Here is a 143,557-nt window from a genome sequence, read left to right on the forward strand (position 1 = left end):
TTGTAATTTTTTTGTTTGTTCATTCTAATTCCTCCAGTTTGTGGGCCGAATCTGGTTTAAGTCCATTTAAAAAGATGAATTCAATGATTTGATATATTATTTTCATGGTCAGGCTGGTGCATTTTAGCGAAATCTGCAAGTAATTTCTTTGATTCTGTTATTTGATTGATGATTGGAGGAGTTTCGCTTGGATTCCATTGACGATCTCTACATCTGGCATTCGATCTTTACCGCTGATTTGGTAAGATTTTGCCATACTTTTTTTAATTTTAAGTTGGTGTTTCGCATCATTTATTTATTTATTTATTTTTTTGTTCACTCTAATTCCTCCAGTTTGTGGGCTGAATCTGGTTTAAGGCCATCTAAAACGATGAATTCAATGATCTGATATATTATTTTCATGGTCAGACTGGTGCACTTTAGCGAAATCTGCAAGTAATTTCTCGGAATCTGTTATTCGATTGATGATTGGAGGTGTTTCACTTGAATTCCATTGACGATCTCTACATCTGGCATTTGATCTTCACCGCTTATTTGGTAAGATTTTGCCGTACTTTTTAAGTTTAAACTAGCGTTGCTCATCGTAATTTTTTTGTTCATTCTAATTCCTCCAGTTTGTGGGCCGAATCTGGTTTAAGGCAATCTAAAACGATGAATTCAATGATCTGATATGTTATTTTCACCCAGAAATTTAAATTTCAAATTTCGAGCTTTTCCCTTGTTACTGGATTTCAGTGTTCTATTGGTTTCTCACTTTATTCTTCTGTTGCATTTGTTAAGCTAATTAGGAGATTTTTTTGTTATCAATTTTGTTTATTGAGAAGCTCTTGAATGGAGTCTGAATGGGTTTCATGGGTTCTCATAATTTTACTTTACCTTCGTTCCTCAGAATTTTTTTCTAGATCATATGTATCTACCAGTTGAAAAGATTTAAAAGGAAAGTTATTATTGATGTCCTTCTTTGAAGGTATTGACAGTTCTGAGAATTCATCCATAGTAGATGTCAATAATTTCTTGAAATCTTTATTTTGTCATTCTATTTCCTTTTTATTACAGATGGGTTTGATACATTTTCCTCGAATAAATGATTAAATTAATTATGTTATTGAGTTACTTGATGCCCCTATAGGCTACCATCTTAGCAGCTCTTTGGAGTTGGATACCAGAAAAAATGGAAAATAATAGGATACTTTAGCTACACTTAAAATCAATGCGGCCATGCTTCTGGCTGATTAGTAGGTTGTGTGGGCATAAGTTAGGTGAGAGAGAGATGCATACCCATAGTGATTTTTACACCACCCCCCCCCCCCAAAAAAAAAAAATGTAAACAGGGGCATACAGAATTGAAATGATAGAAAGGAACGCTCCCTCTTTGTTTAAACTTTGCATTCGTACTACAATAGATATTGTTAGGTATTTTGGGGAGACAGACGTACACCTATATATTGAAGGAAATTTTGCCGCACTGTATGGTTGATCAATTTATGGAAATTGAGAAGTCTACAGTTGTAAGTATGGAGTTCTTTGTAATAATGGATGTTTTTAATCATTTTCCACCTCTTTTCAGGCATAGGCTGATGGTTAATGGTTTCACTATGTCTGTGGCATCTGAGCCTGGGTAAGCAATGTTTCTCTTCGCTCTTAGTCTGATTGTCTTCTCTTAATTGTAAATCTATTAATTAATGAGGTGTGCGAAATTATTTTTCTGATATTTAGCTACCTCAAGATTGGTCATGTCTATCACCCGACTCTTCTAGGTTCCTAAATGTCGGGCTCTTACCTATCAACTTATCTTCTTGACAGAATTGAAATGATGGAAGGGAAGGCTCCCTCTTTGGTTGAACTCTGAATTTGGACTATTATAGATAATGTTAGGTATATTGGGGATTTTGGGGAGACAGGCATACACCTATTGAAGGAAATTTTGACACATTGTACGGTTGATCAATTTATGGAAATTGAGAAGTCTACAGTTGTAAGTACGGAGTTCTTTGTAATAATGGATATTTTTAATCATTTTTTTTTTTTAATTTTCCTCTTTTCAGGCAAAGGCTGATGCTTCCACTATGTCCACAACATCTGAGCACTGAGCTTGAGTAAGCAAAGGTTCTCTTTGTTCTCAGTCTGATTGTCTTCTCTTAATTGGAAATCTATTTATTGATGAGGTGGTGCAAAATTGTTATTGGGGCTACTGTCGGCAAATTATGGTATTGAACCTACTTCATGGCGTTCTACTAATTTCTGACTTGGTTGAGAAACTTATGATTAAGAAGTCATCGAACGAACTCCAAACCAGAGTGGTTAAGTTAGGGAAGAACCTTGGAGGATTTATAATGATGGATATTTTTAATCAATTTTCCCCCTCTTTTCAGGCAAAGGCTGATGCTTTTGTTATGTCCACAACATATGAGCTCGGGTAAGCTAAGGTTCTCTTCATTCTGAGTCTGATTGTCTTCTCTTAATTGGAAATCTAATTATTGATTAGCTCATGCAAAATTGTTATTAGGGCTGTTGTCCAGAAGTTATGGGGTTGGACCTGCTTCATGGCGTTCTACTAATTTCTGATTTGGCTGAGAAACTCATGATTAAGTCATCGAACGAACTCCAAACCAGAATGGCCAGGTTAGCAAAGAATCTTTGAGGATTTATAACCATATTTATCCATAATGCCAATATAAGGTCATCCTTATATAATCTTAAAAGTAGAATAATACCTTGTCATAACTCTTATGTTCGAGACTTCTGCCTACTAATGGTTGGTATTGGAATACTGTGATTGTGGAGATCCCATGGCCTTATTATGAAGGTACATATGGTGTCAATTTTATTTGTTGATATTTTGTTGTATTCATTCGGTTGCTTGTGTATTCATTCGTTAATTACTATCCTCATTGTTATTTGTGTGCTTTCTAAAATTCGATTTAACTTGACGTTGGGAGGGATTATCATTTCCTTTTAGTTCTGTATACATGCTATTCATACTGGGAATTATATCACAGCAAGAAGCCTTCTAAATAGACTTGGGGGATACCCTATTTTTGATCCTCTTTTGTTAGAAATGAGATTCCTTACAGCTATTAGATTCCTCCCATCTTTTGGGTTATTCAAGGACTCCATAAAATAGACATTCTGCTAGGGTTTGGAGTGATGCAAAGCTTATTTTCAATAAAATAAGCCCATTATGTGACTTATCTGCATCAATGACATGTATGAAATGAAATGTATTATTGCACAACTCAACTCAACTCAACTAAGCGTTTTTGGAAAATGAAATGGATTAGTATGTAGAAGTTATTTTATGGGAACAAGGGATTCCTGTGGGTGTAAGTTTCTAGCATATATAATTTAAATTGCTTTCTGTAGAAATTTAAGGAATCTTGTAATATTATGGGGACAAATGTACTGAACTGTATGAAAAAAGGTGGATAGTTTACATGGATATGAATGATGCATTGGTAACTAGGTCTCATATTTAACACTTGGGATAGCTGACTTTTTTTTCTCATTCTTTTTTTTTTTTTAAATTATTGGTTTAGGGAGAAAAAGGGATTTGATACATATAAAAAATAGATGAAACCATTTTAGATAAGTGTATTTACACCCATTGTTCCCTCGTTTATAATACATTTCACTAGGAATCCCTTAGGAAGCAATGTATTGAAGAACACACTCTTTGCCTAGATTCTGAAGTGAGTTCTCTACACTCTTACTAGATTCAGAGTTTGCTCCATATTTAACCCTCTCAGAGAGAGATGCAGATGTGTCTTGGATTAAGTGTTTATAGAGAAACAAAAAAACTCTTTTTTCTCTTCAATTCGGTGTTCATGGTGCCTGAAGGAAGTTATTATGGTTGTGAGAAGACAATTGATATCTATAAAGGTGTTTGTTGCCAGGTATTTTGTTCTCCTTATTTTTCTAGTAGAAGATAATTGTGTTTAGGAATTAGGATGCTTCTCTTTTTTCCCTCTCCTCTTCATCCCAATTTCCTTGATTTTTTTATGTTTTTTTGTATTTCTTTGAACATTTTTTTTTAATATTTCCATTACCAAGTGCACATAATAAGGGTTTTGAGAAGACAAATGATATCTGTAAAGGTGTTATGGAATTGACGAATAACCGTCATCGTTAGTTATATTTATTAGTGTCGAATAGAAATTGAAATTGGGCGTGGCCAAGCGGTAAGACATCGGGTTTTGTTCCCTGTACTGGGAGATTCGAATCCTTCTGTCCCATGGCAGACCAATTCAATCAGAATAAGGATTGTTTTCTTAAGAGAGTTTCTTTAAGAGAGTGTAATATTAGACACAATGTGATCCGTCTTTCTGATTTCTAATGATCTATTTCTAAATCATTTTTGTTTCTCACGAACTAAATGGAGTTCAAATTAGACACGGATGTGAGTGAATCTAATCTATTTTTTTTTTTTAAATTTCTATTACCAAGTGCACATAATTATGATTTTGAGAAGACAAATGATATCTGTAAAAGTGTTATGGAATTGACGAACAACCGTCATCGATAGTAATATTTATTAGTGTTGAATAGAGATTGAAATGGGGTGTGGCCAAGTGGTAAGGCATCGGGTTTTGCTCCCGCTACTCGGAGGTTCGAATCCTTCTGTCCCATAGCAAACCAATTCAATCAAAATAAGGATTATTTTCTTTAAGAGAGAGTTTAATGTTGGATACAATGTGACCCATATTTCTGATTCCTAATGATTTATTTCTAAACCAAAATTTTTTTTACATACCTAACAGAGTTCAAATAAGACACGGATGTAAGTGAATCTAATCTATTTGCGATCCTGGTAGGATGAGAACATAGATCACAGCAATTTTATCCAAAGAAAAAGAAAACCGGAATTAGGATGCTTCTTTGCCCCCCCTCCTCCTCTTCCCTCTTTTTCCTGATTTTTATGTCATTCTGTACACATTAATTTTTGGCTTTGTCAATGGAAAACTCCAAAATGGGTTCCTTTTGTTAATAATGGAAAATGCATCCTCTAATATTCAAGTCAAGAATAGTGTTATTGAAACGCATATGTTAATTATCCATAATTAACTATATACAGTTGTATTTGTTAAGTTCTACTTTGTAGAAACATTAACACAAGCAATATCTAATATGGGTTAGATATTAAAGCTTCAATGTCCAAGCACAGAATGAAAAACTTGGTATTGATGGACGGTTAATTGAGTTACATGTTAAAGTTTCTCTCTCTCTCTCTCTCTCTCTCTCTCTCTCTCTCTCTTTTTGTCCCACGTAACAAAGGTCCACACGTGCAGTTGCACGTGCTCGTTTACTAGTATTCAAAAGTATGCAAAAAAAAATTGTTTTTATATGAATTTTGGGTTACTATCGGTTTATTATCGGGTTATTTCGTTTTTGATCCAGTTTTTAATCTTGTTTCAGTATCCTATTAGTTTTGGTGCGGTCCGGTTTGGTTTTGATGTCACAAGCCCCAACTCAAAACATGATCCAATAAACCCATATCGATTTTGATTCGATTTCGATCATTCAACTCGACCTCATCAATAGGGGTGCAAGTTTGGTCATCGGCCCGAACCCGCCCTGGCCCTTCCTAAGCTCGAACAGGGCCTGGGCTGAGATATTTAGCCTTGAGGGTGGGTCAAGGCTGGAAATTTTTGGCCCTGAGTCAGGGTCGGGTTGGGTCAGGTCAGGGTTGAGGCCTCAGGCTAAGCTTGGCTCGGCCCGGCCCTGATTTAAGTTATACTATAAAATATATATTGATATAATAAATACATTATAAACTTTAAATGTCACCCACATTTTTTTTAATATAATATATTATATATAAAGATAATAAGTGATAATATTTTTTATTATAGTGTTATTTTATGTAAAATTGATAATGTTCTTCCGGTTCATTCTAGCCCATGCATTTCTTTCTCCTTTCCCATGATCAGGGCCAAACAGGGTCAGCCTGGTCCGGCCCGACCCTGAGGGCGGATCAGGGTTGGATTTTTCTAGCCTTGAGTCAGGGTCTGGTCGGGCATGGGCCCCGCTATAGGGACTTAGGGTTGGGCTAGGGTTCTATAAAGCCCGGCCCAACCCGACCCTGTTGCAGCCCTATTCATCAGTTCTGGCTAGATTTTGACACCCCTACAGCAGATGCTTGTTTGACCCTGGAAAGGTCAAATATATTGATAAACTGGTTTGAAATGTGGACCGTCTGATGAGTTGACTTTGTTTTTGTAATGGTCTGGCATTGGTTTAAAGAACAGGCAAGAGTTGTGATTGGACCGGGTTAAAACAAATTTGTAAACAGGACTTATCTGATTATGGAACATCAAAAAGGCAAAAATATTATTGTGGGCCGTGCAAGAATCAAGATGGTTTGAAAATCGTTTTAGATGGCGTATTAACTTTAGGATAGGCATAAAATTATATCAAATGGTTGTATTCAGGTTCGGTTGAATAATACTAGGATTTTTTACCAATAAAAAAAAAAGAATAATACTAGGATTTGGATCCTCTACTGTTGCTGCCCGTGCAACTGGCATGCAGCCTCACACAGGCAGGGGCGAAATGATCGCCCTACCAACTGCCCAAGCACCCTGCCCGGATGAGGTACATAGGGTCATGCCCTACCTATGTGAGGTTGCACGCCGGCTGGCCAAGCAGGCAGCAGCAGAGGATCCAAATTGATAATACTAATCCTAATAGGCTGGGTTAGGAAGGGCTGGGCCAGCACCATAGATAAGCATTAAGTGGTTATTGAAATCCTTAATGGTTCCATTTGTTGTAAGTGAAATCATTTTTGAAAAGAAAAGTGAAAGTTTGGTTCCATTAGTTGCAAGTGAAATAATTTTTTTAGGACAAAAGGGAAAGTTCACTATCATGATAGTTACTTAAAATTTTATTATATTTGGTAAATATTTTTTTTAGTTTTTTTTTTTGATAAATAGAAAAAGGAAAAAAAACTGCATTCATATATAGAAATTTACAGATGGATTCTGAATACAAAATGAATGTTTTCCAAGGATAGTACATGGAACTATGTGCTGCAAAATTAGAGATATTGGGTCAATCGGAGGATGTAGCATCTTTAACTGAAATAGATTAGGTAAGTGATGGAGAGAGGCGGGCAGTAAATGTGATGGTCAATATTCTTTTTAAGGATTTAGAAGCTTTCGCAGGACGTCCTTGTTCGAGACATAACTCTCAGCAATTGGGAAATGACATTTACTAGCTTCACTGAGTCCTGCAAAAATACTAACTATCTTCGCATCTGTCGTGTTTCTTAAAATATCAAAACCTGCAGCTATTAGCATAACTTTTCCTTGAAACGTGCAAAAAGTCCTGATACATCCAATATTCACCGGGCCAATCAACGATCGCCATGTGTCACAGACGACCCGCTCCATAGCCAAGGGGAATGAACCGGGGTCCCAGCACCCGGGCGCGGTCTCACCTAGGCGCGGCCACACATCAGGGCGCGGCCTCACCCAGGCACGGCCATCACTCGGGCGCGGCCTCACCTAGGCGCGGCCACACATCAGGGCGCGGCCTCACCCAGGCGCGGCCACCCCTCGGGCGCGGCCACACATCCGGGGCGCTGCCTCACCTAGGCGCGGCCACCCCTCGGGCGCGGCCTCACCTAGGCGCGGCCACACATCCAGGCGCGGCCTGCACCCAGGCACAGCATCGTGGGCACGTGAGGAGGTGGCTACCCACCTATGACCCGATCGTATCGCTAAGACTCATGTCACCACCAGGACTCTAGACCGCCGCTTAGAGGTCACGTCATCCAGACGGATTCAAGCACCAAGGACGTTATCACCACACGCGGGTATCTATCCACCAAGGATCTTGATACCACTAGGACACTCCCTCCCGCGGGGACATGATCAATCAGGATAGAGCCCCATTACCCAGGGCCTCTATCTACTCAACGGGACAATCGCCATCAAACTGGGACTCTCCACACCGCCATACACTACTATAAAAGGCAAGGTACACAACCCCATCAGGGACATCTAAACTCATACTGAATAATCACTATTCATCTATTTGCGCCAGGAGATCTAACTTTGGCATCGGAGAACCCTAGGCCGGAACCACACCGGTTCTCTCTGTTGAACCCTTGGTCCACTTGCAAGTGACGGCACTCACAGGACCGCTCGACGATTTCTTGACGCAACAAGTCCAAGCAGAGGATACTAAGGCTTGGTTAGCAACTCCTGTGCAAATTAATATGCAATAGTCATAAGAAGGTAAAATGAGATTAGAAAGGCAGGCATAAAAGATTAGCACAAATTCGGAAAAATTAAGATCCAGAGTATTAGACGAAGGAGGGTAAGACGAGGGAGGGTGAATATTCAAATTACATAACCAAAGAGAAACCTGCTTAGGTACTAGGTGGGGATCAAGATTTACTAATCTACAAGAGACCTTGTTCCGAGTATTCCAAATAAAACAACAATTTAGTACAACCACTGAAACGAACCAAATCATCGTACGTATAGAAAGGGAACCATAAGACATAAAAGAGACACCAACATTGATTAAAGGGAATTGAGAGAAGCTCTCCACTCGCAATCCTAGAGGACCAGCAGCCTAGATACGTTTAGACCATTCACAAGAGAAGAAGATGTGCTAGATCGACTCAGTGTCAGAACCATATAGAAAACAATGTGGTTCAATCGGAATCCACTTTGATAGGATTGCTTGGGATTCTTGCATGTAAGACACGCCAGAAAAACATTTTAAATTTTGGAAGCAATTTCAATATATTTTTTTAGTTGTAAAATCCATTTTAGTTTTCAATTTAAAGAATTTGATTGCAGGATAAAGTGAACGTTAATAAGCAAAATTTGTATTTTGGAGTTAATTACACCATTGTGAAGTAGAGACTAGAGAGTGAGAATCTTTCTTCCTTACATTAACCAAGTTAAAAATGCCACTTTAAACCATTAATATATTCAATGAAATTGGTATAGGAACAAGTCGATCACGATCAATTTACATTAATAATTTGATGTAAGAATAAATGTGTATTTATAAACATTAAATGGATAAGAAGAAAGGTTTCATTAAAAAACAAATAATAGAAAGAATTAATCCGGGTATTTTTAGATAGTCCCCTTAGGTGGACAATAATTCATGTGAGTTACAATACAAACCTAAGGTTAAGGGTGTTAAATGGTCAAGAAGTTGCCCTCCTGGAAGCTCAAGGTCTCATCGAGAAGACATCTTCCCCTTGGGCTTGTGAAGCCTTCTATGTAAACAAGAGAGCTGAACAGAAGCGTGGCAAGCTCAGATTGGTGATCAATTATCAGCCCCTCAATGCATTTTTAGCCGATGATAAGTTTCCTTTACCCACCAGGCCAGCTCTTCTGCTCCAGCTTTCCAAGGCGAAGATTTTCAGCAAGTTTGATTTGAAGGCCGGTTTTTGGCAACTCGGTATTCACCCAGATGATCGGTCCAAAACAGGCTTCTGTATCCCCGGTGGACATTTGCCAGAGGGGATGAGCACACTTAGGAAGAAAGTCTGCGTGATTCTCAGCACTGCAACTAGTGAGCAGTCGTTCCTTGATATCTGCAATTGGAGTGATTAGTAACAAATTTGAAACAGTTGTCCAAGGGAGGAAATGCTTCTTATGACTGAGTCCATGTACGCTCCATCTAAGGTGGGGTAATTGGCAAAGTATGTCAAAGCCAATGAGAGCATCTCGACCAGGGAGAGAGGATCCTAACATTGTATGGCTAAGGGTAAGAGATGGGAATATTTGAAAATGAACAGGATTCTTGGAGATAAGGTTAACAGAAAAGGTTTGGCCATCAGCTGCAGTAAAAAACTGTCTATGGGGTTTCCAGAATTCAGAGGGAAGGACATGGGGGGCTAAGATTGTTGTGGAACAACCAGTATCAAAATATCCTATAACCTTAATAGGACGATCCCATGCTGTAGGAGAGATGGAGAGACAAGCCTGAGGTAATGGGGTTTTGGTGATAGCCAAAGCTGGTGACTTAGGAGGGCTAGGGGAGGATAAAGGAGAGGCCACAGGGTAGATGGGGTCAAATCCATCGGACTCGGATCCGGGTGATGAGGTATCCAAATCTTCATCTTGCTCCTAATTTTCTAGCACAAACAGTAAGTCTGGAGAAAAGTCATCGTCCACAGATTAGAGAGATTCAACATCTGCATCTGGATCATCAGTGATGGAAAAGGGGGCTAGCATATGCATTAATGTGGTCTGCTTGGCCTTGTCTGGGCAATTTTGGGCAAAGTGTCCAATTTTTCCACACGCATAACATTTGGTGGAAGTCTTCTGCCTAAAGTTCTTGCATTTGAAGAACTTGTAAGGCCGATGCTGATGCTTACGTTTGATCCGATGAGATCGATGGGATCCATATTTCTTGGAGTAAACCTTCTCTGGACGAGTACTGATCTTGGAGAAATGGGATTTCTTTTTAGAAGGACAAGAGCAGACTTGGTCTTTGCACTTGATCTTGAGATGAGTTGTGTCACAAGCATCAATGAGCTTATGAGTGGTCTTTTCCCATTGCTTGAAGAATAACTGTTGGTCACATAGCTTCTGCAGGGCACTAAGAATCTCTTGGTAGAGACGACCAATAGGAGCTTGGTTAATCCGGAGGCCAAAATGTTGTAAGGATTTTGCAGCCTCTTTTTCCAAAGGTTCTGGGAAGAAATTGAGAAAGACCTGTTTCATGTTAGGGTCATCTAGTCCTCCAAGGATGTAGAAATGGTCTAACATGCGAGTGTAGTGCTTGGCAAGATCAGTCTTTTGGAACGAACAACACTTCATCTGGAAGTACTCTTCTCGAGCCTTAATACGGTTGTTCTCGATGGATCCAATCATCTCATTGTATAATTGTGCAATGAAGACATCAATAGGAATTTGAGTCCACTGGAGTTGCCGATAAGCACCAAGGGCCATGAACCATTCTCTAAGGGTTCCATGAGTACGGGCCAAGAATTTGGTGAGGACAGTGTTGTCAGTCGCACCAGCAACCAACATTTCTGCAGTAAGCCAGGCATGAAATTCTAAGATGCGCTCAGGCCATTTATGAAATGGAAGACCATCAAAGGTGAATAATTGTTTGGGATCCTGATTAGCAAAAGGACTAGGCGGATCGGCCCGAGGGAGAAAATGAGGTGGTGCTTGGGGCTGCTGCTGCTGTTGCTGTGGTGCAGTATCAACTTCACTGTCACTGCTATGAATGATGGGTTCAGTGGCAGCTTGAGAGGCATTTGGTGCCGGAGGGGGATTGGTCTGGTAGATAGGTAACGGACTCTGGGAACTTTGAGAGTCGGATTCTGAAAAGGAGGTGACGGAAGCAACTTTGGAGAGGGATAAAACAGGAATAGTTTTAGGTGTGGCCAAAGTTAACTGAGGGAGGAAGATGCTGAGGATATTAGGATTCTCAGGTAAGGGGACAACAGTGTAGGCGGAATCAGGAGTGTTTGGTTTTGATCTGGGAGGAACCCAAGGGACAAAACCAGGAGGTCCTGAAGGTTGTACAGGTAAAGATTGAAAAGTAGGCTGGGCCATAGGCTTTGGAAGTGAAATGGGAGAGTGTTGGAAAACAGGCTGTGGAGATACATGATAGGATGTATGAGATCTCTTGGATTTTGAGGATTTGGCTTTGAGAGTAGCCAAATGTCTCTGCTGGTCCTGTAACTCTTTGAACATAGCAGTAGGAAAGCTATGTGGAGCCGAATGATCATGGTAAAAGGGGGTTGTAAAAGACTCAGGGAAAAGAGTGGGACTGGACGGGAATGGTTGGGTCTGAGCCAGTCCGAGCTGTTCTTCCAAAAGCTTCTTCTCCTTTTCATGACCAGAAATCGGGAAAGAGGCATAAGAGGAATCCTTCACCGTCATAGCTATAGTCATGAGCTCTTGGTGGAGGGATTCAATCCGTGTCTTAAGATAACGGATGTCAGCTTCATTTTGCTGAAGAGCAAGGGTATGATGTTCTTGATAAGAAAGTAATTTGTTCAGGTACTGGTTCTGAACTAGGGCATTTTCGGCCTGCCAATTGAGCTATGCTTCGACAGAGGAATTTGAAGCCATCTGACCCATGTTATCGAGAACATTAGGGGGAGCAACCTTCCATTTGTGGCGGCGACGATCAGCATCTTCATAGTCAACAGTAGGGGGAAAGTTCCTGCTGATCCCTTCTGAACCAGAAGCCATGAAGCAGGGAATAGGCTGCTGGACTTGGGTCTGCCACAGCATCAACAGGGGAGCCATTGAAGGAGAAGGTGGAGCCGGTGGTAGATCTGGCTGTCGCTTTTTCTTCTTTATCGGTTGGGGCGGCGTAGGAGCAGGAGGAGCGTCAGAGAGATCATCGACGTCGTCCAACCAGGCTAAGGATGCCGAAGGAACCAGGGTACACATGTCCGCAGGTCTGGGATATGTGACAAGAGTACGACCGTCTTCAAGAGATTTATAGACAGGATTAGTCACTGTCAGAGGCGGAGTGGTTGCTGGGATATCATGCGTAGACTCGTATGCTGTGATCCAAGATTCAGGGATGAGCTTAAGGAGAGTCGCCCGATCAATCTGTCGAGGGACATGGGTGATTGTAGGAATCCGGTCTTCGCCGATCTGGACAAAGAGAGCAACATTGTTACTGGAGAAACCAGTATTAAGGTTCATAGCATGGTTTCGGAGTCTATAGCAGATCTGATAGTGGAGAGTGGCAGCTATCGCTGTCTCTTTCTGCGGCGCATCAGTCAATTGGATCAAGAACTGCCAGGCATCAGGGAGATTCGGATCTTTCAAGCAGATGTTGTAATTAGGGTACACTGTGTAGAAAATGGTGCCATCGTTCAAAGTGGTCTGAACATTCGTGATGGTAGCATGCGGGAAGTTTCTAAACCTGGTGTCTAGAAGGTTTAGGCGCATGGCAACAGGGAGGCCCTTCCGACCATGGAAGGTAGTAGCAATCTTGATGGCCCCGAGATGGAGATATGTGTAACCGAGATGGATCCACTGACGGATTAGCTCAGGGCTGATGTTCACAGGAAAATATTGCTCCTTTCCACTAGCAGTAACTTGATTTTGGGAGAAAGGAGGAGCCTGGACATACTCCTTGAGACCCTGGGTCTTTTTGGGAGAAATAATTGTCCGGATCTTCCTTGTGACAGAGGTAGAAGTCTGTGGGAAGACATCATTAGGGTTTATAATAGGGAAATTAGTAGGGTGAATCTGTTGTTCAGCCGGAGTGTAGCTGAGCTCATACAGATAGTCAATCTTGGATGCATGAGGGGCTGCTTATATAGAACTCCACCAAAGCCAGCCATTCGAGTATGAAGCCTGAACACCTCACCAGTGCACGCCAAGAAGTTGCCCTCCTGGAAGCTCAAGGTCACATCGAGAAGACATCTTCCCCTTGAGCTTGTGAAGCCTTCTATGTAAACAAGAGAGCTGAACAGAAGCGTGGCAAGCTCAGATTGGTGATCAATTATCAGCCCCTCAATGCATTTTTAGCCGATGATAAGTTTCCTTTACCCACCAGGCCAGCTCTTCTGCTCCAGCTTTCCAAGGCAAAGATTTTCAGCAAGTTTGATTTGAAGGCCGATTTTTGGCAACTCGGTATTCACCCAGATGATCGGTCCAAAACAGGTTTCTGTATCCCCGGTGGGCATTTCCAGTGGACAGTTCTCCCCTTTGGTCTCAAAGTGGCTCCTTCCTTATTTCAGCAAGCCATGCTACAGGTCTATGCTACTATACAAGAGCATGCCCTCATCTATATCGATGACACACTCCTCTTTTCTGACACAGAGGAAGATCATGCTCTCCTGCTTTAAAAGTTCTTGGATATCACCCTAGCTCATGGTGTTATGCTCTCCCCCAAAAAGATGGAAGTTGCAGTCGACACAATTGATTTTCTTGGTGTTACCATCTCCAAAGGACAATTCCAACTTCAGCCCCATATTGGTCGTTCCCTGCTCGAATTCTCAGATGGTCCCTTCACTCGACAAGAATTACAGTAATTTCTCAGCATCATTAATTACATGACTGAGTTCTTGCCTCATCAAGTCCGCTTCACAAGTCATCTTCATCGACTCCTCAAGAAAGATGCTCCGCCTTGGTCCTCTGTTCATACCCAGGCAGTCAAGTCTTTGAAGGCTCTAGCTTAGTCACCACCCACTCTGCAAATCCCCTCTACAGGTCTTTGCATCCTACAGTCCGATGCTAGTGATACCCAATGGGGTACGGTTTTACTTGAAGAATTCCCAGACAAGACACGTCGTGTATGTGGATATCATAGTGGAATGTTCAAACCTTCTAAACAGCACTATCACTCTACATTCAAAGAGATTCTTGCAGTTCATCGTGGTATTGAGAAATTCCAATTCTTTCTCATTGGACACACATTCCAGCTGGAAATGGACATGAGAGCTTTCCCGAGGATGTTACAGTTCAAGCAGAAGCAACTCCTTGAATCTCAGTTGCTACGATGGGCTCAGTGGTTCTCTCAATGGTCTTTCAAGGTACGACACATCAAAGGCAAAGATAATATCCTAGCAGATTTTCTCTCCAGGACCAAGAAGAAACTATCATTATCTTCCTCCATCCCTGTTCTTTGCATGTCCCTTACCCCAGGAGCTTCCTCCTCCTCATCACCGCCTGATCCATTACTTGATCTCCTACCTACTCTCCCGGTGTCTATCTTCAGTGACATCTCTCTTCGTACCCTCAGGACCAATAGTATCTCCACCTATCAGTCCGTTCTCATCTCTATGGTTCATCACAATGGCCTCCAGTATGATTGGGTCGTCTATCATCCAGATTTCCCCTTTCTCATTCCGTTCACCATTAATCCTTGGTCGTCTTCTTCTGGCACCTTCTTGCTGTTCATAACGTTGCCCTCACCTTTAATCGTCATACCCTCTATCATTATCTTAGCACAGTCTCCACCATCTTCTCTAATCCTACAGGTACCGCTTATATCCGTCTCCAGCGACCCGAGTATTTAGCCTGTTTTCTCCGCCTCTTCGCTCCCATACCTCAATGGCTCCATTCCCTTTCAGCCCTTGATGACAATCCCTTTGTCACCTATATCTTTCATCGACCTCCTGATTTCATTCATCATCACCTGGTCACTCCTCCCATTTTGGATCATAATCTCATTGCCTATGATCCGATCTTCTTCCTCCATGACACCAGTACTGAAGACCTCTTTGTTCACCGTGATGACTCAGATGCCCATAAAGAACGATGGTATGCCTTCATGACAACTATGTGCTCTCACAACCATGTTAACCCTGCAACTCTGCCGGCTTGCCTTCTTCGTAGCACCAGCACGGCTTGGGAAGTCAATAATGAGGTACAGCACCCGGTTATCCATCGAATCATGAGCGAACACTTGGAGTTCAAAGTGGACCACGCACTGGACATGTTCATCCCCTATTCCAGTGATACCAACCTCGACACTGATTGATGCCCGGTTTTATCGGTTTTATCTTTTGTAATAAAGCAAGTCCTGTGTTTGTCAGCCTGTCGGCTTTTGTCAAAAAGTAACTCTAGTTTGTAAACCTTGGTTAATATGTCGGCAAGGTTAGGTTATTTTTACTCTAGTTAAGTCTCTTTTTGTAAAGTAACCTTGGTTCCAACCTTGGTTTAGGTTGGTTGGTTGTACTCTTCGGAGTTCTATATAAGCAGCCCCTCTGCTCTTGTAACAAATCAGAACTTACGAAAGAAATCTCATTTCTCCAAGATCAGTACTCATCCAGAGAAGGTTTACTCCAAGAAATATGGATCCCATTGATCTCATCGGATCAAATGTAAGCATCAGCATCGGCCTTACAAGTTCTTTAAACGCAATAAATTTAGGCAGAAGACTTCCACTAAATGCTATGCGTGTGGAAAAACTGGACACTTTGCCCGAAATTGCCCAGACAAGGCCAAGCAGGCCACATTGATGCCTATGCTAGCCCCCTTTTCCATCACTGATGATCCAAATGCAGATGTTGAATCTCTCTACTCTGTGGACGATGACTTTTCTCCGGACTTACTGTTTGTGCTAGAAAATTGGGAGCAAGATGAAGATTTGGATACCTCATCACCCGGATCCAAGTCCGATGGATTTGACCCCATCTATCCCGTGGCCTCTCCTTTGTCCTCCCCTAGCCCTCCTAAGTCACCAGCTTTGGCTATCACCAAAACCCCATTACCTCAAGCTTGTCTCTCCATCTCTCCTACAGCATGGGATCGTCCTATTAAGGTTATAGGATATTTTGATACTGATTATTCCACAACAATCCTAGCCCCCCATGTCCTTCCCTCTGAATAATATATTCAGAGTATTCATTTCGTAAGTTCTGATTTTTTACAAGAGCAGAGGGGCTGCTTATATAGAACTCCGAAGAGTACAACCAAACAACCTAAACCAAGGTTGGAACCAAGGTTACTTTACAAAAAGAGACTTAACTAGAGTAAAAATAACCTAACCTTGCCGACATATTAACTAAGGTTTACAAACTAGAGTTACTTTTTGACAAAAGCCGACAGGCTGACAAACACAGGACTTGCTTTATTACAAAAGATAAAACTGATAAAATCGGGCATCAATCAGTGTCGAGGTCGGTATCACTGGAATTGGGGATGAACATGTCCAGTGCGTGGTCCACTTCGAACTCTAAGTGTTCGCTCATGATTCAATGGATAACCGGGTGCTGGAGCTCATTATTGACTTCCCAAACCGTGCCGGTGCTGCGAAGAAGGCAAGCAGGCAGAGTTGCAGGGTTAACATGGTTATAAGAGCACATAGTTGTCATGAAGGCATACCATCGTTCTTTATGGGCATCTGAGTCATCACGGTGAACAAAGAGGTCTTCAGTACTGGTGTCATGGAGGAAGAAGATCGGATCATAGGCAATGAGATTATGATCCAAAATGGGAGGAGTGACCAGGTGATGATGAATGAAATCAGGAGGTCGATGAAAGATATAGGTGACAAAGGGATTGTCATCAAGGGCTGAAAGGGAATGGAGCCATTGAGGTATGGGAGCGAAGAGGCGGAGAAAACAGGCTAAACACTCGGGTCGCTGGAGACAAAAATAAGCGGTACCTGTAGGATTAGAGAAGATGGTGGAGACTGTGCTAAGATAATGATAGAGGGTATGACGATTAAAGGTGAGGGCAACCTTATGAATAGCAAGAAGGTGCCAGAAGAAGACGACACAGTCTTTATCAAAAAGGGCTGGATTAATGGTGAAGGGAATGAGAAAGGGGAAATCTAGATGATAGACAACCCAATCATACTGGAGGCCATTGTGATAAACCATAGAGATGAGAACGGACTGATAGGTGGAGATACTATTGGTCCTGAGGGTACGAAGAGAGATGTCACTGAAGATAGACTCCAGGAGAGTAGGTAGGAGATCAAGTAATGGATCAGGCGGCGAAGGAGCTGATGAGGAGGAGGAAGCTCCTGGGGTAAGGGGCATGCAAAGAACAGGGATGGAGGAAGATAATGGTAATTTCTTCTTGGTCCTGGAGAGAAAATCTGCTAGGATATTATCTTTGCCTTTGATGTGTCGTACCTTGAAAGACCACTGAGAGAATCATTGAGCCCATCGTAGCAACTGAGATTCAGGGAGTTGCTTCTGCTTGAACTGTAACATCCTCGGAAAAGCTGTCATGTCCATTTCAAGTTGGAATGTGTGTCCAATGAGAAAGAATTGGAATTTCTCAATACCACGATGAACTGCAAGAATCTCTTTGAATGTAGAGTGATAGTGCTGTTCAGAAGGCTTGAACATTCCACTACGGTATCCACATACACGACGTGTCTTGTCTGGGAATTCTTCAAGTAAAACCGCACCCCATTGGGTATCACTAGCATCGGACTGTCGGATGCGAAGACTTGTAGAGGGGATTTGCAGAGTGGGTAGTGACTGGGCTAGAGCCTTCAAAGACTTGACTGCCTGGGTATGAACAGAGGACCAAGGCGGAGTATCTTTCTTGAGGAGTCGATGAAGATGACTTGTGAAGCGAACCTGATGAGGCAAGAACTCGGTCATGTAATTAATGATGCCGAGAAATTGCTATAATTCTTGCCGAGTGAAGGGACCTTCTGAGAATTCGAGCAGGGAACGGCCAATATGGGGCTGAAGTTGGAATTGTCCTTTGGAGATGGTAACACCAAGAAAATCAATTGTGTCGACTGCAACTTCCATCTTTGTGGGGGAGAGCATAACACCATGAGCTAGGGTGATATCCAAGAACTTTTGGAGCAGGAGAGCATGATATTCCTCTGTGTCAGAAAAGAGGAGTATGTCATCGATATAGATGAGGGCATGCTCTTGTATAGTAGCATAGACCTGTAGCATGGCTTGCTGAAATAAGGAAGGAGCCACTTTGAGACCAAAGGGGAGAACTGTCCACTGGAAATGTCCACCGGGGATACAGAAACTTGTTTTGGACCGATCATCTGGGTGAATACCGAGTTACCAAAAACCGACCTTCAAATCAAACTTGCTGAAAATCTTTGCCTTAGAAAGCTGGAGCAGAAGAGCTAGCCTGGTGGGTAAAGGAAACTTATCATCGGCTAAAAATGCATTGAGGGGCTGATAATTGATCACCAATCTGAGTTTGCCACGCTTCTGTTCAGCTCTCTTGTTTACATAGAAGGCTTCACAAGCCCAAGGGGAAGATGTCTTCTCGATGAGACCTTGAGCTTCCAGGAGGGCAACTTCTTGGCGTGCATTGGTGAGCTGTTCAGGCTTCATACCCGAATGGCTGGCTTTGGTGGGGTTTGCATCCTCATTCTTCTTGAAAGGAAGGCGGATGAAGAACTTTGGGTTCTACCATAGGGGATGAGCACACTTAGGAAGAAAGTCTGCGTGATTCTCAGCACTACAACTAGTGAGCAGTCGTTCCTTGATATCTGCAATTGGAGTGATTAGTAACAAATTTGAAACAGTTGTCCAAGGGAGGAAATGCTTCTTATGACTGAGTCCATGTACGCTCCATCTAAGGTGGGGTAATTGGCAAAGTATGTCAAAGCCAATGAGAACATCTCGACCAGGGAGAGAGGATCCTAACACTGTATGGCTAAGGGTAAGAGATGGGAATATTTGAAAACGAATAGGATTCTTGGAGATAAGGTTTGGCCATCAGCTGCAGTAAAAAATTGTCTATGGGGTTTCGAAAATTTAAAGGGAAGGACATGGGGGGCTAAGATTATTGTGGAACAACCAGTATCAAAATATCCTATAACCTTAATAGGACGATCCCTTGTTGTAGGAGAGATGGAGAGACAAGCCTGAGGTAATGGGGTTTTGGTGATAGCCAAAGCTGGTGACTTAGGAGGGTTAGGGGAGGACAAAGGAGAGGCCACGGGGTAGATGGGGTCAAATCCATCGGACTCGGATCTGGACGATGAGGTATCCAAATCTTCATCTTGCTCCCAATTTTCTAGCACAAACATTAAGTCTAGAGAAAAGTCATCGTCCACAGAGTAGAGAGATTCAACATCTGCATCTGGATCATCAGTGATGGAAAAGGGGGCTAGCATAGGCATCAATGTGGCCTGCTTGGCCTTGTCTGGGCAATTTTGGGCAAAGTGTCCAGTTTTTCCACACGCATAGCATTTGGTGGAAGTCTTCTGCCTAAATTTCTTGCGTTTGAAGAACTTGTAAGGCCGATGCTGATGCTTACGTTTGATCCGATGAGATCGATGGGATCCATATTTCTTGGAGTAAACCTTCTCTGGACGAGTACTGATCTTGGGGAAATGGGATTTCTTTTTAGAAGGACAAGAGTAGACTTGGTCTTTGCACTTGATCTTGAGATGAGTTGTGTCACAAGCATCAATGAGCTTATGAGTGGTCTTTTTCCTTTGCTTGAAGAATAACTGTTGATCACATAGCTTCTGCAAGGTACTAAGAATCTCTTGGTAGAGACGACCAATAGGAGCTTGGTCAATCCGGAGGCCAAAATGTTGTAAGGATTTTGCAGCCTCTTTTCCCAAAGGTTCTGGGAAGGAATTGAGAAAGACCTGTTTCATGTTAGGGTCATCCAGTCCTCTAAGGATGTAGAAACGGTCTAACATGCGAGTGTAGTGTTTGACAAGATCAGCCTTTTGAAACGAACAACACTTCATCTGGAAGTACTCTTCTCGAGCCTTAATATGGTTGTTCTCGATGGGTCCAATCATCTCATTATATAATTGTGCAATGAAGACATCAATAGGAATTTGAGTCCACTGGAGTTGCCGATAACCACCAAGGGCCATGAACCATTCTCTAAGGGTTCCATGAGTACGGGCCAAGAATTTGGTGAGGACAGTGTTGTCAGTCGCACCAGCAACCAGCATTTCTGCAGTAAGCCAGGCATGAAATTCTGAGATGCGCTCAGGCCATTTATGAAATGGAAGACCATCAAAGGTGAATAATTGTTTGGGATCCTGATTAACAAAAGGACTAGGCGAATCGGCCAGAGGGGGAAAACGAGGTGGTGCTTGGGGCTGCTGTTGCTGTTGCTGTGGTGTAGTATCAACTTCACTGTCATTGCTATGAATGATGGGTTCAATAGTGGCTTGAGAGGCATTTGGTGCCGGAGGGGGATTGGTCTGGTAGATAGGTAACGGACTCTGGGAACTTTGAGAGTCGAATTCTGAAAAGGAGGTGACGAAAGCAACTTTGGAGAGGGATAAAACAGGAATAGTTTTAGGTGTGGCCAAAGTTAACTGAGTGAGGAAGGTGCTGAGGATATTAGGATTCTCAGGTAAGGGGACAACAGTGTAGGCGGAATCAGGAGTGTTTGGTTTTGATCTGGGAGGAACCCAAGGGACAAAACCAGGAGGTCCTGAAGGTTGTTCAGGTAAAGACTAAAAAGTAGGCTGGGCCATGGGCTTTGGAAGTGAAATGGGAGAGGGTTGGAAAATAGGCTGTGGAGATACAGGATAGGATGTATGAGATCTCTTGGATTTTGAGGATCTGGCTTTGAGAGTAGCCAAATGTCTTTGTTGGTCCTGTAACTCTTTGAACATAGCAGTAGGAAAGCTATGTGGAGCCGAATGATCATGGTAAATGGGGGTTGTAAAAGACTCAGGGAAAAGAGTGGGACTGGACGGGAATGGTTGGGTCTGAGCCAGTCTGAGCTGTTCTTCCAGAAGCTTCTTCTCCTTTTCACGACCAGAGATCAGGAAAGAGGCATAAGAGGAATCCTTCACTATCATAGCTATAGTCATGAATATATGAATACTCTGAATATGGTATCATGGCCCTTGGTGGTTATCGGCAACTCCAGTGGACTCAAATTCCTATTGATGTCTTCATTGCACAATTATACAATGAGATGATTGGACCCATCGAGAACAACCGTATTAAGGCTCGAGAAGAGTACTTCCAGATGAAGTGTTGTTCGTTCCAAAAGGCTGATCTTGCCAAGCACTATACTCGCATGTTAGACCGTTTCTACATCCTTGGAGGACTGGATGACCCTAACATGAAACAGGTCTTTCTCAATTCCTTCCCAGAACCTTTGGGAAAAGAGGCTGCAAAATCCTTCCAACATTTTGGCCTCCGGATTGACCAAGCTCCTATTGGTCGTCTCTACCAAGAGATTCTTAGTGCCTTGCAGATGACCAACAGTTATTCTTCAAGCAATGGAAAAAGACCACTCATAAGCTCATTGATGCTTGTGACACAACTCATCTCAAGATCAAGTGCAAAGACCAAGTCTGCTCTTGTCCTTCTGAAAAGAAATCTCATTTCTCCAAGATCAGTACTCGTCCAGAGAAGGTTTACTCCAAGAAATATGGATCCCATCGATCTCATCGGATCAAACATAAGCATCAGCATCGGCCTTACAAGTTCTTCAAACGCAAGAAATTTAGGCAGAAGACTTCCACCAAATGCTATGCGTGTGAAAAAACTGGACACTTTGCCCGAAATTGCCCAGACAAGGCCAAGCAGGCCACATTAATGCATATGCTAGCCCCCTTTTCCATCACTGATGATCTAGATGCAGATGTTGAATCTCTCTACTCTATAGACGATGACTTTTCTCTAGACTTACTGTTTGTGCTAAAAAATTGGGAGCAAGATGAAGATTTGGATACCTCATCACCCAGATCCGAGTCCGATGGATTTAACCCCATCTACCCCATGGCCTCTCCTTTATCCTCCCCTAGCCCTCCTAAGTCACCAGCTTTGGCTATCACCAAAACCCCATTACCTCAGGCTTGTCTCTCCATCTCTCCTACAGCATGGGATCGTCCTATTAAGGTTATAGGATATTTTGATACTGGTTGTTCCACAACAATCTTAGCCCCCCATGTCCTTCCCTTTGAATTCTGGAAACCCCATAGACAGTTTTTTACTGCAGCTGATGGCCAAACCTTTTCTGTTAACCTTATCTCCAAGAATCCTGTTCATTTTCAAATATTCCCATCTCTTACCCTTAGCCATACAGTGTTAGGATCCTCTCTCCCTGGTCGAGATGCTCTCATTGGCTTTGACATACTTTGCCAATTACCCCACCTTAGATGGAGCGTACATGGACTCTGTCATAAGAAGCATTCCTCCCTTGGACAACTGTTTCAAATTTGTTACTAATCACTCCAATTGCAGATATCAAGGAACAACTGGTCACTAGTTGCAGTGCTGAGAATCATGCAGACTTTCTTCCTAAGTGTGCTCATCCCCTCTGGCAGAACCCAAAGTTCTTCATCTGCCTTCCTTTCAAGAAGAATGAGGATGCAAACCCCACCAAAGCCAGCCATTCGGGTATGAAGCCTGAACAGCTCACCAGTGCACGCAAAGAAGTTGCCCTCCTGGAAGCTCAAGGTCTCATCGAGAAGACATCTTCCCCTTGGGCTTGTGAAGCCTTCTATGTAAACAAGAGAGCTGAACAGAAGCGTGGCAAGCTCAGATTGGTGATCAATTATCAGTCCCTCAATGCATTTTTAGCCGATGATAAGTTTCCTTTACCCACCAGGCCAGCTCTTCTGCTCCAGCTTTCCAAGGCGAAGATTTTCAGCAAGTTTGATTTGAAGGTCGATTTTTGGCAACTCGGTATTCACCCAGATGATCGGTCCAAAACAGGTTTCTGTATCCCCGGTGGACATTTCCAGTGGACAGTTCTCCCTTTTGGTCTCAAAGTGGCTCCTTCCTTATTTCAGCAAGCCATGCTACAGGTCTATGCTACTATACAAGAGCATGCCCTCATCTATATCGATGACATACTCCTCTTTTCTGACACAGAGGAATATCATGCTCTCCTGCTCCAAAAGTTCTTGGATATCCTAGCTCATGGTGTTATGCTCTCCCCCACAAAGATGGAAGTTGCAGTCGACACAATTGATTTTCTTGGTGTTACCATCTCCAAAGGACAATTCCAACTTCAGCCCCATATTGGTCGTTCCCTGCTCGAATTCTCAGATGGTCCCTTCACTCGGCAAGAATTACAGCAATTTCTCGGCATCATTAATTACATGATCGAGTTCTTGCCTCATCAGGTCCGCTTCACAAGTCATCTTCATCGAATCCTCAAGAAAGATGCTCCGCCTTGGTCCTCTGTTCATACCCAGGCAGTCAAGTCTTTGAAGGTTCTGGCCAGTCACTACCCACTCTGCAAATCCCCTCTACAAGTCTTCGCATCCTACAGTCCGATGCTAGTGATACCCAATGGGGTGCGGTTTTACTTGAAGAATTCCCAGACAAGACACGTCGTGTATGTGGATACCGTAGTGGAATGTTCAAGCCTTCTGAACAGCACTATCACTCTACATTCAAAGAGATTCTTGCAGTTCGTCGTGGTATTGAGAAATTCCAATTCTTTCTCATTGGACACACATTCCAGATTGAAATGGACATGACAGCTTTCCCGAGGATGTTACAGTTCAAGCAGAAGCAACTCCCTGAATCTCAGTTGCTACGATGGGCTCAGTGGTTCTCTCAGTGGTCTTTCAAGGTACTACACATCAAAGGCAAAGATAATATCCTAGCAGATTTTCTCTCCAGGACCAAGAAGAAATTATCATTATCTTCCTCCATCCCTGTTCTTTGCATGCCCCTTACCCCAGGAGCTTCCTCCTCCTCATCAGCTCCATCACCGCCTGATCCATTACTTGATCTCCTACCTACTCTCCCGGTGTCTATCTTCAGTGACATCTCTCTTCGTACCCTCAGGACCAATAGTATCTCCACCTATCAGTCCGTTCTCATCTCTATGGTTCATCACAATGGCCTCCAGTATGATTGGGTTGTCTGTCATCCAGATTTCCCCTTTCTCATTCCCTTCACCATTAATCCAGCCCTTTTTGATAAAGACTGTGTCGTCTTCTTCTGGCATCTTCTTGTTGTTCATAAGGTTGCCCTCACCTTTAATCGTCATACCCTCTATCATTATCTTAGCACAGTCTCCACCATCTTCTCTAATCCTACAGGTACCGCTTATTTTCGTCTCCAGCGACCCCAGTGTTTAGCCCGTTTTCTCCGCCTCTTCGCTCCCATACCTCAATGGCTCCATTCCCTTTCAGCCCTTGATGACAATCCCTTTGTCACCTATATCTTTCATCGACCTCCTGATTTCATTCATCATCACCTGGTCACTCCTCCCATTTTGGATCATAATCTCATTGCCTATGATCCGATCTTCTTCCTCCATGACACCAGTACTGAAGACCTCTTTGTTCACCGTGATGACTCAGATGCCCATAAAGAACGATGGTATGCCTTCATGACAACTATGTGCTCTCACAACCATGTTAACCCTGCAACTCTGCCCACTTGCCTTCTTCGCAGCACCAACACGGCTTGGGAAGTCAATAATGAGCTACATCACCCCGTTATCCATCGAATCATGAGCGAACACTTGGAGTTCGAAGTGGGCCACGCACTGGACATGTTCATCCCCTATTCCAGTGATACCGACCTCAACACTGATTGATGCCCGATTTTATCGATTTTGTCTTTTGTAATAAAGCAAGTCCTGTGTTTGTCAGCCTATCGGCTTTTGTCAAAATGTTACTCTAGTTTGTAAACCTTGGTTAATATGTCGGCAAGGTTAGGTTATTTTTACTCTAGTTAAGTCTCTTTTTGTAAAGTAACCTTGGTTCCAACCTTGGTTTAGGTTGGTTGGTTGTACTCTTTGGAGTTCTATACAAGCAGCCCCTCTGCTCTTGTAAAAAATCAGAACTTACGAAATGAATACTCTGAATATGGTATCAAAACCTGGACCATTTTTTAAACGGTTTTATACGGTTTCGATTAGATGGTTTCTAGATGGTTTCATAAACCATTTACTAAATCTAATTTACATTGGTTACCTGTTGTATTTTTTAATAGAAAATGGGGGCCTTTGGTAGTGCACATAACCATTAAGGAAGACGCATGTAAAAATTAAGAATGAAATAGGAATAACGGAAGCCATGGTTAGAGCTTCAAAATACAGAGACCCAAAAACACATAACAGTATGAATCAATAGCTTTCCAGAAACTGAGGTTTTTAAATGGTTAGACGGTTTGGTTATAATCGGTTTTAATTGGATTACACGGTTTGAAACTGTTGGATTAATCGATCAAAATCGAATTGAACAGATTAAATAAATGGTGTAATTTCTAAAACCATAACCGGACCATTTAACTAAACGGCCTATCGATTTTGGTTTAAACAATTTGGTTCGATTTCGATAAACAATTTTGGTTTGGTTTTGACACTACCGTTTGATAACCTTACACATGTTTATGTTTCGTATCTCACCAAAAATATTTTTTGGTATTTTTGATTGCAGAAACATATTTCTAGGTTGCAAAATGGTGTTTTATAAACCTGGGTGATCTTTTCCCCGTTATGTTATTCTGCTTCCTCCTTTTCTTTGTTAATTTCTTTTCTCTACAGTTGTGACCGAACAACACCAGCAGCAACCCCTTTCCCTTTCCCTATTATCTATACCTACCATTGTTCTGTCGTAACAACAGTGAAAAAAAAAATTGTTTCTACCCCCTTCCCTCAGCAAACCTCCCTCTCCCATTTCCCATTGAAACTCTACCCCTGTCCCTGTCCTTTGACTCCACTGAAACCCAAAGCCCATCCTTCCGTCAAGTCCAATTACCCATCCCACCCTTGCTATTCCCACCGACAACCCCAATCGAAAACCCAGACCCATCCTTCTGTCGTGTCCAGTGACCCATCCTACCCTTACTATTCCCACCGACAACCCCCATCCCATCTCTTTCGATTTCCTACCAAAACCCTAACCTAAGACCCCTTCTTGGTTCTGCCAGAACCCAGAAAAAAAAGGAAGAGAGAAAGCGAGAACAGAGAAACAGAAGCAGCAAACCAAAAAAAATCAAGTAGAACTAGAAGAAATGCGGAGAATTAAGGAGGAGAAGTTCAGGTTCTGTATCGACCGAGGCGGCACATTTACAAACGTTTATGCAGAAATTCCTGATTGATCGGATTGCCGAATGATGAAGCTCTTATCTGTCGACCCTGCCAACTACAACGATGCTCTGATCGAGGGGATACACAGAATTCTAGAAGAGTCTACGGGGGAGAAGATTCCTAGGTCTTCCAAGATCCCAACTGATAAGATTGATTGGATTTGGATGGTTACCACGCTCACCACCAATGCTCTTTTGGAGAGGAAAGGGGAGAGGATTGCTCTGTGCGTGACTCGCGGTTTCAGGGATCTCCTTCAGATTTGTAACCAAGCTCACCCTCACATCTTTGACCTCACCGTCACCAAGCCTTCCAATCTTTACGAGGAGGTCGTAGAGGTCGATGAAAGAATTGAGCTTGTTCTCGATAACGAAGAGCACGATCCATATTCTTTGATTAAGGGGATTTCGGGCGAGCTAATCCGGGTTGTGTAGCCGCTCAATGAAGAAGCTCTGAGGCCTTCACTGAAGGCTTTGCTGGATAAAGGGATAAGCTGTTTAGCTGTTTAGCTGTCGTGTTGATGTCATCGTCTCTCTGAGCGAGATAGTAAGAGAGAGAGAGAGTTGCAGGCATCGTCCCTCAAACGGTCTCCCTTCTCCTATCTGCCTTTGTTTTTATCGGGCAACACTTTTTCAATTGGTGCAAAAAATGGTAGAAACAAGTAAAACTTGATTCTACAAATCTGTTACACTTCACATAAATGACCATAAATGAAATTTATGGTACCAAAAATACATGAAACAAAACAGGTTTATCAAATGGTTTTTTGAGTGTTTTTGTGTTTTGGGAACACAAATAGTACATAAACATCATAAACGTAAGGTTATCAAACGGTATCTTAGTTTGAACGAGAGAGAGGTTTACTTGGACGGGGGAGGGATAACAGCAGTGAGAGTCGAGCAGATATAACTATTTAGTAATGGGAAGAGAGATGGGTGTTTTATTGGGAATCACTTTTAGCCAATTGATATAAAGAATGGTAGAAACAAGTTTTTACTTGTTTCTACAAAAAATGACCACAAATTTTGATTTATGGTACCAAAAACACATGAAACAAAACAAGTTTATTAAACAGTTTTTTGGGTGTTTTTGTGTGTTAGAAACACAAATAGCAAAGAAACACCAGAAACACAACGTTATCAAACGGTACCTTAGTTTTTATAGGTATTAACCTAAAAAAACCCAAATCGATTCAAATAAGACCGTTGGAGAAGAAGCTTGACAATGCTCCATAACCATCGCCGGCGAAAGCGTAGGTGAAGAAGAAGATTGAAATTTCCGGCAAGGCTCACCACAACAACATAAATAAGCTAAAATTTGTACATCCCTCATGTGTTTGTAACCTAACAAAATACAAATTTAACAGAACTAAACTGGAATTTGTATTCTAACAGAACACAACTTTAATAGCATGAATATACATCCATCCATTCACATTCCCATTTAAAACTAAAATTTGGGAGTAATTGGTACAATGGAGTTCAGTTCAAGCCCAATAGATCCATCCATTCAAAACTAGTTTTATTGTCAGAATGGATCTATTTGCTCCCAATGCCGGATAGGAGTGTGGTTATTACACACTAGTCGCCAGAGATGATAAGGAAGGGTTGCAGGTGTTGTTGCAGGTGATAGCGGGAGGGTTGCAGGTTATGGTTGCAGGTAGTGGTGGGTGACAGTAGTGCTTGCGGTGGAGGGTTGCATGTTAGAGTCGGATAAGAGAGAAGGGTTTCAGCGAGGGTTTGTGGAAGGGTTGGAGTGTTTTTTTTTTTATGGTTGGTTGTAGGATGTTAGATCACACCCTAGGTACTTGCTTCGTTTTTCTCCGGTGTCTGCAAATTGCCACAGCAACAAAGAGAGAGAGAGAGAGAGAGGAGGGTTGTTCAACAATGAAAGAGAAGGCATCTTCCCTTTTTTAGTAAAAGGGTAAAAGGGTCAATTTCTTTTGGGTAAAAATAAGAGGGTCAATTCACTACTTTTAAAGGGTCGTTTGGACATTTAGGAGTTTTCCAATGCATGACATCATCATTCATTGGTGGCTGACTAAAGGATCTAGGCTAGTTGGAAGAAATCTTAAAATGTAGGGGTGGTTCAAGTAATAGTTTCAAACTTTAGGGGTATCAAGCAATCGGGCATTCGGGCCATAGTACAAGGAGTGTCCAAGTAATTTATCCTTTTATACAACTTAGTTTCTAAGGATATGTATGGCAACATTCAAAAAAACTATTTCTGTTGTTTTTGTACTTTTATGGGACAGAAATATGACAAAACCTGTATTTGTTGTTCGATTTTTTTGTGGGATTGAATCGGTAAAAAAATAAGATTTGGCACAGTTTTGAAAAACACCAAAAAGGAATTTCGAAAAAATAGAAACATAAATTGAAAGCAAAAATGTGCACAATATAGACTCGATAATCACAAATCACCACCACCACCGTCACTGCCACCACTTCCACTATCATCATCACCACCACCATTATCGCCACCACCACCTGGACACTCCATCGCTACCTCCATTACCGCCACCACCACCGTCACCACCCCACCACCACATAATAGAAGAAATTCTTCTCTTATTATTATGCAATTTATACATGTTTTTTTTTTCCTTGGTGGTAGGAACAATTTTTTTCCAATTTTACCATATAACATTTATTGGTATAGAATTAATCTAAAACCGTAGAAACACAAGAAACATTTTTGACTCAAAAATAATATTTTGGAATAAAAACGTCGCCATACAAAGCCTTAAGTGAGTCAATTTTATAATTTTTTAAGAAATGATTAAACTTGCCAATTTGTCATGACTCTGGTAAAAATACTAAGTCTTATTTAACTTGGTCAATTTATGACTGAGTCTCATCATTTTTTACTTTGACTTTGTCTATACGACTCTTGACCAGATTTTCCAAAATTTTGACTTAGACTTGGATAATTTGGCCCAGCCAAAACCCGATTTTTTGACTATGTTTAATGGGAAAAGGAATGCTAACCGGTGCTAAGTATGGGCTTGTACCTGTGCCAAGACACAGCCCGATTTTAAAAAGACCGCCACACCCCTGGACCTTTCCACCTTTCCAAGGGGTGTGGTGGTCTTTTTGCTCCGGACTGTGTCTGGGCGCAGGTACACACCCACTGACCCACACACAGCTCCGGCCTCCGGTTTGCGTTCTTTCTCCAATGTATATATGTTTTCAGTTCATAAAGTTAAGCCGTTGTCACCAACGGTCTGTCCCACCAATCAAGCCATCGATAGACTTCGAGACTTTCCTTTCAATTATAACTGAAGACGACACGAACGACAGCAGTCTCCCTTTGTTTCAAATCCTTCAGTTCCAATGGCTTCTACGGTTTCAGATAAGAACAGAAATCTCTAATAAACTACTAGAAATTTCTAACTCTCTCTCTTCCTCTCTGCAATTCTCAATCATGGTGACAATTTTATCCAATCCGACTTCACTTCGTTTATCGTTCCCTTCTGTCTGTTCGATCTCGTCAACATGGAACTCGCACGCAAACTGTTTGATTGGTTCGACTTCTACGAAGAAGCTCTTGTTTCGGTCTCAGAGCAAAGGGAGTAAAGGGTTTCGTGCTGTTTCGGTTCCGAGACATGTAATTAGCTGTGGTCTTACGGAGATTAATGAGACACAATTCTCGGACGTGGTTCTGACCTCTGATGTTCCTGTTCTGGTCGAATTCGTGGCTGATTGGTGTGGACCGTGTCGGTTAATGTCCCCGGCGATTGAGTGGGTTTCACAGGTATGAGCCCTGCCTGGTTTCTTTTGTTATCTCAATCTATAATTGGATCGAATTTTGTGTTTGAAATGCCTATAGAATCAGAAACACAACAGGGAACTGTCTACTAGTTGAAACTTTCAAATGGAAACCATGCATAGTCTTAAGAAGTGATTAGCAGATGCACGCTTAAGTGGGTTAACATGTGAAAGTGAGAGGAAGTTCATTAATTAACTCTATTCTGTGAAATAAGATAAGGTAAAGTTCTAGCTGCATCTGCACTCAAATAAATAGAATTGGAGCTAGTTTACTTATATAAGTAGGTTGAGAGACCAAAGACATGTGGTAGATTTACTATTCAGCTATGTTTGTGTAATTCTGTGTTTAGACAGTGTTGGGCCTGTTGGAATTTACAATAGAAATAGAAATATTGAGAATCTGAACTTCATACGCTTTTTTTTTTTTTTGGCGGGGGGGGGGGGTTGGTTTGAATGAACTCCATATGGTTGAATTCTGGATATGCATTAATTGGGTTTTATAATGACTGCCAAAATTGGCCTAATAGTGAAGAGAAATAGAAGAGGTTTTCAAAGACAGTGACATGATAGTCATAGGACATAGTGTTAAATACAAACCTGGAGGTGGACTGGAAGAGGGTAGGTGATGCAGAATGATCACTAAATAGGGCTTATTTCTTTAGAAATAGGCCTAGGGTTGGGTTATATACATGTTGGGCCTTTGTTCCCAAGGGTTTTTTATGTATTAGGCCACTTTAATGAGCCTAAACTAGGGGCATATAGGTTGCATACGGGATTAGCCCAATACTTAGTTTATTTTCCTATTTTTAGATTGAACCGGTTTAGAATTGGTTGCATCCAATTGGTTCAATTGGTCTAATTTAAGTGAAGTGATCCTATTGGCTAAGAGGTTCTTATATCCTATTGGCTAGTAGGGAATCTTCTTTATTTTAAGTAGTTTAAGTTATTTTTAAGTCATTAGGACTCTATTTTGAGTCTATTTTAGTTTCCTAATCAGTTTAAGTTATCTAATAGGTTAGGGATTGGGTTAGGCCTTTCTTTTTTAGAGTAGAAGTCTATTTTTGAGTCTTTTATATAAGGTTGTAAGGGGGCAAAGCCTGGAGGACGAATTTGATTAATGAAAAAGCTTTTGCTTGTTGGCTGCCATTGTTGCTCTCCAAGAGTGTGTGCATCTTTGTGGGCTTATCAAGGTGGAAGGGTGGGTGGAATCCTGCGACTCCTTACGCCGTGACGGCTGGGAGGATCCCTATTTCGAAGGTGGTTTCATCCTTCAACAATCCAAGCTGCTGCCGGAGGAATCCAGTGTAAGTTTGGGTTTTAATTTTCTGTTTATCCTTTCTTCCCTTCCCCAATCAATTCCTTTTCTCTTCTGTCCTATTTTCATAAACCCTAGAAGACTCTAAACTCTGATTCAGATCTGCTCCTCCATTGGAATCTGATCAGATTTGGACCATAACTTCCCCTCATCACCATCTCCACTCGACCCTAGCTGCTGCCCATTCTGTCCATCCAAACCCTAAGATCCCTCTTCTCCATTGACCCTAAAAACCCTAATTTTCTGCTGGGACACATTCAGCCATCAGAAACCTTCCATATTGCAACCGAATCTTCCCCCTAGCCCCTCTAACAGTCGACCTTAACCCCTGCCCCTAAATCCTACTTTAAACCATAATTTTAGTTGTTTTTCCTCATTACAAAACCCGAAACCCTAACCCTAAATCTGCAGAATTTTGAAACCTAACCAAATCCAGATATTTTTATATCATAATGACCCTCTAAACCTGCAGATTAAAACCCTATAAACCCCATTCCCAAATTCCCATCCTAAACCCTAATTTTGCCCTAAAACAGCCCCTAATCAGCCCTAAACAGCAGGCTTACCCTAAGCTTGGTTCTACTTGGTTCCTAGTGGGATTAATTCCTATTCTAGGACTACATTAGTAGGTCAATCAATCTGATTGGAGCCCTGTTAAGATGATTTGACTCAATAAGATCAGCTGATAATCCACTTCCAAGATTTGTAATGACAGCAGTTATTATCATACCTAAAAAGCTGATAATATTATTTTGTTCCTCTTGCATGTTTGATAGACTTTATTTAGTTCTTTTTAACTAGTCAGTTGGAAAGAACACCCTAAACACAACTTTCTCTCTCTCTCAGAGAAAACTCTCTATCAACTTTTTTTCCGATTTTGCCTTTCCTGTTATTCTTCAAAATTATTAATCAGCTCATGTGAAACCTGAAAATGAGGGCTTTGATGAGTTCATTTTATAGTTGGCCAACAAACCAACTTGGTTTCTGGCAATTTACTCCCTCTCTCTTGACTAGTCTTCAGGCATTCTGTGTGATGGGGAATCTAACCAAGTTGGAAAGGACCTGATTCATGTGTTTGCAGTTTGATCTGCCAGTTTTCTTCCTGTTTGAGTTATTGGCTAAGGGCTATAGATGAACTCTTCTTACCTCCATGAATAATTTAAGAGACTTCCTGGTTTGATGTTTTACTGTGAATCATAGATTAGAGTTCCTCACTCTATTAGGCTTTAATGGCATGAACTATTTTTGTTCTGTATTTCTTCAAGTTGCAAGAGGGTGGACCTTGGTGCAATGGTAAGGTTGCTCCATTGTGACCAACTGGTCACGGGTTTGAGTCTCTGGAAACAGCCTCTCCGTGAAGCGGGGGTAAGGCTGCGTACATTATGACCCTCCTCAGACCCAGCAGTGGCGGGATCCTTGTGCACTGGGTACGCCCTTTTTTATTTCTTCAAGTTGCAGCATTGAACTCTTTTGATAAGTGGTAAATAGTTGAAATTCAGTGGGACTTCTGAATCTCATCAGTGACCTCTTTGTTGTAGAATTTTCTTTTTCTTGATAAATGGTAATGAAGTTTATTAATCAAAAAGTATAATGAGAGGATAAACAGCTCAACGGTATGACAACTGCGAAAGTTTATGAGAAAAAGGGAATATACCACAAGATTCTTGAAGAAGGGTCCTGTTAGTACTAAAATAAAAAAGGAAGGAAAATACTTGTAGAAAGGAAAATTGCTCCATAGTACATAGATCTCCTCTAAATACATCACTTTGCTTTGCGGTTGTTGTAGACCTGTGCTAATTAGCGGGCAGCTTATAGAACTGGATGTTGAGGATGCTAGGTAGCTTGGAATAGATGACCTCCACTAAAGCTCTCTGTGAAGACAATCAAACCACCACAATAACAAATCACCATCTGACACAATCTCTGAATCCCCATAGACGTGGAGAAGAGTGAGCGATAGAGGAGAAGTGGGGAAATTAGAATCATTTGTTACCCTACTCACGAGTCACGACCCATAATTACATAGTTAATTAAAAACCATGGAAAATATATAAATATTCACCGTTGTACTTAATAATAAAGTCTATATAACCAAAACTTCCTATCTAGTTGCTATACCAAATATGTCCCCCCAAGCTAGAGGATAAATAATGGGATCCTGATTCAGTCCTTGCAGCAGAATTAGAATCCCCAATAGACAGGTTTGCAGGGAGGTGAGAACACAACCAGAATTGAAAATTTTTAATGACTCTAAAACAGGGATTTCGAACTAGATCAATTCTTGGTCTGATAAACTTCAAATTTGGGTCAACGGAAGGGACCAACGAGTTCTAGTACTTCAAGAAATCTTAGGGATCTAAGGGTTAGATATAGAGTTATGAATGAAATTCAGCTGCAGCAGTAGAACATAAAATAGAAAAACTGTAGGGTTGGGAGAACTGCAAAACTGAAATCAGTTTAAGCACTGTTTGCCCCTTATGATCATCAACCAAACACCTTCAGGAATCCACCAAAACAACAGTCAACTATCAGCACAACTTAAGAACAAATAGGTGGATAAATTCAGAAAAAAAATTTGCGGAGGAAGGAGTATGAAAGAGATAAGAGAGATATGACCAACGATTTTCACCAAGGCCTAGATTAGCATCTCACCAGCCAAAGCAAGGCATTTCACCAAGCAACCCAGCATCGCACTAGGCTCCACTGCATCTCACATCTATAGGCATAAAACCAGAAATTTTTATTCAACTTTTTTTTTACATTTTCGCAAAATGTTTATAGGCAACCCTTTATAGAGTGGTTGGTAGGGTTCTGGACTCTCATAGGGAATTTCTCTTAGACTCTTTGACCATTTAATGAACTGCACATTTTCAAAGGACTTACACAACCATCAATGAACTGGCTTACATTTGTAAGAACTTACACAACCATCAATGAACTGACTTATTGATTGAAATAATTTCTTCTAGGACTTTAGATAGTATGTAACTAACTAGATAATGCTTCTCGAATTCTGCACACATGTATTAATTTACTTTTGACCCTTCTTTGACTAAGACTTGGACTGGATTAATTAGGACTGGATTTGGGTGAACCAGAAAACACCCATACCTGGTTGGTCTGGCCTGAACCAACTGAACCTGGTTCAATTAAACCATAATAGTTTCATTCAAGGAACTGTATGCTGAGGAGGGTGGGCCTTGGTGCAACGGTAAAGTTTGCTCCATTGTGACGAAGTGGTCATGGGTTCGAGTCTGGAAACAGCCTCTCTGCGAAAGCAGGGGTAAGGCTGCATACATTATGACCCTCCCCAGACCCCGCAGTGGTGGGAGCCTCGTGCATTGGGTATGCCCTAAGGAACTGTATGCTAAGATAGAGGCCTGGTTCCTCCCTTCTTGTGATGGTACTGCTTGGAGTAGAACTTGTCTAGATCATCTCTCCTTGGCTTGAAATTATCTTCATGGATCCATGTGCAATCATGTTGCGGACAACCCTTCCGCTTGATTAGGAAAGAGTGGTAACCGCCTCCTTGTCGTGCCTTAGTAAACTTGTTGTTGACGACTTCTTCAATCTCATCCTTATCCATTGAAGCAAACTGTGGCATCTATAGAGTATGCTCGGTATCACCCTCATCGGAATGATGAGCCACATCCATAGATCAACAACGTTAAGAATATTGCTAATGGACATGTCAAGTAGAAACTCAAGCATGTAGGCATTGAGTCCAATTTTCTTTAGTACCTTGAATGGACCCATCTTCCGAAGGTGCAACGTTGTGTTGATACCGAGTGTAAACCTCTCTGGAGAAATTTGTTCAATCGCCATGTCGACCGGTTGAAACCCAACGAATCAAGGGTGACAATCAGTTGCAGCCTTGTACCAATCATTGCTGATGGTAATGCGTCGGTGTACGTCAGTATGTACTTCAGTGATGTGCCATATAAACCTCTCCGGAGCAATCTGTACTATCACCATGTCGACCAACTGAAATCCAAGGCTTTTTCTTGTTTTCAATCATTTTACAATATGATTTGCCATGGGTTTAATGCCAAAGTCCAAGTCTTACGTAGTGACAATGGCGCTGAATACATTGACGGATCCTTCCTATAGTACCTTGATTCTCATGGCATTATTTCCTAAACTTCTTGTGTTTGGACCCCTGAACAAAATGGCATCCCAAAGCGGAAAAATTGCCACCTTCTCATTGTTACTAGGGCATTGATGTTTACCAATCATGTCCCTAAATTTTATTGTGGAGATGCGGTTCTTACTACTGCCTTTCTTATAAATTGGGTTCCTTCTAGTGTCCTCCACTTCAAAACTCTGGTTAGCCAGCTTTCGGATCCTTTCCTTGTTTCTTACCTTCCCCCCCAAGGTATTTGGTTGTGTTTGTTTTGTGCACAACTCTTCCCCTTCTCGTTCCAAGCTGGATCCTTGGGCAATTCCTTGTATCTTCTTAGTTTACTCCACCTCCCAAAAGGGGTACCGGTGCTATCATCCTCCCACTCAGAAGCTGTTTATTACCATGGATGTCACTTTTCATGAGACTGAACCCTATTATCAGTCACCTCTTCAGGGGGAGCATCAATTGGAGGAAGAGATTCCTTCTACGACACATCTTGTGATTGGTACTATTCGCCTTCAGGGGGGGGGAGAGGCCTATTCCAAGTAGCAAGGAGATCATCACTAACACTCGAAAGAAAGGCATCTTGCCTAGAAGCAGCTTGCTTAGTCTGGCCTTATTTTACCATCTCCATCTACGCCTCCTAAGATAGATCCGCCACAAGATGATAGTCCCCCTCCAGGTAATATTTCCTCTCCTTCTGATGCTGACCTTCCCATTGCTGTTAGGAAAGGTATCATTATGTACTGTTAACAAAACAGAATATGGAGAATGGCTTGAATGATCAATGTGATCACCAAGCATCTTTATTTATAGCTTTAAGAAGTGGGCAGAATTGCAAATTAACCCCTACATAACCGACTCTACTAGTTATAGAGAACAAACACAAAATACCCAAAATACCCTTTCGGGTGTTACATAACTCAACACTCCCCCTCAAGTTGGTGCATGGATATCACACATGCCCAACTTGACCAAACTAGGATGAAACATCTTTCCACTCATTCCTTTAGTGAAGATATCAGCTAGCTGATCACTTGACTTCACAAAAGGTATTCAAATCTATCCACTTTCTAACTTCCCTTTGATGAAGTGTTTGTCAATCTCCACATGCTTGGTACGGTTATACTGCACTGGATTGTGGCTGCTTTGTTGTCACAATACAACACCTTTGGAAGATGAACATAACTAGTAAGATCTTGGAGCAAACTCTGAAGCCACAATAACTCACAGATTCCTTGAGCCATGGCTCGAAACTTTGCTTCAACACTGGACCTTGCCACCACATTTTGTTTTTTACTACGGCATGTAACAAGATTTCCCCCAACAAACGTGCAATAACCTGAAGTAGATTTCCTATCGGGATTGCTACCCCAATCAGCATCTGTGTAGGCCTTAATACGAAGATGATCATGCTGAGACAAGAGAATCCCTTTTTTTTGGGGCTGACTTCAAGTAATGGAGAATACGAAGAACAGCAGCCATATGAACTAACTGACCAAACTTACTGCAAATGCAATGTCTGGTCTAGTGTGGGAGAGATAAATCAATTTTCCCACCAATCGTTGATAACACCCCTGATCAACAAGATCACCATCTTTCTCTTTCAGACGAGTATTAGCTTCCAGAGGAGTATCACAAGGATGACACCCTAACAATCCAATCTTTGAGAGTAAGTCCAGAACATACTTCCTTTGAGAGAGAAAAATGCCTTTGAAAGAATGAGAAACTTCAATCCCAAGGAAATACCTTAGCTGTCCTAGATCTTTTATTTCAAATTCTCATCCCAAGAAAAGCTTTCGATGAGAAACCTCATCAACATCATTACCAGTCACAACTATGTCATCGACATAGACTATAAGAAGAGTGATCTTTTCTCCACGACGCTTGATGAACAATGTGTGATCAACATTACTTTGTTTGTACCCTACAAAGATCATGGCTTTATGGAATCTACAAAACCAAGCCCTAGGGGACTGCTTCAGCCCATATAATGCCCGCTTCTGTTTGCAAACCTTCCCATGAGTCTTGTTAGAAGAAAAACCTGGAGGAATCTCCATATAAACTTTCTCTTCTAGCTCTCCATGAAGGAAGGCATTTTTTACATCCAATTGTTGCAAATCCCAGCCCAGATTGACAACTGTTGGGAAATTGGAGCATTTTGGAGTTGTGTTGTCATTGTTGGCAACGTTTCTAGACATTTTGATGATGCGGCAGTGGTTTTTGGTGAGTTGGAAGAGTTGAAATGGTCAAACAGGCTTCTACACAGTGTCAAGGGCAATTTGGTCATTTGGCAGGGTTATAGTGGCATCCAAGCATGGAGGATGTATATTGGCAGTATTTTGGGTCCCTAAAAAGTGTTTGGAAAAGGCTCGAAGCAGCAGGCGAAGGTTTCGTACATCAAAAGCTGCGATTTCATAGGATCACGCAGTGGGGTCCACTTTGAAGCTATTTTTGGAAGCCTTAATGGCTGAACTGGGCGAAGAAGTCTTCACAAGAATTTCAGTTCGTCGAGTCTTGGTTCCAACGCAATTTGTTTCACTTATTTTCGATGTCAAACGAAGAAGTTATGGAGTTTTTCGTGTCGTTGCGCGAAAACGGAACGAATCTGGAGAAGGACGCTTTCTCCATACTTAGCCAAATTTTTTGGCTTAAATTTAACGACCATTCTGTAGATAGTCGTTGCCCTTTGATTTGATAAAGTTTCAGAATCTGCACGAGGGTTTTGTTTTTTTGGTAAACTAATCTCCACGAGCGTTGGATCAACATCCAGTGCAAGATTCCTCTTGGATGTCGCGGATTGTTGCAAGATTCTTTTTAAAAAAGAAGGAAGAGAGAAATGAAATAAGGGATTTGATAGTGGAGTGTGACATCAGCATGACGTCACCTCCTATTTCTAACAAAGATGGCATTGTGAATTTCTCTGACATGTGTCCTCGTTACACATGGTTTTGTCATGAAAAATCTAGTTATTTACGATTCTGCCACTGGTTACCAGTTTTGGAGCATCCAACTTTGGAAGGCATATCTTGGCCTTCCGAAGTCCAAATGGGACGAAATTTTTTCTTTAAATTGGGTAATTTTTCGAGAGGAAGCTATTGGAAGGAGTTGCAGCATCGTTTGAGCACAGAAAGTCGACGATATCACTGTTTTATGCTCGATGACTCCATATTGAAGATGGTTTGAGCAATGGAGCATACACATACACGATTTCTATACGTCAGAGGCTTCATGATTGTTGGATTACTCTACAGGAGGTAATCCTCGATTGTAAATCCCTATTGTGAGTTTCTAGGTTGCATGTTTAGTTGAAAAAAAACCTAGTTTGATTGTAAGCCAATATTGGCCATTGTATTGGGGGATTTGGTTATGTTATTTGCAATTAATTATTGTAATTCTGTCAAGTGGGGGCTTGTATAGAGATTGGGGTAGTTGCCCTTGTTTGTGTGGTTGCACAAACTGAAGCAGGGATTGGGAGTTCCTGGGTGGTTGTAGCCGTCAAAATTTGAGTAGTGTATTGAAGGAATACGAAACCCTATACGGGTATTCCTCCGTGGACGTAGGGACTTTGGCCGAACCACGTATATTTGGTGTTCTGTCTCGCACTTATTTTCAACATATATTTGAAGTGTGTGTTGTGTAGAGTGGAGGGACACTGTCTAGTAGACCCAGCCACGTTGTGGTGTGTGGTGGACGTGTCTGTGTGTGATTGGTAATTACGGGACTGCCCTGGCCAATCTTGAATTGTAATTGAGAAAACATCACCAATGCGGTATCTGTTAGAGATTGGAAGAAAGTTTTTGGTGACCCTGATTCACCCCCCTCTCAGTATCAACCTGAGTTTATCAATTGGCATTAGAGCTAGGTTACCTTAGAGAGGAAATTTAACAGTTTCGGGTTCGATCTTTAGCTTGGTTGACAATGGCATCCAGTGAAGGAAGAAGCATGCATGGGAAAATTTCAATTTTTGATGGGTCAAATTACAATTTTTGGAAGATCAGAATGGAGGCTTACCTAAAGTCTCTGGGTTATAGAGTCTGGCTCGCAGTAAAGAATGGATACAATTCCCCCATTATAGACATTACAGAGGTAGCAGAGATGAAGAAGTGTGAAGACGATGCTAAGGCAGTAAATGCACTTTTAGGCTCTCTTGTGAGCAACGAGTTTGCTAGAGTGTTCGGTTGCACAACATCAAAGGAGATTTGGGACAAACTTAGAAGTGTCCATGAGGGAGATGAAAAAATTAGAGAGGCCAAGCTGCAACATCACAGGAGCTTATTTGAAAGTTTGAAGATGTCTGAGGGAGAGTCGGTAGAGCAGTTCATGAGCAGGGTTAATGAAATTATAAACTCCATCAGAGGATTAGGAGAAGAGATCAAGGATGCAGTTGTGGTTAAGAAGATTTTGAGATCTGTACCTGAATTTTAGAACCCCAAGGTATCCGCCATAGAAGAGTCAAAGAACTTAAACACCTTGAGTCCAGATGAATTGCATGGGATTTTAACTGCTTATGAGATGAGAATGGTCAAACCCAAGTCTACTGAGAAGGAAGTTGCCTTTAAAGCCATGAAGAAACTAAAAATCAAGGAAGATAGTGAAGATGAGGATTCTAATGATGAGTTAATAGCTTACTTGGCTAGAAAACTCAAAAGAGGTGGAGGCAAATACAAGGGAAAACTTCCCTTGAAGTGTTTTGACTATGGTGGAATTGGGCACTTTGCCTCATAAGTGTCCCAAGAAAGGCAAGGGTATAGACTCTGATGATGAAGATACAGACTAAGTTTAAGAAAGGGAAAAAGAAGTTCATCCCTAGAAAAGGGAATTTCAAGAAGAAAAGTCTCATCTCAAAGAAGTGCAAGTCTTCTTCAGACGGGTCTTCAGAAGATGATGATGATGAATCAGATGATGAGTCATTTGAGACTCTATTTATGACACTTGAAGCCAAGGTGCAACACAAGACTACTAAAGAGTCTGAAGAAGAGGAAGAACAGGAAGTTGAGTATGACCTGCAAGCAGAGTTGTATTCTACTTTAACTAATCTCAAGGGTGCCAAAAAGAAGATAAAAACCCTACAGAGTCAGCTTGTAGAGAAGGAGGAGCAGGTCAATCAATTAAACATTACTGTTGAAGAGATGACCAAGATCACTGATGAGCTAAGTATTAGTCTATCATCCAAAGTAGAGGAATGCACTGTCCTTGAAGAGAAGTTGAAGGTATTGAAGATTGAATTGGAAGAGATACAGAAGATGAATTTACAAGAAGAAATTACATCATCTCCTCTAGTTAACATTTTGAAATCCAAGGGTAAGGAAGTTGTGTCTCAACCAACTGGAGTGGACATTTCATCATCTATCAAGTCAAATGAAAATGTATTAGATGAGATCCTTAGCCTTCAAAGACCTTTACATTTGAAGACTGGCTTAGGATATGTGAAAGAAGGATCTTCTGGAGCAGTGAAGACCAAAGGCACAGGAACTGCAGGAAACCCGGTGAGATTTATTAAGGAGAAACAGAGGGGCTCACAGGTTAAAAAGGTTGCTAAGAAGACAGTTGACGAAGATGGGTTTACTTTAGTCAATTATCAGAAGGCAAGAGGTTCTTGCCAACGATATAGCTTCAGAGGGTACTGCTATGGGTGCAATAGCTATGGGCACAGAGTAACAGATTGTAAAAGACAATCCAAGCCTACAGAGTTCACAAGTTGGAACAGGTTTGCTCCCTTGGTAGAATAGAGGTTGGAGTGTTACAGATGTCACAAGATGGGACACATTGCCAGAAACTGCATGACTATACTTTCATCCCAGAGGCAGCCAAGAAGAAAACATAATGATAATTATCCACCCAAGCAAGGTCAGAAACAAAAGGCAAGAGAACCTATTACCGTAGCAGACAAGGCTTTATGGGTTGAGAAGAGACAGAAAGGGACTTGTGAATCATCGATTGTTCAGACAGCTTTCAAAGTACATAGTAGATCATCACCGTGGATTCTTGATAGTGGTTGCTCCACTCACATGACAGGAGACAAGGGAAGGTTTCTGAGTCTGGATTCAGTTGAGGGTGGTTTTGTCAGGTTTGAGTCTGGATTCAGTTGAGGGTGGTTCTGTCAGGTTTGGAAACAATGATGGGGCAAAGATAGAAGGTAGAGGCACAGTGAAGCTAGACACGGGAATTGTCAAGACAAACAATGTCCTATATGTTAGCGGTCTGAAGCACAACTTGCTCAGTGTGAGCCAGATTTGTGACAGTGGAAATGAAGTCTTGTTCATCAAGGAGGGTTGTGTGATCAAGAAGATAAAAAATGGAAAGACTGTGGCATGAGGAACAAGAACTACGGGCAATCTATATACCCTTTCAGAAGCACATGAAGATAGATGCATGTTGGGACGTGAAGATGAAAACTTGTTATGGCACAGGAGATTGGGACACATCAGCTTCAAGAATTTAGCCAAGTTGAGTAAGAAAAAGGTAGTCAGAGATCTACCCAAAATCAAGTCTCCAACAAACCATGTTTGTGCACCATGTCAGAAAGGAAAGCAGACTAGGGCCACATACAAGTCAAAGGAGCATCATACAAGTAAGCCTTTGGACTTGATCCATACGGATCTATGTGGATCCATGAGAACTGAAGCAATTGGAGGTGAAAGGTACTTCATTCTATTCATTGATGAATGTACAAGGATGAGTTGTGTTATGTTAAAACAGAGGCCTTAGAGTGTTTCAAGATTTTCAAGAATAGAGTGGAAAATGAAACAAGAAGTGCCTCAGATCTGACCAAGGCAGGGAGTTTACTCGGAATTTATTTTCCAATTTCTGTCATGAACATGGGATCAGGATTCAGCATTCTACAGCTCGTACCCCTCAACAAAATGGGGTAGTGGAAAGGAAGAACAGGACCGTTCAGGAAATGGCAAGGGCAATGTTGACTGAAAACAATTTTGCTAGGAGATTTTGGAAAGAAGCAGTTTTTTCTGCAGTACACAGCCAGAATAGGTGCCTGCTTAGACCAAATGAATCCAAGACGCCATACGAGCTATTGTATGGAAGGAGAGCCACAGTGAAATACCTTAGGGTATTTGGGTCTAGATGCTTCATCAAGAGAAAGGAAGATACTCTTGGAAAGTTCGACGATAGAGCGGACGAAGGAATTTTCTTGGGGTATTCTTAAAAAGCAAGGCCTACAGATGCTTCAATAAAAGATTGGGGAAGGTTGTAGAGAGTTCAGATGTAAGAGTTTATGAACAATTTTCCCACTCTAAACCAGTAGAGCTAGAAGAGCAAGCTTTTGAAGAGTTTGATGATGATACAGTTGTGGATGATGAAGTTGTGGAAGTTCAGAAGAATGATGATGATGCAGGTACACATATTCTTGACACTGAAACAGTGACAGAGAGAGATGGCAAACCTAAGGATACCGTAATACAAAAGAACCATGCTCCCCAACCAATCATTGGTGACCCAAGTGCTGGAATTCAAACAAGGAAAATAAAGAAGCCCAAGCAAATGTTTTCTTTGTTGTCACAAGTTGAGCCCAAGACAGTTGATGAGGCAAGTAGAGATGAGAATTGGGTCAAGGCAATTAATGAAGAACTGGACCAAATAGACAAGAACAGTACATGGGAGCTAGTCCCCAGACCGGCAGATAAGAACATCATCGGTACTAAGTGGGTCTTCAGAAACAAGTTGAATGAAGATGGCCAGGTGGTTAGAAACAAAGCCAGACTTGTGTGCAAGGGTTACGCTCAGGTAGAGGGGATAGACTTTGATGAGACATTTGCACCGGTAGCAAGATTGCAATCCATACGGATGTTCTTGGCGTTGGCAGTGTACAAGAGGTTCAAGGTTTATCAGATGGACGTAAAGTCAGCGTTCTTAAATGGCAATCTTGAAGAAGAGGTGTACATTGAGCAACCAGATGGCTTTCAGATTGGTGAGGATCCAAATATGGTTTGTAGATTGAAAAAGGCTCTCTATGGCTTGAAACAAGCTCCAAGAGCCTGGTACTCCAGACTTGACACCTACTTACATCAGTTGGGGCTGAGCAAAGGCATGGTTGATAGTAACCTATATGTTATGACAGAGTATAGTTGTCAACTGGTGGTAGTGGTTTATGTCGATGACATAATTTTTGGTAGACATGGTGATGAGGTATGTAAGCAATTTGCAGAGAGGATGAAGACCGAATTTGAGATGTCCATGTTAGGAGAGTTGTCCTACTTTTTGGGTTTGCAGGTGAACCAGAAGAAAAATGGCATTTTCATTTCACAGGTGAAATATGTAAAGGAGATGTTGAAAAACTTCAACATGGAAGACAGTAAACCGGTGGGTACCCCAATGGTTGTAGGATGCAAGCTGAGTTCGACAGATGAATCACCTTTGGTGGATCAGACTTTATACAGGTCAATGATAGGCAATCTACTGTATTTGACGGCATCGAGACCAGATATCTTGCAATCGGTTTGTTTAGTGGCCAGGTTTGAGGCAAATCCTAAGGAGACACACTTGTTGGCACTGAAACGAATTTTTAGGTACTTGAAAGGTACAATGGATTATTAATTATGGTGCCCAAGGACAGACCAGTTCACACTTACTGCGTTTTCAGATGCAGATTTGGCTGGCAGTATTGATGACAAAAAAAGCACTAGTGGCGGTGCTTTCTATTTGGGGAAAAGCTTGGTGGCATGGCATAGTAAGAAACAAGAATCTGTTTCATTGTCGACAGCAGAGGCCGAATATATAGCAGCAGCAGCCAGTTGCACTCAGGTTATATGGATGAAGAGGCAAATAGCTGATTTTGGCATTGAAAGTGATAAACCATTTGCTATTATGTGCGACAACATGAGCGCCATCAACATTTCAAAGAATCCTGTGTAACATTCCAGTACCAAACACATTGACATCAGGTATCATTTTTTGAAGGAGAAGGTCAGCACTAATGAGGTGAGACTTGAGTTTGTTCCTACTGAGGATCAGGTAGCCGACATATTCACCAAACCGCTCCCTAAGGAGACATTTGACGGGTTGCGAGAAAAACTTGGAATTTGCACTCCACAGGCACAGTAAGTGGGTACAGGTGCAGGGGGAGTGTGTGTATGGGCATAGGGGGAGATGCCATGCAGGAGGAGTCGCCCTTGTATTTGTTGTCAAAGGGGGCGAAGAATAAGAATCCATGTGTACAACTCTACAACTCAGAGTATGTCAGTGCCTTGCTATTTGGTGTTATATGGATGTGGGTTGCCAACAATTCCAAAGGGGGAGATTCTTGGGCAATTGGAGCATTTTGGAGTTGTGTTGTCATTGTTGGCAACGTTTCTAGACATTTTGATGATGCGGCAGTGGTTTTTGGTGAGTTGGAAGAGTTGAAATGGTCAAACAGGCTTCTACACAGTGTCAAGGGCAATTTGGTCATTTGGCAGGGTTATAATGGCATCCAAGCATGGAGGATGTATATTGGCAGTATTTTGGGTCCCTAAAAAGTGTTTGGAAAAGGCTCGAAGCAGCAGGCGAAGGTTTCGTACATCAAAAGCTGCGATTTCATAGGATCGCGCAGTGGGGTCCACTTTGAAGCTATTTTTGGAAGCCTTAATGGCAGAACGGGGCGAAGAAGTCTTTACAAGAATTTCAGTTCGTCGAGTCTTGGTTCCAACGCAATTTGTTTCACTTATTTTCGATGTCAGACGAAGAAGTTATGGAGTTTTTCGTGTCGTTGCGCGAAAACGGAGCGAATCTGGAGAAGGACGCTTTCTCCATACTTAGCCAAATATTTTGGCTTAAATTTAACGACCATTCTGTAGACAGTCGTTTCCCTTTAATTTGATAAAGTTCTAGAACCTCCATGAGCGTCGGATCAACATCTAGTGCAAGATTCCTCTTGGATGTCGCGGATTGATGCAAGATTCTTTTTAAAATAGAAGGAAGAGAGAAAGGAAATAAGGGATTTGGTAGTAGAGTGTGACATCAGCATGACGTCACCTCCTATTTCTAACGAAGATGGCATTGTGAATTTCTCTGACATGTGTCCTCGTTACACATGGTTTTGTCACGAAGAATCTAGTTATTTACGATTCTACCACTGGTTACCAGTTTTGGAGCATCCAACTTTGGAAGGCCATATCTTGGCCATCTGAAGTCCAAATGGGACGAAATTTTTTTCTGAAGTTGGGTAATTTTTCGAGAGGAAGCCATTAGAAGGAGTTGCAACATCGTTTGAGCACAGAAAGTCGACGATATCACTGTTTTATGCTCGATGACTCCGTATTGAAGATGGTTTGAGCAGTGGAGCGTACACAGACACGATTTCTATGCTTCAGAGGCTTCATGATTGTTGGATTACTCTACAAGAGGCAATCCTCGATTGTAAATCCCCATTGTGAGTTTCTAGGTTGCATGTTTAGTTGAAAAAAAACCTAGTTTGATTGTAAGCCAATATTGGCCATTGTGTTGGGGGATTTGGTTATGTTATTTGCAATTAATTATTGTAACTCTGTCAAGTGGGGGCTTGTACAGAGATTGGGGTAGTTGCCCTCGTTTGTGTGGTTGCACAAACTGAAGCAGGGATTGGGAGTTCCTGGGTGGTTGTAGTCATCAAAATTTTAGTGTATTGAGGGAATACGAAACCCTATATGGGTATTCCTTCATGGACGTAGGCACTCTGGCCGAACCACGTATATTTGGTGTTCTGTTTCGCACTTATTTTCAACATATATTTGAAGTGTGTGTTGTGCAGAGTGGAGGGACACTGTCTAGTAGACCCAGCCACGTTGTGGTGTGTGGTGGACATGTCTGTGTGTGATTGGTAATTACGGGACTGCTCAGCCAATCTTAAATTGTAATTGAGAAAACATCACCAGTGCGGTATCTATTAGAGATTGGAAAAAAGTTTTTGGTGACCCTGATTTACCCCCCCTCTCAGTTTCAACCTGAGTTTATCAACAACATATGATAATAGACCCCGAACAGTATTCAACTTTGCAACTGGGGCAAAAGTTTCCTGGTAGTCAATCCCATAGGTTTGAGTAAACCCCTTAGCCACAAGTCTGGCCTTGTATCTCTCGACTGACCCATCCACCTTCTGCTTGAACAAATACCTATTTACAGCCTACTGGTTTCTTACCTGGTGGAAGAAACCACTAGCTTCCACGTCTCACATTTTTCGATAAGGCTTTCATCTCTTCCATCATGGCTGCTTTCCACTTTGGATCTGCAATTGCCTCCTGCCACTTATGTGGAATAGAAATAAAGGAAAGACAAGATACAAATGTACGATAGGAAGAAGACAAAGAATCATACGAAGTAACGTTGGAGATGGGATGTTGGGTACAAGACTTAATGCCTTTACGAACAACAATAGGTAATTCAAGAGAAGGATCCTTACCAGATGGTGGAGCAGGCTCTGGATCAAGTTCTGACGATTGGAGAAAAGGTACAGTAGTGGTGGTAGTCTTAACTTACTCCTTATGCTTCTGGGTATAAACTTTATCAACAGGTATCTGACTTACAGGTCTACGATCCCCCTGAACAGGAACCAAACTAGATGTTGGAGTGGGGGCTGGAGGAGATGGCTCCCCTTGAATAGGAACCGGTAGTATAGCAGGCACATCTTCAAACACTGGATCATGCTCCCCTTGAAGAAGTGGTTGAGAATAATAAGCCAGGGATTCATGAAAGACAATGTCCATAGTAACCAGAGTGCGTCTAGTAGGAGGATGATAGCACTTGTATCCTTTTTGGGTAGCGGAATAACCTAAAAAAATACATCTAATGTTACGAGGGTCAAACTTGCCATGAGGATGATGGTTGCGAGCATAACAAACACAACCAAATATTTTGGGTGGCACCATAAAGGAAGAAGGACCTTGGAGGGTGTCAATAGGAGAACGACCATCAAGAACACGGGTAGGCATGTGGTTTATGAGGTAGGCAGCGATAAGGACAGCATCACTCCAGTACTGAGAAGGCACCTGGCGGGGAAACATAATAGCCCGAGCAACCTCCAAAAGATGTTGATTCTTTCATTCAGCCACGCCATTCTGGGCAGGACCGTAGGAGTGTCAACACAACTGGTTTGATGAAGAATCCCATTTTCAGCCAAATATGCTTGGAGCTGACCCTCCATGTACTCTCTACCATTGTCACTGTGCAGGTTTTTAAGGGTAGCATTGAATTGGGTTTGAACCATACGATGAAAGAGTCGAAAACAGTGAAAAACCTCACTCTTGTGTTGCATCATGTACACTCAAGTAGTACGAGTATAACAGTCTATAAAAGAGACAAACCTTTTATGACTAGAAATAGAAGCATGACGGGCAGGGCCCCACACATCAGTATGAACTAAAGCAAAAGGGGAAACACTTCTTTTATTTAAAAGAGAATAACTGGAATGACTCTGTTTGGCCAAAACACAGGCCTCACATAAAAACTCTCTCTCAATCTTGAGCTTTCTTCAAACCCTTAAATATGTTCTTGATGCACTGCACTAAATCTTCATTTGAATGCTTGAAACAACAATGGAGCATAGAAGATTTTGGGATTCTTGGGTTACACATCAATGGAGCTTCCTCTCCTCATAAATCACTCCTCTCAAGGTCAAAGATATCTCCCATCCTCTTTCTCTTGAAGCCCTCCCTTATATGATCCCCAATCAAAAGAGCCACGCAGAGCCTAAAAAACATGTTTCTAGGCGGAGCCGGTCGACCTCCATGAGCAGCCGGTTGACCGCTTGAAGTTAGCTCTCGGCCAAAATGGATCTGGTTCCAATAGGCCAGCCGGTTACATGATCCGGCAGCCCGACCTCTGGTCACTAAAATGGCCATGTCTCTCTAATATTAGCTCCAATTGACCTGATTCTTTTCCCACATGAAAGCTAACTTAATGGGATACAACTTTTATGTGTTTAGCAACAACCCAGAACCATTGCACGGGTCCCAAAACGGAGCTTGAATCTGATGCATGTGCAGAAACTGCTTCCTGAAACACACTTGTCATGCCTGAAGAACAAGTTATAACTTCCCACTCCCTTATCAGATTGATCTAATTCAAATTTTCTTGGAAAGCTAACTCAGAGATCTTTATTTCCCAAGTATATAACAGCTCAAAAAATCATTAAAGTTATTGTATGTGCAGAAAACAGAATCTGGGCAACACAGGCAATGCCCACTGTTTGAGCCCAATCTCCCACACCAAGTATCTGATCACAGTGAATACAAATCCTGTTGATAGTAGACATGAATGTATTCAAGTTCCATGTTGATCACTTTGAGATCCTCTCAATGTATGATGAAGCTTGATCAGATTCTCTGCTGTTCATTGTCCAAACATACAACTGTGCACTGCCTATGGATGTCAAGCTTAACCATTCAAGCACATCTCTTTTCAGCCCATCTACAACTGATCTACTCTATCAGTAATTTTAGTCCATTCTCTTTCAGTTCACATGCCACATCATCAATATGCCTATCAGCCTCTCCGCTCATCTGGATCACACACATTGCAATACTATGAACGACACATTCTCACAGCTCCTCCTGCTCAGCTGACTCAGTGTGTTGATAATAATGGCAATAACACCTGCTGATGTGCCCAAAAATATACTCCTTTGGAATTGTTGTCAATACATGATGAGCAATTTATCAATTGCGTCAACTCCAATTGCTCATAGCTTTCTCTCCCTTGACAGCAATACCAAAGGCTCAAGTGAACTCCCTCTGAGTTCATATGGGAGCTAGGCTCTGACATCTCAAAAATCCCCCTACAGCATATATCTTCTCATTTCATTCTCTCCCCTTTGGTATATCTCTCCACTGCCCAGGCATCTCTTCTTTTGAGGTATTTCTCCCCCTTTCTGGTATATATGATAACTCATTCTTTCGCATCAGTACCAAATAGCACTTCAAGTGACTCCTCATGAGTCCACTGGGAGCAAAAATATAACAGTGACAACTGCTCCCCCTATCATATACACCTTGGCACACTTCAGTGCTTGAGATATTATCCATACCCAACTTGGGTAATGACTGGATAGTGATGAATATTGCATGCAACTTTGTGCTCTTCTCTCTACACATGCTCTGACTAACTGCCTTAGGCCTCTGCCTGTACTTCTGCTGTGATTACCCTTCAGTTGTCTTCTTGTCCTTTATGACCTCATTCTGCTGCTTCCTCTGCCTCTGTCCCGCCATGCACACTGTAGTCTACTCCATTGCCCTGCCAATTAATGTACTAGCTTTCCTGAAGTCTGCCTGTACTACCAGTGCATTGACATCTGCTGTTGATCTGTCCTTTTCTTTCCAGACTCTGTTTGCTGCTGTTTTGGTCTTCTGCTTGGGTTGCTTAACTGGTGCTTGCGAATTTTGCTTTACTTTTTCTCTCCTCACACTGTACATTGCAGCCTGAGACTTCTTTTTGGGCTGCTTTTTCTTGGACTGTCCCTCAACTTGCCTTTTAGAACCCTTTCTTGACTGCTTGGTTTTATAAGGCTGACTTCTTTTCTCCTGAGGGTGGCTGGGTAGAAATACTGTTCTACAGTCCCTAGCAATATGCCCAAGTCGTGGCATTTAAAGCATTCAACAGGCTTCATCAGAGGTGAGAAGTAACTTTTTCCCTCAAATGTCTCTTTCTCTGACTAGCCATATGATGCTGCCTTCTACTGCTTCACCCATGCTGCCTATATAGAGTCAGTCTCCTACAGTCTCTGGCAATGTATCCATGTTTGTGATAAACATAGCATTTCATCGGTTGTCCCATTGAGGTGATAAGGGACTTCTCCTTCCATAATCCCTTGTATGCACATTGTACTTGCACTCAAAGCTTCCGTGCATATACCCATTGCACCTGTAGCAATACCCATGGAAAAATGATTGAATTATTAGGTTCTGTCTGTGCCACATGTGTGGTGATCTGTGCCAAGTGGTGGGAACCATCTGCTTAGGTCTCTGGTGGGTGGACTTGCTGAACTTACCATGCTCAACTGGTCTCTGTTTGGCATTGCCTCTGAACTGTACCTGGTGTGCTGGTCTCTGCTCTTTCTATCTTTATAACTCACTGTCATATCTGTCACACTAGGTCTCTCTTCAAGTACATGAAGACTATACAACTCGTGATTTAGTTCAGACAGTTGCAATATCAGGATTGTGATATCATCTTCCAACTGGCAATAGTCCTCTCCCTTCTTGCTGAATTGAGCTTCAAGTTCTTCTACAACATGGAGCTCAGTTCTCTCATCTGTCACGCGTGAGGTGCTAGGCTTTTTCTAACTCTTATCAGCTTTGCTCTCAAGGCTGTAATTTCTTCTTTATGGCTACTGCAACTCTCAACACTTAAAGTGAGTTGTTCTTCAAGATCTTTAATGATTTTCTTGGACTCTTCTACTTACAATCTCAAGCTCGTGCTCTCTTCTTCAGGTTTGCGGCATTTCTCATTCTTTAAAATGAGCTGGGCTTCTAGTGCTTCTACAATTGACTCACTTCTTTCTGCTTCCAAATGGGGACTGTTTGACTCCTCCAACTTTGACAACTGAGATCTCAACACAGTGACTTGTTCTTCAAACTTGCTGAACTTCTCATCTTTTCTGATGACTTGAGCTTCTAATTCTTAAATGCTGAACTTAGATTCTTTTGCTTGTGCTTCCAAACTCAAGATGATCTCATAATGCTTACTGCTGCTTGGATGCACCTGGGGAGATGTGCTTGTCTCAAAAGCCTGAGCAGCTGATTCTTATCTCTTCAACTCTTCTTGTTGAAACCCTGCCACTTTTGCCTTCAATATAACTATCTCCTTTTCAAATTCATCAAAGCCACTGTGCGTAAGAGATTTCTCATCCAGTTGAGCTTCAAAACTATGACTTCTTTCGTAAGATTTTGCACATTTCATCTCTTATGATGAATTGGGCTTTTAGTTCTTCAATGATGACTTGGTACTCATTACAGCTGAGCTTTCAAAGCCGTGTTTTCCCTCTCAAGTCTATAACACTTCGTGATTTTTGAAGTAAGCTGTCTCTCAAGATAGTCTGCAAACTTTTCGCCCTATTCAACTTGCCCTTGAGGTCCAATATAAATTCTTCTCTTCTTGCGCACCTCAGTTCAGCAAGAGCTCCAATTAACTCTTCTTCCAGGTCAATTTCTGCTTCCACATCATCATCAGACTCATTATGAGATCTATCTACCACCTGTTCATCCTCTTTATTAGTGACCATGGCTGATCGATCATTTCTTCCATCTTCAAACCCCCTGGTAGAGCACTCATCTAAGGGCCTGATGCGTGCCTGTGATGTGGGTATCATATATGTTGACTGCCTAATCTTGATGCTTGACTCATTTTCATACAGACTCTGCACTCTGTCCCACATTGCCTTTGTAGTCTTGCATCCGCTAATTTTCATACTCACGCTGTCAACTAATGCACTTAAAATTATCTTCCTGCCTTGGAGTCGAGCTTGAATTTCTTCTTTGAGCCTTTGCAACCATTGGCAACAACCAGCCAAATGTCATGTCCCAAAGCCTTCAAATAAGTCTCCATTCTTATTCTCCAAAACATGATGTTGGACCCATTGATAATAGGAGCATTGCTGCATAGGAATTCTTCAACTGATGCCATCTTCAAACCAACTGGATCACTTTGAACTGTTTAGCTATCTGCAGAGCCTTGTTGGTCCCAAAGCGTCACCGGGAGAGGGGGGGGGGGGGGAGGTTGAATCAATGACTCTCATAAACTTGACCCTACTTGTTCATTCTTCAACTTACTAGTTGGCGTCACAATCACTCAACCACGCAGGTGTACCCACTTACACAAACACACAGACAACTTGCAGCAAACTTTTACGGCTATCATCAGCCATACATCACACAAGTCCCATCCTCCACAAACCATCCTGCAGAAAACAATATAGCAATGCAAATAAAGGCACACATCAGAGGAGACATGATCTTTACGTGGTTTGGCAATGTGCCTACATCACGGAGCAATGCCCTAATAGGGCTCTGTATGTTGCTGAATACTCGATCACTATTCTGATTGCTACAATGACCAAGGAGCCACAACCCCTTTTTACACAGCAACAACTGTGAAGGTGCAACCACACCTGGCTTTAGGCAGCCACAACTATGAAGGAGCTATAACCCCTCTCTGTCCAGCGTCCTACTGGACACCCAGAAAACAAATAGCAAATGGGCTTATATGATTTGCCCCAGTTACAAGCTCAATACATATGCAATTCCCTCCCAATACAATACAAATACTGACTCACAAAATTTCGCAAACACCTAGCCTAGAGTTAGATGCAAAACAAATGGGGATTTGATAAACTGGTTACCTATGCCGTTGGGTAGCCTTCGGAGATGATGTAGATCGGACGTCTCCAACCAATGATGATCTCCTCTTCCTTCCTTATCCTTTCTCTTCCCACAAACCCTAGTTTTGTTCTCTTCTCAAAATTTTCTCTCAAACCCAAACCCTTAATTAAGCTTGTTATTCTTGAAGATTCTTTCCAATGGTGCAAGATCGATGAGCGGCTTAAAGGTAGTCTTCTAGGGTTTCTCTGGGGGGCTCTCTCAATCTTGAGCTTTCTTCAAACCCTTGAATATGTTCTTGAATGCACTTCACCAAATCTTCATTTGAATGCTAGATCAACAATGGAGTATAGAAGATTTTGGGATTCTTGGTTACACAGCAATGGAGCTTCCTCTCAAGCTCAAGGAGATCTCCCATCCTCTTTCTCTTGAAGCCCTAGGTCCCTTATATAACCCCACGAGCATCCGGTTGACTGCTTGAAGTTAGCTCTTGGCCAAAATGGATCTGGTTCTAACCAACCAGCTGATTACATGATCTGGCAACCCAAACTCTGCTCACTAAAATGGCCATCTCTCTCTTTCTCTCTCATATTAGCTCTGATGGACCTAATTCTTTTTCCACATGAAAGCTAACTCAATGGAATACAACTTTTATGTTTTCAGCAACAATCCTGAACCATTGCATGGGTCCCAAAATGGAGCTTAAATCGGATGCATTTACTGAAACTGCTTCCTGAAACACACGTGCCTTGCCTGAAGTACAAGTCATAACGTCCCACTCCGATATCAGATTGATACAACTACAACAACACACTCAGCCTTATCCCAACTTAATGGGGTTGGCTACATGGATCCAAAAAAAAACAAAGTAGGAAAAACTGAGGTCTAAATGAAAAAGGGGAATGAAGAGATGGGGAAAAGAGGGATGGGAAATGAGATGAGAAATGAAAAATGAAAAATGAAAAATGACAAATGCAATATGAAAAAAAAAAAAAGATGAAAGGGAAATGAAAGATGAATGTAAGAGGAAAGAGGCACAGCCCAGCAAGTCATCTAAGTCTCAGCTAAATGGGGTCTGCTACATGGATCCTTGCCCTCCAATAGGCTCTATCCGGGGTCATACATGGTACAAGACCTAGACTATGCATGTCCTTTCTCACAATTTCTTTGATATAAGATTGATCTGATTCAAATTTTATTGGAAAGCTAACTCGGAGATCTTCATTTCCTATGTTTAAGCTCTCCTACGTATTCTAACTAAAGGATAGCTCAAGAAATCAGTGAAGTAACTGTATGTGCAGAAAACAGAATCTGGGCAACAAAGGCAATGCTCACTATTTGAGCCAAATCTCCCACACCAACCGATCAAAGTGAATCAAAATCCTGTTGATAGTTGACAAGAATGTATTCAAGTTCCACCTCTCAGTGTATGATGAAGCTTGATCAGATTCTTTGCTGTTCATTGCCAAACATACAACTGTGCAGTGCCTATGGATGTCAAGCTTAACCATGCAAGCCCATCTAAAACTGATCTACTCTATCAGTCAAATTAGCTCATGTTCTTTCAGCTCACATGCCACATCATCAATATGCTTGTCAGCCTCTCTGCTATAACATTTGCTCGCACACACTGCAGTATCATGAATTGCACATCCTCACAGCTCCTCCTGCTCAGCTGACACAATGTGTTGACAAAAATGACATTTACACCTGCTGGTGCCCCTTACACAACGATATTCTCTTACCTTCTTCTAAGTATGGAGGTAGACTTGCCAACCCCCTTGGATTTCTTACCAAAATATTAGCAATCTTTCCAACCGTACTAAGATCAGATGTATTAAGACAAAATCTCCCCGTCAATGGGAAAGAGATTTCATTGTGATCCATTGGTAAAAAAACTGATTCCAACCTAATCACTAGACTATCACATGTTTTTCTTTTTGGGTCCAAATCTTCTTATTGATCAATACTCCATCTCTTATGTATCTTGTTGGTCAAGCTTTACTCAAAATAAGGTCCTTTGACAGTTGACAAGTGGTCTTGTCATATTTCTTGTCTATATCAATCAACCAAGAATCAGTCTAATACAGATCTGGGAATTGGAATATTTTATTCCCTATGGCCATTTAACAATCTAGTCCACATTGGATCCTATCCGAACTCATTCCATTGACAAATGATACATACCAAATCAGAATCTTTATTTCTTTTGCCGGGGTTTTCTTCAAGATTCCAATCCAAGTCCTTCTATTCAATCCCATCCATCATGATTTTGTCTGTTTGATCAGACACGCATATTATGGTATAAACAACATGATGGCCATTTTGACCATTGATTCAATTATTTTGGAACTATATCTGGTGCATATTCTGAAGTGCTGATATTTCATTGTTAAAAGAAATTAATTGGCAGCCTCTGGGGCTTCTCTTCCTCTATTTTTGTGAATTTTTAGTATATTCTATGGAGTTTGAAAAATAGGTTTGAGAATGGTGCATGCCAGAGAAAACAAGGTCTCCATGTTAGAAGACATTTTGCGAAACTATTGTACTTTGGAAGTGTTTATTATCGATGAATGAGCTGGGATAGGTCAAAACTCACTGTCAAGTTTGCTATACCATAGTATTTGAGTTTTGTGGCACCAGAGGAAAATAAATAAACTGTTGACCAGAACTTTCAAGTCCTGGGGTCTCAGTAGGAAGATCTTATTAGAAATTTATCCTGATATGATCTATTATTAGTGCACCGTTGCAGATGCTTGCAAATCTGTCTTCATTTGTGAAGAACCATGAGGCACGGTGTGGAAAACATTCCTTTCCCATGAGTTGACAGGACTGTTGTAGCATTAAAAGGCTCCTTTCTCTACCTGGTGGATGGCATCTCTTATGGGATGTTAGCATCCTTAGGGCCTTATTTATGCAAGCCTAAATAGCCTGAACAAAAGAGATAAAACTTAATGACAAGGGTATGATGCAATTAAATCATGTCCCAAGTTTGCTTTCCAATTGGTGGGAAAGTTGTCGTCTGACCTTCACTGGAATACTTTTTCTTAGGCTTAGTCTGAAAAAATGGCTGTAGTGGATGAATTATCATAACTGGGATAATGTGATTAATGCAAAATATCTCCATTGCTCAGCAGCTCTAGTCCATTTGCGCCCGTCATTGGTTGACCAGAAGATGTAAAATTATATGGTTTCCAGCCTATGAGGAAATATGGAAAGAACAAGAAATAGCTACTCCTTTGTTTCTGTATTTTCCCAAATGTCTTTTATTTTCTGAAATGGTCTTGTACAATATTCTCAGGAATACAACGACAAATTACGGGTTGTAAAGATCAACCATGATTTGAATCCTCGACTGATTGAAGAGTACAAAGTTTATGGATTGCCGACACTGATTCTATTCAAGAATGGACTGGAAGTCCCGGAGAGCCGGTGGGAAGGTGCAATGACAAAGGTGAAGATAAAAGAGTACATTGATGCTCTTCTGGAGTCAGTATCAGTCACATAGTTATCTCTGCAAGTTAGATCTCCTACCTTAACTAAAGTTCCATAAAGAGATGTGATCCCAAAATTCCATTTGTTTATTGTAAGCTATTGTGACCTATTTGACATGAGCTTTATGTAACAAACTCTTAGCTCTCCTGGAACTGTTATAAAACTTCTTTCAGTCATTCACAGCTGCTGACAAATAACACTACCATAGTAGATACTAGATACAAAGGTGTTGGCACCTAACCATTAGTTGTCCCTCAAAGTTGGAGTTCAATTTTAAGTCAAACAGTAAGGTGGCTCTAACTGGCATATAGGCAGCATTGAATCATGTAGCGCATGAAGATGTTCTCAACCCATCCTGCCAAAAAAATTGGGTTTTCCACCAAATAATTAACAACAGTTTATTTCTAACAGTTGTGGGTTGAGATAAATAGCTGCAATGTAATCCTTTTTTATATTTGGGAAAAAGAACGCTAACCGATCGCATGGTTCTTGTGCCTAGACATAGGGCCACATGAAATTATGAGTCTAGATTACGTCCTTGTACAAGGACGCAAACTAGCATCCTTGTACGTTGATAACTTGCCGACATGTGGCACAGCAATAACCGAACCTTCGTCTCCGTTGTTATAAGGCACCAGTACTCATCACTGAGTTGGAATTGAAGGGATGCAACACAACTGTTTCCACAGTCAAATCCGGTCCAAATCCTTCACCAGTATAGACTGACTTCTTCCTCATCTCATCCAAAATGAATAACACTGTAGGACTAGACATGTTACACTTTCTCTCCACACTACTAACGTCTACTATGGACCCTACCCTGTAGACATGGAATAAAATCACCACCAGGACCCTACCCTGCAGACATGGAATAAAATCACCACCATAAACCCTAATTCATTGTATATCAAAACAAGAGTGACAAGACCAGTGACAGCCAGGTATCGGATTTTGACCAGTCACAATCCATCAACTCTCTCAATTGGATGTTCTCCCTAAGTATTACTCCTATTCACATCATCTTCCATTTGCCGAGTGGCCTGTGTGTAATCAATCTTGTCGGTAGACATCAACCATTGGCATATCACAGACGCACAAATCATGAAAGCAACATTAAGTACCTATTATTGATAAAAATGGCATTATAGGTCAGGTTGTACATTTTGGAATAGTGATCCCTATTATTGATCTCAAAATGTAAATTGTTGGAAACTTTTTGTTTTGGTCCTCCTCATTTTCCCCTCTAGCAGCACTTCCACAAATCTCATATGGGGAAAGGTTGAAAGATGAAAACCCATTCAAACGGTATGCCATGCTCCAAAAAAAATTCCCCTCCAAACCCACCCCCCCCCCACACACACACACACACCATAGTGGAACCATTAACAAACCTGATTAAACAACCAAATTATCCAAACACCTAAACTATCAGTAGTTAACATTCAGAAGCCATGACGTTTCAGGAAATGACGGCATGGGTCATCCTGACCTAGTTGCTGACAACCCAAATGGCAATTGGAATGCCAACCCAATGTCCTGTGAAAACACAAGACCCAAACAGTTCAACAGAGTGAAAGATCTCTCTTATTCTATATGAACTGGTAGCCTAAAAGATGGTGACATGGAGAGGAAGAAGAGTAGTAGTAGTAAACCTTACCTGTATTACACAAATCCATCAGTTAAAAAAGTCTATTTCAAGATAACAACCGATCATACTGGGTTTTCATTTTCTACTGTTACAAGCAACCTTTAGTACGATTTTTCACTGCTAAGGTTATATATATATATATATATTTTTTTTGATGAAAGGAAAATAATTAGAATTACTTAAAACAATCCATCATACATAGTTCAACAGAATTAGAAAGTCTTGCCTGCGTAGGTAATCTATGAGCAGGGAGAATTAAACTTATAGGTTGTTTAATAATACTTACATTCCAAAAAGACTTAAAAAGAGATTGGATATCAAAAAGCAGATAAAAGAGATCCCAAGGCCATGGATGCCTTTCCTGATCGGTCAACCAGTTTTTCACCTCCTCCGAATCAGTCCAGATTGTTATGTTCCTACAATCCGTTAGTAGTGTCCTTTCGACACCTTCTTTGATTCCTCTGAGTTCCGTTTCTTGAGTTGTCCCTGCATATTCAGAGTTCATACAAGAAGCAAGGATTTCATTTTTATATTCATCCCAATGTTATTTCCCCAAATTCAAAAATTTTTGCGGTGGAAACTATAATCTTTTTCATAATATTTTCTTCAAAACCTTGATGAATCACTTAAATCTTGGTCATAGCTAGTAAATACATATACAGAAAAAACACCATTTATCTTGAAAAATTAATGATAAAATTAAAATTTTGGTCAAGAAAAATATGTTATTAAAAGAAAGGTATAGATATGGTACTTTTAATACGGATGTTTTATTTACAATTTTGGAGGTAAAAATTTGCAGATGTAATCGACGTACAAGTATTGCATCCATCATTGTAAGAAAAGCAGCCTAAGACAACACAACGAAATAGCAAAACCAAATTATCACATCACAAAAAATATTCTATGCTCATTTTACTGACAGCTTATATTCGCTCTTCAACCTCACAAAATACAGGAGTAACATAATCTGCATCAGTCCTGAAACATATATGAGTCCTACATACAAAGATGCTTAGTCATTGGCAAGTGTCACTGACCATTAAGGAATGGCTGTATTCCATAAAAAAGTTTAGGACTGATTTTACAACAAGACCTGATGATACAAAACCTCAGTTTAACAACAAAACAAGAGTTTAAGTACTCATTATGGTCAATAACACAAAAAAACTGGAGCATAAGTAAAAAAGTTTGTTTTGGCGGGGGGGATCTCCATTAAGTAGAAACAGAGTACCAACCCATTCGAAAATATATTGTAATAGCTCTGGTAAGAGGGACTGAATTTTATACCTAAAAAGAAAGGAAAGCAATTGATAATGTATAGATTCCAGGAATCAAAAGAGTACCAACTTGATAGAATTTTTTCATAACACAATGAATTAAAGAAAAAAAACTATTAGAAAGCATTCCTCTGGTATCTTTAATTCGAACATTTTTGTTAAATGAAATCATGAATAACAACATTCAAGTCTTTTGCAAACACAAGTCAGGTCAGTTTGTTGATTAGAAATATATTTTGAAACCCCAAAAGGCCTACCTAAATATTTTCTGCAATAAGCAATAGCAGAAACAAAGACGTAGCAAGTAAGATAGAGCATGAGAAAAATGAGGGATAGCGAGATAAAGAGACCATGAGGTGGGTAAGTGAACAGTAAGAGATTCTGAGAGAGTCCATCAGAAAAAGTCACTGTAGATTGAGGTGTCTCTGTGTATGTGCATGTGTGTGTGAGTGGGTGGTTGTGTATGTGATACTGTGAGAGAAAAGGAGAGTGTGACTAACCTCACTACAAACAACAACAACAACAACAACAACAACAACAACAACAACAACAACCATAACCTTATCCCACTAAATGGGGTCAGCTAAATGGATCTGAAGCGGCTGTGACAGTAATAGAAAAAAGAGAAGTAAGAGGGAATAGAAAAAAAGTAAAAAGGAGTAAAATGAGGTACAAAATAGAAAATAAAATAACTCAAGGAAAAAGTCTAAGCCGTAGTCAAAGCAGCATCCAAGGAACATCCCCCTATAAGGGGTTGGCTACACGGGTCCTTGTCCGCCAAACAATTCTATTCACAGTCATACTAGGATTGAGCCCTACCACAAGCATATCCTTTCTTACCACTTCACCAATAGTCATTTTAGGTTAGTCACTAGTAGCCAACTAATTGGTGAATGGTATTAGTAAATTTTCATATTTTACTGTAAATGAATAACTCAATCAGGCATTGGATGATTGGAATGACATCTTTTTTAGACCTCTCTGAAAATGTGGCAGAGATAAGCACTGCCATGCTCAGCCTGCAGATATAAGCTGTGAAAGATATAATTACAGTATTCTTGGAAAATTTCGTACAAAGTCGAGATATGTCTCTCCCATAAGGATCGGTTGGGAGCAAGTGATTTTGTGGGCACGTCTCTGGATTCATTCAAGTAAGAGAACAGAGTTCACAATTGGTCCTCTGCCATGAACAAGCACTGGGACTTCTTGTGAATCAGGTTGCATTGGAAAAGGAAGGCAGTCTTTTTGAAGAGATCTTCTTCACATATTCATATTTACACCTTTCAATTTCAGAGTGCACGTACATACCAAATGGTTTAACCAAAGCCAATCTAGACTTCAACCTGTTGAGTGAATCAGATTCTAAGAGTGCTCATTATCTGAGTTAATTTTGACTTTGAATAAGAGATTGATTTCTTCAAAATACACATTAATGTAGTAGTGGTTGTTTGCGTTTTCTGAAGACTAGGTAAGTAGTCATTCTGATAGGGTCATAGGGATGTATGCTAAAATCGGAAAAACCATATCAATAAATGTAAAGGCTTAATTCTGCTTCTGGGTATACCTTATTACATCTATCAAATCTGGAACTTCGAGTTTCTTCTTGGTGATTCCCTTAAGGCTTGGGTACTGCAAAAAATGCACTCTTCAGGGCTCAACTTCTGTTTCCATCAGTTTTTCTGCTTCCTTTGAGGCTGCTGCTGCAGTTTGAAGCTCCTCAAGGTTCTACCTTGTATTTGGTATCAACAGAGTGAAACAAAATCTTGATGAGATTAAATATGGGGTGCTGTTTAAAACTGCCAATTAGAAGAGGACAACGTTTATGCTTAACCATCCATATTAAGGGTTCTGCCATGCTGTGACTGAACCAATGGGTAATTTCCCATTAACTCAATCCAACTGGAACCAGCCATTTTCTTAACATCTCTAGCCTCCATTAGTTCTCTCAATTCCCCTACTCCGTCCCAATCGCTAGTATTGGCAAATATGTTAGATAATAATACGTAAGTTGAAGGGTCTTCTTTATCCAGAGCAAGTGCTTGTGCTGCTGCTCGCTTTCCAGTCTCCATATCCCCATGAACCCGACAAGCACCCAACAGTGTCTGCCACACCAGGACTCCTGCTTGAAAAGGCATGCTTTGAATTAAAGCCTCCGCCTCTTTGATGTGTCCTGCTCGACCAAGGAGATCTACCATACAGGCATAATGATCTTCTCCAGGGGTGATTCCATGTTCATGTGTCATGGAGAGGAAATACTCCCACCCTTCAACAATGAACCTTCCTTGACTACATGCATATAATACACATATGAAAGTAATATAGTTTGGTTCAATATGCTCTACTCTCATTCTATTGAAAACATCTAAAGCTTCCTTGGCATGACCATTTTGTGCAAACCCCATGATCATTGTTGTCCAGGAAACGACTGATCGATCATGCATTAATTGGAACACTACCCATGCACCATCCACGCATCCACATTTTGCATACATATCCAGAAGTGCATTATCGACGCAGATATCAATGTCCTTCCCTAGCTTAATCCTTAAACCATGAGCTTTTTTCCCTTCCTCCAAGGAAGCCAAATTGGCACAAGCATTAAGTGCAGTTGCCAATGTAAATTTGTTTGGTTTAACACCCATCTTCTTCATCTCCTCAATTAGTCTGAGTGCTTCCCTTGGTGCACCACATTGTAAACATCCTGAAGCAATTTGGGTCCATGAGACCACATCTTTCTCAGGCATTTCATCAAATACTTTTGAACCATCAATCAAATTCCGATTTTTCAAGTACATATCAACTAAAGAATTCCCAACACAAATCTCATTTCCATGGCCATACTTAATGAGCTGTGCATGGACTTGCAAACCCATTTTAAGATCAGAGAGAGAAGCCAAACCTGTCAGAACAGTAGCAAACGTGAAGTTATCAGGTCTCACACCGTCGTGATTCATCCTATACCAGAAGCTCGGGATTTCCGAATAGGATAACTGCAAGTACCCGGCGATCATTGCATTCCAAGACACAATGTCTCTTTCTGGGCACTTCTCAAAAAATTCTGCTGCCTCGACCAATTTACCATGCCGAATAAGGGCTGTTAGGAACGAATTTGTCAAGAACACATTCGATTCAAAGCCTAACTGAACAATCTTGGCGTAAATTTGGTAACCTTGACAAGAATTCTCCGATAGGGAACATGCATTGAGTGCACTCACGAGGGTGTACTCATTGGGACGAAACCCAGATCGATACATCCGATGGAATACAGACAAAGCTTCATTGGGACAACCATGTTGGACAAGGCCTGCAATGATAGCCGACCATGAGACAACATTCCTTTCATGCATTTCTTCGAACAATTTGAGGGCCGTTTGCAGGTCCCCGGATTTTGCATACATATTAAGCAGATGGTTGTAAATGAAAAGGGAAGAAAGCAAAGACTCTTTCACAAATTTAGCGTGAATTGCCTTCCCAGTATCTAAGCTAGAGATATCAGAACATCTCTTCAGCCAATTAGAGTATTTCTCTTCTTCCATGACCAGGCTTTCATATGTTTTCGAGGCATAAGCCGTATTAAGAGTTCTTCGAAACGAAACGGAGCAGAGCTCGCGAAGAGTATTTGAACGGAGCATTTGCATGGAGAGTTGTAATGCTCATACTTGGCTTGGCATGACCGTTAAGTCAGTTAGAAACGAAATTGTTGCCGAAGAAATCTTGACCGTCATAACAATCTCTAAAGTCTTGGTAGTAAGCAAATCCATCGAAGAGGATTTGTACCCCTCAATGTATAGGACGGCTGGGGTTGAGAACTTCCCTTCACAATACAGCCTTTTTGATTGAGATTTTTTAATGTTTCCAATAGTATTTGAGCAGACTCTGGATCAGCTCCACATATGTGGGGACCATGGGGATAGATTCGGACCATCCATGAGTGTGGGACCTACTTCTGGTGTGTAAGACCCACACCCCATGGATGGTCCAGATTTCCATACATGTCCTCGTGAGGACCTGATCAAAACTCGTAAAGAGTTCGGATTAAGTCTTCACATGGGAACCATGGGATAGATTCGGACCCCCCTCCATGGGGGTGTGGGATCCACCTTTGATGTGTAAGGCACAAACCTCATGGAGGATCCAAATTTGACCCCACACGTCCTCATGTGGGGATCTGATCGTGACACCTAATCTCACAATTGGCAATCCTGTCTTTTTTTTTTTTTTTAAAGGAAAAAGAACACTACCTGACAGTGTGGCCTCCACACCCAAGTTAGTGAATGGAATATATTGTAGGAGTTGATTTAATTCCTAAGTTAAGGGTGGGGATTCAAACTTTGTCCTCCCTAACCTTTGTTTTTACCAAAATGCAAATCTTGGCTTTAAGCTTGATTGGCCAATTCTTAAAAACCCTCTGTTTCCAAGTGTATTAAACCTATGAACATTCCAACAGAGGCACTCCATGGATTAGTAATGAGGTAAGGAATCTTCTCTAGGGGGAACAAGCCCATGCACATTTAGGCTCTGTTTACTCTTTATTTGTGTCTTTCAGCTGAAACTTCTAAGGTCATCTTCTTCAGTCCATGCATTGGAATGTGAATCCTCAAACTTAGCGTCACAACCCCCTTCGAGATAAATGACTGTTCGAGGGTAAAATCTTGTCATTTCACATGTACACTTGAATTTTGTATCTGCCAATACTAGCTCTTGAAAATGGTATAATTAAAAAAAAAAAAAAAAAAAAAAAAAAAAAAAAAAAAAAAGATAATGGATCACGTGTATCAAAATTTTTTGTTCATTACCAAAGGAAAGAACATACACAAAGTGCAATTGGAAATATGAGTACGAAACTCATCCAAAACTCAAAGAGAGGAAAGAAATACAACATTTGCAGAGTTTAGAAAACAATTCCTTCGCTTCTCTTCTTATGAGTTGCTGCATAGAAGAAGAAAAAGCAGCATTTATGGAAATTCCTCCTCAGATTTCTTGTTCGTGTCTTCCTACTCTATTTATTCAGGCGACAGACTTCCCAGCTGAGAGTTGGATGCCGCCAGCAACAGCATCGTCTGGGATATACTTACCCCAGAACCAGTGTTGCTTCCACACCCGGTTCATCTCTTCGATTGGTACATTCTTCGTCTCAGGCAGAAAGAAGTAGATGAAGATTGTCATCACAATCTCCCATGCGGCAAAGAATAAGAAGAGACCAAACTTCATGTGGCAAAGCAAGTTGAGAAAAATCTGAGCTATAATAAAGGTGAAAAACATGTTAACAGACACATTGATGGCTTGACCTGCTGATCTGATCTCCAGTGGGAAGATCTCACTAGGAACTAGCCATCCCAATGGACCCCAAGACCAAGCAAAGGCCGCCACGTAAACGCAAATCAAGATCAGGACCAGATCAGAATATCCCTTAGACATGGATCCTTCGCCAGTGGTCCCAAACTTCAATCCAATGAGTGTTCCGACAAGAATCTGTTCGCCAGCCACAGAGGACACATCAAGGGTAATCTTATCATTTCACATGGACAATGATAGCTTTTAAAAATGACATAATTATAAGTCATTTTTAACTTATTTTAAAAATCTTTTTTCACTGTTATTAAAATAACTTTTGAGAATAAGACAATGAAAAAAGAAAAAGAAAAAAAAAATTACAGTTAGTTAGACAGTGAATGAATGTATGTATATATACCTGGCAGACGATCATCTGAATGCCACCTTCGAGGAACAAGAACCTCCGGCCATACTTATCGACCGTGAAGATCGAAACGAAGGTTGCAAAAACATTAACAAGGCCAGTAATTACAGCAGACATGAGGGAGGCATTGTCACCAAATCCCAATGTCTTGAAGAGAACTGGTGCGTAGAACATGATGGCATTGATACCTGTTAACTGTTGAAAGAAGGGAATGAGAATGGCCATGACGAGCTGAGGCCTGTACCTTGGCTGGGTTATGTTTCTCCATGGATGTTCAACCATCTTCGATTGCTGGCTTGCATCCATAAGGTCTTGGAATTCCTCATCAACTTCAGAAGTGCCACGGATCTTCTCCAACATTGATTTGGCCTTCTCCATATGGCCTCTTTCCAGTAGAGAGTTGGGGGTGTCAGGCAATAGAACTGAGCCGACTGACATTATCACGGCGGGAACCGCTGCGATAGCCAAAGACCATCTCCAACCATTTTTCTTCATCTGGGCTGTGCCATAGTTAACAAGATTTGCAACCAAAATACCAATTGTAATGGCCAACTGAAAGCCCATGTTGAGCGCCCCTCTCACTTTTGCTGGTGCCATTTCAGATAGATAAACAGGGACAGACTGCAATGCAATATTACAGCTTGATCAGGTACTCAAATCAAATAATAAACCCTACAACACCAAATCAGTTTTAAGATTAAGGTTGTTTTTTGTATGCATTCCAAGAAATCATACCAAACACAACCTTAGCCTTTCACCCATGATCTCAACACCTGGACCCACTATTTATTTTATGTATAATTGTCATTCCATCTTCTTAACATCAACATTTTATCGGTTCTAAGCACCACACCCTTGAAGATCTCAATTTTAAATTGTGGTTAAAGAGAATGAACCATACAACCATACTTTAAAGGTGTTTGGAATTTGAATAATGGACTTTCTAAGATTAAGACTCTGTTTGACATGATTTCTTAGAATGCATTATTGACCTAGAATGTATTCTAAGTATGCATGCCAAACGCAGACTTAGTCTTCCATCCATGAATTTGAAAGAGCCACTATTCATGTGTGTATATTTGTCATCTCATCTTCTCGATCGACCTCAATATTTTGTGGGTTTCAAGCACACCAGCTCTTAAAGATGGACAACTCTAAACTATGTCAAAGAAAATGAAAAATACAACTATACTTTGAATTTTGAAAGAGTTAGAAATCCTACTGTAAAATTTTTGAAATTAAGGCTGTGTTAGGTATGATATCTAGAAATGCATTATCGACTTAGAATACATACCTGATTGGCGAAACCGACACCCACACCAAGTAGTAAGCGACCAATGATAAGCATTAAAACATTAGATGCGATACCATTGATGATTGAGCCAACAAGAAACACAGTCCCTCCTATCAACATTGAGATCTTCCGGCCAAAGATCCTAGTTACTGCCGACGCGAAGAAAGAAGCTACCAGCGCAGCGAGATAGAGGCAAGAGGTGAAGCTGGTCAGTAACTGACTATCGAATTTGCAATACTGGCTTTGTTTAATAGAATCATCATTCATCCTCTTGTACACTGAGGGGAAGAACTTTTTAAGAAATTCATTCATAGAAGTCACTCCCCCTACACAAATAAAAAAAAACCCAATCACAAACACATTTATGTCAATGTTAGTAATTAATACTAATTCTAATTTGCAGTAAGGAATGAATGCAAATTAAACATTTGTTCTTGATTAATTCTATACACACATTACCTGATATCCCGAGATCATATCCGAAAATTAAACCACCGGTGGCAGCCACCACACAGGTGATAAACACAAAGGCTGTCATCCCTCCATTGTAGTTCTTAATCGGCCCAGTTGATACAATAGCTCCTCCTGCCATCTTGCAGCAAATCAGTTATGTCTTTGGCTTCTCAACTTTAATGATCTTTTCGTTTAAGTTTCAGAAGTTTACTCAATTAAGATTGAAGTGTTTGATTCCTGATTTTACACCCTTTTATACAATTTCCTTTTGGGTTTTTTTCTCTTCCCCATTCCCAGTTGCTGTAATAAAGGGGTATGTGTGAACAGTTCTTACTTTCCTTGACCACATCTCATCCGTCTCCTAATGATCGGTGGGTCTTACTGTTTCAAACACCTCCTTTTTTATTTTTTTATTTTTATGGTGTAAAATTATAATTTAAAATTTATGGGAAAATCTTATTGTGATTATTTAAGTATAAAGAAAGTAAATCCTTTACTTTAGGAGATTTTAAAATTAGTATAAAACTTGTAGTTTTGGGTGAGGAAGGGATATTGACACACCAAAAATAGGGCATAACCATACTTTCTTCCAAAATCCACATCTCCTCTAGAGTTTCTTAGAGTATTTTTAAGTGGAAAAACTAATTTTGTCCCTATTTAACTTTTATCCAGACATCTTTTGTAGCTGTCCGTAGTTCACTCTATTGAGATAAACTGAGTTTCTTGTATTAGTTTAATCAGGAGCTACATATATATATATATATATATATATATATATATACATGGACCATAACTGAGCAGAGGAATATACACGTGTACAGTATATGATAGGGACTTGTAACAAAATGAATTCCCTAAGGGTCCTTCTCCTTTACACGCCCCCGCAAGCGCAGCGGATCATAGACAACAAGCTTGTCACGAAGCAAGAGGAAGCGCGTACGTGGTAACCCCTTTGTAAGGGTGTCAGCCACCTGGTCCATGGTAGGAATGTAGCGAACATGAAGATGGCCGGAGGCCACTAACTCCCGAACATAGTGAAAGTCTATCTCCAAGTGCTTGGTGCGTGAGTGAAACAGCGGGTTGGCTGTGAGATAGGTGGCCCCTATGTTGTCATACCATAGAACCGGAGTATGTGCCAAGAAGACACCAAGCTCACCCAAGAGGGAACGAAGCCATACGAGCTCAGTCACGACTGCTGCAATAGCCCGATATTCAGCCTCAGTCGATGAACGGGCAACAGTACGCTATTTTCGAGAGCACCAAGACACAAGATGGGATCCAAGGAAGATGGAATAACCTGTCGTTGAGGTCATCAAGGCACCCTGCCCAATCAGCATCCGAAAAGGCAATCAAAGAAACCTTGGAAGCCACACTAAAGAATAAACCATGACCTTGTGTGCCACTAAGATATCGCAGGATCCGCTTGACAGCGGACCAATGAAGATCTGTCGGGGCATGCATGAACTGAGCAACACGATTCACGGCATAGCTGATGTCAGGTCGAGTGATTGACAGATACTGAAGAACCCCTACTGTGCGACGATATAAAGTCCCATCTTTGAGAGGCACACCAGAACCTATAGACAATGGCGTGCCAGATGCGACTGGAGTAGATATGGACTTAGCACCAGACATCTTTGTGTGCTCAAGTAAGTCCACAATGTACTTGCGCTGTGTAAGAAGTAAGCCAGATGAGGACCATGTAACCTCAATGCTGAGAAAATAGTGAAGAGGACCAAGGTCTTTTAATGCAAATGCACCCGAAAGAGCCTTGATAAAGGCAGAAATGGCCATGGAATTGTTCCCAGTGACAAGTAGATCATCTACATAGATGAGAAAATAGAGTATCACACCATCACGCCGGTATATGAACAAAGAAGTATCCGTTCGGGAAGCGATGAACCCATGAGAGAGCACAAAAGGGCTAAGCTTGGTGTACCAAGCACGTGGTGCTTGGCGTAGTCTATATAGAGATTTGCGCAAGTGACAAACATGTTGAGGAAAAGTAGCATCCACAAATCCCGGTGGTTGCACCATATAGACAGACTCAATAAGATCCCCATGAAGAAATGCATTTGACACGTTAAGTTGGCAAACGGGCCAATTATTTGTAACCGCAAGGGATAGAACAATGCGGATTGTTGCCGGCTTGACAACAAGACTAAAAGTCTCCCCAAAATCAAAATCGGGCCTCTGATGGAATCCCTTGGCCATAAGTCGGGCCTTGTAGCGCTCAATAGAGCCATCGGGCTTCTTTTTTATCCGAAAAACCCATTTGCAACCGATGACATTTTGTGAGGAGCTGGGTGGTACTAGAATCCGAGTACCATTTTGTAAGAGCGCATTAAACTCCTCTTGCATGGCTGTGCGCCAATGAGATGATCGAGCAGCCTGTGTATAACATGTTGGGACTTCAGGCTCGGTAGTGGGCACCAAGGCAGCTAGATTCAGACATGTACTAGGCTTGAGAGAACCAGTTTTAGAGCGAGTAACCATTTGGTGCACCAGTACTAAGGGCCCAGCATCTTGAGATGGAACTTGGACAATGGGCTCAGTGGGCCCAGCAAAATCCGTTGGGTGTACTAATGGGTGTTGACCATGATCAACAATGTCCACAGACCACAGACCCAGCATGATCGGGTAGCCCAGTAGAGATGGGCTCAATGGGCTCAGTAGCAGTAGGAACTTGTTGGTTGGAACAAGGCAATATAATAGGCGGTGGCGCACAAACCCAGGCAGCCGTGGGCCTAGAAATAGGGCCCGCATTTGTCAAGGACAGGTATGGAAAAACATTCTCATAAAATTGCACATTACGAGAGATATATGTACGGGCCGTGACTGGATCGTAGCAGTGGTATCCCTTATGAGATGGCGAATAGCCAATGAACACACATGGGTTGGATCGCAGTTGTAGCTTAGAGCGTGCATAAGGACGCAACCATGGGTAGCATAAGCACCCAAATACGTGCAAAAAACCATAATCGGGAAGCTCACCAAATAAACGCTCAAATGGCGTTGCACCACGCAGGGCAGCAATGGGCTGCCTATTAATGAGATATGTAGCTGTTTGGAAAGCCACAGTCCAGAACAACTCAGGCATACCAGCCTGAAATAACAAAGCCAAGACTGTCTCTACAATGTGCCGATGCTTGCGTTCGGTAGCCCCGTTTTGCTCTTGAGTGTGAGGACAAGAAACGCGATGAGAAATCCCATTGGCAGTGAGATAGGGAATAAGCTTATGAAATTCACCTCCCCCATCGGTCTGAAAGGCCTTAATGGGCCTTTGAAAATATTTTTCCACTAGAGTCTGAAATCGAACAAACACAGCATATACATCAGATTTATTATAGACAGGATACACCCAACTATATTTGCTGTAATCATCAACAAACACTACATAGTAACGGAAATCATCGAAAGAGACTAGAGGAGCTGGGCCCCAAAGATCACTATGGATGAGATCAAGGGGACCAACACTCACAGAGCTAGAGATAGCAAAAGGTAACTTGTGAGATTTAGAGCAACTACAGGCATTACATGGTGATACAGAACCAGTAAAAGGCATAAACGAATGGAGTATGCTACGCACACGCAGCTCCGAGGCATGGCCCAGGCGCTGGTTCCAAGTGTCAACAGAAACAGTAGATGATGATGCCGAGAAAGGAAGAGGAGAAACATCAGCAAAGTTGCAAAGTGAACTATTAGCAGCAGAAGTCCGAGAGAGATGCAACCAGTAAAGGCCATTATCACTCAGGCCTTGGCAAAGGGTCCTGTGTGTCTGGCGATCCTTAATAGCAAAGTCTGAGTTAGTAAAGGTGAAATATATAGGATTATCAGAACAAAACTTAGAAATGGACAACAGATTGCAATGAATATTTGGGACACACAAGATATCAGACAAATAAAATGAAGAATTCTTGCAAGACAGAGTGGAAGAACCAGAGTGTGAGATCACCAGACCTTGACCATTACCAATAACCACAGAATCAGATCCATTATAAGAGTCACAGATTGCTAAATTGGACATGTCTACAGTTAGATGATTATTAGATCCGCTATCAAGTAACCATAGTGAACCAGAAGGTGGAGAACCAAGATTAATAAAGGTAGAAGCAGAAACTTTACCCAAATAAGCGTGGTTGAACCTCTGTGGGCATTGGGAGGCAAGATGCCCTTCCATTCTGCAAATTTGGCAAGAAGATCGACCAATGTTCATGAACGAAGGTGAAGAATCAGCATTACTCTGAAATGGTGGAGAGTCAGATGGCTGAGAACCATAATAGCATTGTTGTGAGCCAGAATCGGAGTATCGCCGTGCTTTCTCAGAACCATTACCATATGAACCAGAACCAGAACGATTGTCATAGGACTGCCGGCGAGCCTGTGGTGAGTTGAATTGTTGCCTTCGAGCACCACGATAGTAACGGGAACGCGATTGGTTGTTAGATCAAAATGAGCGACCATCTGTTGTAGGATTTTGAGATGCAACGTTCGCCATTACGATTGGCATAGTTGCAGTGGCAGCAGTTGAGGCTAGGTATGATTCTTGGCTCAAAAGTAAGCCAGAAAGATCCATGAAAGATATTGGATCAGCGCGCAGACGAATAGAAGTGGCAAAATCTCTGTATTCATCACCAACACCTCGTAGAACTGCTAGAACCAAATCCTCATCAGAGATTGGATTATCAGTGGTCGCAAGCACATCAGCGAGAGATCATCCTTCAAGAAGATATGCAGAGATAGTGGAAGTGCCTCTATGAAGACGAAGAACATGATCCTTCAGATCCATTATTCTGGATCTTAAAGAAGACGCATAAACCCGTGCTAATGACTGCCACACTTCAAATGAGGTCGATGCACTAACAATGTGTGGAAGAGTCTCCTCAGAGAGAGAAGAAATGATCCAAGAAAGGATCAACTGGTCTTGTCTATCCCAAAGATCCACAGCAGGATCGGAGATCGCAGAGCTCACCGAGGAGGAATCCGATGAACACGACGGTCGAGGGAATGATCCATCCACATAACCGGGAAGGTTATGACCGTGAAGCAAAGGTAAGAATTGTGCTCTCCAGAGCATGTAATTAGTTGCAGAGAGCTTCAGCGGCAACGAAGGCGAGACATTGAGCGAAACAAGCTACGACATCACAGTAGAAGAGTTGCAGAGCTCTAAAGCAGAGCTTCCAAAGAAGAAAAACGAAAGGAAAAAGCAAGAAATGTTGCACAAGAATCAAGAAAAGCAGGTCCAGCTCAGCAAGAAAGCTGAGAGAAAAGAAAATGAAAAGCTCGTGGGAGCGCACATGCTCTGATTACCATATTGAGATAAACTGAGTTTCTTGTATTAGTTTAATCAGGAGCTACATATATATATATATATATACATGGACCATAACTGAGGAGAGGAATATACACGTGTACAGTATATGATAGGGACTTGTAACAAAATGAATTCCCTAAGGGTCCTTCTCCTTTACACACTCATCAACCATTTTTAGAGAACTCAACACAAAGAAAACTAATTTTGATGAATTTCTCATGAGCCAACATAGTCAGTTCAATTGTACCCTAGCTTGGCCCATAGGCTACCATGAGCTATATTATTGGTCAATGCCAATTGTAGCTTACATGAGACCTATCTTACATAAAGGCCAGCTAAGTGAAGCATGCCATGTCAGCAAGTGTACCCAAATCCACCATCTACAACATTTATATAAAATTGGAGTAAAATCTATATATATGGAAAAAAGAAGGTTGCTAGGCTGCATGGCATGTGTGCCCAGAAATAGGAAGCGTAAAATGGACACCCCCCCTAAATGAAGAGAATCCCACCCCTATTGCATGCCCCCGTGCTGGTGCAGAAGCCACATATCCTGAAAGAGATCCCCTCCATATAAATATACACATGTAGGGTGGGGTGGGGTTGATGTGGTTAAGAGAGTGGTTGATAGAGCACCTGGGAGACCCATTGGGTTGGTTGTCCACATGATAACTTTTATGGTTAATATCAATTTTTTAGTTTTTGTAGTTTCAACTTTCAACCAAAATTTGGTGAAGGCTTGATATGACAATTTTAAGATGGTGGACCTTGGTGCAACAGTAAGGTTGCTCTATTGTGAATAAGTGTTCACGTGTGAGTCTGAAAAGGCTGTGTATATTATGATCCTCCTAGACACGTAGTGGCGGGAGCATCATGCACTGGGTACGGTTTTTTAATTGATGATCAGATTTATTGGGTGCAGTTTTTTCCTAAAATTGAGCATCCATCAGTTGACAATTTAAAGCGCACAACAATGCGTGTCAAAATATACCTGTCCATCTAAAAAGTAGACATGAATTATTGAATGGAAATTTTTTTCCTAATATCTCTCACATATGTTTTTTTTTTTTTAAATAAAAAAAATCCAATCAAATTAAAAAAATCAGAAAAAACCAGAAGGGGAAGGGGAAGGGGAAGGGGAAGGGGAAAGGGGAGCAAAGAAGTTCACCTGATTGAGTCATTGAACTCAATTGTGCTCCCACCAGGAATCACAATGTCACTCATTTTCGCCTCTTCGACGACCACCAACTGTTCATCTGAATTCCCCTTGGCAAACTTTAATATGAAATGACTACCATACCCCTCTGAACCTCAAAAATGAGTAGGGGTGTGGCGGTCATTTCGGATAACTCTATGTCAGGGCGCAGGGGCGGCGTGTGTGGCGCAACCGGGTGGCATTCTTTCTCCCAAAAAATAAGGTAAACATATTTAATACACTTATCTCAAACGAACCGGTATTTTGATGTTCGTTTGAAATCAATTAAGGAAAATATGTTTTAAATGACAATGCGTTTTAAACGGAAAAGTTTGGGAACAATGTTTAGAACATGTTTAAACTAGCTTTGATGTGTTGTACAGATTCCTCCCCACATGGCAATGTGAGAAATTGAAATATGGGCAATGTTTCCTCAATGGTCAATTACACGTCACTCCTGGTTTTCAAACGAAACTTAAATCACCTCTGGTTTTTGAAAATACTCATCCGTCCCCCTCTATAGTAACGGTGATAGTTTGCAGTTAGTTATTGGTGTGAAATGACTATTTTACCCTTGTACTAAAACATTAGAATTAAATTTACAATACTACCCTTCAAGATCTATGTTTGGATTGCAAGGGTAGTTTAGGGATTTTATGGGAGAACGTTCTCTATGCCGGGGGGCGCAGGCCGTGCCCAGACACATGGGGTGGGTGCAATGACCATCCTGCCCCCCTGAGTGGCAAGCCCATGTGTTTGGACGCAGCTTGCGCCCCCGGCACAGAGAACATGAGCCCTTAAATTTATTTAATTGGTTGACATCATCACTTAACAGCGTAAAACTAAGGGAAAATATCATCCCCCTCCCCTCTAAGTATCCATAATATCAACCCAATCCCCAAGTTTTAAATAATGATAATGCCCTCTCCTACTTTCCCAAGATTCTATCAATCGTACCCTAACCGTTAAAAATGCCATTAACTGATGACATGGCATGTAACAAAATTTCTAAAACCCCAAAATACCCTTAATATAACTCTAGTCCAATTTTACCCTCCCCTTCTTTTCCTTTTGGGTCTTCTTCCTCTGTACTTCTTCTTCTTCTGCCAGCACCACCATCATCGCTATCACTGCCGCCTCCGATCCTTCTCCCATTTCCTCTATGCTCGTCCTCTTTAGATTACAAAGCAGAAACCGTCTGTTGGTATTTCGGTTTCACTCAATTTTCCTTTTACCCCTGTGATGTACTACTGCCAATGGATTGTTTCGACTTTGATAACTTAAAAGCAGAGAAGGTGAAGGCGATGAAGAGGTATCTTCGTCTTCGGAAGATGGCAAACTTGTTCCTATACGTCGAGGTATGCATAGCTCTGCTCTTACTCTCCTGGTTTTCCACTCGTCTCCCCATTGCTGTCAGAATCTCCAGTGAGTATTTCCGAGAGCTATGTCTAGTCCTAGTCAGCCCTTGCTTCGTCGTCTTGGCAGGCAACGCCATCATGCTCACTCTCTTCGCCAAATCTGACAAGTTCTCCGTCCTAGGCCTGAGCTCCAACACCTCCAGCACTGATGATATCTACTGAAGAGTCTAGTAACTTGTGTCAATTTCATTAATGAATTGTGTGATATTTATAATACAACAGTGGAGCTAAAACACAATAGAATAATCTAGAATATAAGAACCCACTTGACCCACTTGGTCAGTTGCAACTAAACAACTAATTGTCCACATGGGACGCTGATGTGGCTTTCTCCTTTACACGCCCCTGCAAGCGTAGAGGGTCGGAGATCGCAAGCTTGGAACATAGCGTGAGAAACCGTGCACATGAGAGAGGCTTGGTTATAACGTCAGCCACGTGGTCAACAATGGAGAGATAGTGAACCACAAGCCGTTTAGTAGCCACCAATTCTCGAATAAAGTGGAAATCAATTTCAATGTGTTTAGTGCGAGAATGAAACACTGGGTTCGTAGTCATGTACGTTGCTCCAACATTATCACACCAGAGAGTAGCCGGTGTAGCCAGAAATATGCCTAACTCGCCTAAAAGGGAACTAATCCATACCAACTCCGTACTAGTTGAGGCAACTGCACGATACTCCGCCTCTGTAGAAGACCTTGACACAGTTCGCTGTTTCTTCGAACCCCAAGAGATCAGATGAGAACCAAGAAAGATACTACAACCCGTCGTTGATCGACAATCATCAGGGCATCCAGCCCAGTCAACATCTGAGAAAGCCTTCAAAGTAATGGCATTATGTCTGCTGAAGAACAACCCCAAGGTGGTAGAACCACGTAAATAGCTTAAAATACACTTTACAGCCGTCCAATGAACATCGATTGGAGCGTGCATGAATTGAGCCACTTTGTTGACCGCAAAGCCGATATCTGGTCATGTGGCAGCAAGATACTGTAGGGCCCCAATGGTGCGGCGATACATAGTACCATCAGATAAAGGAACACCCGAGGTTACTGTCAAGGCAACACATGTAGCCATAGGTGTGGATAGTGGCCTGGCATCTTGCATATGAGTGGAATCCAAAAGATCCTTGATATATTTCTGTTGAGTTAATAGCAGGCCTTCATTGGTCTGTTGGGCCTCAATGCCAAGGAAGTAATGCAAGTGCCCAAGATCCTTAAGAGCAAATGCACTAGATAATGCCTTAATAAAATCTATGATGGCGACCATATTGTTGCCGGTGATGAGTAAGTCATCGACATAGATCAGAAAATATAGGACCATATCACCAGCCCGATATATAAAAAGAGACGTGTCTGTCCGTGAGGCAACAAAGCCTTGAGAGATAACGAATGTACTGAGCTTGGTATACCAAGCCCGAGGTGCTTGCTTGAGCCCATACAACGATTTGCATAGGTGACATACATGATTTGGAAAGGAAGAGTCAACAAATCCTGGTGGTTGAATCATATAGACCGATTCACCCAGGTCACCGTGGAGAAATGCATTAGACACATCTAGTTGTTTAATGGGCCAGTTGTGCATGATTGCCAAAGATAGAATAATACGTATCGTTACCGGTTTGACCATCGGACTAAATGTTTCCTCATAATCGAAACCAGGACGTTGATGGAACCCCTTTGCTACCAAACGTGCTTTGTAATGGTCAATCGAGCCATCGGGCTTTCGTTTAATCCGAAATACCCATTTGCACCCAATCACATTGTGCTGTGCACTAGGGGGAACCAACACCCAAGTTCCATTACCAAGCAAGGCATTGAATTCTTCGTGCATGGCTTTGCGCCAATGAGAGCACCGGGCTGCCTGAGTGTAACATGTGGGAACTTCATTGTCAGTCGTAGTGGTGACAAGATTAAGACGAACCGGTGGAGGCTTCAAAGAGTCTGTACGTGATCTGGTAACTATTCGATCCATATGAACAGTAGCCAGTGGGCTGGAAATAGTGACACGATCCATTGGAACAGCGGGCCCAGCAGGTGAATTGTGCGGCCCATTTAAAATTTCAGGTTTCCCATCTACTATATTATTATGTACATCATTGGTTAATAAAAGTCCAGGGACAGAGTCCATTAAAGATACATTTTCAACAACAGTATTGACACTTGGTGGATCACAAACACGTCCTGGAGCATGAGGCTGCAGCCCAGATGGCTCATTAGTCTGTCTCTGCGCACTATTTTCAACATCAATAGGCTGTGAACAATCTGGCCGGTTTGCAGTGATTTCAGTAGGCCGAGAACATGGATATATGACTGGTGGAGCCATAGGCAGCCAAGAAGAAATGGAAAAGGAAGAAGATGTAGTAGAAGATGAAGTGGAGAAAGGAAAATTGTTTTCAACAAATTTGACATGACGAGATATGTATATCTTTTGGGTGGAAGGATTAAAGCAGCGGTATCCAAGGTGGGTTGTGGAGTACCCAATGAAGATGCAAGGTGTGGATCGTGGTTGAAGTTTAGATTTAACATATGGCCGAAGCCATGGGTAGCAGAGGCACCCAAACACCTGAAGTAGAGCATAATCAGGTGTAATATGAAATAGGTGTTTATATGGACAATTAACATCGAGAATGGTTAATGGCAGCCTGTTTATTAAGTAAACAGCAGCCTGGAAGGAAGCCGTCCAAAACAATTGAGGCATAGATGCCTGAAACAACATGGCCAAACCGGATTCTACAATATGCCGGTGTTTTCTCTCTGCCACGCCATTCTGTTCAGGCGTATGTGGGCAGGAGAATCGATGGGTAATTCCATGAGTTGAAAAAAGAGTGGCCAGTTTTAAGAATTCTCCACCTCCATCAGATTGAAAGACTTTAATAGGACGCTGAAAATAAGTTTCTACTAATGATTTGAATCGAGTAAAAACAACAAGAATATCAGATTTGAGTCGAAGAGGAAACAACCAACAATATTTGCTAAAATCGTCAATGAATACAACATAGTATCGAAAACCATCAAATGATGAAACAGGGGCAGGGCCCCAAAGATCACTGTGAGTAAGGTCCAAAGGACCAACACTTATTGTAGGAGAAACAGTAAATGGTAGCTTATGACTACTAGAGCAGTGGTAGGCCTCACAGTGAGACACCTTACCAGTAAATGGAACTGAAGTAGAGGAAAGAAGTTTCTGAGTACGTTTGGGAGATGGATGACCAAGGCGTCGGTGCCAATCCGTGAAGGTGGCAACTGCAGCAGAGATAGTGGAACGGGTGCTAACAGAATGCAACACTGTGAGTGGAACACCAAATAAACCGTTGCTACTCTGGCCTTGGCAGAGCATCCTGCGTGTCTGGAGGTCCTTGATAGAGAAAGAATGTGAATAAAATTCAAAAAACACATGGTTGTCAGCACAAAATTGAGAGATGGATAGCAAATTGCATTGTATATTAGGAACATAAAGAACTCCAAACAAAGAGAAGGTAATCCCAGAATATTCAGCTGAAGTAGAACCAAAGTGGGATATGGAAAGTGAATGTCCATTACCTACAATGGCATTGTCATTACCAGTATATGGTTAAGAAATAGCTAGGTTAAAAAGATTTGAAGTTAGGTGATTGTTAGACCCACTGTCTAGAAGCTAAAAATTAGAATTAAACGAGGAACAAGAAGAAGCAAGACTGAAAGCAGAGGAACCAAGATTAATACCAAGGTAAGCATGATTGAATCTTTGAGGACATTGGGATGCAAGATGACCATCTAGGCGACAGATCTGGCAGCTAGCCCTGTGAGATTGCAAGAATGTGGAAGAATTATAACCATTCCCAGACTGAGAAGCTTGCTGGGACGAATTATAACCAACTGTTCCCTGAGTTTGATTTTGTCTGCGATAACCAGTATTATAGCCTCGATGCTGAGAGTCACCAGAATCAGCGTAGGACTGTGAAGAACCACCATTATTGTAACTCCTATCATAATGATGTTGTCTGCGGTCTCGATTGCGACCTTGAGACCAAGAACTACCATTATTGTAACCTCGATTGTCGTGATAAGAGCGATTTCCATGGTACGAAGAGCCACAGGAAGGCCGTGATCGATCAGAGGAACCATGGCTAGCAACATTGGCGGTTAAGATTCTGGCAGTGGCTGTCGAAGTAGAAGATAACATATAAAATTCCTGATTAAGCAGAAGTCCAGAGAGATCCAAGAACGACATGGTCTAAGATCTGAGACGAACAGAGGTAGAGAAGTCGCGATATTCATCGCCTAGACCACGAGGCACAGCAAGGATGAGATCTTCATCCGAAACAGGACAATTAACAGCAGCAAGTGCATATGCAATTGATCGCGCCTCATGAAGATACTCTGTCACTGTTGCGGTTCCTCGTTGTAGACGAAGAAGACGATCTTTGAGGTTCATAATTCTGGAAGGAGACGATGGAGCAAACAGCCTATTTAGGGTTTGCCAAGCTTCAAAAGAAGTTCGAGCACCAATAATGTGCGGCAAGGTTTCTTCTGATAAAGAAGAGATCATCCAACTGAGAAGCAACTGATCCTGCCTATCCTAAAGATCGCAAGCAGTATCAACAGTAGATGCCGATGAATCTGCAGAGAGAGAAGAAGCTGAAGGTCGAGGGAAGGTCCCGTCGATATAGCCAAGAAGGTTATGGCCTTTGAGAAAAGGAAGGAACTGTGCTCGCTAGAGCAAGAAGTTTGTTACAGAGAGCTTCAGTGGTAAAGAATGATGAGCAAAGACTGAAACCAGCGGAGCGAGAGAAGAACCAGAGGAGAGAACCCCGGATTGATCTTCTGACGCCATGGAAGATGAGAGTCAAAGCAGAGAAAAAAAGAAAAGCTAAGAAAGAAAGACAAAACGTAAAGAACTCATTTGAGCAGAAAGTGCTCTGATACCATGAAGAGTCTAGTAACTTGTGTCAATTTCATTAATGAATTGTGTGATATTTATAATACAACAGTGGAGCTAAAATTGAATAGAATAATCTAGAATACAAGAACCCACTTGACCCACTTGGTCAGTTGCAACTAAACAACTAACTGTCCACATGGGACGTTGATGTGGCTTTCTCCTTTACATCTACGACGAGTTTGTATACAAGGACAAAGAGATGGTTCACCAAGAAGAGAAAGTGAACAGTGGTAACTTAAGATTTTTAAAGGGGGAAACAAATTAAAGGAGGGTTTGCTCATTGGTGGGAGCATTTTGAATGTTCTTCTCAGGTAGCAGTCACAACAGTGGTAACTTAGGATTTTTATGTTCATAACAATTTTTGGTTTATTTGTAAATATTTTTGTTTTTTTTTTTTTTTTTTTAATTCAGATATCATTTTGTAGAACCATGGCCAAGGATTCCTCCCTCTGAAATTTTTGCTACCTCTCAATGAATGCCTCTATGGTGCGCCGGAACTCTTCATCCTCCACGTTCGAGTACGGCGCCACCGCCACCGGCACTTTTTCTGTGTTCTTTTTGACAATCCAACATTTCTCTATTTCCGATTTCCTGAGCTCTCTGCGCGGCCTTTCGTCGGCCTCGCTCTTCAACTTCGGCTTCAAGTTCTCCGATTGACTCCTTCAAAAGCATTTTGGATTCCGATGAAGCCACCACCACCACCACCACCTCCTCCTCCTCTCGATAGGCATTGGTGATCGTGTTCACTTTCTCTTCTTGGTGAACCATCTCTTTGTCCTCGTATACAAACTCCTTTGGCGCCGGTGCTGGAGCAGGATTGTCATCGACTAGGGGAGTTGCAGTCTTGGGTTCTGCCCTTTTTGGAACGTCGCTGTTGCCTTATTGATCTAAAATCTATCATTCATTTCCTTTTGAGATTTCATCTGTTCCCTTTTTTTTTTATATTAATGGTGCTGGCGGTGGAAGATGATCGGAGGCTGCAGTGGTGGTGATGATGGTGGTGCTGATGATGGTGGTGCTGGCGGAAGAAGAAGAAGAAGAAGAAGCACATAGAAAGAAGAGGAAATAAGAGAAAAAGACGCAAAAGGGAAAATAGGGGAGGGCAAAAAATTGGAATAGAGTTATATTAAAGGTATTTTGGGGTTTTAGAAATTTTGTACATGCCACACCATCACTTGATGGCATTTTTTAACGGTTAGGGTACGGTTGATAGAATCTTGGGAAAGTAGGGGAGGGCATTATCATTATTCAAAACTTGGGGATTGGATTGATATTATGGATACTTAGAGGGGAGGGGGATGATATTTTCCCTAAAACTAATGATAGGAGCTAATTTGTCATATTGGGGTCTAATACGGGGTGTGATTTAAGTATTTTCAAAAACCAAGGGGTGTCCACCAAAAAAAAAAAACCAAGGGGTAATTTGAGTTTCGTTTAAAAATCAGGGGGTGACATAATTTACCTTTTATTTTATCTTCTCTGCAATAAATTTGATATGACCTATAAAAAAAAAACTTTAATTATTGAAAATTTCAAGATTTTATAAAGTTTTTCTTTTTTTTTGGGCAGGTTTTAGATGGACCTTTATCTTTTCCATTTCCTGGGCTGTCCATTTCCCCAAGTTTCTCTAATAGAGGGGGGAGGGGGTGGAAATGACCACCCTACCCTTATCTGAACACACAGGATGGGGTCCACCCCCCTTTATTAGTGGAACTTGGGGAGATGGAGTGGGCAAGAAATGGAGCAGATAAAAATATGGTTTTAGATAAATCCATGGTTCACTTATGACGCATTTTTGGAAGCTTCTATTTAGTTGGAATTATTTTAGTTACAACTTATAATATTGTTTTTGTATAGATGAATCTCTTTGAAATAAATAAATGGGAAGCAGTTTTCTATTGAATTTTTATCACCTGCGGTTCCCTTGCCCAGTACGGTTCTCTAGTGCCTCTAATAAAAGGGGGTGGACCCCACCCAGGCAGTGTGTTCGGTCATTTCAGCCTCCTATGAGAGGAACCGTACAACCGTATCGGTCAGCGAACCTCAGGAGATAAAGGTCCGTTTTCTGTCCGGGAGTGTGGCCTATGCCAGCACTCCCATGGGGAGAAAAGCAGTTCACCTGATTGAGTCATTGAACTCAATTATGCTTTACAGATCATAGCTTTTCAGAAGAGGATCAGGTTGCGACATCCAAAGAAGGTAGATGGAGTTTGTTAACTTGATGGAGATAGTATTATTGAACGGAGGAAAGGTGGTATAGGGAGTGGGGGAAGAAGTAGGGGAAAAAAAAACTAATAAATAACAACGTTTACAGAGCCATTTTATTTTTGTTTTCTTTCAAAAATCTCTATTTCCTCTGCTGAAAAATGAAGTTGGAGTGGTGGGAGAAACGATGGTAGCATGTAAGGATCTAGCAGACCCTTGGTTCTCTTATGCCATGTGAATCTCCTGTTTTTCTAGGTTTTACCTTATTAAGCTTTCATCTAAAAACCAATTGGTTCAAAGTTGGGTGGCCTCTTGTGGCTCTTATACTTGATAATCAGAGCAGCTATAGCCGATGTGGGATTATTACCTCAAAATACCTTTACTTACTGTGATGTTGTTTTAAGCTACAACTTGAAAGGAAGAATAACCAAAAAGAGATAAAGGGAAATGCTGCCCAAGGGATTTCAAATCTAATTGAATCTTATTTGTTTGCATACTGCATAACAAAAGGAAATGCTGTCATTTCCCTTGGCCTCTTAAGGGCATCTTAAACATTCAAGCTCCTACATGTATAAATAATCTAATTAGAAATTAAAGAATGGATTGGGTACATGATAGACATTAATTAGTCCAGCATAGTTTAAATCACCTCAAATCCAAAGTATCACACGAAAATTCTCACACATTGCGTTTACATACAAAACAACATATTATGTAGACATACGCGAAACTTGATTAGTAAGACGCTGTATCTGAGCTTCATTAACTTTAGGTTTCATCATCTTCTGTCCACCAAGAAATTGCTTATACCACATTGCTGATAGTTTTGGAATTCTCTCAAGCGTGTCGTGATCTACATAATGAAGCCCAAATCGCAAAGTATAACCGAATGTCCATTCGAAGTTATCAAGAAGAGACCATATGAAATAACCCCTTACATCTGCTCCATTCCTGTGGATATTAACATAAATATGTAAGAATACATTTGAAATCTCAAATATCTAAAAGTTTAGTTCTTATTGATACTAATAAAATACCTCAAGGCCTTTGTAAGGAATGTCAAGTGACCATTCAAGTACTCCACCCTCTTCGTGTCAATTATATACTCGTCGATCGAATTACCTTGTCTACTCCCATCAGGATACCCTAAAAAATAAGAGGACATTTTTCTAGTTCAATTGGTCTATCTTTCAAGCCAAATGAAAATATGTGACAAAAAATGAACAATTCAACTAGTTAACATAAGATTATGAATATATTATATACCATTTTCAGTGATAAACATTGGAATGTTATTGTATCTGTCCTTGTAGTACATAATCATTTTCTCCATACCAGAAGGAACCACATATATATCTTGCATGTCAGTCTGAAAAAGAAAGGGAAAAATGAATTGTTAGGAAGGACAAGTTATTTATTGGCATTAGCTAGCAACTTCTTCTATGAATTAGGGCTTAATTGGCTATCCCCTTTTCACTTCTTTTAGAACTATTGTCTTACCGGTGGTCCAATAGGGATGCCATCTCTTTCTCCTGTGATGACCACGAAGCCATTCGTCTGTGAAGTAACGGCGTTGCACTTAGAAAACAAGCAATCTTGCGCATATAGACTTGTGTAATGATTAATTCCAATAAAATCCAACTTGTTGTTCTTCAACATTTGTTTCTGTTCTGATGTGAATTTAGGTAATCTCGGACCCAAAATTTGGCGCATTTCGGGAGGATATGAACCAAATACTAAGGGGTCTAGTATCCTACACAAAAACACACACAGAAAAGGGTTAGTCAAAAAGAAAACACAAAGGGAAAGAAAGAATATTTGTATGTTAATGATATCTGATGTGCTAATATATAGACTATACAAGGCCTTAGCTTAGGTTTAGCTACAAAATGTCTAAAGTAAGGATGAAAGAATAGAAAAATAAGTTTGATTAGGTTGTAGGTTAGTCCATTGTTTTGTTGTGGAGCTTTCTCCATGTATTCTATGCTTTTTGATATATTTTTCATTCATCCAAAACAAAAAAAAAAGGAATAAAGAAAATACCATGCATTGTAAAAAGCGAGGGCCCGTTGTGCTGCTTCATTATCTGATGAATTATTCCTTAGTGGTTCATAGTAAATAGAGTTCACCACAAGCCCAATCATCCCCCCTTGCTTAACCTAATAGAAATTGCCAAATTCTCACAGTTAATGTAAGATTCCAAGGCAAAGCAACATTTTGTAGTTTGCAAGAGAATTCAATCTAGCTAATGTTGTCCCACAAATAATAATGATATATGTTTTGAAATGTAAAGAAGGTATCTGCTTTACTAGTACCTGATATTTTTCCCTGTAGATGTTAACTGCATTGGCATGGGCTAATATAATATTATGCCCAGCAATGTAGGGTTCTGAAGCTGGGTTCCCATGTTGGCAATTACCAGATGGAATGGTGCAATGGCCTGGTGGGAGTACTCCAGTTATGTAACCATATATCAGCATAAGATTTGGCTCATTGAATGTAGCCCAGTATTTCACTCTATCACCAAAAGCTTTGAAACATACATCCGCAAAATATCCAAAGTCTTGCCTGTACATTGACATAGGAAATATTGAGAAAGCACACCAGTAGTACTGTACTAGCCCTATGCATCATTTTTACAGTTGAAACAAAGTAATGTAGTGTTCTCCTAAAGAATCTAAAAGATAAATCAAATCCAAAACAATCATGGGTTTTATCCCTACACAATTCATTGACAAGATTAAAAAATGACATTGAGAGAGACTTACTGAAGTTGCGAATTCAACCATGACCCATATCGTTCTTCAAGTTCTTGAGGAATATCAAAATGGCTTAGGGTAACAAATGGCTGAATCCCTGGTTCAGTAACAAACAAGTTAAACAGTAAGCTTCCCACAATTCACATTTTCAGATTTTAAACAATGTTTAGATTCATAATATTTGAATACCAACCCCACTGGCATGCATGTAAGAGGAATTTACATGGGAAAAAGAAAGTTACCTCTAACTAAGAGGGAGTTTATTAGGTTGTTATAGAATTCAATTCCCTCTTTATTAATTTCGCCGAATCTTCCTCCTGATATTAAGATACATATGCATCAATTCCATGTAAAATCTTCAATTTAAACATAAAATTGCTTGAAAGTATTTTAACCAGAAGGTGTAAAAAGATATATATGGTAATGACTTACTTGGGAGGACTCTAGCCCATGAAATGGAGAATCTATAGGCATTTACTCCAAGGGATTGCATCAACTCTACATCTTCCTGTTTAACAATTCAAATTCAGACTCAATAAGAAGTTCATAGATGGGAGCAGTGAAGTATATTATGCATAAACCTAATACATTTACTCCGGTATCTGTGGGGACTTCTTCTGGGCCTAACCAGCCCTTTTGTCTAGCCAAGGCCATCCAATAGTTGGGCTAGGCCTCTCTTTCTAGCCCAATCTTATATTATCAGGATAAAGACTGCCTGTAGTACCTTCTAATGTGCCAACCAAATAATGTCCAAGTCCAACCTACCAAATTTCATTCTCTAGATTTGAAACTCTTCCTTTTAAGTCTTTCAAAGGCATGATGCATGTATAGAATGAAAGGAATCCCAGTAGTTTGCTTGGATTTGATGAGGCCCTCACAAAGGGAAAGGGAAGTAAAAGAAATGAAGAAATGAGATACGAAAAGTGGGAAATAGAAAAAGGGGAAAAATAAAAATAGGAGGAAAGAGGATAGCCCAAGAAATCAGGAATATCTTAGCTACATGGTGTTGACAACGTGGATCCTTGCCCTCCAAGGAGTGCATCACTATATAAGAAAAATGATCATTATATCAAAGAAAAAAATCCCTACCACATAACGATGATAGTGATCAACTGCAACATCTCCATTACTTCCATCCTTGATTTTTCCTTTATAAAGGGAAAAAATAAGTAATATACTATCAGTGCAAGAAAAAACATTTTTAAAAAAAAATTATTTAAGGGTTGGGGTGAACAATGATGATACAATTAAAAAATAAAAAACTAAAGTGGAAATTGAGACGTACCTGGCAAGTGAGAGAATATATCCCAATTGCTGCAGCTTTTGTTACCTTCTAAGTAGGCTCCCTCAATCTTAAAAAATAGAATGGAAAAAAGAATCAGGATTCTGTCTGATCATCTTTTCACTTCCTTTATTGGACACTTTCCTTCTCTTTAATTACTACTTTTCCAATATAATTCTTGGAGAATTTTTGAAAGGCCAACCCTATTTTGAAGAATATGGATCATTGAAACAAAGGGAGATGTCCTCTACATGACAAGCCATATGGTGTTTGAGATGACTATTAGATTTTACATGTGCCCTCCGCAGAATTGATCCCCATTATCCCTTGGTAAGAATGACCAAATTATTATCTTCCTTTTATCTTTTCCCACTAAAAAATCCTTTGTATTAAGAAAAGAATAAAAAAGATATACATCCTAGCAATAAGAAATATGGAATCAAAAAATAAACATCAACAAAACGCAAAGTCGAAATTCCCACCTATGGCGTGGCCATCAACAAGAAAAAACAATCCGTCAAACACTAGATATTAATAATAAATCTTAAAACGTGATCTTCCGAGAGCATCTAAAAATTATTATTATCTTCCCAAATGGATGAAAAATGATTGATTGTAAAAAACAATTTAAGCATTATTTATGTCAGAAATTTTCTTTTCACTCCTAATACAAATTTCCTTTTCACTCCTAATATAGAAAATGTTAGGAATATTTTAACATAATATACAAATGATGCGATATGAACATTTGGAATCATTTGATGTGAAAGCTGATACCATTTGCTGGTCATATGATGAATTGATGTCTTCTTTTAATTTTATAATTCACTATGTATTGGACTTTTTCCTTGGTATCTTCAATAATTCAAAATCTGATTGGGGTAAGAAATCACCCATAAAAATTTTCATGATGGCATTTTTCGGTCAGAGTTGAACTTGAGAGAAAATTATTTAAAATTTGTGTTATAATCATTTTCAGATGCTGGCTGAACTTGAGAGAAAATTGTTTAAAAATTCTGTGCTATTAAAAGAGAAGTTGCTGGAAAACTAACCATATAAAATTGGGTTTTAAAAAAAAAAAAAAAGTATAGGGTCCTATATCAATTTCTTAATTTCAATCGTTTTCTCAATGGCCCCAAATCATGCAATCAGGAAGTTTTAATCGTTTTTGTACACTAGAATTTAACACATGTACATGAGCCAGGGATCGTAGGCTCAAAGTCATACTCCAGTTGCCATCCATACATCTACTTTCCCAGACAAACTTAAATTTTCTTTGAAGAAAATATCTATACAAAACTAATCCAAATGTCAACTGATTGGCTGCATGTGCATGCAACATGGCTTAATCTTAAGTAAGGGTTCTTTATAGAAGTCCGATTATAGAGGTTTTTTTTTTTTTTTTTGTGATTAAAATATATTTAATGAAGCCCAAAAATCTTTCCTTATCAAAAGAAAAAAGAATAGGAGAAAAAAAAATACAAGGAAAGAGGTTCACAACAAACTCAAAGGCTTATTTCTATAACCGAATTAAGTTAGAAAGGAAATTCGAAGAGGAAACAAGGACAAAGCCAATTCTAGAGTTTACGCAGCAAAGTTTGATGAATGGAGTTCATTTGAATTTTAAGCCATAGATCTTCAAACTATAGTTAAAGGAATAGGCCGGCTAAAAACATGGAGACTGAAAAAGAGTTGTAAAGTTTGGTCCTTAATGGATTATTAGAGCTTATAGAAGGAAACAATTCAAATATTTATTCTGAGGTCAAGATGAGGCTTCTTCTATTTTTGATAGTTGGTAGAATACTTTTCCTTATGGTTCTCTAGATTGTGTAGCTCTTGCAGTTGGTTTTATTTGATTTGGATTTGGATTTCTAGCATAGACTTTTATGGGTTATGACAAAACCTTGGTTCAAACTAATTCCATAGGAAGGGAATGCACTTCTCTTGTTAATATGAACTATGTTTTTGAAGAATAGGAGACATGACACTTTTCAGGTTTTGTTAGTCTAAATGTAGGGCAAGGGTTTTCAAGGCTACTTGTTTTGGGGGGGGGAGAGTGGAATCTATCATGTAACACTAATCACAGATAGGAAATGTTCTAGAGGCCCACATGATCAGAACGTGAGAAAATGTGAGAAGGCTGATGGGGTTCGATGCAAAAGCAACTATCTCACATCGATTGTGAGTAATCTGATGTGAAGACTTAAAAAGATTTAAACACCCTCATCTTAATGGTTAATTTATAATGATTTCTACCAAATTTCCTACATGGGTCTTTTATGGAGAGAGGATGAAAAACATTGATTTTTGAAGGAAAGCAAGCATTTCCTAAAACCATGTAGCATAAAGGAATCAACCATTATGATGCTCTTGAGAAAGAAATTTGATAGAAATAAAGAAATTTAGAAGATCATTGCCACATATAGTACAGATTGAACTTCAATACCCAATAAAAATTTTTTTTTGAAAAACATAAAAAGATGGAAGACATTTTCATTACCTGATAAGAAGATGTTGCAGTTCCAAAGAGAAAAGTCGGAGGAAACTGATTGCGATGCAAGAGGCAACTAGTGAAAGGGATCAGTAGAACAACCCAAATTCCAACCAACAAAGCTGCTTTCTCCATGTTAGTTAGAGGGATTACTTTCTTTCTTTCAATTTGCAGTACAATGTGATGATGGTGAGGTTTATATAGAGAGAACCCAAGAGCAGAAATAGATTTCTTGCTTATAATCTACACCTATGCGCTAACTTAGCATCATGTCCCATGCTCGTCTCTAAGAATATGTTGTGAAAGCAATCTGATTCCAAGACGCAATACTTAAAAAAAATAAATAAATACCACCACCAACAACAACAACAATTATTATTACTATTATTATTAAACTAAGTTCTACGTATACGTAATTACGTAGTGTGGCCCTATTATAGGATTAATATTCTTTGGTATGGCTTCCCATAAGGATGTTACTACTTCAAGTGTGTTTTTAAATTTTTTTGATGGTTGGAAGGGGTTTTTGTAACTTTCCCTTTATAAGAATTTTTCATACGTGTCAATTAGAACTGTCACATGATAGTTCTACTAGTGCCAAATTTAGTGGGTGAGCCTTAGAGCAACGGTTAAGTTGTGGTATTGCAACCATCGGGCTGGGGGTTCAAAACATGAAAACAGTCTCTATCCAAAGTGGGGGAGGGGGGAGGGGGGGGGTAAAGTTGTGCACATTTGCCCCTCCCAGATCCTATAGAACCGAGAGCCTCATGCACTGTGACATTAATTTTTTTATGCCAATTAAAACGATCACATGATGGTTCAACTAGTGCCCTGTGGGGGTATATATTAACGGAGTAGGTGCTTTTGTTACTTAGTTTGAACCTCAGAGGAGATATGTGTAATTTTTCAAAATTCAGAGGTGAAAGTGTAATTAGGTCATACCTCAGGAGACGTTCGTATAATTTACCCTAAAAGAAGGTCCTTAAGAACAAGGGAAAACCCCCCATACATGGGACAACTGAAAAAAATGGAGGGGAGGGGGGGGGGTTGACACATGGTGGGTCATAAAGTTGAAATTGGTCATCAAATTTCACAAATTGTCTAAGTTATGAAATTGCTTTCCATAGATGAAGTGGTTAGAATGACCAAAGCATTAGCCATATGGTAGAAAGAATATGTGAAAGAGGAGGAAAGGCTCCCAATTCTACCCCTTTGATGCAGTCGGAAGTATGGTACTAAATAACGTTTTAGCACTAACGAACCTTTGAATCCACAAGGTAAAATAAACTCTTAACTAGGAAGGAGAGCAATAAACGAGTTTATTGATAATCAAATCGTGCTCAAGGCCTAAAACACCCTTTATACGTGCAAATTTGACCTACGAACCATTGGTCATTGGGTAGACTATAGAGCCTTTGCTGCCATTTGGACATTGGGGTTATGGCTCCCATAACTCCACCAGTGTCAAAGTTATGGATCTAAAAAGCTACGCTGGTAAATCAATGCTTTCGGGTAATGTAGGCTTTTACCGATCCAGACAATCTAGAAATTCTTCCAAAATCCTTTCCATCTATAGAATTCAACAATTTTCATATAATTCAATTGGAATCAAATCGCCTCAGTCAAGTATGCTTTTAAAGAAGGGATTTTTTTTATTGACACCCTCCGTAAGGTGTCAATAGATTTGTAATCTTATATTTTTGCACTTTATTTTATTCTCAAAAATTATTTAACAGTTTTGATGCAAAGGTAAAAAGAAATTTTCAAAAAGATGAAATGCAATATTTAATGTAGTTCACATGTAAAAACTACATTAAATGCCTCTTAGAATTCTAAATACACCAACCCTTTAAATAATATAGCATAGGGCCAAGGGTGTCAAGACCTAAAAAGAGATAGGCAAACCAATGCGGCCCGACCCGATCCAATTGAGTCCGATCCTAACCTAACCGAGACCTTATCGGTTTGGCTTACGGGTCCAAGCACCATTAAGTTTCAACTCGGTTCGGGCTAAACCAATGGGCTACCAATTGGCCCAATCAATAGGACTGAACCCGAACCGAACTGAAGGCTGAAACGACCTCCGAACCCTAAAACACTACCTAATCCCTACCCAAAACCAGTGTATACCCAGTTTTCAAACCGAACCAAACTAAAACCGATAGCACAAACCGAACAGAAACCAAGCCAAAGCTGAAAAACCCTTATTGGTTCTGGTTCGATGTGAGTTTGGTTTAAGTTTCCCTAAAACTCACATCGAAACCGAAAAAACCGAACCACCCGATTGACACCCTTACATGGGGCTTAAATATTCTTTTCTGCACAGTTGAAATCCATATATAGGTTATTTAAAATAAGATCCAAATTTGAGTACTCAGGCTGGCTCCATCAGGAAAGTGTGTAACTAAAAACCCTTTGACCTTTGACTCCATGATTCTCATGTATGCAGCATGCATGTATATGCACCCGCAAGAAGAATGCTGCATATCTGCATATACTCTCGCTGGCTTGACCAGGAATATTTGTCATTTCTCCGGTGACTATCTTTGGCCAAATTCGTATTGTTTCTTCTTTTAAAACATGAGGCTAGGACTCTCATTATTAGATGATCTATAAATCGTTTTTTAAAAAAAAAGTTAAACTATTAATTAAGAAAAAAGATGAGATCATTGTGGTTGGTTCATGTAGTCAAGATTTGGTAGGTTATCCTTTTTGCCTCCACGAGGGCTGCTCCAGTTGGTATGGAAAGGAGACCCTCATGGATTTGCTAGATATGTTAAATTTAGTTGTTTATATTATTAATAACATTAATTAATTATTAGACGTGTTTAATTGTATTATCTAAAATATTAATTTTTAATTATTCTTTTAAGCTTTATTTTGATATGTGACAATTTCTGTTTGTGTTGAAATTTTGAGTATCAATCAAGCTACCATCATGTGAAGGGAAATAGATCCCTAAATATTGGTACCAAAGAGGAAAGAGACTGGTTAGAGTTAATGCCTTTTTTGTTTTTTAAGTAAAAGACACTTATATCTTCTATCAATGAAGTTAAAATACTTTCTTTATAAGGAATATTTATATTTATCCTTTGTAATCTTATGGTACTTGAAAGTAATTTTGAAAAGCAAAAAGTGGGTCAAGAGAAAGGGTTGTTTTCTAAGGTGTGTTTGGCCCCCGCCTAGAAAGGAATTGTAAGAATTTAAATTGAATAAATCAATTGATGTTTACATAGCTCTATTAGGTTTCATCATCCCTTTACTTGACAACTCCTTTTGACCTATATTATTACATGCCAAGTAAATGACTTAAGTTACATTTGGAGTATGGACATACTTTAAATATCTGTTTTTTCTTTAGAATTCAAAATGAAAATTTCAACTCATATATCATTGCGGTACATGTTCAATATGTAGGTTAATTGGTGAAAGCCAATTGGGTGACTAAGAATTTTGGAGGGAGTGGCAACATAGGTGACATTGAGAAATTATCTTCTTGTGCTTCGATCTACCATATTTGGAGGGAGAGGAATGCTAGACTTTTTCGTAATAAAACAAGAACAAGACCAGCTATTATCAAGGATATCAAAGCTTGATGTGATTGATAGATGCCGTTCAATCTACTTCAAAGGCAAGAACTGTCCTTGAAATTTCAGATTGATGAAAAAATGGGAGGGGGGTCTCTGTGCTTACAATCTCTTAGTCTCTTGGCTGCTATAAATTCATATTGTTAGTTGTGATTGTTCGAGTAGGATCGTGGATGTTATTGTCCTGAGTGTCCATTGGTCCTTCTCTTGTGTATGCCTTTGGACAGTTATTTCTTGGGGGGGGGGGGGGGGGGTCTGGATTTGGATTTTCCTTCCCTGTATATTCTACTTTTGCTTCTTCTCAATAAAGGATCTTACTTATCAAAAAAAAAAAAAAAAAAATGTAGACTAATCTCATCCATGTATTACTAGGAGCTACCATTTCCCCAATGAATTTTATATGGTCCATTCGAAGGTCAAAATCATTATTAATTACCATCCAATCCTACTTGGGATGCATAAGCACAAACAATATTGACAATTTCTTTCTCCAATACCAGTATGATGGATATAATCTTGTCTCTCAATCTTTTGACCTCTAGTATATCATTCTTTAGGTCTTTGTCTACAATTATGCCCACTCCACTTCTATTACTATGATCTCTTAAATACCAAAGTTTGAAGCCATTCAACACCTTAGTTTTGTTACGTTTCCAACTTGTCTCTTGGATACATGGGAACTTTATCATTCGATTCTTGATAAAATCTACCAACTCCAAGCTCTTACTTGTTTAGGATCCAATATTTCAGGAAGCTAATCTAATCATATGCCTCTGGATTGAAAAATTTTCCTCACTTGCCCTTCACTACTTATCATCGCGTTTGGGTATCAATACGATGCGTTGCTTACTTGCTTATGGGGGACGCTCCAATAAAAAAATAATGAAAATAGGAGATTTATCCTCTCAAGTGCGGTGCATTGTCCAGTGCACCACACTTGAGAAGATATAGATCCAAGAAAAGACATGAGATCAAGATAGAAGAAATGATAACACAAAAAGTTCCATGCAAAAATTGATCGCAAATGGTGATTGATAGAACTGAAGTAACCTTTAAAAGATAATTCGATCTCTAGTCGTGCTTGACTCCAAAGAAATATTAATTTTCCTTGGAACTAAAAGAGATTGGAACAAAACTTCTAACCTTAGTGCTCTTCATACGTAAGAGTCAGGTTTTCTTACAGACAAACTTGCTATTCCCCTGCCTAGGGTACCTCCATCACTAATAGGGTGGGTGGGACTTATGCAACACCTGATCCATCTTGTATTACCCATACTCATATGCTACATTTGGTGTTAAAAGTAGGGCCCACTTTAATGCTAAAATCCATAATCTAGGGTCTACTATGTTCCCAAATCTGGGAAAAAAGATGGAGAAGGAAGTCGTGCACGATCCAGGAGGTAGTGAAGGGAATACTGTGGTGGACTTAGGAGGGTTCTTGGGCTTTCCGGCTCTGGCGAAGGAGCCTAGTAAGGTGGCAAAGCCATTATCATATGCTGCGGTGGCGAAACCTCGCCTACCTGAGACTGACAATCTACCATCGCCGGTTAGGGATGGGAATCTGACGAGGATTAAGATTCCTCAGGTGGGGTACGTGGAGCAGTTGGACAAGATGCAACACTCTCTGTTGGGGAGAATTAATTTCAGATTTACTACAATGAAAAGGCTACGAGAGGCTTTGCAACATTGGTCACTGCGAGAAGGGGTTTCCCTAAGATCTATTGGCAAAGGTTTTGTGGTTTTTAGATTCTCCAATGCAAACGACATGACTGTCATATGGAGAAGAAGCCCTATCCGTGTTGATAATCAACTCTTGCATTTTCAGCCGTGGCGTAAGGAGTTTAGGGTTCAGGAACAGGCTATAACGCACAAGCTGACTTGGATCCGATTCCCGAATTTACCTCAAGAATACTGGCATAAAGCAATTCTACTTTCCATCGCCAAAGCAGTGGGTCGTCCAATTGCTATTGATCGACGTACCAAGAATTCTCACTATGGACATTATGCTAGGGTATGCGTTGACATAGACGAATCTGTTCCTAGGGTGGAAGAAGTATTTGTGGAGCGCGAACAAGAAGGATCGTCGGGGAAGTTTGTCTTCAAACAACAGGTAGTTTTTGAAGAGCCACCATCGAGATGCACAGGGTGCCGAGGCTTTGGTCATGGTTCAGATGCTTGCCCAATACGTAGAAGAGAGGAGATGGGAACGAATGAGTCAATTCCAGTGGCTGACCCAGAGATTGCACCAAGCAGATTAGCACGGCCAAGGAAGGAATGGCGCCGGAGAGTTCCACCTGAAACGGAAGAACAACAGTTTGAAAGAGACGTGTTTGTTTCAACTTCTAAGTAGCCGGAGGAGGCAGTTCAGAATGGAGTTTTTGTAGGAGTTTCTCCTGGGCTAGGTGGCAACGTTAGAGAGGTGGAATCCCAACAAAATTCTGTTCCAAGAGTTAGTGACTCACTTGCCCTCCATCGTGAGGTTTCTAACGTCCTTATGTCCGTGAATAAGGAGATCTCTCCTCTTGGTGCTGAGGTGGCAGCGGGGTCCACATCTCCTTCCCATGTACAATGTGATTCCCTGGAGCAGCAGGATTTCCAACTTGAACGTGGTAGTGTTGAGACCTCTTCACCAATCTCGGTTTCGTGTCACAACAGTGGTTGCATGGCAATAGTAGTACACGATGAATCTGCCCCATGCCAACATGATGATAAGGGTGGGGATGCTCCGTTTATCAAAGTGGGTAAGCGTAGAGGTGTCCGGGAAAAACATATACTGAAATCTAATATTTTAGCAGGCTCTCAGCACCGAGGTGTGGCTGAAATCAATATGGTTGATTAGGGGCTGCAAGAGGGTTACAGAGAGGACGCTCTAGAGGCGTCACCCCTTCTCTAATTATTTTTTAATGAAATGCATCTACTGGAACATCAGGGGGGTGTGTAATTTGCGTGCGAGAGCGCACCTAAGAAGAGTAATGGAGGAAAATTCACCTGATTTTCTTTGTTTAGCAGAGCCCAAAATTGATAAAAAAAAAATAAATGCTCTTTGGGTCTTCTTTCTGCCATTGGCATGACTGCGGAGATCATTGTCAACAATCGGGGTGAGGGGGTTCCCAACCTGTGATTTCTCTGGAGGTTAGGCTTACCACGACCTATTGTGATTTTGGAATCAGATCAACACATAACTTTACAGGTCGATGTTCAAGGTGTCAAAAGCATGATTACTGTGGTTCACGCTAGTTGCTTCTGAGCTATTAGACGTAATTTATGGTGTGATCTGGTTTCGCTGGCAGGAAATTCATGTCCGTGGTTAGTGCTTGGTGACTTTAAAGCCTACCTTTATGCAGCAGACAAGAGAGGACCAGGAAGGTTCAATTTGGGATCGGCAGAGGAGTTTACAGCTATGATTGATTCGGCGTCACTATCTCTTCTTCCATCTACGGGCAACAGATTCACCTGGTCGAACAATCGGCAGGTAGGGAATGTACGTGCCAATGCCACCTTGGACCGTAGTCTATGCAATGATGATTGGTGGCAAAGTTACGCCAATAGTGCCCAGCAGGTTCTAGTGAGAGGGCAGTCAGACCACGCTCCAATTCTGGTTCTCTGTGAAGAAGTGCCTAGGCCTTCAAATGCACCTTTCCGGCTTCAACGCTTTTGGACAGAACACGAGCAGTTTATTACTAGTTTTGTGCAGGCCTCCTGGGATGAGCCGGTTAGAGGATCCCCCTTATATGTGATGTCTTTGAAACTTAAAAGATTAAAGGGTCTGTTGAAAATTTGGGCGAGAGAGCATTTTCCACATGTAGATCTGGAGGTCAGCAGAACTCAGTCTGATCTTGAATCAATTTTAAATCAGATTGAGTTAGAGGGAGTCTCAGATGAACTGTTCAACAAGGAAACTCAAGCCAGAATTAATTTTAATAAGGCTGTGATGCTTCAAGAAAAATTATGGTGTGAAAAATCAAGAGATAGATGGATCAGATTGGGAGATAGGTGTACGAAGTACTTTCATTTATCTACCAAAATTAGAAGAGCCAAGAACACCATTCAAAATATTATCAAGGAGGATGGTACGACTCTTTCTGATGCAGGTACTATTGGAACACACTTTGTTTCTCACTTTGAATTTTTTTTAAAAAAAGGTCAGTCGACCAAGAAGGCTGCTTTGCTGGAGGTTATTCCTCCTCTGATTTCAACAGAAGATAATGAACTTCTCACTAGAATTCCTACTCAAGAAGAGATCAGGGAAGCAGTTTTCGACCTTGATCCATCCAGTTCTCCAGGACCAGATGGGTTCCTTGGAACCTTCCACAGAGTATGTTGGAGTATTATTGGCAGGGATGTTTGTAGGGGAATCCATAATTTTTTCAGAGAAGGGGTGATCACAAAAGGGCTTAACAACAATTTTTTAAGCCTGGTTCCTGGGTTGACAATGCTGATAAAGTGGGTCAGTTCAGACCGATTTGTGTAGGAAACTTCTTCTTTAAGCTGATTCCAAAAATTAGGGCGACCCGATTGTCAGCAATCCTACATAAATTAATCTCACCTAAGCAGGGAGCATTTCAGCAAGGCAAAGTCATTTTTGAAAATATTGGAGTGGCTTCAGAGTTAACAAATTTATTGTCAAGGCGTTGCAGGGGTGGAGGTCTAGGGTTGAAGCTGGATATTCAAAAAGCATTTGACACCCTGGATTGAAGCTTTTTATTTGATGTGCTTCATGCATTCGGCTTCTCAGGACTGTGGATTTCCTGGATACACCAGATCATGTTGTCTCCTAGGATCTCAGTGCATATCAATGGAGGTCCAATGGGATTCTTTGGCATGGAGAGAGGACTGAAGCAAGGGGACCCTCTTTCTCCCTTACTATTCATTATTGCAGAAGAAGTTCTATGCCGTGGCCTCTCTGCCCTACGATCTTCGGGTAGTCTGAAAACGCTGCCAGGCCCTCGTCAGGTATCTACTCCATCTCACCTCTTGTATGCTGACGATCTATTTATTTTCATGAAGGCCGAACTGCGGGGAGTTAAAAAAGTGTTGAAGTTTCTAGATGACTATGGAGCATATTCAGGGCAAAAAGTCAATCTGGCAAAAAGCAAAGCTTTCTTGGAGAGGATCTTTGCAGCACGTAGGCAACGGTTGATTTCAGTCCTTCAAATCCCTACCTGCACTTTTCCCACACGATATCTTGGGGTAGGTCTCTTAAAAGGGAGAGTGAATAAGGAACATGTATTGCCTATGATGGACCATTTCAAGAAAAGACTAGCAGCTTGGAAAGGGCGACTTCTTTCCATGGCAGGGAGGGTTGAATTAGTGAGGTCAGTCTTGAGTAGTATTCCAATCCATAATTTTTCAATTTATCTCTGGCCTACTTCTGCTATTGAGCATATGGAATGTTGGATTCGTAACTTTATCTAGTCGGGTGAAGCGGATAAATCCAAAGCCATTACAGTGAGATGGGAAAGTCTTTGTAAACCGAAGAAGGAGGGAGGCTTGGGCATTCGTCGCATGAGAGATGTCAATTTGGCACTAATTGCAAAGCTTGCATGGTTTATAAAGGCTACAAACTCAGAATTTGCAAGGTTCTTAAATGGAAGACTTGTGAACAAGGATGGCTCTTTAAGAAAAGCGGTGGGCACCTCGTCGATTCTACCTGGCCTACGTAAGGTATGGGTATTGGTTCAATAAGCAGAAAGATGGGTGGTGGGAGATGGAGCAGATATTCGTTTCTGGTATGATAAATGGGTTGGGAATAATTCTATTGAGGATCTTCTACACCCTATCCAAATCCCAAGGAACTTAACTGCCACGGTTTCGGAGTTTCTGGATGAAGATGGATGGAACTTTCCACAGGTGCAATCTCATTGCATTCCAAGGAGTGATAAATAGTATTCAAAAAATGGAGATTGAACCAATAAATAGAAGAGATGCACGCATTTGGGCTCACTCCAAATCTGGTCTATGCACAATTAAATTTGCTTGGGAAGAGATAAGGATTAAGGCAGCCCCTCCAACATGGATCTGGGCAGTTTGGCAGCAAGGTTTGGATCCTCGTACCTCCCTCTTCGGCTGGCGTATGGTACACAATGCACTCCCCATTGATGACAGAGTATGCCGCCGATCAGTCCCGCTAGTTTCTAGATGCGAGCTATGTCACTCTGAGATTGAATCTAGCCTGCATATTTTTCTAAATTGCAGGTTCTCATGCCTCATATGGCAAGATATCCTCTCCCTGTTTAATGAAAACTGGGGCGGATTCCCCTCAATGGAGTTATTTTTCTCATGGTGGAGGAGGAAATCCAAAGTGGTTCCGCTGCCTAGCATTTGGAAGATCCTATTACCGATCACCTGCCAACAAATCTGGTTGGAAAGAAATAAAAGGCGATATGACAACCGAGTAAGTGCGCCAAAGCAAGTAGTGATGAAATGCCTCAGAGAAGTGACAGATCGTTCTCGAATATCAAGTATCCAAATCAAATCTGTTCAGGAAATGGTCTTAGCGAAATCACTCAAAGTACACATCTCCAACGCTCCGACCAAACGAATTGTGGAAGTTACATGGAGGCAGCCTCCTTTTGGATGGTGGAAACTCAACATTGATGGCTCCTCGCTAGGGAACCCAGGATCTTTAGGGGCGGAGGGTCTCATTCGCAACCATCTTGGTGCTGTGATTAGAGCTTTTGCTTCATATCAAGGCGTTGGAACTAATTTCAATGCAGAACTATCGGCCCTTTTTATAGGAATCAAAGAAGCGCAAATGTTAAATGCAAACAGGCTATGGGTGGAGAGCGATTCTACATCAGTGGTGACTGCAATTCTCTCTGCAAACCTGCCATGGAACTTTCTACAGGAATGGTGGAAGGCACAAAAATTCCTTCAAATCATCCAATGGCGCATCATACATTGTTTCAGAGAAGGAAATGCTCCTGCAGATTCCCTAGCAAATCATGCTGCAAGATCAAAGGCGAATCATACCTGGGATGCATCTCCAAGCTTCATATTAAATGCTGTAAATTGGGAGGCGCTGGGCCGACCACACTACAGGTTTTGATAGCACCATAGAATCATGCTGTAAATCTTAGAATTTTGTTTCCTATTTCTGAGACTTGAAAGGTTGAGTAGCAGCTAAGGGCTGTTGTCTCTATTGTAATTATCTTACTTTTTACTATCAATAAATTGCTGACCATTAGCAAAAAAAAAAAAATGTTCCCAAATCTAATAAGTTCGATCTCATGTTGTGTGATTGATAGCTCATAGACATCTTTAAACATGGGTTTTAAGGTTGTGGGGCCCAATTAACTAACATAACCACTTTTTCAATGGCTGACATATGAAAGAGATGGTGTGGGAGGTATTGCCCCAAGCAAGCAAAAGGGTGTTTTTTGTTTTGGTAATTTGGAAAAAGGGTGTTTTGACATATATATATATATATCTTTTGTATTAAGTTAGCTATATAGCTAGTTTTATGACCATATACCCTCTTTCTACATTTGGGCTTAAACTTTTGAAATCTATAAATACACCAAACTCTATCAGTTCTCTTTCATCAACTTATCATTTCCACCTCTATCACTACTTCTCTTCTCTCTCTCTCTCTCTCTCTCTCTCTCTCTCTCTCACACACACACACACACACGACATGGAAATGGTGAGGCCCATGAATGTTGTTGTCTCACGTCTGTTATGTTCAGCCCATTTGCAGCCTCTTCAATATATAATGTAATCAACTTAGGGGGCGAAATCCAATGGCGAAACCGACTCGACTCAAGCATTACTTAGTGCATGGGCTGATGGGCAGGCGTTTGTGGCTCTCTTGGCTCCGCCATTTTCTACGTGCCACCGGGGCGATATTTACTTAAGCAAGCCCACTTCAATGGGAATTGTAAGAACACAAATATCACAGTAAGGATCGATGGGACCCTTGTTGCTCCCACAGATTATAGTGTCCTAGGCAATGCCGGAACCTGGCTTCTGTTTGATAAAGTTATTGGTGTTTCCATCTACGATGGAACCACTTGATGGGCAAGGAACAGATCTGTGGGGTTGCCCATCATTGGTTTCTCTATTCCTCTTCCATTATTTACTAGTTAGCTGTTCTGAGACTTAATTGCCATTTCTCTTATTGCAGAATCCAGGATTTACAAACTCGAAATACATCGTAATCAATGGATTAACATTGTTAAACAGCCAAATCTTCCTCATTGTTATCGACGGCTGCGATAATGTTAACATTCAAGGGGTGACAGTTACAGCTGCAGGGAAATAGTCCCAACACTGATGGCATTCATGTACAAATGTCAGCCGGTGTTACGATCATTGGCGCTGGCATTAAGACCGGCGACGATTGCATCTCGATCGGTCTGAGCAACTGTAACTTGTGGATCGAGCGCATATCTTGTGGGCCTGGACATGGCATCAGGTGAGATGAACGGTTCTGATTCTTTTGAGTTTGCTACATTGATTTCACAAGATCAGGTTTTTGTTTTGCAGTATAGGAAGTCTTGGGAAGACTCTTCAAGAACCCCATTGTAATTGACCAAAATTACAGCTCACATGAGGAAGATTGCCCCCCCGGAAAGGTACAATGCTACAACCCTACAAGGGTCTTTTTGGAAGAGTAGTTTGTTATCCTTGTTGGTTATATAATTGTGCTTTGCCCATAATTAACATAATGGGCTCGAAATTCAGCAGGCCCATTTCTATTATTAGAGTCCTTTTATTTTTATTTTTTAAAATTTTGATTTAAATTAATTGATCAACTTAATATTTATTTACTTATTGTTCACAGGTTTCTGGTGTAAAAATAAATAATGTGACTTACAAAAATATCCAAGGAACATCGACGACACAAGGTGTTGTGAAATTCAACTGTAGCGCCGAAAACCCGTGTGGCGGGATTATTTTAGAAGATGTACAACTTACTTATCTGAATCAAGAGGCAGAATCATCTTGTGTCAATGCAGGAGGTAAAGCTTATGGTGTAGTTGAACCATCTAGCTGTTTGTAGAGGAGAACATGGGAATTTGATTTTTTTGTGTTTGAATTATGGAGGACTTTTTAGTTTAGATTTTACAATAAATATAGATGAAATGCTTTGACTTAGTATTGACACAAAAGCTAGAGAATCAATGTATGGATTCTACCGCACATAGTGTTTGCCAATTTGTAGCTTATTCATGAGTTTTTGTGGGAGGTGTTTGCAATTTTTTGAATCTACTCAAAATTTTGAATCCTACCCAAATATCATATCATCTAATACTAAAGAAGAACTAACAAAACACTTAAAATTTGGAAAATGATATTCACGCTGCCCGTATCATGAGCATTTTCTCAGTCTCTCTCCTCTTTATGTGTAGCTAGGGGTGAAACAGGGCCAAGTTGGGCCAGGATTTTTAAAACCCCAGTCCAGCCCTAAGTCTCTTAGCTCAGTCCAAGCCCAACCCGGCCTAGGGCCGGGTTGAGATACCTCAGCCCAGCCTAGCCCGACCCTGATTGACCCTGATTAGGCTGGCTAGGCCAAATTGGCCCTGATTGACCCTATTTTTGTGACCCTAACTGACCCTTCTTTTTCCATTTGCATTGTCCTATGCATTAAAAAAAATGAGAAACATGTGATTGGGTATTGATTTGTTTCGTACTCAATTGACTATTAGACTTTTCTTTAGTTTAATAAACTTAGTTCAATCTTAAAATTTTAAATACTTTCGTTCAATAGATAACTAGATTTTTTTTCGGGTAAACCAATAGATAATTAGATATTAAACAAAAACTGTTATATGTAAACACTAAATTGTAAAGCATAATTAAACACAGGGCCAGATTGGGCCAGGCTCAGCCCAAGACCTCAACCCTGGCCCAGCCCGACCCTAACCCCAGACCTGAAAATTTCAACCCTAACCCCCGCCCTCAGGGTTGAAAAATCCAGACTAGGCCCTATTCGGGCTCAGGGCGGGCTTAGGCTGACAGAGTCAAACTTACACTCCTGTATGTAGCTCTCTAATGCAAACCGTGTGATACCTTCTCTTATGCGGCCATTGGCTTGGGTGGGAGATTCCATATTATTTCCATCCCATCTCACACCATCAGCGTGTAAATACCCTCCTATTTTAAATTTAAGAGCAATTCTTTGAAGACAAACAAATCAGATACCTAGCCGAAACATAATTGTGATTAAACCATCTCATTACATGGTTGATCATAGAGAAAATTTATTTGAAAACAAAGGATAGATATGAACTTAGGCCTGATTTGGTATGATTTCTATTTCAATTTCAGGGGGTGATTTCTATTTCTGAAATTGTTTGGTTTGCTTTTTGCACCTTATTTCAGTGAAATTGAAATTCTGAAATAGCTAAAGAGCTGTTTCAGAATTAGCTATTTCATTTGATTTAGAACTCTTGAATGAGCACATGGTTAATTTCATGGGCAAAGTAGTAATTTAATGTTAAAAATAAAACACCACCCTTCTCCTAATGATCTCACCACCACCACCACCACTCCCACCATTGCCACTGCCACCACCACACCACTGCCACCATTGCCATCGCCACCACCACCACCACTACCCCGCTACCACCAACACCACTACTATCTCACTACCACCACCACCGCCACCACCATCTCCACCGCCACCACCCCCACTACTTCCACGTCACCACTACCCTGCCACCACCGTCACCACCACCACCACCACTACCCCGCCACCCCCACCACCATCCTTCCCAAGGAAATATAGAGAATCTATTTTTAGAATTTGAACTATCAAATGGATTTTTTTATTCTTGAAATATTTCATATTGATACAACCAAAACAATTTCAATTTTTTGACCAAAATCTATTTGTTGATTATTTCAAGAAATCAATCCAAAATTGAAATAGAAATCATACCCAATCAGGCCTAGAAATAGAATTAGCAATTTCTATATGGGACTGATATGGAACTAATGGAAGTGTAAGAATTCAAATCACAAACTTAAAGTTAACTACAACAGAATTAAGATAAGGACAAGCATGGTTTCAATAATCGGGAATCAAATCGATGAATCAGTCAATTTGGCTGTGATCAATCTTGATTCCAGTCTATTGGGCACGGCTGATTTATGGCAAGAAACCCTATAATTGTTGGGTATTCAGATCTGAGAGCTGATTCTAAGGTTCTTGGGACTGATTCTGACTGATTCCAATCTAGTCGGTTCGATACTCAATTCCATGTTTTGAGACAATTATTAGAAGCGAGTTTGATGGAACATGTATGAAGACAGAATAGGAAGACAAATTCAATATCTCATAAACCAATTTCAGATCAGCCTAAAATCTGGTCGGTTCCCGTTAGGTTTGTTCTACCAAAAAAGATAAAAATTTCAATTCTCAGTTGATACTACTGGGGGAAATAGAATTAGCTGCAGAAATTGGGGAATGGAAGGTAACAATCGTGCGATTATTTTCATACGATCCAATCGGAATTGGACACCGTGATCCATACTGATTCTGAATGTTAAGAGCAATTGATTCTGGATCATTTAGAACTCATGGTTTGTACCTGAATTACTATCAGTTATTCAGATCAGCAATCTGTTGCGTGCACAGGTGGTGGGAAGAAAGGAAACAGAAAGAGATTAAATAAGGCAAGAGAATACTAACCGGTCGTGTAGCCCTTCACCAGCACGGTAACCAATGAAAGTGCACAAAGAGGTATTGATTTGGCCGTTTGGATGAGATTTTTAATTTCATTGGGGGAGTGGGGTTGAATGGTCTTTTCGTTCACAAAGGCATTGGTTTGTATTTAGGCGGGGTGTGGGCACGACATGACAACAAGGAGGCGGGCTGGCCGATGGGATAGGCCATGCAACGCGTGTGCTTAACCTTGGCCATGGCTTAGCCAGGTAGGTTCATGCTGGGCCAACTCGGTTGGCCTATAAATTAAATTTTTTTTGAAAGATTTCACTTTAAGAGTTGGGGATTAAAATATTAATTTATCCTAATTTGTGCAAACGATTTTGGCGTGCCACATACTGCGATGAAGGTCTCAACGTGTTCTTTCCATATGTATGATGGCCATGACTAGATTCTTCCAAAAAAATGGCACAAAAGTTGAGGAATTTTTAAAATGATGTTTTGCACCGATAGAGGTCCAAATGATACCGAAAATTTATAAAATTTAAAGTATAGGCTTAATATGACCAAATAAGGAGGATTTCGGGCCACATCGAGAGTTTGGGATATCGAGAAAAGTGCCAAGGAAAAAAATGATCATTTTGCTATCAACAAAGTATTTCATCAATGGATTTGAATGAAAATTTATGTGCACATTTAAAATATCCATATGAGATTAAATGAAGTTTTTTGGCTTAAACCGAGGTAGTTTGGATATCAAGGAAAGTACTAAGGGCAAAATGGTTATTTTATAAAAAATGTTGGATTTGGGTGAAATTTCACAGAGAGATTTAAAATTATTAAATAATACTATTCTAAGGGTCTTGGCTCTATTTGGGACGGTCTGAGTACAAACATTATAACAGGGGTAAAGTGATAATCGCTGTCATTCAGTCACCACAAGTGCGCGGGGCTGTATCATCATCTCCTGGAGGATCACGAAAGGTGTCAAAATGCAATGTTTATAGAGATGAGCTCGCTTGGGGCAACGACCAATGAGAACTTCCTTGTGGGCTTCATAAAGCCATAAAAACTTATCCGCTCCGATTTCCCTTTCTCCCTTTCTTTGTGGGAAGTCATTATTCGGAAGTGTTGGCCGGGTCTATGGCATATCTGAGATTTGGAGCATGAATGGTGGTTGGTTAGATCCTCCTTCGATGACAAATCTTGTTGTGATATGATGTTGTGTGCAAGCTTGCTTTTGCTCTTCTATTTACCACACGTGGTATGAGAGAGATCATAAGAGATGGATTATTAAGTTTAGATGTATTCAACTAATTTGAGATGCCATCGGTTCAAGATTAGAAGTTTTTTTTTTTTTTGGGGGGGGGAATTGGAGGTGTTCGGCCTTTGGCCGACTAATTCCCACAAGACCCGTGTACAACCCCACAACATACACGAATTGGGAGATATTGGGGCCCCCATATTTACCAGAGAGTTTCCTCTCAAGCGGGTGACCCCAAAGGGAGAAGCGGAGTCGAACTCAGGACCTTCAACTTCTTTTGGGCTCGTCCCTTGTCAACTACGCTGCCCCTTGGGTTTATTTTTAATTTTTTTTGTTTTTATAAATAGATTTGATGTGATTAGTTAAGATCATTTTTGTCTATGGTAGATTATTTGTGTTTGGGATTGCTGGAAGGAGGATGAGGGAGCACATGACAACAATATATGACATTTTGTGGGGTCAAATTCAATCGTGCAACCCAACCTGTATTGAAATCACTAGTACAAAAAAATGAAGACTTATGATTTGGTCATTTACACCAATGGATTTATGAGGGTAGGCTTAAGGAATTAACCACTAATCATACAACCTACCATTTCTCTATTGGAATTTCTCCATTGTATATTAAGTCATTCAATTATTTTTTATTTTTTATTTTTATATTAAGTCAATAATTTCTCTATTTGAATTTCTCCATTGTTTATTAAGTCATTCAATTATTTTTTATTTTTATATTAAATCATTCAATTTTTCCTTGTGAACATAAACTTTCCCAGCCCAGATTTGATTTGACTGATCAGTATTCCACTTCCTACGTAACGAAATCAAGGAGAGCCACTTAAAGAAAACAGAATAAAGTAAATTATTTTATTCCGGGGAGAGCCCTTGGATTTCGTTACAAAAAAAACTTAAAAAAGGTCAGATGAGCGAAGTAAATTATTCAAATTTGTATCTCCTTATGAGATTCCGAGCCAAATTATTTTTAAGGAAGAGGTTTTGTGCAGGGTTGTGCATGATGCATGATCATACACAGAGTCTTAGGATTGGATGAAAAGGGTGTACCATAGATTCTCATCTTCATCCAACGGTTATGTGCATATAACTATGCGTAAAATCTTTTGCCTTAATTTGTGAATCCCAACTAATATAATTATGACATTCTTATGAAATGCTGTATCTGGGTCTCATTTGTGAATCCCAACTATTATAATTATCAAGAGCAAAAGAGGGGGCATTCTCTCATATTGTGGATGATCTTGTAGATGCCGCATGCTTTGACAGCTTGTCAGTCACAACATTTGCTACACGAAAAACATGGGAGATAGACCATGAGTTTCCACTCAAATACTGCTTAAAAAATCGCTATTTTTTTTGTTTAAAGCACCGTAGTATTTTCTTAAATAACACAACTCACAATTGTTTGGGAATCACATTCTATCCACAGTCTGTCTATCTTCATTAATGAGGCGTACATTCCAATTGCATTCCCAATGGTATCAACTAGCTACATTTGATGATCTATTAGGCTTTTCGTCACTTTGGCAAAATTGAAGGAAAGGAAAATGAAAAATTTCAAACCTAATAAAGAAACTTTTGTAATCGTTACCCGTGCATGGTTATTAGGTTTTTATCTCACTAACTCTAAATCATTTTCATATTTGATAATTAAATTTCACATTGCTTTGCATCTAAATCCCTTGAAACTTGAAAAATAAAATAAAAATAAAATATAAAAAATATCATTACTAAATATAATAAGAAATAAGTAATTTATATAATCGTGTTGGATAATGATTGTAAAAATTTTCTTTATTTTTAAATATATTTTTTAGATCAAGTAAAGGAAATACAGATATATAACACATTCGCTACAAATAAAAAGAGGAGACTAAAGAAAGATAGTACAGTGCCACAAGGGCCACAACTTGAAGGAGGGAAGGGGGAGAAGATAGTACAGTACAGTGCCACAAGGGCCACAACTTGAAGGAGGGAAGGGGGACAAGAGATGATAATATTAATGGTGGGTGGGTGGGTGGGTGGGAGGGGGAGAGAGGACCACATGAGCAAGGGACCATTAAACCTTTGTTGTGGAATTTTTTATGTGTTTATAATTATATTGGGAAAGTTCTTTACGCTCTTAAATAGTTCCTTTTTAGGGGGTAGAGATCCACCCCCATCTCTTTTGTGTTGGGCTCACGTTCACGTACGTGAATGTATGAGAATGGCTCCCAGCTATTCAGACGGAATCCATTCATGTGGGTTCCACAAAGTGAATACCATCTATACAGTTGGGAGCTGTTCTCGTTCGCTCACATACTTGAACGTGAGTTGCACTCGTTTATTATTATTATTATTATTATCATCGTGTATAGATAGGTAGTATTAATAGTTATATTGGTACATCGGTAATATGGAATTTCGACGAGGTGTTTACATTTTTTTTTGGTAAAGACGCGGTGTTTACATCAAATACATAGAAAAATGCAATTTGAGTTGAGTTCGACTTTAATCCTTCACACCCTAATGTAACTCCTCTTCTATTATATAAACTCAAGCGGTTGTACATGTGAGCATTCGATATAAGAATATTCTTGACTTTTTTTTTGTGACCAAATAAGAATCTAATTAAATTCATTTTTTTAATATATTTTGCGGCGATATCCCAACCAATGCAACTTAGGGCTAGATTGGTCTTGGGTTGAACTAAGGGACTTAGGGTTGGACTGGAGTTTTATAAAATCAGACCCAACCTAACTTGATTGCACCCCCCTAATACTATGGATCTTTATTGCCCCCAGTACTGGGGGCGTTGCTGTGCGCATTGTGCGGTGCAGCAGCGCCCATGTGTGCACGGTGGGGCCCACTATGCACACATAGACGCTGTTGCGCCGCACGATGCGCACAGCAGCACCCCCAGTACTAGGGGAGATAATTTTCCCTAATACTATGGGCAAAGATTTTTTGTGTAGTGCACCTAGAGAAGCTTATCGAGTTGATCCATGAACCATGTGGTCTTTTTGCATAGACCCTAAATTTGTTGATTGGAAGATCAAGGTTAAGTTTCCACGTCAACCTAATCGAATCGAAATGATGAAGTAATGAAATAAAATTTTGAAAATCTATAACTACCAAGGTAGTGCACATTAAACATGGACAATGTATACCTGATCAATTTAACAGTTAAAATTACCACATCTTCCAACTACACATTAGAACTAAATAAACCACCAAGAGAAACTTGTCTGTACTACATATACACAAATACAATTTTTATATTAGATTTTGCCGTCTAAGAATCCTTTGCCATATTTTTGTTGACATATTAAATTTGGGTTTTGCTGTCTCGACAAAAAAGGACTTTATAATATCTTAAAAAAAGATAATTACTTTACAGTTTCCTCACCAACATGTCCCAACACGTTATAGGGAACTGGGCTTTGGAAGCCCCGTCAATCGTGAAGTTGGGATAAAATCTACAATTCAGATCCACTATACCACGCTGCCCATAGAGGTCTGAGCGGCCCAGAAACCGAGGCACATGTAATGATCGTCTTATCCCCGCTCGAGCAAGGTGCTCAGATAGGAATAAGACGGTCAATACACACACCTCAGTGTCTGGGTCGCTCAGGCCGCTACGGCCAACTCACCGTAAAGGATCTGGATCTTAAAATCTAAGAGATACTTTCTAGAGATTAAAATTTTTTGGATTGACAGCTAACAAAATGAAAATTATTTGTTTGTAATCCATCATGTGCCTAGAGTTGCACGTCTAAATCATAAATTAAGCAAATAATTAGTTGTTACATTCTGTTAATGAGGTACGTTTGTATCTGCTAATCCTTCTATATATCCACCAATCCTTCGTTTCACACTATAAATACCGAAGCAATATTGGCTATGCTCATTCATCATCATCTCTTTTGCTCAAGCTTTCTCTTCTATCTACATTCTTCTTTTCAGATTTTTTCAGAGCTTTGTGGTCGAGTCACAGTAAAGGAAAATGGGATCAGTTGGAGACATCTACCAAGCACAGCGTGCCAAGGGACCAGCCACAGTGCTGGCCATCGGCACAGCCAATCCATCACATGTCATTTACCAGACTGGCTTCCCAGACTACTACTTCAGAACCACAAAGAGTGAGCACAAGGTCGAGTTGAATGAGAAGTTCAAGAGAATTTGTAAGTAGTACTACCACTTCTAACACTAACATAAGCCTGAAATTTATATCTGTCTTAGACTCACCAATGCCCCATAGGACTTGGGGCCAGATGATCATGCATGGATTCTCTCTCTCTCTCTCTCTCTATTTCTACCAGGTTTTCGACTCGACTCACCCTTTGCAAAACCCTAGTCGAAAACCTGGTGAGTCGGCTGAGTCAAACTTGATCAGGGAAAATCATTTTTTTTTTCTTCTAATTTTTAATATCTTTCTTCTTCTCATTCTCTGAGTGAGAAGGGACTGAGGCTATGGTTTCATCCCAGGTGAGAAAAAAAACAGGGGTTAATATTGAAGACAACAAACAAAATGTCTAGCCTTTTGTTTAATTGTCGACAAAACTTACGATCTATTATGAATAGTGTATGGCCTAACCAAAAAAAAAAAAAAAAAAAAATTCAAGACTCTCTGAGTTTCACATGACACTTGCCACTTGCCAAAACACCAAGCCCGTAAAAACTTTGACTGAGTCGGACCTAGTTTAGTCATTTCTTAAACCTGGATGAGTCTTCATGACCCTGATTAGGTCATGTTTTTTTTTTACTCGACTCAGGTGACTCACCCATGAGGGTAGGGTTGTTAGTTGTGCATGGTTGTACAAATCAACAAAAGAGATGTTCACCACTAAATTAAGAAATTTAAAGTGTTTAGAAGTAATTAGAGGATTGGTTTTTAACAAAAGGTGGTACTATATTAAATTCCAAATGTGAGATTCTGATAAGCTTTTTGACATTATTGAAACAGGTGAAAAATCTTGTATTACAAAACGCCACACCTTCTTAACAGAAGAAAAGCTAGAAGGAAATCCCCAACTATACAACCCCACTGCTGCAAGCCTAGATGCAAGGCAAGATATTATGGTGGCTGAAGTACCTAAGTTAGCCATGGAAGCTGCAACCAAAGCCATTAACGAATGGGGCCAACCCAAATCAAAGATCACACACATTGTATTCACTACCATTTCTGGTATTGATGCACCTGGTGTGGACTTTCAACTCATCAGACTTCTTGGCCTTTCCCCAACTATCCGTCGCGTAATGATGTATCACTTAGGTTGCTATGGTGGTGGCTCTGTGCTTCGTGTTGCTAAAGATCTTGCTGAGAACAATAAAGGTGCTCGTGTCCTTGTGGTTTGCTCAGAATTAAATTCTATTAGTGGCTTTACTGGACCAAATATTGCAGATTTGCATGGTCTATTAGGGCAAGCAATCTTTGGAGATGGTTCTGCAGCTTTAATAGTTGGTGCTGATCCTGACATGTCTGTTGAGCGTCCATTGTTCCAACTCTTCTCAACAAGTTCTACTATTCTTCCAGACTCAGAAGAGATGGTTACAGCTCATTTACGTCAATCAGGTCTGGCAATAAATTTGTCTAGAGATGTGGCGAAAACTATTGCTGCAAATCTTGAGAAATGTTTGGTGGAAGCATTTAGCAAGATTGGTATTAGTGATTGGAATTCTATCTTTTGGGTAAGTCACCCTGGTGGTCCAGCAATTTTAGACTTGATTGAATATACACTTAGGTTGAAGCAAGAGAAATTGAAGGCATCAAGGAAAGTGTTGAGTGAGTTTGGAAATATGTCTAGCCCTACAGTGTTGTTTATTTTGGATGAGATGAGGAAGAAATCTATGGAAGAAGGAAAAACAACAACTGGTGAGGGTTTTGATTGGGGTGTGCTATTAGGGTTTGGACCAGGTTTGACTGTAGAGAGTGTTGTGTTGCGAAGCGCCCCTATTGGTTCAAACAATTAAGTTTAATTATTATTGACTACTTCATTGGCTTGATTTTAAATGTAATATGCTTTATGTAGTTCTATTGGGTTTTCTCTATAATATTTCTATATTATGTGGTTTGTTGAGTTGTTCTAGCTGGGACACCTGTTTATTGTATGGGGCACTGTTCTCTGTGTCACAGCGCAGGCTGCGCCCAGGCACATGGGGGTGGGCGCAATGACCATCCTGCCCCTTGCATAGGCTGCCCATGTGCCCGGGCGCAGTCTGTGCTACGACACAGAGAACATTCTCCCTTATTGTATTTGCTCTTTACTTATTAAAAGCTAGAGGACCTCTTTCTTAGATCTATATGGCTGTATTTAGTTTTGCTTTTTCAATATAGTAGTCTCTTGAATTTCCTCCAAAAAAAGGAAAATATAAATTTGAAAATGTTAACAGTTGATTTTACGCAATATTGAAAAAAAAAAAAGAAGGATCGATACGCATAAATATTACCCACCAATGTGTGCCAGACACGTGGCATAGAGGATTCGTATTTCACAAAGGATCCCAAAGACTCCCAAAAAACCAAAACACACCCCATATTAAGAGTCTTCCATGCTAAGCACTTTTCAATTAGAAGACTAACTTGATGGCTAATCCGTGGAACTTCCATCATGGAGACTCCCACTGAAGATTTGGCTTCTATTCTCTCCCATAGAGATTCAAGCTTCTACAATAGCTATGTACTCAGCTTCTGTGGTGGATAAGGCCACACATTTCTGCAACTTGGATTGCCATGACACTGCTCCCCCTGCAAAAGTAAAGAGGTATCTTGATGTGGATTTCTTCGAGTCAATATCTTCTGTCATATCTGCATCTGTGTATCCCTGCAACACAGGTTTTCCACCTCCAAAGCACAAACAAGAATTAGTTGTACCTTTAAGATACCTCATAATCCATTTCACTTCTTCCCAGTGCTCTTTGTCTGGGTTAGCAAGAAATCTACTTACGACTCCAACTGCATGTGCAATGTCCGATCTTGTACATACCATGACATACATCAAACTTCCTACCGCTGACGAGTAGGGTATATTCTTCATTCCAATTCTTCCTTCTTCAGTTGAGGGGCTCTGGTCACTGCTCAACTTGAAGTGGCATGCAAGTGGGGAACTTACGTGCTTTGCTTTATCCGTATTGAACTTTTCAAGTACCTTTTGTACGTATGTTTCTTGTGATAGCCATAGCTTGCCGGCTTTTCGATCATGGGAAATCTTCATCCCTAAGATTTGTCGTGCATGCCCCAAATCCTTCATGGCAAAGGACTTGCTCAATTCTTGCTTTAACCTATCAATTTTATTGACATCCTGACCAACAATTAACATGTCATCAACATAGAGCAAAAGAATAATAAAATCATTTTCTGAAAGTTCTTAACAAATACACAATGGTCTGATGTTGTTCTTGTATACCCGTGATCCATCATGAATGAATCAAATTTCTTGTACCATTGCCTTGGTGCTTGTTTCAAGCCATACAAGCTCTTTCTTAACCTGCAGACCATATGTTCCTTACCCTTGACTTTGAATCCTTCTGGTTGCTCCATGTAAATTTCTTCCTCCAGATCACCGTGAAGAAACGCTGTCTTTACATCAAGTTGATGAACATCCAAGTTCATGCTTGCAGCCAAACTCAACACTACCTGTCTGGATGACATTTTTACAACGGGTGAAAAAATTTCATCAAAGTCAATACCTTTCTTTTGCCTAAAACCTTACCTTGTACCTTGGTTGTGGGTTGTTTTCTTCGGTCTTTAATTTGAACACCCATTTGTTCCTGAGTGTCTTCTTACCCTTAGGTAAACTTACCAGATCATAGGTGTGGTTCTTATGCAAGGAGTCCATCTCCTCTCGTATAGCTTTTAACCACTCAGCTTTGTGCTTATCATATTTTACTTCTTCGAAGCACTCTGGTTCACCTGCATCTGTTAGTGTAACATATTGATGAGGTGGATACCTGGTAGATTGTTGGCACTCCCTGGTGGATCTTCTTAACTGGGACTCAACTGGTGGCTCTTGAATCACCTGCTCCCCTTGTTCACCATTATCGGTACCATCTATAAGAGCATCATTTTCATCATCGACATCAACGGTTGCTTCTTCAACACCTTCTTGCGCATCTCCCCCATCATCATGTGCCGTGGGTGAAGAATCTGGATCAGAATCCACAAGGTCATCAATGAATGGTTGAGGTTTTTCGATCTTGTCAAAGTCTTCAATTGTTTGGTCTTCTAGAAAGACCACATCTCTGCTTCTGATCACCTTCTTCTCAACCGGATCATATAACCTGTAACCAAACTTGTCATTAGCATATCCTAATAAAATGCATTGTTTAGATTTGTCATCAACTTTGGACCGTTTGTCTCTTGGAATGTGCACAAACGCTCTGTAATCGAACACCTTCAGATAATTGTAGGATACGTCTTTTTCGCTCCATATCCACTCAAAAATATCTCCATTCAAAGGAGTTGATGGAGACAAGTTAATCAAGTAAATGGCTGTCTGCATAGCTTCTCCCCAGTAACACCGTGCCAATTTTGCATGTGAAAGCATGCATCTGATTCTTTCTATAATGGTGCGGTTCATCCTTTCAGATACACCATTATGTTGTGGGGTCTTGGGAACTGTTTGTTCATGTTGAATTCTATGGTCTTTGCAGTACTCTTCAAATAGACCAATGTACTCACCACCATTATCAATTACGAATGCATTTGAGAAGTTTTCCTATTTCTCTTTTAATAGTAACATAAAATTGTTTAAATACACCAAAAACTTGATCTTTAGTTTTTAATACAAATGCCCACACTTTTCTAGATGCATTATCTATGAAAGTAATAAAGTAAGATGCACCACCAACTGATTTTACTTTCATAAGTCCACAGACATCAGAATGTACCAGTTCTAAGATGTCTCTTTTCCTTTGGGGAGAACTTTTGTTGAAGGTAACTCGGTGTTGTTTACCGACTAAACAATGAACATAGCAGTTTAGGGACGTACCTTTAATGTTTGGTAAAAGACTACCTTTTGTGAGAATTTGCATCCCTTTCTTACTCATGTGGCCAAGTTGCCGATGCCACACGTCTGTAGTGGACTCATCCTCCGCTATGTTTATTTCAACCTTGTAAATTTACACTTTTGTTTTGTACAAAATGGAGCACTTACTTCCCCTTGCCATCACAAGAGATCTTTTGGTAAGCTTCCATCGACCGTTATCAAAGTGATTGTGATATCCTTCTTCATCTAATTTTTCTGCAGAGATCAAATTTAAACGGACGTCTGGTATATACCTCACGTCCTTGAGAACCAATTTATAACCAACATTTGTTTCAATGCTTACATCACCCATCCCCATAATTTTTGAGGTGCCACTGTTGGCCATTTTTACAACACCAAAATCACCTATCTTAAGAGAAGTAAAAAATTCTTTTGTGAGGGGTAACATGGTAAGATGCACCTGAATCGATGACCCAGTCTAAGTCATTGCATGCAAGGGTGAGATAAGATTTTTCACAGCTCGAGATGATGACAATGTCTCCATCTGAGCTCACGGCAGTGGTGTTGTTTTCTTCTTTCTTGTCATCTTGGTTCTCTCTTTTTGCTTTGAGCTTTCTGCAGTCCTTTTTCATATGCCCTACCTTTTTACAGTAGTAGCATGTGATCCTTCCTTTTGACTTGGACTTTCCCTATGACTTCTCACGATCTTGTAGTCATCTGGTTCTGCTTCTCCCTCAGCTTTCTGTGACAAGTGCCTCTTGCTGAGACAGCCTCAAGGATTTTCTCCTTGTCTCATTTTTCAATAAAGCCGCAGTCACCTCATCAACTTTGAGAATGTCTTTTCCAACTAATAGGGTAGTCACCAGTGTATCAAATGAAGATAGAAGAGAAGTCAAAAGAAGAAGAGCTTTATCCTCATCTTCAATTTTTACTTCAAGGTTTAACAGTTGAGTAACAATTCTATTAAAAACATTCAGATGATCCATGAGGTTAGTTCCTTCTTCCATCTCTAATTGATATAATTATTTTTTCAAAAATAATTTATTTGTGAGGGATTTTGACATATATAAACTTTCAAGTTTTAACCACAATTTAGGAGCAGAGGTTTCATTCAACACATTATATTTTACCTCAAGTGCGAGACATAAGCGGATGGTACTTACTGTCTTCATTTCAAGTTTTTTTCAGTCATTATCAGACATGGATTGTGGCTTCTTCGCTTTGCTAGACAATGCTTTGAACAACCCTTGTTGCACCAAGATGTCTTTGACCGTGCTTTGCCACAAACTGAAGTTATTTTTGCCATCAAAAGGCTCCATGTCAAACTTACCCATCGAGATTCCTTTCCCAGTCATCGTATTGCAATCAAGCTTTTACACACATTTACGCGAACCAAGGCTTTGATACCACTTTTTGGGAAAAGTGCAGAAATCTTTTTCCACCTGTGTACAAAGAAAACTGGAGAAAAAATGACAGTACGCGAATAGTAACTATGAATAGTGATATGTGAATAGTGATCACGTGTGGGACCCATGTTAATACAAAATGAGAGCGTACAAAGAGCGTATAAAAATGATAAAAACAAACAAATTCACAGACACAAGGATTTACGTGGTTCGACAATGCCTACATCCACGGGCGTAATTGGGACTTTTTCAATATGAGAGAACTGAGACAATAATCGTATAAGTAATAACACTTAGATTTAAACCAAACCCAACCCTATATCCAAAGCCGAATACCTCTTGTACACCCTTTCTCAACTCACACTCTCAAACCCCTGAAGAGATAACACAAAACCCAATACTCCATAAATAATCACCTGCTCAACTCACTTCACCTGTTGGACTTGTATATTATTCAAGTATGTAGAACCCTTACCCTTTATCCCTATTTATAGGAATCAACAAGGAAGAATATGGCACGTTGAATGTGTGTAGATAAAGGGGTAGGTAGGTGGGAGGCACCCCCCCTCTCCATTTTCCTTCTTGCATTTAATGGCCACCCCTTTTGTCCTATCTCTCTTAATTAACTCTCTTCTCTTTCTTTTTCTTCTTCTCATTTGTTTTTTCTTGACATTCTTTTACACAACACACCATTGCCCAACCCATTTGTCAAGGGCGGTGACTGGCCCTCATAATTGAGGAGGACCCAACATTCATTACATATGGAAAATCCACAAAAGCAAAGTGATATAGAACTCATAAGCTAAATGATCGTTTTTGCTTTTAGGAGTTATTTAGAGATCTCATAAAGCTTAGAAGGAAGACGTTGGATGAGGGGAGCAAAGTATAATGAAGAGAAATATTTCTGTGAGGGGAGCTTCTACTTGTAACCATTACTTTGATTTCACATGGTAGAATCAAAACCATGATTGAAATCTAATTGTAACTGTAACTATGCCGGGTTTTACCCACTACCCGTGCCCACATGGGTCAGTTGTGGACCAAGTGAGCCCACTAGGGTTAGGGCGTGAGAAGAGGGCCGCTTGTGGTCTCTACTTATATATATATATATATATATATATATATATATATATATATATATATATATTGGGAAGCTCTCTCTCTCACTATCTCTCTCAATGTCTCTCGTTCTCTCATTCTCTACGTTCAGCAAGGTCTCTTGTGAATGTTTACATAAATTGAGTGTACGTGAACGATTCACAATCGTTTAGATAGAATATTCTCATAGATTGGATTCCATCTAAATGGCTGTGAGTCGTTCACGTACGCTCATGTATATGAACTTTCCCCACTCACGTCTCGGAGGATATCCATCTTCATCCTTAGACTTGGAGAGTGCACTGTTATGAGGGATCATCTTCATACAACCTAGTAAGATTGCCACGAAACGTGCATCATCAAACTTTGTGTGGATCAACATGTAGAGCAATCGGATCCTTTCTGTTGCGTGAAAATCTACATCGAGAATTATTTTTATTTAAAAGTAATTTCCATTTAATAGTAACCATAGATTTCCATTTGAGTCCACGACTGATGAAGACAAAAGCATCACTTCTTTAATGAACTTTTTTTTGTAACCCATATTATCAGTTAATACATCTCTTTACGCAATCCAACCATTTTATGATTCATTTCCACTGACTTTTTCTTGTTGTTCACGCAGATGTAATTAAACATTACAGGAGAGGGGTAGGCAGTACCTGAAGATGGTTGACTGTTAGTATTTTTAGAATTTCTGTTTTTTGGGCAAGAGATCGCTGGCTGTCTAGGCGTGTCCGACTTGCACCAACATGGGGACAAATGAGAGTGAACGTAGGGGAATCTATTCAAGTGAGATTTTTGAGTTCATATAACACATGATCTTGTGTTTGAACGTAGGAACCATGCGATTCTTTTTCCCTTTTTATTAATAAGAAATATATACTATTAGAGTGTTAGAAATGGAGGAGGTTGACATTTTTAAATTAAGTTCCTTTCAACGAAATTTATGAGTGTTTGAATCTCTAAACAATTAATTGTAACCCGTGATACTTCATAAAAAAATCTTGTACTTGTGATGAATTTTCATCCTCTTAAGTGCGGTAGCATCCGACAGTGGCCATGAGATTGAGTGGATAAACTTTAAAGGTGTACTGCCTAGTGCACCGTAGGATGCACAAGTAAGGTGCATTGGGCAGTGCACCGCACTTGAGAGGATAAAGATCTGTGATAGTTTAGCATATAATTTAGGGGAGAGGTTTTGAGCACGATGTTCATGATGTACGATCATGCACCAAACCAATTTTGGACAAATAGGTATGTATCGTACATGATCTTGCACATCCAATGGTTAAGTGCATGACTGTACATCATACACACTATGCACATAACCTTTTTCCTATAGTTTATTAGGATCCAGATTCTCTACGGTGCGCTGCCCGTAGCGTTCTGTGCGGTGCAAACTGAGCCGCGCATGCAAAGACCGCCTTACCCCTACCCAAACGGGGGTAAAACGATCATTGCATGCGCAGCCCAATCTGCACCGTACAGGCCGTTACGGGCAGCTCCGCCATAGATGATCTGTATTGAGTTTATTGTGTGTGACCGGCCTCTCAAAGAATTTAGAAATCGTAGGTAGAATAGTAGACTGAGTGGTCAGCATGATAGAGAAACCTTACGTAGGACAAAATTCTTTTTTAAGGAGTTAAATTAGAAATTCATTGTTTTATATTTTCGGGATATAATTTAAAGTTAGGGCCTTAAAGATTAAAAAGGTTTTCATCACTCTTGGCTGGACTAATAAGAACAAATGCCCCATGGTAGCTTAGGGGAAAAAAAGCCTAAAAGATTAAAAAGGTTTTCATCCTCTCAACTCATGCAAAATCTCAATCAGGGGGGAATTTATCCTCTCAAGTGCGGTGCACAGTCCAGTGTATCATACTTGAGAATTCAATCGTTCATCCAACACTTGAAAGGATAATAAGACACCACTGCCCACGTTTTTATAGTTAGATTCTTAAGTCTGGTGCACTACCCTTGGGAGGATGACAATCCATCCAAGGGAGCTTCAAAATGTGGTAAAATTTATGTTTTTACCCTTGTTTTGAATAGGGAGGGGGGGGGATTTATTTGGCCTAAACATTCACACTTGGACAGATCAATATAAAAAGGGCATACCCAGTGTACGAGGCTCCCGCTACTGCAGGGTCTGAGAAGGGTCATAACTATTTCCAGACTCAAACCCGTGACCACTTGGTCACAATGAAACAACCTTATCGTTGGACAAATCAATATACAAGGATAAATCATATACATGGTTTGGTGGGTGTTCTCTTTCACTAGTGATAAACCAAAAATATACGGGCCAGTCCCGAAAGGCCACGTGTCCTGACCCGAAGGAGAAGGTAGCTCAAGCCCGGCCACGATAGAACCAGTTCGGTAACCCATGAGGAATAAGACCCAAGAGGTCATCCAAAGGCCAAGTCTGCCATGCAGGCCGGTGACGAGGTCCAACCATGATGTATCCCATCACTAAAAGGTCACAACTGGATGTATACCAAAGGGAGGTCTAACCCAAAGAGGTATAAGTCTAACCAAACTCGATACGTGAAGAAGACGTTTAGGGAGCCTCTTCCCTACTAGGACTCTACATCTCACAAGGAACTATTCCAATTACAACTCTACTACGTGATAGACTCTTCCACGAAGAATACTTATCACCAACTGGGACTCTCCACACCGCCATACTCAACTATAAATACTCAGGTATTCTACCCCATTAATCATCTTGAATTTAAATAATTCACCTGTTGCTAAGAGAGATCTAACTTAGGCATCGGAGAGTCCTAGGCCGGAACCACACTGGTTCTCCCTTGTCCCTGACGTCCTTTTGCAGGTTGCGGCACCCGAAGGACGTACCGGGGATTTCCTAACGCAACAACCAATGACTGAAGGGAACGTTCATATTTGAATATTTGTGAATTTTACATAGGTTACATCTCATATGACATTTGCTTAAAGGATTAAGACTTTCAATATTTAAAATGATACTCATTCTACTTTATCTCGGATAACTAGTTCTTCTCTTGTGTTTAATAATTGGATTATAATTGATCCGACTGATAGGGGTGGCTAAGTTCTATTTGGACTTAAACTTTTCTTTTTTTTTTTGGTAAAGAAATTTATTAACGCTAGAAAAAAATTCCAGACGAACCAGAGAGCAACGAAAGTAAAATACAAGAAGGAGGAGGACCCTGCCAATACAAATCCTGCTGAGAGAACAGAAGAAATAACAGAAAATGCATGACAAAGAGTTCTACAATCCTTGACAATAGGCTTAATTCTCCATGGAACAGTAGGAGAGGAACCGGAGAGAATGTTGGTGAGTAGGAGGTTGTCGCTCTCTATAATTACTTGCAATTGACCCAGCTCAATCGCAATCTGCATAGCACAACGGATGGCTAAAGCTTCTGCCACTAAGGCTGAGTTGTTACCAATGCCTTGAGAGAACCCACATAAGGAGGAAGTGGAAGAAGATCTGCATACTCCCCCAATGCCTGCAGGGCTAGGATTACCTTTGCTAGCTCCATCAACGTTGAATTTCACAAACGGGAAGTGAGGAGGAATCCAACTAACCCAACGGATATCACGTCCTACTTTTGGCTTGGAATTATACATTTGTTCCCTTGAATGGGTAATGGCCTTTAGAATGATATGTCGTGGATTAAAACTCAGGCATCTAAAAGTAAGATCCCAATAGCTGTTCCAGATGAACCAGATAATACTGCAAAAGAGAGAGGCCTTCAATCTATCTTCTCTGCGAGTGTCATTGAGGAGATTAGCTACCGTTGAGATTCCTGATCCAATGTCTTGATTAGAGAATAAGTTGATTAGCCCTGTTTACTGCCATATTCCTTTGGTAACAGGACATTCAAAAAATAAATGATTAGCAGATTGCGCCTGAATCTGACATATGACACACACTGGATTTAAATTGAAGCCCCTCTGATTTAAGAGATCCGACAGTAGGAGCTTCATATGGAGGGTTTTCCATAAAAGATGTTGGATCTTAGGGGCCATAGGGAGGTGCCACAGCTTAAGCCAGACTAGATTTGAAGGATGAAGGTTTTCTTGTACAGCGAGAAGATATACAAAAGCAACAATGAAGTTGCAGAAGAAGTACCATGCCACACCAACTTGTCTTTCGTAGGAAAAATAGATAATGGAATAGAAAGAATATGTAGTGCCACATTAGGGGGCCACCACTGGAATATCAGATCTCTTTTCCATGATCTATCTTGATGATCAGTGAAGAATTCAACAGTAGAAGGGGCATTAGGGAGGAGAGGTAAAGGAGCAATATACTGAGGTCTATGAGGTATCTAGTGGTCCAACCAAGGATTAATAGAGCAACCATTACCAACCTAGAAGAAGGAACCCTTGACAAGGAGCTCTCTACTCCAGTAGACAGATTTCCAACCCCACGAGGATGAGTTGGGGCATTTGGCTTGAAAGAAATTAGTTGTTGGGAAGTACTTCTTCTTCATGAGTTGCACCCAAAGAGAAGAGGGCGAAGTAAGCAACTCCCAACCTTTCTTAGCGAGAAGGGCATCATTCATTGGTGCAGAAAGTTTGATATTAAGACCACCCATTATCCTAGGCATACAAATGGTATTCCATGAAATGGTGGGCACTTGTGAGTTGACTCCATTGGACCAATAGAAGTTTCTACTGATGCTATCCAGAGACTTTTGAATAGAGACCGGAATTTCGAAGCAGGACATGGTAAACTAAGCCTGATAAAGTAGTTTGAACCAAAACAATTTTACTAGCAGGGCTGAGATATTGAGTCTTCTAGTGTTGAAGTTTCTGGGTCACCCTGGCTATCAAATTGTCACGGTGATGCTTTAAAAGCTTTCCATTGACAAAAGGGATTCCCAAATAATTGTCCAAAGATGTAGTAGGAGAAAATTGAAAGAATTCTCTTGGCTGTCTCTTAATTGCGGAACTCACATTGGGACTGAATTGGGCTCTTGTTTTGTTTATATTCAAAGCTTGACCAGAGAAACTGCAATAGACCTCAAGAACATCATTTAGAGCTCTTGCTTTAGCCATCGTAGCCTCCCCGAAGAAGATAAGATCATCAGCAAAGGCCATATGAGTTAATTTTTCCCCACCTCTGCAAATTTGAATGCCTTTGATTCTGTTTTGTTGATGTGCCAGCACAAGCTTGGTAGAGAAAACTTCGGCACATAGGACAAAAAGATAGGACGAGAGGGGATCCCCTTGTCTTAAACCCCTAGTTGGTTTGAAAAAGGCCTGAGGGGATCCATTAAGCATAATACTGAGTTGGGTGCTCTCTACACAAAACATGACCCTCTCAATCCAAGTCCGGTCGAATCCAAAGCTTTTAAGAGTGCTCTTGAGGAATTCCCATTCAACTCTATCATATGCTTTTTGCATGTTCACTTTTAAAGAGAAAATCCTTTACCTCCTCTTCTGGTACTCTTGATTTTGTGAAGCAGCTCGTGACAAATGAGGACATTATCTTGGATATGTCGACCCTTAATGAAACCATTCTGAGTGAAGGAGATGACTTTGTTTAGGATGGGTCGCAGGCGACTGACAAAGATCCTAGAAATGACCTTATATATGAAATTACATAAGCTAAATGGCCTGAATTCCAAAAAGGATGAGGGATGATCCACCTTCGGAATAAGAGAAATATAAGTCTGATTAAGAGCAAGGGTAAAAGTTCCCTGAGAAAAAAATTGTTTGATGTAGGTGGAAACTTCCGCTCCAATCACAGGCCAAGCAAACTAGAAAAGTACTTCCATCTCTCTACCATGAAAAAAAGAGCTAGGAATAAAGTCCGGTTCATTAATGTGGATCGTATCATTGTCACTGATGAAAATCAACTTGGTCAAGCTTTCACTGACTTTTTCAAGGGTTGTGCTTTTCTAGTTTTCTTGTACTCATTCCCTTTTCCTTTGGTTGATGAAATATTTTTCTTCTATTTTTAAATATTTTTTGAGAAAATGATGTACACACTAGCAGGGTATAATGGAATCTTATAATCCAGCACTTTATTGATCATTAGATGAAGTTAGAGGCATCTCAACCATTCAATATTACTATCCTACCAACCGTGATCCACCTCTAATCCACCGGCTCTCCTCTTCCCATCCCTCTTCTCCATCTTCAACTCCCCCTCCCCCTCCCCCTCCCCCTTAGGAAAATCAGAGATAGCAAGCTCCATTGCAACTTGAAATTTAAGCTCAATTACATCAGAGCAGCAACATGATATGATTGAAAGTTAAACTCAATTACATCACCCACCACGGTTGATGAAACGGGGATTTAAATCCTCTCCAATTCCCTAATGGTGCAGTATGGTGCAGTTCGAGGTGGAGAGGTCGACACCTGGTAGCCGCGACATCCAATACAAGAGAGAATAATCTATACAAAGTAAGCTACTCTATACAAGGTAAGCTGACTACGCAAGATAACAAGAAGTATATAAGGAAGGCTGACTCACAATACAGCTAATGACTACAATGACTATAGCTAACCATTGGGACTATAGATGAAGACAACCCTTATGAGTTCAGTAAGCATTTGAAGGTGAGAATTGATTTTCTACAACAACCAACAAATAGAAGCTTTGTTGTCACCAAAAGAAGGGTTGCACCAACAACACGGTTGAGGGCGGGGATGCAAGGAAAGAGTCGAGGAGGGTGAATTAATGAAGATGCAGGTAAAGGGTAAAATGGTATTTTTCAAACTTAACACAAAGCTAATACTGTCAGCCAGAGGGAGTACGAGTGTAATTATTGAAAATATAAGGGAGGGGTGTACTTAAGGCAGAGTACAGGGGAGGAGATGTAATTTTCCCTATGTCAGATTGTCTCACAAATGCCAATATTCAAGAGGCAGGTCCGGTAACCTCACCCGGACAAGTTTAGATTGAACCTGCTTCTCATGAATATTAAAATTAGGCTTCCAGAGCTGAAACCTGATTGATTAACCTTTGAAACACACCGAACTACACCTCCAAACCTTCGCAATATCCCCCTCAGAAGCGAACTAGAAAATCACAAACCCCTTCCCCAACAGGTGCATGATCACTCCTTATTTTAGATTCCATTTTTCCTTCGCTTCCTTCCTCAAATCATCAAGAGATGCCAGTTGTAAAGTAACCCTTCCAATGAGAGCATTGTCAAGAAAACAACGGCCCTAGAAGTAGTGATTTGTAGAAGAAACCGAAATAAGAAAGAGAAGAGACAACACATAACGCACAACACAAAGGATTTACGTGGTTCACCCCCAAGATGAGAAGCTGCATCCATGGCCGAGCGACAGATCAAGTTTTCACTATCTCTGAAAAAGTTACAAACCCTCTTTATCAGCCCTCCTAGAGAAAAGAACAATATATAGAGAAGCCCTAACCCAGAAAGTACAGAAATACCCCTGAGCCCAAAAATGACCAACTAGTCAGGGTCGGCCAAAACTAAACATGTTGAAATACATATCGTTTCGAAGGTCTCAATGAGCTCTACACAACACATTACCTCTGGTGGTGATGTATCCGCTTTTTAGGCTATCCGAGCTGTTTCGAGGCTGAAACAGCCCTCTGAAGATCCTCTGAACCACTTTCTAGACCGAAATCAGGTTTCACCAATAACAAGCATGACAAAATATATGATGATTCTCCTTGTAATCCTTCTAAAGAATTCTGATATGAGTAATACTGCCTGCCTGAATCGGCTCAGGAAGAGCATCGATATCAGGCCAAGCAAAGCCTCCAACTACTTTCGTAAGACTATTGAGTAGCCTTATCCGCACGAACCATCTCCCCTGATACACCCTCCTCTACCAGACATGGAACCACGGCCTCCTAACCAGACCATGATCCACATCCTCCTGGTCACCTCCACCTTCTTAGTCCTCACCATCACGCACCCCCTGGATAATAGACTCTCCCCCCTCTCAATGTTCTTTTTTTTTTTGTTTATGTTTGTCAGCATGTTAGATATTCCTTGGGTTTTGTAAAACCCTAATCCATCTCCATATAGTGATCTAGAACACGATTGAATAAAAGAACGGGAAAACAATGTATACCTTGCACCCACGTATATTGGAGAAGAATAATCCCCTCTGTCTCGCCATCCTTCACTGATGAAACTTTGATCAGGATCTTCTCCAGTCTCCTTGTCTCACACACACCTCTCACATCCTTGGTGGGAAGAACAGAGAATGAGATCAAGTGACTACAGGGACCCTAACCATGTATTTATAATAAATACAAATCCTAATCCAATCCATCCTTACAATGGAAAAGACTAATATACCCCCATTAACCTTAAAGTAGTCCCAAACTGGGTTTTATGCCCATGGACCCACACCAATAGAATAGGACATAATTAATTAAGCCCAATCAAAATAGAACTTGTCCTCCCACAACGATTCCCAAATATGATGAGTCACCAAACCCTACTTGTTTGATCTTGAGTTTGAGAGAGATAAGAGAAAGAGAGAGAGCAAAAAGAGAAAAGAGAAGAAGACGATACAAAGTTTTTAACGTGGTTCGGTTTCACTAGAAACCTACGTCCACAACCTGTATTTCCCACACTATTTTCACCTATTCTCTTATTATATAGATGTTGAGAGATAGGTGTTTTGATGTTACAAGGACAAGTACAATAGGATGGATAAGTACAATAGGATTTTTGGTTTAATATTCTTGAGTAAATCTGGTCATTATCCTTGAGCTTGGAAGAGTTTGAGTGCAACTCCATTGATGCAGTAGCTTTGTGCGCTGGTTTAGGGATAAACACAATAGTTGAGTTGGCATTGTTATCACATGAGCCATTATCACATGTAGAGAGGATGTTGGTCTCTACAAGATTAGCCGTTGGAGAGGGATCTCTATCCTTATCACTTACACTGCTGAAATTTAAAAATCCTATTAATGTTTCTACATATATATTAAAAGCTAAGAATATAATTGGGTTTAAAATATTTAATTATTATATGTCAAATTGTCTCACAAACTTTTACTATTATTTATTATAACTGGTCAAGTTACATGGAGGGCTTCGTCGAATTCCAAGCCAAGTAGATTCAACATTTTCACAACCCAACCCAGTCCAATTTAACTTGCCTATCAAGTCTAGCCCGGCCCAACCCAGCAAATAGAGGTGGGCCCCAACCCAACTTCCATTAGCTTTGATTCTTAGGATTCATAAAACTTAAGATTGATGGATATGCTTCATCTCATTCATTTGATAAAGCTTGCAAGGAAGACGAGGCATGAGAAGGACTTCAAGTGGGGTTGCCTTGAGATTGGTTAACCCTGAGCTCTCTGTCATATCCACAGGTTCATCTGAAGGGGTTCCAAGCTCGAACCCTTGAAGCAAACGAGCAAGAATCAAGTGCACAACTTGAGTAGCAAAAGAAACCCCAGGACACATTCTCCTGCCAGACCCAAACGGTATTAATTCAAAATTTTGACCTCGAAAATCAATGCCTATGTGGCTTGTAAGAAATCTCTTTGGACGAAATTCATATGGGTCGAACCATATACGTGGATCTTGATGGATCTTCCACAGGTTTGTCACTATTCGGGTACCAGCCGAGACCCGATAACCAGCTATAGTGCACTCTTCCATGGCCTCATGTGCTGTTAATGGAGCTGCCAGGTATAATCGTAATGTTTCCTTGACAATAGCTTGGAGATATTCCAATTTAATGATATCTGATTCATCTACCTTTCTGTCCTTACCGATATGCATGTCCAACTCCTCTTGTGCTTTTTTCAGTACATGACGATTGTTGAGTAATAGTGAAAGAGACCATATACGAATCGCCTCAATACTGTCATTGCCTCCTAGAATCATATTCTGCAAATCCCAATTTATATATTAGAACAAAGAAGAAATTTTAAACATACAAACCAGTTCTGTACAAATCTAATAACAAAGTTAAACCTATTATATATGGATACTCTCCTTTTGCACTAGATTGACTTTTTTGTTTGTTTTTTTGTTAAAGATCAACAAAGTATTGTATAGCTTATAAAATAAGATATAATGTACATCGAATGACCAAGCTACAAAAGAAATTCCCTCTCCACCTTCGGCATGGGCATTAGTAGCGAGTGAATTTCAAAAGCAAAATCAAGAAAAAAACCCCTCATTGGGCGAACTTATATCTAGGTCTTAATCTCGCATCCTAACTTAAGTCCTAGTTAGTACAATATGGAGCCGCAACTCAAATAATTGAAGTTCTTGTAGCTGCAGCATGCTTTGCTAAAATATCCGCCATTACATTTGCTTCTCTGAAACAATGATTAATATTCCATGAATCATAGCCAAATACTGACTGTAAAACCGCCATCTTTGTTGAAAGCACCACAGAATAGAGTACTAACCAGTGCACAAACACGCAAGTACTATAGTAGTGGAATTTCTCAGCCTAGCCCGACCTAGTAAATTCACCAATAAGGGTTTCACGATGCCCGTATCATGAGCATTTTCTCAGTCTCTCTCTTTTTTTATATGTAGCTAGGGGTGAAACAGGGCCAAGTTGGGCCGGATTTTTTAAAACCCCAGCCCAACCCTAAGTCTCTTAGTTCAGCCCAAGCCCAACCTGGCCCTAGGTTTGGTTAAGATACCTCAGCCCAGCCCAACCCGACCTTGATTGACCCTAATTGGGCTGGCTAAGCCAAGTTGGCCCTAATTTTTACCAAGGTCTGGGTTGGCCCCGATTGACCCTATTTTGGTGACCCTAATTGACCCTTTTTTTTCTTCTTCCATTTGCGTTGTCCTATGCATTAAAACAATGAGAAACATGTGATTGGGTATTGACTTGTTTCATACTCAATTGACTATTAGACTTTTCTTTGGGTTAATAAACTTAGTTCAATCTTAAAATTTTAAATACTTTCGTTCAATAGATAACTAGACTGTTTTTTTTTGGTAAACCAATAGATAATTAGATATTAAACAAAAACTGTAATATTTTAACATTAAATTGTAAAACATAACTAAACACAGGGCCAGGTCGGGTCAGGCTTAGCCCGAGGCCTCAACCTTGGCCCAGCCTGACCCTAACCCCGGGCCTGAAAATTTCAACCCTAACCCTCCCTCAGGGTTGAAAAATCCAGCCCGGGCCCTATTCAGGCTCATGGTGGGGTTGGGCCGACAGGGCCAAACTTACACCCCCATATGTAGCTCCCTAATGCAAACCGTGTGATGCCTTCTCTGATGCTCCCATTGGCTTGGGTGGGAGATTCCATCCCATCCCATCCCACACCATCAGCGTGTCAATACCCTCTTATTTTAAATTTAAGAGCAATTCTTTGAAGACAAACAAGTCAGATACCTAGCCGAAACATAATTGTGATTAAACCATCTCATTACATGGTTGATCATAGAGAAAATTTATTTGAAAACAAAGGATAGATATGAACTTAGAAAGAGAATTAGCAATTTCTATATGGAACCGATATGGAAGTGTAAGAATTCAAATCAGAAACTTAAAAGTTAACTACAACAGAATTAAGATAAGGACTAGCATGGTTTCAATAATCGAGAATCGAATCAGTGAATCCATCAATTTGGCTGTGATCAATCTTGATTCCAGTCTATTGGGCATGGCTGATTTATGGCAAGAAACCCTATAATTGTTGGGTATTGAAACACCCACTAAATACCTCACCATTGGCATGGTGACACGTTTCACGATGATGGGCTCGGACGTAACTTCGTCATGATGATTCCAACAGAATAACTCGAAGATCAGTTCAGTTCAAGGATCGGTCCTTACTTGGCCTGCCCGAAAGAGGCCAGGTTGATACAAGCCGAGCTGAGCATATTCAAGTCAAGAATCAGGGATTCGTAGGAGAAGGGAGGATCACTCCACCCAGATCATGCGAAACATGTGAGCTCGGGTCATGCTTCCGGCGTGACCCCTCAAGACAGATGTCCACTCAAATAGCGCTCCACCTCAGCACTTCCAGGACCAGAATAAGGGTCTACAGTCGATATGGGGCCTATGACGGTCTACAGTGTGGAAGCTATAAATAAGCAGGTATGTCTTAACTCAAAGGGGGTCCAAAAATATGTGAAAAGCTCAGTCTTCTTAGCTATCGTATTATCTGTGGGTGTGTGATCTAATTTAGGCATCGGAGCTCAATCGGTCGGCTCAGACTGGTCTAGATTGACCCGTATTGGTTTTGCAGGACGACTTGGCCAATTGGAGAGCAGAGCGGATCGGGCACTAACAGATTGGCGCTGTTTGTGGGAAACTCAGGACACGAAAGCTATGATAATGGATAGGACAGAGACATCCCGAGGAGGACAACCTATCACCCGACGGGCCTCGAAGGAAGTGCAACTACCACCCGTAGAAGCTCAGCACGGGATTGTTGAACAAGGAGGACCAAGTATCTTCCAGCAGTGCAGGGAGATCTGGGAACCTTGTTTCCACCCCTACAGCCTACACTACCTGAATTTGCCGCCCTGGATCCAAATGCACGGGCCACCAACGCACAGGTCCAGCAGTTGCAGCTTCATATTCTAGAGAATCATACGTTGTTTCAAACATGCCTAGAGCGATTGGATAATATTGCTCGATAGGGTCGACCCGACCATATCATTCCCCCGCCACCAGCAGGAGATTCGACCCAACGGTCGATGAGCCCCAGGGGTTAGAAGCCGGGTATCACGCCCAAGAGGGGGGACGACAGATGTTAAACAAGGAGGTCGAAAACATATCGGGTTAGAGAGCCCACGACCTGAGAAGAGCAAGATGCGTGTGGAAGTCGAGATCGGCGAGTCAAAATGTAGAAACCCTGAGCTTGATCCCAACCATGCTTGGGAAAAACGGTTGCAGGAATTGGATGACCGAGTAAAAAGTTTAGGTAAGAAGGGGAACGGAATACATGCCTTCGCCCAGCATCACCCATTCAGTAACGAAATTTTGAATGCCGATCTGCCTTGAGGATTCAACCTGCCTAACTTCGTCATGTACGAAGGGAAGACCGATCCTATAGATCATGTCAGCTACTACATCTCGATCATGATGATATATGGAGGGATAGATATGGTGCTGTGCCGAGCTTTTTTGGCCTCGCTTAAAGAGACGGCGATGTTGTGGTTCTCAAAGCTAAAGCTGAGGTCGATCAATCGCTGGAAGGAGTTGGCTGAGGCCTTTGTGGCGCATTTTTAGAGCAGCATTAGGCAGAAGAAGACGGTGGCTAACTTGTTTGCGTTAAAACAACGGAAGGGAGAGCCAATTAGAGAATTTTTAACTCGATTCATGAATGAGTCATTGGATGTGGAAGACTTGGATGAAACAATGGCATTCAATGCTTTGCACAATGGAGTGACCGATGAGGAGCTAGTTAAATCCCTGGAATGGAATCAGGCAACCACCATGCCGGAGCTAATGGAACGATGTAATCAATACACCAACATAGCCGAGGTATTGGCGGGGCGGGGTGAGGCTTTTGGAGGAGCAGACAAAAAGAAGAGTATTGATAGGGAAGAACGTAAGGATCGCCATGAAGATCATCAAACCAGAAGAGATGATAAGAGAACCAGGTCGGATCGGAGAGAAAGAGCACCGAGCCCAGATTATATGCCGCTCAACACAAGACGCTCGAAGATATTGCTACAAATCTAAAACCGAGGAATACTTAACTGGCCTAACCCGATGTTCACCAAGGCCAGGGATAGGAATCCCAACAAGTACTGCCGATTTCACAAAGATACTGGGCATGACACTGATGATTGCAGACAGTTGAGGAGAGAAATAGAGAAGCTAATCAGCGAAGGTTACCTCACGCAATACATGGACAATGCGAAGGTGGAAAGGAGGACAAACCAACCTTATCACGGTGAGGACAGAAGGGAGAACCCAAGAGACAGGAGGAATGAAGGTCGGCCCGGAGACAGGAAAGAATGAAGGACGAATAGAGAGCCATTCAGGATTGGGGGACAACGCCCTGACAATAGGAATGAAGCGGAGGTGAGTCCGATCGCACCCGGTGCCCCAATACTCACTGTTTTGGGAGGCCCTGGACCAGAATCAATCAGAAAAGCCAAAGCTCATGCTCGGTTAGTAGGGATCGCAGAGGCAGCCAACAAACAGGTGAAGCAGGAACCTATCATTAGCTTTTCCGATGATGACAGGGAGAATATCAGTTGGCCCCACGACGATGCAATGATCATACAGGCTATGATTGACAACAGACCGGTTTATCAGATTCTGGTAGATATTGGTGCATCGATTGACATAGTGTCCTATGAAGCATTTTGACAGTTCGGGTTCACAGACGCCGACCTTAAGCTAGATGGCACAAATTTATATGAATTTTTTGGGGTGTCTGCAACCATTGAAGGTACGATCGAGATGACATTGACGGCTGGGACCCACCCAAACACGAAGATTATAAGGGTAAATTTTATGGTGGTGAAGGTCGTCTCGGCTTTCAACGTGATTCTCGGTCATCCGTCCTTGAATTCTTTGGGGGCCGTCATCTCCACAAATCATATGCCGACCAGAAGAAGTCGAGAGAATGCTATGCTGCTTTCGTAAAGATGACGAAAGGGAATTACCGTGCAATGACCTGTAGTATTGAGTTACCGGACCAAAGAGATGAAGCGGACGAGCGAAGGGGTGAACCAGTGGAGGAACTCATCGAGGTGAAACTGGCAGCAAACCCCGACAAAGTGGTATACATCGGTAGCCAGCTAAAGCCCCAGCAGCGTGAGGAGATGGTTAACTTTCTCAAGGCAAACGCCGACGTATTCACCTGGTCGACAGCCGACATGTCGGGAATACCACGCCGCATAGCCGAACACAAGCTGTGGGTCGATTCGACCAAGAGGCCAGTACAGCAGAAGCGTCAAAACTTTGCTATGGATAGGCTCGCTACGATCGCAGAAGAAGTCAAAAAATTAAAAAGCTCGGGCTTTATTTGCCCCATTGAGTTTCTGACCTGGTTAGCAAATGTAGTCATGGTACTTAAGGTCAATGAAAAATGGACGATGTACGTGGATTACACCGACCTTAACAAAGCCTGTCCCAAGGACAATTACCCATTGCCTCGAATTGATCAACTCATCGACGCGATGGCGGGATACGAGATGCTGTCCTTCATGGACGCCTACTCGGGCTATAACCAGATAAAGATGAACGAAGCTGATGAATCCCTGACAGCATTTCGAATCAAACAAGGAAACTTCTGCTATACAGCAATGCCTTTCGGTCTAAAAAATACCGGAGCCACCTACCAACGCATGGTCAACACGGTCTTCAAGGATCAGATTGGCAGGAATATGGAGGTTTATGTCGATGACATGCTAGTTAAGAGTAAAAAGTCAGAAGACCACATCGCTGACCTTAATGAGGTGTTCGGCGTCCTCAGGAAGTATCAGATGAAGCTCAACCCGACAAAATGTGCGTTTGGGGTCTGTTCAGGAAAGTTCCTCAGCTATATGGTGTCTAAACGCGGCATTGAAGCTAACCCCACTAAAATTAAGGCAACAGAGAAATGCAGCCACCACAGACGGTGAAGGAGGTCTAGCTGTTGACAGGGAGAGTCGTCGCCCTCAACAGGTTTATGTCATCGGGCCGGGGATAAATGCCACCCGTTCTTTAAAGCCCTAAAGGGATTGAGGGACCCACAAAAGTTCAGTTGGACGAAGGAATGCCAGGAGGCCTTTGAGGCCTTGAAAAACTACTTGGAGAACACCCCATCATTGGTCCGACCCGAGCATGGCGAGGATTTGCAAATTTACCTAGCCGCATATGAAGTCGCAGTAAGTGCTGTGTTAGTGAGGGAAGATTGCTCGGCCCTACTTCAGAGGTGTATTATGTCAATCACGTATTGGTGAACGCCGAGGTAAGATATTCTCATATCGAAAAGCTAGCTTTTGCACTAATCACCGCAACAAGAAGATTGCGGCCATACTTCCAGGCTCATGTGATCATTGTCATGACAAACCAGCCCCTGAAGAAGATATTACACCGACCTGACCTATTGGGCCAACTTGTAGGATGGGCAGTAGAGCTCAGTGAGCACCGGATAGAATTTCGACTGCAGCCCGCCATCAAAGCCCAGGCGTTAGTAGATTTTATGGTGGAGTGCACATTTCCCGATGATGTACAAGAGCCGGGGCCAAGCCGACCTAGAGAACCTTACTGGACATTGTTTGTGGACGGGTTGAGTTGGACGAATGGAGGCAAAGCAGGACTAATTTTGATTAGCCCAGAGGGATTTGAGATACGATAAGCACTGCGATTTCTATTTCCAGCTTCCAACAATGACGCTTAGTACGAGGCCCTCCTCGCGAGGCTACAAATTTCCCGAGCCGTCCTAGCATCAAGAATACTGGTCCACAGTGACTCTCAACTAATCGTGAACCAAGTAAGAGGTGATTATGAGGCCAAGGAAGAACGAATGGCAAAATATCTTTCGAAGGTCAGGGAACTGATCGGCCAATTCGAGAACTTCAAAATTCAGTAGATACGGCGGGAGGAGAATAGTTTGGCCGATGCATTATCAAGGTTGGCGACCGATACGGAGTGCCAAATGAACCGACCTATTTATGTCGAAGAACTGAGCAAACCGTCGTACCAGATTGACGAAGTTAATAGTATAGAAGAAGGGCCAAGCTGGATGGATACCATCATCCAATACTTGGAGCACGATGTCCTGCCAACTGACAAAAAAGAGGCACGTACCGTGCAACGAAGGGCTACAAATTATGCATACATTGATGGGGTGTTATACACGAGGTCGGTCTCAAGTCCCCTGTTACGGTATCTTGGACCAAACGGGGCCCAATATGCACTAGAAGAAGTTCATAAGGGAATCTGCAGGAGTCATATGGCAGGGAGGTCCCTAGCTTATAAAATACTATGGCAGGGTTTCTATTGGCCCAACATGCAATGAGAAGCTGGAGAGTACACTCGATGATGTGAGCAATGCCAACTGCACGAGTCGGTGCCGCATTAACCTTCTACATACCTGACGCCTATGCTCTGCCCCGTTCCTTTCGCCATGTGGGGAATGGACCTGCTCGGCAATTTCACCCCAGCCTCGAGAAACAGGAAATATTTAGTGGTGGCTATTGATTACTTTACGAAATGGGTCGAGGCCAAACCCCTGGCGACGATCATCGAGAAGAATATTCAGAAATTCTTCAGAGACAAGATTATTTATCGGTTCGGCCTACCCCGGGTCTTGCTCATGGATAACGGGAAACAGTTTGACAACCGAGCCTTCAGAGCTTTTTACGACCTGTACCAGATCGAATTTTGTAATACTTCAGTAGCACATCTACAGTGCAATGGTCAAGTAGAGGTCACAAACCGAACAATTAAGGACGGGTTAAAGAAGAGATTGGTAGGTGCTAAGGCAAAGTGGGTGGAGGAGCTCCCTAGCGTATTATGGTCCTATAGGACAACCGTTAGAACACCCATAGGAGAAATGCCATTCCGGTTGGCTTACGGAACCGAGGCTCTGGCTCCAGTGGAGGTAGTAGCGACTTCGCATCGGGTAGAGTGCTTCGACGAACAGCTTAACGAGGAGGGACTCCGAGGCAATATAGATTTTCTAGAGGAAGTTTGAGAGAATGCCAGGAATAGAAATGAGGATTACCAGTGTAGGGTGGTGAGGTATTACAACCACAGAGTTCGACCACGATGGTTTCAGGTCGGTGACCTCGTGGTCAGAAAGGCCAGTGCTTCTGATCCAAGAAACATCAACAAGTTGTCCACCAACTGGGAAGGCCCCTACGTGGTTTCTAGAATAGTCCAGCCAGGCACTTATTACCTCAAGACAATGGACGGTGAAGAACTCCCCAGGCTGTGGAATTCAGGGAATATGAAGAAATACTATCAATAAAAGATAAGGAACTGTTCATGAGGCCCATATTTTTGTCATTGTGTACCACAGTCTATAAAGTACTATGAATGAAATTTCAGGAATTTTCCACACTTCTTGTCAATGGCTCAAGGCAATATGCAAAGATCGTCCTCATCCGTGAGTTGATGAGGCCGACCTTAGGGTTGGTAAAGACCTCAATTTTGAGGCATCAGCGAAGATCGTCCTCATCCGTGAGTTGACAAGGCCGACCTTCGGGTTAGTAAAGACCTCAATTTTAAGGCATCAGCGAAGATCTTCCTCATCCGTGAGTTGACGAGGCCGACCTTCGGGTTGGTAAAGACCTCAATTTTGAGGCATCAGTGAAGATCGTCCTCATTCGTGAGTTGACAAGGCCGACCTTCAGGTTGGTAAAGACCTTAATTTTGAGGCATCAACAAAGATCGTCCTTATTCGTGAATTGACGAGGCCAACCTCCGGGTTGGTAAAGACCTCAATTTCGAGGCATCAGCGAAGATCGTCCTCATCCGTGAGTTGACGAGGCCGACCTTCCGGTTGGTAAAAACCTCAATTTTAAGGCATCAGCGAAGATCGTCCTCATCCGTGAGTTGACAAGGCCGACCTTCGGATTGGAAAAGACCTAAATTTTGAGGCATCAACGAAGATCGTCCTCATCTGTGAGTTGGCGAGGCCGACCTTCGGGTTGGTAAAGACCTCATTTTTTAGGCATCAGCGAAGATCGTCCTCATCCGTGAGTTGACGAGGCCAACCTTCGGGTTGGTAAAGACCTCAATTTTGAGGCATCAGCGAAGATCGTCCTCATCCGTGAATTGATGAGGCCGACCTCTGGGTTGGTAAAGACCTCAATTTTGAGGCACCAGCGAAGATCGTCCTCATCTATGAGTTGATGAGACCGACCTTCGGGTTGGTAAAGACCTCAATTTTGAGGCATCAACAAAGATTGTCCTCATCCGTGAGTTGGCGAGGCTGACCTTCAGGTTGGTAAAGACCTTAATTTCGAGGCATCAGCGAAGATCGTCCTCATCCGTGAGTTAATGAGGCCGACCTTCGGGTTGGTAAAGACCTATATTTTGAGGCATCAGTGAAGATCGTCCTCATTCGTGAGTTGACGAGGCCGACCTTCGGGTTGGTAAAGACCTCAATTTTGAGGCATCAATAAAAATCGTCCCAAAGAAGGAAGCCATACACGCTATGCAAAACATATATAGAAGAAAAAGAAGAAGAGAATGAAAAATCCCTAGGGATATCTTTACAGAAGTCCTCAATTGCATCTTGTGTTTACATTTAAAAAAAAAAGAGAAGAAGGGAAGAGAAAGAGAGACTAACAAAAAACCAAGTATCGACACAAAAAGAAGAAAAAGATCGGCCACGTCACCAAAAGCATGGCTCAGCAAGTCATACTTCCCCATCTTCCTTCATGGCCACCGGATCGGTACCCTTGAGCACATCATCCCCGCTAACCTTGGCATTTTGTTCGACCTCCAAACCCAGCTCGACCTGACCATCTGCTCTATCAATGACTATGGTCTCGCCAGTAGGAGTATAATAATCGTAATCAGAAAATTGAAGGTCGGCACTTTGGACAGGATGTGGCGGCAAGCGTGATTCGCGCCCATCTCGAAGGCATCGGCATTATAAGATGTAATAATCCCGCCGAAGGCCTCCAAATTTTTAAAATCTTCAATAACAGATAACTTCACTGAGAGCCGATCCTCCACAGCCATCTTGACAGACTCTCGAAGCTCGGCACAAGCATCCGCTAAAAACTTCTCCAAATCAACCTTTTGGTTATGGTACCGATCCCGCTCTTCGATAAGGCGAGTGGTCTGGACAGAGAGAGTGGCAAGCTTGTCCTGGAGTTCGGTGATGGTAGCATCTGTTGCGGCTTTCTCCTTCACAAAGGCTTCCTTCTCTTTGGCAAGGGCCTTTTTCTTGCCCAGGGCCGTGCTGAGCTTGAGGCCGGTGTCCTATAGCTTATGAAAAAGATTTTCCACTCGAAAACCAGCCTCGGCCACATAAGCAAACCCCTGGTGAAGAAACGAGGATTTTAAAAAAAAAATAAAAATTGGATTGGTAAAATCAATTAGCGGAGAAAACTTTATAATGACGTACCGTGCTCAAAACCTTGTAAAATTCAGCCGAAAAGGCGCCATCAGACAAATTTCTTAGCTCGTTTTGATCACGGGGAAGACGACACTTCGAAACCCACTCCCGTGTAATGGCACCATCATCCATAGCAGAATCTCCAGCCTTCAAGTTCCACCGAACGAAATAGTTCAGCTCGGGCACTTTCTCCTTCAATTTCTCCCTCTTACCTTTATCAGTAGGGGATGGGGAGGACTTCCCTTTGTTCATCTTGGGGGGGGGGGGGAGGCAGGTTCATCCCTTTTCCTCTTTCCGTCCCTCCGGTCGACCTTGCTGGGGACATCTTTGGGGTCGACGACGACAATGCCTAACGGAGGGACTTTTGTGTCACCCTTAATTGGTCGGGGGGGGGGGGGAGCGTGGTCCGCGGTTTTCCCCTTTTCCTTACTTAATGGACCCGAAGGGCGGCTCGTCTCTCCCCTACCCTTATCTTTCCCATCAGCCGCGATTTTCCTTTTCTTCTCTAAGGCAGTGCGAGAAAGTTTGTCGGTGTCAAGCTTGAATGTCACTGCAAAGAAAATAAAATACATCAGCACATGAACAAAGAACAAAGGGCGTGGCACGGGCCAATCTAACTCAAACTCACCTAAATTCATCGCTTGAAGAAAGTCGTCGGAGTTCACCTTTCGGACATCAAATTTTTTGGCCTGTGCGGTACGGGCCATAGCCCTCTCTTCTTCCTTGCTCAAGGGAAGAGATTGGTTCGCAACTTGTAACTTGACTTCGAGCCATTCTGACCTGAAGGGGGACTCGGGAATGTCGGCAAAGAAGAACCGATCTTTCCAATTTTTCACAGAGGTCGACATGGCCACAAAGAAGCACACCCCCTTTTTGTTTTTTCCCAGGTTACGACAGGTGAAATAATACCACCCATCCAACTTAAATTTCTTAAGCATGAAGTAATTGGAAAAAAGAGATAAGGCCGGCTCGCAACCGATCCGTTTAAAGAACACATAAAACCCGAGGATGATCCTCCACGAGTTCAGCACTAGCTGGCAGGGAGTAAGGAGCTAGTGGTCAAAAATTTCTTTTATAAGGCCCAGAGTGGGAAGCCTCAGCCCATTATGGAAGGACATCTCATATAGGCTGACCCATGGGGTTTTGGTATGGCACGCCATCTCCTCCTTTAAAGGGAGCCTTAGGGGAATCTCCTTAGGAATGGAATACTGATTCCTGATCCTGGTCAAGTTGGCAGGGCGTAGGACGCTGGCCACATTATACACACTTTGCTCTGGCTCATCCGATGTAGTCCCATCGCTACGATCGTCGTCACTATCATCGTCGTCATCGTCCCCAGCGTCCTCGGTATTACTACTCTCATCATCCACCTCATCAGAACTGACCCGACCTTCGGGAATGACCACATGTTGAACTCCGTGGTCAGTCGAGCCTTGACTCTCCACGGCTAAGATTTCTACCTCTGCCTCTTCCTCGGCCACTGTGGCCAAGGCGGCCGTTTGAACATGCCCCCCAAGATCAGGGTGCGAGGGCAAAGTATTGGCAATCTCACGATCGGGCTCAACTGCAGCATTTTGATCAGGCCGAACGACGTCGAGGTCCTTAGAAACCGGGCTGAGGATGTCCTCAAGGTTTAGAGAACTAGAAGTTCCAGGGTCGGAGCCCTGACTATACCCTTTGACGGAGGGACTTACCTCGGACAATTTATAATCGCTACCACTATAAGCCATGAGTGAGGAAGGAACTTACTTGTAGCCGACACGATCTGAAAACGCTTCTTCAAAAGAAAGATGATGTTCTGACCTTACGGAATTTCTTGAGCAAAAGAGCAGCGCGACCTTTGAAAACGAATAGCAGACGAAAATTGAAATTCACTGATCTCCTATTTATAGCCTGGAGACGCGGGGATCCAACGGTCGAGAAACCACGAAATGAACGAACGCGATTGCGCCACGATCTAACTGCCCGAGCCATCATTATAGCGCCTTGACACGTGGCTGACTACTGGCACTAAGCTCGAGGCCAATAGTGAAAGTCAAAAACGCCAAAGCACGGCTCGCCAAAGGGCGGTTCGGCCAAAAGAGCGAAACAATGACAGTATATGCAAAGCCACTCACCCAGACCATGAATGGACTAGATGAGTGGGGGGCATATGATACACCCACTAAGTACCTCACCATTGGCATGGTGACACGTGTCACGATGATCGGCTCGGACTTAACTTCGTCATGATGATTCCAACAGAATAACTCGAAGATCGGTTCAGTTCCAGGATCGGTCCTTACTTGGCCTGCCCGAAAGAGGTCTGGTCGATACAAGCCGAGCTGAACATATTCAAGTCCAGAATCAGGGATTCGTAAGAGAAGGGAGGATCACTCCACCCAGATTATGCGAAACATGTGAGCTAGGGTCATGCTTCCAGCGTGACCCCTCAAGACAGGTGTCCACTTAAATAGCGCTCCACCTCAGCACTTCCAGGACCAGAATAAGGGTCTACAGTCGATATGGGGCCTATGACGGTCTGCAGTGTGGAAGCTATAAATAAGCAGGTATGTCTTAACTCAAAGGGGTCTGAAAATAGGTGAAAAGCTCAGTCTTCTTAGCTATCGTATTATCTGTGGGTGCGTGATCTAATTTAGGCATCGGAGCTCAATCGGCCGGCTCAGACCGGTCCGGATTGACCCGTATTGGTTTTGCAGGACGACTTGGCCAATTGGAGAGCAGATCGGATCGGGCACTAACAGGTATTCAGGGTTCTTGGGATCGATTCTGACTGATCGGATCAGATTCTAGGGTTCTTGGGATTTATTCTGACTGATTCCAATCTAGTCGGTTCGATACTCAATTCCATGTTTTGAGACACTGCTTAGAAGCGAGTTTGATGGAAAATGTATGATGACAGAATAGGAAGACAAATTCAATATCTCATAAACCAATTTCAGATCAGCCTAAAATCTGGTCGGTTCCCGTTAGGTTTGTTGTACCAAAAAAGGATAAAAATTCCAATTTTCACTTGATACAACTAGGGGAAATAGAATTTGCTGCAGAAATTGGGGAATGGATGGCAACAATCATGCGATTATTTTCACACGATCCAATCGGAATTGGACTGGTTGACCGTGATCCATATTGATTCTGAATGTTAAGAGCAATTGAATCTGGATCATTTAGAACTCATGGTTTGTACTTGAATTGCTATAAGTTATTCAGATCAGCAATCTGCTGTGTGCAATGGTGGTGGGAAGAAAGGAAATAGAAAGAGATTAAATAAGGCAAGAGAATACTAACTGGTTGTGTAGCCATTCACTAGCGTGGTAGCCAATGAAAGTGCACTTTTTTTTTGATAAACTAGTCAATGAAAGTGCACAAAGAGATATTGGTTTGGCCGTTTGGATGAGATTTTTAATTTCATTGGGGGGGGGGGGTGAATGGTCTTTTAGTTCACAAAGGCATTGGTTTGTATCTAGGCGGGTTATAGGCATGACATGACAACAAGGAAGCGGGCTGGCCGATGGGATAGGCCATGCCACGCATGCGCTTAACCTTGGCCATGGCCTAGCTAGGCTAGTTCATGCTGGGCCAACTCGGTTGGCCTAAAAATTAATTTTTTTTGAAAGATTCTATTTTAAGGGTTAGGAATTAAAATATAAATTTCTCCCAATTTGTGTAAATGATTTTGGCGCGCTACATACTGCCACGAAGGTCTGAACATGTACTTTCCATACGTATGATGGCCATGACTAGATTCTTCCGAAAAAATGGCACAAGAGTTGAGGAATTTGTAAAATGATGTTTTGCACCGATGGAGGTCCAAATCATACCGGAAATTTATAAAATTTAAAGTATAGGTTTAAAATGACCAAATAAGGAGGATTTCGGGCCACATCGAGAGTTTGGGATATCGAGAAAAGTGTCAAGGGCAAAAATGATCATTTTGCTATCAACAAAGTACCAAACAACGTTCGAATTAAATGAAAATTTATGTGCACATTTAAAATATCCAAATGAGATTAAATAAAATTTTTTTTGGCTTAAACCGAGGTAGTTCGGATATCAAGGAAAGTACTAAGGGCAAAATGGTCATTTTGCAAAAAGTGTTGGATTTGGGTGAAATTTCACACAGAGGCTTAAAATTGTTAAATAAGGCTATCCTAAGGGGAATCGTTATCCTCTCCCGTTACTGCACGGTGCAATAATGCATCGTGCGGCGGATGCAGAGGCCATGTGCACCATGTGGGGTCAGCTGTGTCACATGGCCTCTACAGTTTCACATGATGCAATACTGCACCGTGCAGTAACAGGAGAGGATACTTGGCTCTATTTGGGACAGTCTGGGTACAAACATTATGGCAGGGTATAAAGTGATAATTGCTGCCATTCAGTCACCACTAGAGCGCAGGGTCTGTATCATCATCTCCGGGAGGATCACGAAAGGTGTCAAAATGCAATGTTTATAGAGATGAGCTCGCTTGGGGCAATGACCAATGAGCACTTCTTTGTGGGCTTCATAAAGCCATAAAAACTTATCCGCTCCTTCAGGCCGCATGGACTATTCTCCCTTTCGGCCCTTAGAAGGTGACCTCCTAGTACTGGTGACTCGGTTATACGTGGGGCATCCTCCTCGAGGAGATTTTCCTCAGCCGTAGCATAGGAATTGATTCATTCCAAGCAAGCATTCTATTAAACATCCTTATGCACAATTTTATAGCTTGGCTTGCCCTTTCCAAGGCACTTCCCACAATTGCCTTACTGTAGGGTAGATCCATTTCGACCCCTGCCTCTTGCGTTATTTGTTGAAATGGGTATGCAATTGTGGAGCATTTGTTCTTCGAGTGCCCTTTCTGCCTTTCCTTGTGGGAAATCATTATTCGGAAGTGTTGGCCGGGTCTGTGGCATATCTGAGATTTGGAGCATGAATGGTGGTCGGTAAGATCCTCCTTCGATGACAAATCTTGTTGTGATGTGTGCAAGCTTGCTTTTGGTTTTCTATTTACCACATGTAGTATGAGAGAAATCATAAGAGATGGATTATTAAGTCTAGATCTATTCAGCTAATTTGAAATGCCATCGGTTCAAGATTAGAATTTACTTTTTTTGGGGAACTGGAGGTATCCGGCCTTTGGCCGACTAATTTCCCCAGGACCCGTGTACAACCCCACAACATACATGAATTGGGAGATACTGGGGCTCCCATATTCACCAGATAATTTCCTCTCAAGCGGGTGGCCCCAAAGGGATTGACGAAGTCGAACTCAAGACCTTCAACTTCCTTAGGCCTCGTCCCTTGCCAACTATGCTGCCCCTTGGGTTTATTTTTAATTTTTTTTTTTTTTGTTTTTATAAATAGATTTGATTTGATTAGTTAAGATCATTTTTGTTTGTGGTAGATTATTTGTATTTGAGATTGTTGGAAGGAGGACGAGGGAGCACATGACAACAATATGTGGCATCTTGTGGGATCAAATTCAATCGTGCAACCCAACATGTATTGAAATCGCTACTATAAAAAATGAAGACTTATGATTTGGTCATTTGCACCAATGGATTTATGAGGATGGGCTTAAGGAATTAACCACTAATCATACAACCTACCATATCTCTATTGGAATTTCTCCACTGTTTATTAAGCCATTCAATTATTTTTTATTTTTTTTTATTTTTATATTAAGTCAATATTGGAATTTCTCCATTGTATATTAAGTCATTGAATTATTTTTTATTTTTATATTAAAATCATTCAATTTTTCCTTGTGGACATAAACTTTCTCAGCCCAAATTTGATTTGACTGATCACTATTCCACTTCCTATGTAACAAAATCAAGGAGAGCCACTTTACGAAAACAGAATAAAGTGACTCCCTTGGATTTCGTTACAAAAAAAGGTCAGGTGGGCGAAGTAAATTATTCAAATTTATATCTCCCCTTGTCCGAACACACTGCCTGGGTGGAGTGAGGTCGTCATTTTCATCCTCCTTATGAGAAAAACCTACGAACCTAATCGGGCAGAAAACTTGAGAGGAGAAAAATTCTCTTATGAGATTCCGAGCCAAATTGTTTTTAAGGAAGAGGTTTTGTGCACGGTTGTGCATGATGCATGATCGTACACACAGTCTTTGGATTGGATGAAAAGGGTGTACCAAAGACTCTCATCTTCATCCAATAGTTATGTGCATATAACTATGCGTAAAACCTTTTGTCTTAATTTGTGAATCCCAACTAATATAATTATGAAATTCTTATGAAATTCTTATGAAATTCTGTATCTGAATCTCATTTGTGAATCCCAACTAATATAATTATCAAGAGCAAAAGAGGAGGCATTCTCTCATATTGTGGATGATCTTGTAGATGCCGCATGCTTTGACAGCTTGTTACCTACAACATTTGCTACACGAAAAACATGGGAGATAGACCATGGGATTCCACCCAAATACTGCTTGTAAAACCGCTATTTTTTTTTTTTGTTTAAAGCACCATAGTATTTTCTTAAATAACACAGCTGACAACTGTTTGGGAATCATATTCTATCCATAGTCTGTCTATCTTCATTAATGAGGCGTGCATTCCAATCGCATTCCCAATGGTTTCAACTAGCCATATTTGATGATCTATTAGGCTTTTCGTCACTTTGGTGAAATTGAAGGAAAGGAAAATGAAAAATTTCAAACCTATTAAAGAAACTTTTGTAATCGTTACCCCTGTATGGTTGTTAGGTTTTTATCTCACTAACTCTAAATCATTTTCATATTTGATAGTTAAATTTCACTTTGCTTTACATCTAAATCCCTTGAAACTTGAAAAATATATAAAATAAAAATTACATATAAAAAATAGGGGAATTATTAACATAACAAGGGTCTGTTATTTATCCAAACATAACAAGACACCTGCTACCCTCTTAAAACTACAATTAAGGACACAGTTGGAAATAAATTTATAAGGATAATTGGGTGAAATCACATTCACTACTGAAAAGTCTAAAAAACCCAAGAATTTTAACTAAATTTTTCAACAAGGATTAAAATGTAATTGTGCACCACCCATCTTCCCCAAAATCATCTAACCAACATCTATCGCCTCCTTCGACCATGAACCAACCAAACCTCTTTTTCTCTTATTTCTGGCAGGCTAAAAGTGATGGACTAACAGAAAAAAGAAGCAAAAAACTCAAATAAGATTTCCTAACCCTTCCCCAAAATAATCTACGAGCATCTCTCGTATCTACCGGTTGTGGAAACTTCTGAAGGTAACGTCTCCTTCCCCTATCCCTCTCTCTCTCGCACCAAATTTCTGGTTTTTCCTATATCTGAAC

At 41.1% G+C, this 143,557-nt stretch overlaps 6 protein-coding genes and 2 pseudogenes across 6 annotated transcripts; 3 read left to right on the top strand and 5 right to left on the bottom strand.

Annotated features, from left to right (window-relative positions):
• Window positions 1–17,566: 17,566 nt before the first annotated feature.
• On the bottom strand, window positions 17,567–18,025 carry LOC122665809. The gene has a single exon (XM_043861946.1). The coding sequence runs from the start codon at window positions 18,023–18,025 to the stop codon at window positions 17,567–17,569; it is 459 nt and encodes a 152-aa protein (XP_043717881.1).
• Window positions 18,026–29,701: 11,676 nt separating this feature from the next.
• Window positions 29,702–56,467, top strand: LOC122666112 (thioredoxin X, chloroplastic). The gene is made up of 2 exons (XM_043862223.1): window positions 29,702–30,152; window positions 56,185–56,467. The coding sequence occupies exons 1-2, from the start codon at window positions 29,823–29,825 to the stop codon at window positions 56,389–56,391; spliced, it is 537 nt and encodes a 178-aa protein (XP_043718158.1). The 5' UTR covers window positions 29,702–29,822; the 3' UTR covers window positions 56,392–56,467.
• A 4,299-nt stretch (window positions 56,468–60,766) lies between these two features.
• LOC122663669 (putative pentatricopeptide repeat-containing protein At3g15130) lies at window positions 60,767–63,040 on the bottom strand. The gene has a single exon (XM_043859285.1). It carries the CDS (start codon window positions 62,942–62,944, stop codon window positions 61,133–61,135), a length of 1,812 nt encoding a protein of 603 aa, XP_043715220.1. The 5' UTR covers window positions 62,945–63,040; the 3' UTR covers window positions 60,767–61,132.
• A 1,261-nt stretch (window positions 63,041–64,301) lies between these two features.
• LOC122663670 (sugar transport protein 10-like) lies at window positions 64,302–66,934 on the bottom strand. The gene is made up of 4 exons (XM_043859288.1): window positions 66,758–66,934; window positions 66,299–66,624; window positions 64,999–65,625; window positions 64,302–64,778 (listed from the first exon to the last, which is right to left on the bottom strand). Exons 1-4 carry the CDS (start codon window positions 66,888–66,890, stop codon window positions 64,314–64,316), a joined length of 1,551 nt encoding a protein of 516 aa, XP_043715223.1. The 5' UTR covers window positions 66,891–66,934; the 3' UTR covers window positions 64,302–64,313.
• Window positions 66,935–82,513: 15,579 nt separating this feature from the next.
• On the bottom strand, window positions 82,514–97,856 carry LOC122665810 (annotated as a pseudogene).
• A 484-nt stretch (window positions 97,857–98,340) lies between these two features.
• LOC122665811 lies at window positions 98,341–100,926 on the top strand (annotated as a pseudogene).
• Window positions 100,927–108,797: 7,871 nt separating this feature from the next.
• LOC122666283 (chalcone synthase 2-like) lies at window positions 108,798–110,764 on the top strand. The gene is made up of 2 exons (XM_043862467.1): window positions 108,798–108,975; window positions 109,758–110,764. Exons 1-2 carry the CDS (start codon window positions 108,798–108,800, stop codon window positions 110,762–110,764), a joined length of 1,185 nt encoding a protein of 394 aa, XP_043718402.1.
• Window positions 110,765–125,473: 14,709 nt separating this feature from the next.
• Window positions 125,474–126,620, bottom strand: LOC122665812 (cytochrome P450 82C3-like). Its single transcript, XM_043861947.1, has 2 exons — window positions 126,552–126,620; window positions 125,474–126,124 (listed from the first exon to the last, which is right to left on the bottom strand). Exons 1-2 carry the CDS (start codon window positions 126,618–126,620, stop codon window positions 125,474–125,476), a joined length of 720 nt encoding a protein of 239 aa, XP_043717882.1.
• Between the last annotated feature and the right edge of the window lie 16,937 nt (window positions 126,621–143,557).

This window comes from Telopea speciosissima, chromosome 6, assembly GCF_018873765.1.
Source record: "Telopea speciosissima isolate NSW1024214 ecotype Mountain lineage chromosome 6, Tspe_v1, whole genome shotgun sequence".
NCBI lineage: Eukaryota > Viridiplantae > Streptophyta > Magnoliopsida > Proteales > Proteaceae > Telopea > Telopea speciosissima.

Excerpts from the sequence above, each read along its gene's own strand:
- LOC122665809 (XM_043861946.1), bottom strand. The coding sequence starts at position 18,025 with ATGACCGAGTTCTTGCCTCATCAGGTTCGCTTCACAAGTCATCTTCAT.
- LOC122663670 (XM_043859288.1), bottom strand. The coding sequence starts at position 66,890 with ATGGCAGGAGGAGCTATTGTATCAACTGGGCCGATTAAGAACTACAAT. Across the intron at positions 65,626-66,298 it reads GTGTCGGTTTCGCCAATCAG|TCTGTCCCTGTTTATCTATC; the intron begins GTATGTATTCTA and ends ATTGCATTGCAG. Across the intron at positions 64,779-64,998 it reads TTCAGATGATCGTCTGCCAG|ATTCTTGTCGGAACACTCAT; the intron begins GTATATATACAT and ends GCTGGCGAACAG.
- LOC122665812 (XM_043861947.1), bottom strand. The coding sequence starts at position 126,620 with ATGGCGGTTTTACAGTCAGTATTTGGCTATGATTCATGGAATATTAAT. Across the intron at positions 126,125-126,551 it reads ATTGTTTCAGAGAAGCAAAT|AATATGATTCTAGGAGGCAA; the intron begins GTAATGGCGGAT and ends TGGGATTTGCAG.
- LOC122663669 (XM_043859285.1), bottom strand. The coding sequence starts at position 62,944 with ATGCAAATGCTCCGTTCAAATACTCTTCGCGAGCTCTGCTCCGTTTCG.
- LOC122666112 (XM_043862223.1), top strand. The coding sequence starts at position 29,823 with ATGGTGACAATTTTATCCAATCCGACTTCACTTCGTTTATCGTTCCCT. Across the intron at positions 30,153-56,184 it reads CGATTGAGTGGGTTTCACAG|GAATACAACGACAAATTACG; the intron begins GTATGAGCCCTG and ends CAATATTCTCAG.
- LOC122666283 (XM_043862467.1), top strand. The coding sequence starts at position 108,798 with ATGGGATCAGTTGGAGACATCTACCAAGCACAGCGTGCCAAGGGACCA. Across the intron at positions 108,976-109,757 it reads TGAGAAGTTCAAGAGAATTT|GTGAAAAATCTTGTATTACA; the intron begins GTAAGTAGTACT and ends TTATTGAAACAG.